A 144,179-nucleotide genomic window follows, 5' to 3' on the forward strand; every position below is an offset into this window, starting at 1 on the left:
ATCTTACTACTACTACTACTACATACTGTCATATTCATGTGCAATACTTTGGCATAATGTCATAATCCATATAACAGCTGTAAATAAGTGTTACTATTGTTATTATTATTTTTAGTTTAAGAGAGTTTTATAAGAGCTTTTCTATAAGAGTGTTTTTTATAAGTTATCTGTTTTTTATTATTATTTACTTCTATGCCTACTTTGTGTTGCAACAAAGGAATTTCCCCATTGTATTACAATTATATCTGTGTCTGAAGCTGTGCTGGCTGCAGAGTCATCCGCACATTATCTACATCTGACAAAGGTTATTTGATCATTACATTTAAACAAAATCACAAGTCAGACAATTGCAGTGCTGCTGACTTCATGCTGCTGTCATGTGGTCTTCTGAGGAACTGATTAAAGACAACTAAGGATTTCAAATATATTATATTCAAGGAAATCAGGTCTGAAATCCTTGTCCAGTTGACTGCTTTTCTCATCTTCTACGGCACATACCAACAGGATAACAACAGACAGAAAAAGGAAAAATAAATGAAATAAATAAATAATGAACTTTCCTTTCAGGGTTCATTTGGATTGGTATCTTCAATTTTACCGTATTTTCCGGACTATAAGTCGTTTTTCATAGTTTTGGCCGACTTATACTCCAGAGCGACTATATGTGATATTATTGGTTATTTTCACACTGGCAACTGCAAGAGGGCGCTCTAGAGTCTAGAATCTGCACTTCCTCTACCTCCGGAGTTTGTGGAGTTGTTTAGAAGTGACACAGAGGGAGAATTCTATGGATTTAGTGATTTGGGGTAAAACTGATGCTTTGGTAAACGTGTTAGCATGTTCTTTATGCTATAGTTATCTGAATAACTGTTAATATGTTACGTTAAAAGTTGAATGGACGATTTTTTTGGCCCAAATCTGAGTCTTATTTCCTCGTGGCGTGGACTGCCGATTTGTCCTGCCACGTATCAATCATAAAACGCACCTATCACTCACCTGCAGCCGCCTGCGGCTCGTCCCACATTTACGTGTGCCTAAGCGCATGGATCTATCATAATATAGTTCCCTCAGTGTACGGGGCAAAATGAAGACGGAGAAAGACAGTTCGAGCTGACTCAGAAGTAGACGGAAATCTACGGGAGACGAGAGATGCGATGCGATCTTTTGCGCTAATAAACAAACGCACGTGTGTGATGTATCAGTCCACACGGGGGTGTGCGCATGCGCACTTCCGCCTGAGTTCTCAAATCGCCGAAAAATAGTCCATTGCGCCTTTAACATACCAGATACTTACCACAGTTCTTTCAATACGGTACTTTGAAATAGTACAGCCTACTATAAATTCCCAAAAATGTGTCTTTGCTCCACTTGCTTTTTAACTTCTAATGAGAATGCTTGTAATAAAGTTGGGTAAATGAACCACGTGGAAGTTAAAACAATGCCTTTACTTGCAGTGATATAACTCTTCATATTTAAGTATAACGTATTTAGAATGTGATGGCAAAGCTTGTAGCCTGGAATCCCGACTGGTTCTCTCTGTGTTCGAGCTCTCGCAGCCCGGTCACTGCCTGCTCCGCTGTGTCCCTGACGCTTTTACTCAAAGATCATCCTGAAATGGCAATATCCACTTCACCTGCACTTTGTTACGTCTTGTTGCAGGTTGTCCGGACCCCACTGCAGATCTAAGGGGCTACCAGTGGGTCACTACAGACACAACCAGTAACTTTCTTAACTGGGCAGAAGCTTCGACCCCCTGCTCCTCCCCTTCTCCTCGCTGTATCTTTATACCCAACGACGACAAGTTCCAGTGGCACGAAGACTCATGTGAAACTCCCAAAAGTGGCTTTCTCTGCGAGTACTCTTTCCAGGACATGTGCCCCGGCTTGAAAAACACTAAAGTCGTTTACACCACACCGTTTGGTTTCACAGTCGACGATGCTGCGACTTTGCCGGCGGGCACTATCGCCGAACACCCAGATGAGATCAAACGAGTGTGTGCGTCCAAACTGTGGATGAAAGCGCCGTGGAGCTGCGAGATCCAGCGAGGAGGCTGCGAACATAAGTGCACCACGAATCCAGAGAACCGCCCTGTGTGCTTCTGCCCGCCTGGCAACACCGTCAATCCTGCAAACGATCGGACTTGCGAAGTCTCGATCGACGACCCGTGCTTGCAGCTGAATTGCGAACACGCCTGTTACAAACATCTCGATTCGTTCTTATGCACTTGCAGTGAGGGTTTCGTTTTGGGCGACGATATGAAGTCTTGCAGGGATTTCGACGAGTGTTTGGATGAAAGGTTCTGCCCGGGGGATGAAGAGAAGTGCGTCAACGTTCACGGTGACTTTCAATGCGTTTGCAAAGATGGATATAAGCTCAACGGGGGGACGTGCGTGGACACTGATGAGTGCGCCTCTGCCCCTTGCGAGCACATGTGCAAAAACAAACCAGGTGGATATGACTGTTCGTGCTATGAAGGCTACAAGGTGGACCCCAGCTCTACGGATAAATGTAAGCGACACTGTGGAAAGGAGGAGTGTCTCGCCGAATGTGACCCTAATAATAAATTCCAGTGCTTCTGCCCTGATGGATACATGTTGGACGAGAGAGAAGGAGCGCCGTGGGTTTGTGTGGACCTGGATGAATGCGAGTCCTACACCTACTGTGAGCAACACTGCGAGAACTTGTACGGGAGCTACATGTGCTTTTGCGATCGAGGGTTCACACTGGTGGACGGATCCGACTGTGTGAAAGGAGCTGACGAGAATACTGAGGACACGACGGTTACGGAGATCATGGAGGTCGTCACTGTAGCTCCCACACACAGGCCCTCAGCTGTGAGCGCCGGGGGCCTAGCAGGGATCATAATATGCACTGCTTTCTTTATTCTACTAGCTGCGTTCCTTATACACCACATATTGTGCGGTAAAGTGAAAGCAGAAAGTCCAGTGGCGTTCAAAGCTCCTGAGGGCCCAGAGGCATAGAGTCTCCAGCAGGTGACCACAGAAACCACCTCGTAAAAAGCAGAACGTTTGAAGACGTTTCTGTGTTTCTGTTTCTGCTTGATGTGCTGTCGAACTGTTTGTGTCGAACTGTTTATGAGCAGAACCTCCAGAAGCAGGAGCTGCTAAAACATGGCACAAAGAGTTCTTTCTTATAAGCAAATTTAATAGTTTTCTTGAGTTCCCAGCAAAAAATACTTAGTGTTTGATCAGAACTGATTTGATTTGGTAAATGATCACATGACTGACAAGGCAATGTAGAGGTCAAAGAGGTCATAGCCTCACTATCTTTCTATAATGTTTACCATGAATGCAAAGGCAAAAACAGTATTACCCGATCACCAGAAGCAGCACAAACCAAGTCTGAGCGAGGACTAAGTCAGGGTGAAGGACCATGTGCAACACGATTGATCTCAGTATTTTCAAAAACATGTCAATGACGATGACTCTTTATTGTTCTTTATGAACCATTTTTTACTCATTTTGACAGCGAAAATACACAACTTTTGGGCATAATTTCTGGTAAATGACTGTCATTACTCTATTACTTTTGGAACGATGTGTGGATGGCATAAATGTATTGTATACTATATACATGATGATTTTGAAAAGTTTGTCTAGTTTTTTAAGCACCTTTTGGTGGCTTGTTACTGATGAGATTATACTGTGACAAAGACTTTTATAAAGAGAGGGCCTCGAATTTACATTTTGGTAATCTTGACATCTGAATGTATTTGATGTGACCACTGCAGTTAACTTTACATACAGTATGTAAGTAATTATATATATATATATATACAGTGCAGTTCAAGATACTCAAAGCTACTTCTGTAGTGTTGTCCCGATACTAACATTTCAAACTTGAAGTAATGGGCTTGATACATGATACGATGCACATTTTGTCATGGTCACGTGATTTATTTCTATTTTTAAAGATACTTGTTCAAATCAGCATCTATTTTTATACGAGTTTTAGTATTGGTTAGTGATGGGGGATACCACTGATTTTTATATAAGTCTGTCTATCCCAATATCTGGGATACAGACTCATGTGAGGATACAGACTAATGTGAGGCTTTCTGACCACCACATTTACGCTAGACAATGTCACTAAAGTGTCTTGCCCAAGGACACAATGACATATCATCAGGTTTTGAACTGCCAAACACTGCATTGTTGGACGAGCGCTCTAACTACAATGGTCAAAGAGACAAATTCATAAATAACTCTAATAATAAAGCTCGTGCCCCGGAATGAATAAAGCAATGAAGAATGTATTTGTATTAAGAGCGCCCACATCACACAAGAAAATAGCATGTTTTCTCCGTTACCATGGGATACAAAAGCACCTGGGTCTTATTATGTAAGGAAAGGGCAAAAGTTCTGTTTTATTTTTTCTCTAATAAAATGATTTACAAATGGCTTTTGAGTTCTGTGCAGCTTTTTCAAATGACAAATGCTGCCCTCGTGTGGACAAAAAAGGAAACGACAACTTCCGCAGTCTGCAGTAGGCTATAGTTCATCTTTGATATCAGGTCTATTTTAAGCATCGGTGATAAGAAATGCTACAATTCAAATTATGCAGCACATTCATTAGGATATAACTTATGTACGACTTCATGTTAGGTCAATGAAGTGAATGTGGATTACAGGTAGTGGAGAACAGAAGAAGTTAAGTCAATGAGGGAGGGGGAGCATGAGGCAACGTTATGAAGAGGAAATTGTGAAAGAACTGATTCCTGTTTATGCTCCACCGCTGAGAAATGTCTCCTTCCACCGGGAGTTTGGACCAGGCGCAGCCCGAGTGTGAGCACCCGACATCGGCCACAGGTAAGAGGTTTGCGCCCTGGACCCAATGGCATGGTTCAACTTACACATGCAGGAGTTAAGTGTGATCAGGGACTAGAGCTCAGAGAAATGGACTCAAACAAGGCCATGAAAAGATACAATATGTTGTTTTTTATTTTAAAAGTAGCAGCTTGAGAGATGAAACAAATATGAAGCAGTAATTGTTCCACATGTTTAGACTGGCAGAAAGTAACCTCTCAGAGTTCAGTTGAGTTTCTTTTCTTTAAATTATCAACAAATATGTATGAAAAAGAAAATGAAAATGACTCGGCCTCTCATTTATTTCATTGCATTTAAAGTTCAGCCAGTAACTGAGAAGTATTAAACTAACTAAGTCATGTCTGTGGAGATGCCAGCCCACTCAGAATAAGGACACAGGTTTTATACATCTTAGTGATATAAAACCATCAAAAAAAAAAAATATTAATAATAGGCTACGCTTTTGTGTTAGTTACATACTTTGCCTTTAAATAAACTAAAACAAACTGATCAAGTCATCCATTACTGACCTTTTTTGTAGCATTATTAGCACTATTCTGGCTGTTACATAGAAAAAAGTCAAATTGGATAAAATAAACTTGAATTTAACAGAAAACATGTTGTGATTCGTACCATGATCCTGATCTGAACAGCCAATACCTTCGTGTGTGTTACAGATAAGGACCTGTGTTGTGGCAGACCCAGTGGAGTATTAACTTGTGGATTTAATGAGTTTGTAGCATTGAGGCAGTGGACCATGACCTGCTCTGGTTTGTGTAAATACGCTGTGCGCTCTCTGTTTTAGCCTGTTTGGACACGCTGACTCAGAATGGGGCCACTGGGGCTCATTGTGACCATGTTTAGTTTGTGTGGACAGGTGAGTGTAAAGACGCAGCAATAAACACATGTATTTACCGTATTTTCGGACGATAAGTCGCACCGGAGTATAAGTCGTACCAGCCAAAAAATGCATAATGGAGAAGAAAAAACATATATAATTCGCACTGGAGTATGAAATGCTGTTGCAAGTGTAAAAATAACAAATTATATCACATTTAAGTCGCTCTGGAGTATAAGTATATAAGTATAAATATAAGTATAAGTCGCACCTATCAAAACTATGAAAAAAGGTGCGGCTTATAGACCGGAAAATATGGTATGTATTTACTGTTTATTTGATCGGGACATGCACCCGAATACAGCTACTCTAAATTAGTATTCAGAATGTGTATTTTTGGTGCATATATTCAGTTACGTTCCAGCACTGTGGATTTAAAAACATTTCTGACATGATTGTGTAAACATACAGGCATCTTTTTAGCCTCTTATTTCTATTTAAACTGATTATTCTGTTTAAAAAGTTAAATCTGAGGCACTGAGGACAAACTGAGGAAGACACATGAACATGAGAAAATATCAGTGCCAAATATCAGCAACATTTTCAACATCAGACTGAGCGATATTGATATCCAGTGCGTTTATGGATGAACGCATTGTCTTCCTGCAGGTGTCAGTCGTTGGACCCTGCGAGATGTTCGGGAAGATTGCTAAATGCAGTTTTGAGAGTCTGAGCCAGGTGCCCGTCCTGCCGAGCGACACAGAGCACCTGTACCTGGACAACAACCACATCGCAGAGCTGGACAGTGAGTCACTGCGAGGCCTGCGACTGTTGGAGCACGTAGACCTGGGCGCACAGAGTGTACAGCTAGTGATCCGAAACAACACTTTTCTGAGACAGCGGCGACTGAAAACTCTCATTCTGGGATCGAACCCTTCTTTAGTGTTGGAGCCAAGAGCATTCGCCGGCCTGTCCAGTCTCCAGAAACTAGATCTGGTCTATTGTAAGCTGACAGACTCCATATTGTCAGGAAACTACTTGCAACCGCTGTGGTCCCTCCGAACACTTGACCTGTCGTTTAACGAGATCGTGAGACTGCGACCGGCAAAGTTCTTCGTACAACTGCGGAGGTTAACGGAGGTTGAACTTAAACTAAACCAAATTGACAGATTGTGTGAAGAGGATCTCGTCGGCTTTCAAGGGAAATATTTCACGCGATTTAATTTACACTCCAACAAGCTGGACCGAACCATGCTCAGACCTGATTTTGACTGGAAGCAGTGTGGAAACCCATTTAGAAACATGGCTTTTAATGTTCTCGAACTATCCTCGATAGGTTTTGATATGAACGGTTTACGGCTCTTCTTAAATGCTATTGATGGAACTCCTATCGCATCCTTGCATTACACCGGGAGCCTGGGCAGTGGCTTTTCCTTCACAAATTTACCAGATCCGGATAAGAAGACGTTTGAAGGTCTCCGAAACAGTTCAGTTCAAGTCTTTGATCTGGCTGGGAATCACATCTTTTCCCTGCAGGAGGCGGTGTTCAGTCCTTTAACCAATGCGAAAATTATCAACGTGTCCAACAACAAGATCAACCAGATAAACCCCAATGCGTTTAGCGGCCTTCAGAACACTTTGCGCATGTTGAACCTGTCTTCTAATCTCATTGGAGAGATCGACAGTCACACTTTTGACAATTTGACAGACTTGAGGGTTCTGGATTTGTCCTTTAACCACATTGGTGCTTTGGGACACCGAGCTTTCAGCGGTCTTCCATCTCTTAAGATGCTGGATCTAAGAGGAAACTCATTACGATCTTTGGCGTCCACTGCGTATCTACCAAACCTCCTCTATCTTTTCTTGAGTGACAACCGATTACCTTCGCTATGGGGACTCACTGAGCTAGCCGGACGGAACATGACGTATCTAGACGTCGGAGACAATAGATTGAATTTCTTGGATGATCTTTTTGCCATTGTTGAACACTTTCCAGATCTGGCGAGCTTGCTCTTTGGTGGTAACTTCATCAAATGGTGCAAAAGTCCACAGACGTCCACGAACAACAGCTTAACGTTGCTCGATGTTCACGACAGCTCATTGCAGATCATTTGGTCTGAGGGCTGGTGTCTGGACGTCTTCCATCGTTTCAGCGGCCTTCTTGGTCTCAATCTCACACACAACTCCATTGCTTTTCTCCCACACGGCATTTTCCACGGTCTCCATTCCCTGACAGAAATAGACCTCTCGTCCAACGCTCTCACTCACCTTCAGCCGGACACGTTCCCAAGTACCCTGCAAATTCTTGACCTCTCCAACAACTTCTTAGCCTCCCCGAATCCTGACTCGTTCCCAAATTTGGCTTACATTGATCTGGCAGGGAATCATTTCTACTGCGATTGCAACCTGGAAGGCTTCCTGCGGTGGCTGCACAACACCAGTGTAACTTTCCTCAGTCCAACAAAGGAGTTGCGATGCACTTTTCCGCTGCAGCTCCAAAACCTCCCTTTGCTGAACTATTCCGCCGTCATAGAGCCGTGCGAGGAGGAGGACGACGAGAAGGCCACGCAGGAGCTCAGGTTGGGTTTGTTCATCCTCTGCACTCTGGCGGTCGCCGGCACGATGCTGGGTTCGCTGGTTTACGCCCGTTTGCGAGGGAAAATCTTCATCCTCTACAAAAAGGTGATCGGTCGTGTTCTAGAAGGGCCAAAACCGCCCGCACCTCAGGAGAACTTGCACTATGACGCGTTTGTCTGCTACAGTGACGCTGACTATAAATGGGTGGAGGTGGCTTTGCTCCAAAAACTGGACTCTGGATTCTCGGAGGAAAACTTGTTCAAGTGCTGTTTTGAGGCCAGGGATTTCCTGCCGGGAGAAGATCACCTGATCAACATCCGCGACGCAATCTGGGGCAGCAGGAAGACGGTGTGCGTGGTGTCCAAAGAGTTCCTCAAAGGTAACGCCCATAAGGCAAAGACACTCATCTCTCTTTCGCTCTTAAAGTTTACTGAACTGAATTAACGAGGCAAAGAGTGAGGATAGACATTCAGTAAATTGTCAGAGGCCCGGAAATCTGACAAAAAGAGAAAATAGGGAAGTTGGTGTTTCTTGTTTCCTATTTAAATACTTTAATCAGAATCACAATCGGTTTATTGCCAATGAACAAAATTAAAAAACATCGTCTGATTGATGCAACACAAAACAATAAAACAATGAACAATGAATAAGTCTTAACAATAAGATATCAGATTTAAAAAATGATAGAATAAATATAAAAAATAGGCTTAATATGTACACAAATTTACAGTTAAATTTTAGAATTGTTACTTAGTTTGGTGCTTTAGTTCCTGTGGTAAATATTTATCATAGTTTTACATCAGGCAAGTGGCAGTTTAAACAAACGTTTAACAAAATAAAAGTGTTTATTTAGGTATTATTTATTGTCAAATCATAACCATAATGTAATTTATATGGATTTTGGCCCTTGTTTAAAGTGAGGTTGCTAGGTAACATCTGCTGCTCATGTCCAACCAGGAAGTAACATTGTAAACGTCTCCAAACTACAAATATGTGGTAAAATCTAAAATGTAATCATGTTCACTTTGTCTTTGCAGATACATGAGCAAAAATATACTCACAATATAGTTTAAAAGTAATTATTTTTTATGTTGCGAACTATTAATCATGATAAATAATTCTATGGATTGTTGGTCATTATAGGCAATTTTCCTCATTGAGAACTCACAAAAATACAGGCAAGAAACCTTAAGAAAATACACTTTTACTTTCCACTACAGACATTCATTGGAGTTGAAAGTACAGATACATGGTCTGAATTGTAGAGAAGTAAAAGTACCCACTGTAAAATGTACTTCAGTCATGTACAGATAGTTAAAAATGTTACTTTAAGGACTGTACTTTTACGTTTGTACTTTACTTCCCACTACTGAGTCTTAGTGAAATACATAGTTTAGCCTGTCATATGATCTTTAAAATGGAAAGTCTTAATTGAATGTCTTACAACTAACTAACTAACTAACAACTAACAACTAACAACTAACAACTAACTAACTAAGTGTTGATAGTGTTGTGTGTGGTGTGAGGGTGACAGTGTGTCTGTGCAGACGGTTGGTGTCTGGAGGCCTTCACTCTGGCTCAGGGCCGTAAACTGGAGGAGCTCTCTGACGTGCTCATCATGATCGTGGTGGGGAGGGTGAGTGACAGCTCAAAAGTACAATGTTACTTTTACAGGGCAAACAACTCACGTGTAGTAAAGCCCCAGAGGTCATGACATTTATGCAGATTTCTCTCTAATCACATAAACATGAAACCGTAAAAAACATAAACACATTTCTGCAATGAACCGCTCCACGTGCTGTGAAGACGCACACAAACAAAAGATTTAACTAAAGCGATAATAAATACAGGCTCAAACATGTTCTGCTTTAAGTGATTCACTTTTTAGCCAAAATCTAGACTAGCTTGTTTTTTGTGTTGGTTCAGTGAGAAAACGTATCCAGCTCCTGGGAGAAGGTTCAAAAGTGTAGGTTTAATGTAGTACGTTGCCACCTCCAGAAGATGACCAGTTTTGTTGTTCACTTAGATGCTTAAAGTGTACTTTTAAATAAATACATGTTTTTAATCAGACTATAGTGTTGTTTTTAAAGATGGGACACGATGAACTTAGACAGGAATAGATGTCACCATGAGCGTTCCAAAAAATCAAACCATAAGGACGTAATACTTTTTACAACACCAATTTGTGTTGCACAGTTGACATGTAAATACATTTCTGCAGATGTTCAGGTCACTATTTTATTTAAGGGACTTTCTACAGAGCCGTTATTTTGTGCCGCGGCTCCTGAAACTGCTGCGCTATTTCACCGCGCCGTTTTAGACCGCGCCGGGTTAAGGTTAGGGTTAAGGTTAGGGTTAGGGTTAGGGTTAAGGTTAGGTTAGGGTTAGGGTTAAGGTTAGGGTTAGGTTAGGGTTAGGGTTAAGTTTAGGGTTAGGGTTAAGGTTAAGGTTAGGGTTAGGGTTAAGGTTAGGGTTAGGGTTAAGGTTAGGGTTAAGGTTAAGGTTAAGGTTAGGGTTAGGGTTAAGGTTAAGGTTAGGGTTAGGGTAAAGTTAGGGTTAGGGTTAAGGTTAGGGTTAGGGTTAGGTTAGGGTTAGGGTTAGGTTAAGGTTAGGGTTAAGGTTAGGTTAGGTTAGGGTTAAGGTTAAGGTTAGGGTTAGGTTAGGGTTAGGGTTAAGGTTAGGTTAGGTTAGGGTTAGGGTTAAGGTTAGGGTTAGGGTTAGGTTAGGGTTAGGGTTAGGTTAGGGTTAGGGTTAGGTTAGGGTTAGGGTTAAGGTTTGGGTTAGGGTTAAGGTTAGGGTTAGGGTTAAGGTTAGGGTTAGGGTTAAGGTTAGGGTTAGGGTTAAGGCTAGGGTTAGGATTAGGATTAGCCATGAGGTTAGGGTTAAGGTTAGAGTTAAGGTTAGGGTTAGGGTTAAGGTTAAGGTTAGGGTTAAGGCTAGGATTAGGATTAGCCATGAGGTTAGGGTTAAGGTTAGAGTTAAGGTTAGGGTTAGGGTTAGGATTAGCCATGAGGTTAGGGTTAAGGTTAGAGTTAAGGTTAGAGTTAAGGTTAGGGTTAGGGTTAGGATTAGCCATGAGGTTAGGGTTAAGGTTAGAGTTAAGGTTAGGGTTAGGGTTAGGGTTAGGATTAGCCATGAGGTTAGGGTTAAGGTTAGAGTTAAGGTTAGGATTAAGGTTAGGATTAGGGTTAGGGTTAGCCATGAGGCTATATGGCAGTGCCGCGGCTCCTGAAACTGCTGGGCCATTTGACCGCGCCGCGGCTCTGTAGCCACGGCCTTTGTTTTTACTTCACTACATTTTAGACCAAGTATCTTTTCTTTTAACTCCACTACATTTTTAACTGGACTGAACAGTAGAAAGTAGTTTTCATTATATTTATTTTTGAATTTTTTTTGGCACATTCATGGTGACATTCTGTGTAAAGTTTTGAATTAATGCCCAAACAAAAATATACACATAAAATTAACAAGACAAATTAAGAAATGTATTTGAATTTACCTTTGTTGACCAGGGTCTGCTCTGGTCTGGTTCCCTCTCAAAAGCACTTAAATCTGTTTGAAATACTTTTACGTTTTATTCTTAAACAGGTGCTAAAACTGACATTTCTACTTTTACTTGAGTCATTTGGGTACATGTATCTATATTATATCTATACTTTATGGTAAGAGTTGTGTTGAATCTATGTTTCCATATTAAAATAGAGTGTATTGTGTCTGATCTGTTGTGTAACAGGTGGCTCACTACCAGCTCATGAGGCACAATGCCATTCGAGCCTTCACCCAGACCCGAGGGTACCTGCAGTGGCCCGAAGACCCCCAGGACCTGGGCTGGTTTTACAACAGACTCACGGCTCAAATCCTCAAAGACAACAAGCCTCAGAAGAAGCCAGAGGAGAACGACGCAGTGCCAATGGAGAATGACCCAGTGCCAATGGAGAATGACGCAGTGCCAATGGAGAACATCAAACCGCCAGAGAACGACGCAGTGCCAATGGAGAATGACCCAGTGCCAATGGAGAATGACGCAGTGCCAATGGAGAACATCAAACCGCCAGAGAACGACGCAGTGCTAATGGAGAACGACGCAGTGCCAATGGAGAACATCAAACCTCCAGAGAACGACGCAGTGCCAATGGAGAATGACCCAGTGCCAATGGAGAACAACGCAGTGCCAATGGAGAACATCAAACCTCCAGAGAACAACGCAGTGCCAATGGAGAACATCAAACCTCCAGAGAACAACGCAGTGCCAATGGAGAACGACGCAGTGCCAATGGAGAACATCAAACCTCCAGAGAACAACGCAGTGCCAATGGAGAACATCAAACCTCCAGAGAACGACGCAGTGCCAATGGAGAACGACGCAGTGCCAATGGAGAACATCAAACCTCCAGAGAACGACGCAGTGCCAATGGAGAACGACGCAGTGCCAATGGAGAACGACGCAGTGCCAATGGAGAACGACGCAGTGCCAATGGAGAACATCAAACCTCCATAGACTGAACTGCTCGACCGATGTTTGATAGAACAGATTCCACTCTTATTTCACTCCTGGTGAAAGATGCTGTGGTTTGGTAACTTTGTTGACTTTGAACCTTGCTCATCATCTGCTGAAAGGTTCCAGAGACTGAACATTTTTCGTTGTCTGGGAAAGTAAGTTAAGGTACTTTATTGTCCACATTTGACACATGTTTCAATGCCAGTGGGCGCGGCGTGCAGGTGACCCATCTCCAGATCTTTGTGCCAGGCTTGGTCAGGACGACTGAAGTTGGAGGATTTGACCTGCATGTTTTGAGTTGATGGAGGAAACCAGAGTTCCTGCTGTAAACCCACCAAGACACTGGGAGAACATGCAAACTCACCACAGAAAAGCTCCACACAGATTGGCCCAGGAGTCGAACCTGCAAACTTCTTGCTGTGAGGCAAGCGCGCTAGACACATGTATATCAGCCAAGTTTTTCATCTCTGTGAGTTCAGATGGGCATGATTGACAGGTGGATTAGCCAATCAGGGACACGCATGTTTTGGATCTAAACAAACATGGCTGCTTACGAGGAAAAAGAATAAAATATCACAGATCGACAAGATTAAAACAAGGGCCCTTTTCACAACAAACATGGCGGCTTAAAAGTGAAGAAGTAAGACAAAAATAACACAAAAGACTGAGAAACAGCACGGATATTCAACGATCTTTTAAAATCAAAGTATTAAATGATATTAAACTGAGATTAAATAATATAAATTGTGTGCTTAATGATACAAGTTTATTCAAGAGGACATTTCAGAGCAAAAGTGTTTCCGCATTGAAGCATGTGCTACAAATAAGTCTGTGAATGGATCGGCTAAACTTGGTAAGTAAAAGAGTCCCTGTTCTTACTTATTACGGGTAAATGGACCAGGTCTGAACAAATGTAGAGTTACATCGACTCTGAATCTCATGTCCAGAGACAAGTATAATGTTATGTGCTTTAGTAGACACAAGTTCAAGTTCAAAGTGGTGGTGACAGGAAACAGAGTGCCACTAGAGGGCGTCAACACCACACATTTAATACCACAGTGTTGAAATGTGAAATGTGCAGCTGACAGATTATCTTTATAGGAGTTTAGCAAATGTAAATCAAAAGTGTCCCACACAACTAAAACAATTAAACCAGGATAAGCTCATTCTGAATTCTGAATTCTAGAATTTGATTTAAACGTGTGCTGAGTATCACCACAATAATAATAACTACAAATATAGCCGCAAGCGGCAATGATCAGCCCTCGCCACGCTGCAAGAGGAGGGGGCGCTAACGCGCCCCAATTGTCCTTTTATTACGCCTACTGCTGAATCTGTGACGCTGTCACATCTTCTCCCCTTTGTTTTACCATCAAAAGGCAATTTTATTTTGAATTCTTGGCAAAATGTGCGGCTTTGCCGCACAGACACTCTTTGAATAAAAATGTGGATAACTTTTGATGGTCCACCCCTGAAGATGAGTCTCACCAAATTTCAGGTTAATAGGGCTGACGCCCTAAGAGGAGTTTGTGAAAGTCTAAAGTGTAAACATGTTCTGGCAATTTCCCCATTGGAATAACATGGAAGGTTTCGGTCATCGTTACGGCAACGCCATAACAATTATGACATGGGTCTCATTGACTTTTTTTTATTCTAAAATTGAGTTGTGTGTCAAATTTCATATAATTTCGCAAAACTAAACATTTAACCTCCATATAAAATCTGTAGGGGGCGCTGTGGCTCCAAATTAATTTATTTCACTTCAAGTAGATTTAGGGCAAAGAGTTTAACAACTGATTCTAATTTGACGCAATTCGGACTTTATCTGCGCAAACGGCAGAAATGTTAAATTTGGGAGATTTCTGAAATTCTTGCTACAGTTTGCGGCTTCGCCGCTCAGAGACCGTGAGAGGTATCAATGTAATTTGGATAACTTTTGATGTCCCACTCCTCAGTAGCATTTTCACCAAATTTCAGCTTTTTAGGGCCAACGCCCTGGGAGGAGTTCGTAAAAGTACGACGTTTGGAAAAACTCCGAAGTCATGTTTTGCCATTTTTGAAGCAATATGGCCGACATTTGGTTGGGCGGACGGCGTTGCCGTAATAATATTTTTTACTTCTCTTGTCACCATCTACCTCTGCGCCAAATTTCATGATTCTACGATCAGATTTTTTTTGGGTCATTTCCCATCTCTCAATGCATTTTTGATACATTTGGGGGCGCTGACGCGCCAATCTTTTTTATTTTAGAAAAGGGAAATAGCCAGAATGTAGAGAGGCACGATTTTTAGAGGTGTGCAAATTTTTGTGACTTTTCGTCAATGTTCACTGGGTGAAAAATAGGGGGGTTGGTCCCGAGAAGAAAGAAAGAAAGAAGAAAGAAGAAAGAAGATTAAAGCCGAAAGCGGCATCCAACGGCCCTCGCGGGCCGCCGGCCTTCCGACTCTGCTCTCTGCATTTTACAGAGATGGCGCTACTGCAATTGTCTAAGAACTAAGACAGCGACACATTGTACATGTTCAATGCTGTGCTTAACCAGTGCAAATGAACACAAATGTCGGTCAAATGTGCGGCTCCAGCGCACAGAGACCGTGACACTTGGAATAAAAATATGGATAACTTTTGATGCTCCGCTTGTGTAGATTATTTTCCCCAAATATGAGCTTGATCGAGCTATTGCCCACAGAGGAGTTCTGTTGAGCATACTTGCAGATGGAGCAAAGCCATGTGTTACCTGCGTGATCAGTGAATGTGTTGTTGTGTTGTAATGAGCATGCGCAATAAATGGTCAGTAGTGTTGCTTTTTCCCTCAGACCAAAGAGACGACGGTTGTCTGTATTTTTTCCCCCGAACCACATTGGTGACTACAAAACGATAGACTGCTGCAGAATGTCTAACGTAACAGGTTATGGGCCCAGTCAAGTAGGCCAAAAGTGGTTCAGACTTTTATTCGACGGCGAAGAGAAAAGTTACGAGGTGTGGGAAACGAGGTTCCTCGCGCATATGGAGTTACGCGGCCTCAGAGGAGTTATCTCGGAAGACCCGGAGATAGATGAGGAGGACGAAGATGCTTGGGCGGAAGATGAGACGAAGAACGGCGAGGCATATGCAGAGCTAGTGCAATGTCTGGACAACAAGAGCTTGTCATTGGTAATGAGAGACGCGAAAAGAGACGGAAGAAAAGCGCTGAATATTCTCCGCGAACACTACGCTGGAAAGGACAAACCTCGCGTTGTGAGTTTATATTGTGAACTTTCCTCGCTTCATAAGACCAGCAATGAAACGGTAACTGACTATATTATTCGAGCAGAGACTATATTCACATCATTGAGAAGAGCAGAAGAGCACATTAGTGATGGGCTTCAGATAGCGATGGTAGTTAAAGGGCTACCTGATTCATACAAGCCATTCATCACCCAGACAAATGACACTGTGACGTTCAGCGAGTTTAAAACGAAACTGCGAAGTTATGAGAGTACTGAAAAATATGGGAAGAGTGACGTGAATGCTGATGAAGACAACGTGATGAAGACTAGTTGGGCAACAAGGTCACGAGGAAGAGGAAGAGGAAAGAAAATGGTCCTGGCTGATGTTGAATGTTACACGTGCGGTAAAAAGGGACACATGGCCAGGACATGTCCGGACGGATACCAGTTGAGAAAAGAGGAACGAAAATGGGACACAACACAGCGCGGAAGGGGACAATATCGAGGACGAGGCCGTGACCATGTGAAGAAAGTTGATGGAGAGACGGAGGCAGAGCCAACATCTTTTTGTTTCTTCAAGATGAGTGACTGCTCTACACAAAGAGGAAACAAGAAAGGTCTCATGGTCGACTGCGGCGCCACAACACACATGATCAACAACGCCACAAAGTTCAAAACAGTTGACAAGAGCTTCAGACCTGAGGACCACATGATCGAGCTTGCCGACGGATCCAAGGTGAGCGGGATGGCGAAAATGAGGGGAGATGCTGAAATCTACTTGTTGGACAGCGAGGGACGAAGAGTGAAAACGATTCTCAAACAGGCACTCTACATCCCATCGTTTCCACAGGACATCTTTTCAGTTAAAGCAGCGACGGCCAACGGAGCTGAGGTCCACTTTAAGGACGGTAATGACTGCCTGGTCCACAAGGATGGTACCGAATTCAAAATGGACGTGTATGGTAGGCTGTATTACCTTAGCACAGTAGAAGATGAAAATGTTGATGAAGTATATGGGTGTCATGACATTCAAACGTGGCATAGGATACTTGGTCATTGCAATTTTGATGATGTTGCAAAATTAGAAAAGGTGGTTGAAGGAATGTCTATAAAAGGGAAACATGACAAATCCAACCAAAAATGTGAAATATGCACACAGGGCAAATTCACACAAAGCAGAAACCGACAGGCAGACTCTAAAGCCACAGCTGTGTTAGAGCTTGTACACACAGACCTATGCGGTCCTATAGAACCAGCAGATAAAGATGGGTACAGATATGCAATAGCATTTACTGATGATTGCAGTGGGATGATATTTCCATACTTCATTAAAACAAAAAGTGACACGACAAAAGCTACAGAAAAATTCATAGCGGATGTAGCCCCATATGGAAAGGTAAAGTGCATAAGGTCAGATAACGGCACAGAGTTTACCGGACAAGAGTTTCAATGTCTACTTAGGAGTAATGGGATAAGGCACGAGAAGAGTGCACCCTACTCACCTCATCAGAATGGGACTGCCGAAAGAGGGTGGAGAACCTTATTTGAGATGTCACGATGCATGCTATTGGAGAGTAACCTCCCAAAGCAATTATGGACATATGCTGTACAAACAGCAGCCCAAATCCGCAACAGGTGCTACAGTAAGCGGCTAGAGCAGACACCTTACCGTGTTTTTACAGGAAAAACACCTAACCTATCCAACATGCAGATATTTGGCTCTGAATGCTATGTTTACAAGCAGGATAAGAAAAAGCTAGACTCTAGATGCAACAAGGGGATCCTTGTAGGCTATGACAAATATAGTCCAGCATATAATGTGTATTATCCTGAGACAGGAAAAGTCCTAAAACATAGGCTGGTAAAATGTATCACCAAAGGTGGCACAGATAACCAGACCCAGACAGATTGTGACATGGGGGAAGACATTGAGAGTTATGTAAATACACCTCAGAAGAGAGTCAACCAGGGTCAGAGACAGAGACAGCCTGAAGAGTGTAAAGGGTCCATTGTTGAAGAGGCTGCTGAGACAGGTCCGACCCAGACAGATAGTACTCAGAAAGAAGAGGGAGAAAGGAGATACCCTACAAGACAGAGAAAGGCTCCAGAATACTTTAAGGAGTACCAGTGTAAAGTTGAGTGTAACAATGACGAAAGTGAGAATGTAGATTATTTCTACAGAGTAGCTTATGATGTTCCTAAAACACTTAGAGAGGCAATGGACTCTAAAAAGTCAAAAATGTGGGCTGATGCGATGAAAGAGGAGATGAACTCTTTGACAGAGAATGAAACTTTCACTCTGACCCCACTGCCAAGAGGCAAGCAAGCAGTGGGAGGTCGCTGGGTATATGCAGTGAAAGAGAGCCCAGATGGATCTGAGACTTGTAAAGCCAGATATGTTGCAAAGGGCTATGGTCAAGTGGAAGGAATTGACTATACAGAGACTTTTTCACCAACAGCCAACATGACCTCTGTACGAGCATTAATGCAGGTGGCTGTACAGGAGGATCTTATTTTACACCAAATGGATGTGAAGACTGCTTACCTCCATGCTCCAATGGACTGTGAGGTATATATGGAACAGCCGGAAGGTTTTGAAATCAAATCAAAGACAGGGGAACACTTAGTGTGTAAACTCAACAAGTCATTGTATGGTTTAAAACAGTCCGGGCGTAACTGGAATATGTTACTACATGATCACCTTACAGAGAACGGTTTTGTACAAAATGATGCTGATCATTGTGTCTACAGCAGAAAATCTGAGAATGAGAAAGTGATTTTGTTAGTATGGGTGGATGATTTAATCATAGCAGCGAGTAACAACACCTTACTCAGTGATGTGAAGGAAATGTTGAAGAGAAGATTTAAGATGAAGGATATGGGTCCACTTAAATACTTCCTGGGTATAGATTTCAGACAGAGTGATGGAGAAATCAAAATGACCTAAAAGAGACACATAGAGAAGATATTAGCGAAATTTGGAATGTCCGAATGCAAACCGAGATCCACCCCATGTGAGCAAAAGTTAAACTTTGACAGTGAGGGTGAAGTTATTGATTCAACAGGATACAGAGAGATAGTAGGTAGCTTGATATACATTATGACATGTACAAGACCTGACCTGAGCTGGGCTGTTAGTAAACTATCTCAATACCTAGCAGAACCAAAGCAACAGCAGTGGGCTACAGCGAAACACATACTGAGGTACTTAAAGGGTACTATGGATCAAGAACTACACTACCAGAAATGTGAGGAAAGCCCATTACAGCTGGAGGGATACAGTGATGCTGATTGGGCAGCCGATATGGATGACAGGAGGAGCACAACTGGATACTGTTTCAGCTTAACTGAGAATGGTCCAGTTATATCATGGAAGAGCAGAAAACAGCAAACGGTAGCATTATCCACATGCGAAGCTGAGTATATGGCGCTAGCAGCCACTACTCAAGAAAGTATGTATCTTGTACAACTACTTGGAGGAATAGATAGTTGTAACCAGCATACACCAGTCAAGATATTTGAGGACAACCAGGGGGCGATAGCTTTATCAAAGAACCCAGTTTGCAGACAGAGAAGCAAACATATAGACATAAAGTACCATTTTGTACGGTCTGCACACGCAGAAGGTAAAATATGTATAGAATATTGCCCTACTGCAAACATGGTAGCTGATGTTCTTACCAAGCCTTTGACAAAAGCTAAGTTTGAAAGTTTTAAGGGATATTTGTTTGGGAAGTAATGTTGAACATTGCTAATATACCAAATGTTTTATTTTAAAGTTGTTTTGAAATGTTTAGAACTTTGCCAGTATGCCAAGTGTTTTATTTTGGGGTTATATATTTTTGTTTACTATATGAGAACTATACACATGTCTTTGAGTGGGAGTGTTGAGCATACTTGCAGATGGAGCAAAGCCATGTGTTACCTGCGTGATCAGTGAATGTGTTGTTGTGTTGTAATGAGCATGCGCAATAAATGGTCAGTAGTGTTGCTTTTTCCCTCAGACCAAAGAGACGACGGTTGTCTGTATTTTTTCCCCCGAACCACATTGGTGACTACAAAACGATAGACTGCTGCAGAATGTCTAACGTAACAAGTTCATTAAAGTGTGAAGCATAAATGTGAACATTTCAAGGAGTTGGCGTTTTTCCCATTTGTGACATATATTTGCGGCTCTACCGCACAGAGACCCTAGTACTTAAAATCAAAATATGGATAACTTTTGATGCCCCGCTTGTGTAGATGATTCTCCCCAAATATGAACTCGATCGGGCTTTCGGCCTAGGAGGAGTTTGTTAAAGTGTGAAGTGTAAAAATGTGGTCATTTTAGAGATTTTGCGGTTTCCCCATAGGGATAACATGGGATGTTTCTGTCATCGCTACGGCTACGCTTTACCAAATATGACTTTGGCTCCCATACTTTTAATTTGGGGATGGCAAATGAGAATTGTGTGCAAAATGTCATGTCATTTGGAAAAACTCTTGTTTATAGGCCACTCTGAAGGCCAAATAGTCCAAATTCTGCGAAAAGTTTGCGGCTCAGCTGCACAGAGACCGTAAATGTTATCGATAAAATTTGAATAACTTTAGATGCCCCACTTGTCTAGAGGACGTACACCGATTTTGAGATTGGTGGGCCAAACACACTAGGAGGAGTTTGTTAAAGTGTGAAGCGTAAATGTGAACATTTCAAGGATTTGGCGTTTTTCCCATTTGTGACAGTATATTTGCAGCTCCACGGCAAAGAGACCGTACCACTTAAAATCAAAATATGACTAACTTTTGATGCCCCGTTTGTGTAGATGATTCTCCCCAAATATGAGCTTGATCGGGCAATCGCCCTAGGAGGAGTTCGTTAAAGTGTGAAGCGTAAAAATGTGGTCATTTTAGAGATTTCGCTGTTTTCCCATTTCTGACATATATTTGCGGGTCCGCCACACAGAGACTGTAGTACTTAGAATCAAAATATGGATAAGTTTTGATGCCCCGCTTGTGTAGATGATTTCTCCAAATATGAACTTGATCGGACAATCGCCCTAGGAGGAGTTCGTTAAAGTGTGAAGCGTAAAAATGTGGTGATTTGAGCGATTCTGCAATTTTCCCATAAGGATAACATGGGATGTTTCTGTCATCGCTACGGTTACGCCGTACAAAATATGACTTTGGCTCTCATACTTTTATGATCAGGATGGCAAATTAGAATTTTGTTCAAAATATCATGTCATTTGGAAAAACTCTATTGTTTATAGGCCACTCTGAAGGCCAAATAGTCAGAATTCTGGGAAACGTTTGCGGCTCCGTCGCACAAAGACCGTAAAAGTTATCCTTAAAATTTGGATAACTTTAGATACACCACTTGTCTAGAGGACGTACACCGATTTTGAGGTCGGTGGGCAAAATGCACTAGGAGGAGTTCGTTAAAGTGTGAAACAGAAAAATGTGGATATTCGAGAGATTTTGCGGTTTTCCCATAGGGATAACATGGGAGGTTTATGTCATCGCTACGACTACGCCGTAAAAATTAAGGCATTTGTCTGATTGGCTTTTTTGATCGCGACGCCAAAATAGAATTTTGGGTAAAGTTTAGACAATTTTGGTAAAACTAATTTTTGACCTTCAATGTTAATTTAAAGGTCACTCTGTAGGGGGCGCTATCGCGCCCATTTCAATTTTGTCATCATAAACTGGTCCAAACAAGAAAGTTTAACAACTGATTCAAATTTGGTCCTAATCGGACTGGTTTTGATCAAATGGGAGCAATTTTTAGATCGGCAATATTCCAAAATAAGTTGTCCAACTTTGCGGCTGCGCCGCACACAGACCGTAAAAGGTATCTCAAAAAATTGGATAACTTTAGATGCCCCACTTGTCCAGAGGACGTACGCCGATTTTGAAGTCGGTGGGCAAAACGCCCTAGGAGGAGTTCGTCAAAGTTTGACGTGAACAAAATGGCTAACACAGCGTGTTTTCATTTTCAAAGGAAGATGGCGGGCATAGGGTAAGTCTGGGGGCGTGGCTACAATAATATATTTTTTTTTGTCCTCACAAGAGGAATGCGTGTTCCGAATTTCGTAGCTTTACGACAAAGTTGACCTCGGGGCGTCTCCCATAGGCGCAATGTATTTTGACTTTTGTCGGTGGCGCTGTCGCGCAATTTTTTAACGAAAAAAAAAATGTCCCAGAAAAAACAAAATTTTTCGCCGATTCTGAATTTTGGGCAAAGTTTGGTGAGTTTTTGAGCATGTTCAGGGGGTCAAATTAGAGCTCAAAGCGCAGATGAAGAACAAAAAAAAAAATAATAATAATATTTTTAGCAAAAACAATATAGCCGTTTCCACTATAACAACAAATTATACATCGTTTGAAAGCTCTAAGCCTTCCCGATGCCGCCATGGGGTGGAATCATCATTACGAGCGCTTACGCGCTCGTCACTCCCCATTCCGTCGGGGTGCCCCGCCCACTCCCCATAGACTTCCATTGATTTGAGCAGATACAAGCATGGCCCATGCCTGCGGCATGGATTCTCGCGTACGGGACGATGCCAGGAGTGATTTTGATCACTCCTGGCTTCGCGCTGCTGTTGTCAACAATGAGTGAATGGGCTACGCCCATTCACTCATTGTTGACTATTTCTGTCATAGCAGGAGTAAGTATGCATGATCCATGCCTTCGGCATGGGCTAGTTCACTGTACTTGCCAGGGGCGACGGGGTCAGACAGTTGCAACGCGGCCCTCCGCCCTGCTGGGGCTCGGGCCTAAATATTCCGATGCGAAAACAATGTTTCCCAATTTTCAAATATCATAAACTATACATTTTCAGAAAGCGCTCGCGCTTTCCTACCTCATGGTGTGGGTCCCTGGTCACTGACGGGTACTTTCGTTAATTTTGAGTGGGCTCCGCCCACTTTGTGTTTTTGGCCCTCTATACAGTAATAATGTTCAATTTTTGCATTACATGCTTATATGCACGGAACATGCAAGAGATGGGGAACGTATTCGTGAGGTCTCAATGTAAAGTGCTCGTTTAGTGCGCACTTTTGCACGGGCTTCGCCCGTTTACGACGATAATGTTCCATTTTCCTACTACTAATTAGTATGCACGGGGCGTGCATGAGTGAAGGAATGCGTTAGTGAGTGTTTGGAAGTGGGCGAGCGCTTCGCGCTCGATTTCGTGCGCACTACGTGCGCACTTTCGCAGCCGTGCTTCGCACGGCCTTACGAGATTAATAGGCCTCTCGCCAGCTTGTGGCGCTCGGGCCTAATAACAACACAATACTGATTGAAACAATATTGTTTGTCTGAAAGTTGTTGCTTGCTCGCTTTCAGCAGAAAATAAAAGTAACGCTTCTCTGTTCACTCTTCATGGGAATGATATGAAATGATATTGCAGTAGACCATATGGACGAAAATATAAATAAATAAAATTAAAAAAAAAGTTGTAAAATTAGAAGATTATAAATTTAAAAAAAGAAATTAAAAAAAACTTGCAATAATGTAATCTGTCTTTGTTTCATTAGGCAACATAATTCATTCATCTATTTACAGATTGCATAGAAAAACCCACTATTGACAACAACAACAACAACACAAACTACTCACAATTTGTGCGCTACTTGAGCCTAAACTGCATCCACAGACACATTTGAGCTAATTCATTATAGATTGTTATATAGGCTGAATGTTACATGTGGGCAAAACTAAAAGTAAAGATGTGCTTTTGTCCCTTTCGCCCTTCCCTGTCGTCAGGTACATCCTCTTCAGGACCAAAGGAGAGAAAGGCAGCTCCATAAACCTGTGAAAAGTGGAAGCAAACGTTCATGCTGTAAACAAGCTCCCGGCTCCTCTGTCTCCTCAGTTATTTCAGGACTTGGGACATGTTGGAGTGTCCTCCTGAAACCACAGTAAACCAGCACATTGTGCAGCTCATGTGGAGACTGCACTTGCTGACTGTGGCCAGCAGGGGGAGTGGAGACCGCAAAAACATGCACAGAAAAGCAGCATTTGCCTGGACTGAACCTGACTTAACCTGGTGCCATGGATGTTACAAACTGGTACAGGCGCCAATAGTGGTAAATGCAGGCTTTGTTATTGTTTTTTTTTATATTTAGAATGAATCTAGTTGTTATATTCTTCCTGGTTAAGGACGACATTTCTTTAGGCCCAGTAATCCTGATTTTGCTCTGGTCTTGCTCTGGTTTTCTTTTTTGAAGAGGTTTGATTCCGGTTTCCCCCCATCATTTTAATCAAGAGGGTCCAAACGTCTTTCATCGAGGGCCACATACTGAAACATAAACCAAATGGAGGCTTCAGATTAAAAAAGTCCCATATATCTGAGGTTTTAAGGCTCAAAACCTGTGTATCAGGACTGTCTCACACCCTGATGTTAGTTATTGAAGTTGTAATGTATAATGGACTGTAAGATTTTAAACTTGCATTCAAAAGTTCTCAGGGTAATTTCAGCCAAGAAAACTTCCTCTGGGAGCCGCATTTGGCCCCCAGGCCGTAGTTTGGACACGCCTGAATTAGCAAGTCTGACTCTGTGGATGTTTTCCTTCGTTTTAGAATCATTTAAATCAGATTTCTAACCTCCAAATGTGTCTAATTAACTAGTCCCGCTCAGCCAGTGGTTCATTCTACAAACTTTAACATTCACATTTAACTTAAAGGGGACATATTATGCTAAATCAACTTAAGCAACAGTGTTTCCTCATCATCAGTTTTCTCAAAGTAGTATTTTAATAAATGTTGCTCAGAAAAGTCCTGTTGTCACCTACCTTCTAATAATAATAAAAATATAATTAGCAAATCAAGTTTATTCTGAAGCCCCCACAGTTCCTACATTACCTGGCACCGCCCCTGCTCCAGTGTCACCTGAAGCCCTTCTACATCTTCTGCAAATTATTAACAATTTCTGTTGCATTTATGACAAACATGATTCAGACATTTGTACGACGTTGGACCACTTTGGCTCTGCGCATCACATGTCTTGTTTCATTCCATCATTTTCACATTTTCTATTTGAATATGAGGTACATTTTCATAATCTACAGACCATGAAAAAAGCACAATACGTCTCCTTTGACACAAACTCTGCCCCTCTCCTCGTCTCTGTGGGTAGCAGAGCAGAGTTTCATGTTTTTTCTGGGCCTTCCGTCCTTGTTTGTTTGTTTGTGTGTGTTTTGGGGTTTGGGGTGTAGCTGCTGAGCACAGACATCTTTACTGTATCTGAATGTAATTTTCCAAGTGCATTTTGGAGCCATTTCAAAGGCTGTGGTGGAAACTAGCATCTCCCAGTGAAGTTCATGCTCTGTGATGAATTAATAGAGTTTCCACCCAAAGCGGCCACAGCGCGTTTGGGAAGCAAAAATAAAACTGTTCATTTAATATGTCAAAAGAACAGGAAATTGACTGGTTCATTCATCACTGCAGTGGTGTTCAGCGACGCGATGTATCTGTATATCTAACACACACAAAATGAATCATATGTATAAATATTATTGAAACCTCCATTAAGGTCGACTGTAAGAGTAACTGTAGGAAATATATACGGTGGAAAATTATTCATTTGTTATTCTGTTTTCATTTAAAATATTAAACATGTATTTTATCAGTTTGTATCTTTTGGCTGTGCATATTATTTGGCATTAAATATGATAAATACTTTTTGAATGAATCCTGAATCAGACAGTAAAAATATTGAGTTTAATACTTAAGTCTAATGTTTTATTTTTATTTATTTTTTATTTTACATTTTGTATTATGTATTGCCTCTGTGTCTATTGTGCATGTTGTCTTTGTCTTAAATTGAAATAAAAAAGGTCTGGTTCGGATTTTGGGCAAAAAGATTCACATTTGATTCAGATGTTAAGGAAAAAGCTCAAAACTCAATGATTGCCATATCACACTACTTTAAATACAATAGACAGTAATTTGGAACAAAATTCATAAAACTCAAGCCCATTCAAAAACTACACAGGAAAGAGGTCCAACTTTGTCCATTGATGTATTTATTTCCAGTGTCAGACGAGCAGCTAGTTTGTTCGTTTTCAGTATTGAATTGACTGTATCTGGCTATTAATGCTTCGACCCAGATGAACATATACTACATTATATATTGCTCATGTCCAGGATGCATTTAACAGGCCTAATCCACTGTAGTCTGAAAATTAACGTCAATCCCAAAGCTCTTTTGTGATGATCCAGTTAGTTAAAGGAGGACTTGCCGTGGCACTGCAGCCTTAGTTCATTTAAAGTAGACAATACTCAGCAGTTCTTTTTCCAAAGTCAGTCTGAGGACATTACTGGAGCCTAATACACTTTTGTTGCAGCCTGTTTGTTAATGTGCAGCGCAGTGCCAGTGTTGTCTGTGATTAAAGCTGTCGGTCTGTGGACATTTAGTTTGTCAGCGAAACGGAACAGGAGGGAGAAGCCAAACAGGCTTTTAATAACGGCTTTGGGTAGCAGAGAGAATGACATTAATGGTGATGTGTATTCACTGGTTTAACTAATATTAATATTGAATGAAAATAGTAATTTCTCACCCCAGACCTGTCACATCTAGAACAAGCTCGCGGAAAGAAAGTCAAACAAAAGGGATATTTTCTTTTTAAAGGTCCTACATGTTGCAGCTTTGACATGTTAATATTGCCCTTTCCTTGAGTTTAAGTTCCAATAATGTACAAGCCTTTATAAGATAAGATAAGATAAACCTTTAATATCCACACAAGGGGAAATACCTCAGGATTATGAAAACCACTTTCTTTGTAGAGTGCTTTATAACAGCAACAACTGAACAAAAGAGCTTTCCATTAGTACATTCAAAGTTTGTATGACATTTTCCTACTCAAAACGCCCACAGATGGTGCCACCCTGTATCTGAATATGAATCTGAATATGAAGGAAAAATATTTACTAGTGTAATGTTGTGCCAGAGGTTCCTGTACAGTCTTTAGAAAGTTAATAATCCGTTCTTACAACATGGAAAGAACTCAACGTTAAAATCTAACCTGGTTGGTTCATGACCAAGGTTTTGTACCAAATAGCACCAACATGAGATTTAAGGTCTGGATAACAAAAGGTATACAATTGTTTCCAAATTAAAGTGAAAAGCTTTGATGTTTTGACAGAGACCTTTGACTTGGAGAAACAGGACTTTTATAGGCATTTACAAAGAAGTTATTATAACCAATACATTTAACAGTAGTAATGACCATTATAACATTTAAGCTATATAAAAGAAAAGGAAAAGAGATCGGTTCTGTTCATAGTTTTTATGGACAGAATTTCTAGGCACAGTCAGGGGTCGGAGGGTGTGGTCAGGGGTCGGAGGGTGTGGTCAGGGGTCGGAGGGTGTCCGGTTTGGGGACCACAGGATCTCATCTCTGCTGTTTGCAGACGATGTTGTCCTGATGGCTCCATCAAACCCGGACCTGCAACATGCACTGGGACGGTTTGCAGCCGAGTGTGAAGCGGCTGGGATGAGAATCAGCACCTCCAAGTGCCCCAAGTGGAGGAGTTCAAGTATCTCGGGGTCTTGTTCACGAGTGAGGGAAGGATGGAGCGTGAGATCGACAGGCGGTGCAGCGGCTGCAGTGATGCAGTCGCTGCATCGGACTGTTGTGGTAAAGAGGGAGCTGAGCCGAAAGGCAAAGCTCTCGATTTACCGGTCGGTCTACGTTCCTGACCTCACCTATGGTCATGAGCTTTGGGTAGTGACCGAAAGAACAAGATCGCGGATACAAGCGGTCGAAATGAGTTTCCTCCGCCGTGTGGCTGGGCGCTCCCTTAGAGATAAGGTGAGGAGCTCGGCCACACGGGGGGGAGCTCGGAGTAGAGCCGCTGCTCCTCCACGTCGAGAGGAGCCAGCTGAGGTGGCTCGGGCATCTGTTCCGGATGCCTCCTGGGCGCCTCCCTCGGGAGGTGTTTCAGGCATGTCCCACCGGGAAGAGGCCCCGGGGAAGACCCAGGACACGCTGGAGAGACTATGTCTCTCGGCTGGCCTGGGAACGCCTCGGGATCCCCCCGGAGGAGTTAGAGGAAGTGTCTGGGGAGAAGGAAGTCTGGGAGGCCCTGCTTAGACTGCTGCCCACGGGACCCGGCCCCGGATAAGCGGAAGGAGATGGATGGATGGAAAAGAGGAGGTAATCTTATTTTTTAACTGAAGAGTGGTAAACTATATGTATCACAATGGAGGACCAGAAAGTCACATTTCTATAACACCATGTCAAAGTGCTCACTTTTCACAAGGAAAGACAGAATGATGGAGAAATTGTAGTTGCCAGGAGTTAAACGTGTGCTGGGACTGTCCTGTGGTTCAGAAAATATTGGGACTGAAATTAAAAAGGCAATGCAGAATATTTTTGACATCATCCCACTCAATTTCAGAAATATGTATTTGGACCTCCAAACTCCTGTTATGGATAACAAATGGATATCTTTTAAGTATACACCTGAGAGAATGGATGCCGACGATCAAGGACCAGACCAACATTATAATTGACATATAAAATATAAAACATTTTTTAACCAACTTTAGCCGTTCTCTAATCTTCTTCCATTACTTTTTTAAATAATCAAAAAATTGGGGGGAAAAAAGAAGAAAGAAAGGTGAAGCTGTTTGGATATTTTTGATGAGAAAATAATATAAATATGCCCTTTAATTCATTTATTTAACTGGTAAGGACAATGCAGTGGTTACAAAACAAAGCTTGCAGCTGATGCAATACACAGTATATACTGTAGCAAGTGATATTTTTCAACTCCCTTAAGCCAAAGAAATGTCTAATCCAAGTAGAAATGTGCACAATTAGACAAACTACAGTAATATCCAGAGCTCCCCAAACTGAATTTAATTATGAAGAAATACACTTCACCAACTCTGTGCCATCTGCCATAGACTGAACATGTATATCTCATCCTGTTGTATCTGTGAATAAATCATGTACCATCCAAGTAAAAGACATTTTTATTGGTCTGCAGTTCCTCCAGCTCCAAAGGCAAGAGGACAAAACATAGATCCGTTTCAAGCACTCCAACATTGTGGTGTGTAATAAAAATAATATAATTGTATAGGTTTTGCTTATTTCCTTGAACAAAGTGTATGTCAAGCATCATTAGCATTAGCCTTGTGATCGTTGTGCGGAAATAAAACAGAAGTGTGCACTACTGATTACAGATTTGAATGGACAAAGATGCCTATAGAACATGACACCTATAGAACATGACACTGTGGACGTTATTTTAATCACATAGTTCTGTTATCTGAGGCATCTGCAAACATGAAGCACATTGATGTCTGTTTTCTACAGTGTCAGGCAACAATTTCAGTTTGTAAAAAAAGTGGCACATTTTTATTATAACGAGAACATTGTGGGTAATAACACACAACAGAATATTAGTGTGTAGCAACAAACAACAGCTGTGTCTTCAGGAACACGAATGTTAGCAAAAAGTAGAGGGGTAGATCATTTATCCTAGCATTGATCTAAAACTTCACTGCAGCGCTAGAGACGTGTATTGTGTCGAATGATCTTCTAAAAACATTGCTGAGGTGTGGCACGACCTTGTGACAAACAAAACAGTGTGGCACATGTGGAATATAAATACGTAAACTCTGATGTGGCATGAGGCACTAATGAAGGCCTTAACACGAAGTCTCTGTAGGGGGTGCTGTGTCTTTGCTGTGACAGGGACTGGCCTCAGTTTGGGGCCGACGTAAGTTCAGTTCTGAATTGCACTTGTTGTCAGTCCTGCTCTGACTCTGGAGCTTCTCCAGAGACGTGCCACACCCTGAGCTGCTGTGGACACCAGTCTGTTTACAGCACAGGTCAGCGGCGAGGCACTGCCCACTGTCCAGGTGTGTGCCCAAGGGTGAGTCCAGGTGTGAGTCCAGGTGTGCGTCCAGGTGTGAGTCCAGGTGTGAGTCCAGGTGTGAGTCCAGGTGTGAGTCCAGGTGTGCGTCCAGGTGTGAGTCCAGGTGTGAGTCCAGGTGTGTGCCCAAGGGTGAGTCCAGGTGTGAGTCCAGGTGTGCGTCCAGGTGTGAGTCCAGGTGTGAGTCCAGGTGTGAGTCCAGGTGTGAGTCCAGGTGTGCGTCCAGGTGTGCGTCCAGGTGTGAGTCCAGGTGTGAGTCCAGGTGTGTGCCCAAGGGTGAGTCCAGGTGTGAGTCCAGGTGTGCGTCCAGGTGTGAGTCCAGGTGTGAGTCCAGGTGTGAGTCCAGGTGTGAGTCTAGGTGTGAGTCCAGGTGTGAGTCCAGGTGTGAGTCCAGGTGTGAGTCCAGGTGTGAGTCTAGGTGTGAGTCCAGGTGTGAGTGTAAGGGGGGGCCGGAAGGGGCCTCGGTGGGGCTCTGTGGGGGGTTTGGGGTGGACACAGGGGGGACATGGGTGAGGTGATGGTTTGAGGGGCTGCAGTACTTTCTGTGGCAGCCAGATTGCTCCTGATGACGCTGGAGGGACGGAGAACACTGGACATACTGAGTATAAAGAGGGTCCTGGTCTGTTTGGGGGGTCCAGAGCGGCCGCTCTCCACAGGAGCAGTAGTGGCAAGGGGACAGCGTGCTGTAGTAGGGGCCACTCTTTGGAGGGCCCCCGTTAGACTGGGGCTCTTGGGGCTTACCCTTTGGGCCCGAGGCAAGTGGCTCAAGTTCGTAGTGCTCTGCCTGGACACTGGAGTCCAGCTGGTACTTGTCGGGCACTGGAGGGGCAAGGGCCTGAAGGCGCATGCAGCGGGGCAGTGGGATCTGTCCACAGGAGCCTTGGGGCCCCAGGCAGCGGCACAGACATTGGAAGAAGAAGGTGGCGAAGGCCCAGCTGATGCACATGATGAGCATCATGAAGGTGCCCAGCTGTGTGTAAGCCAAAACTGTGGACGGCATCATCATTGCCCCCGCCACAAATGTAGTGAGCGCTGCCATGGCGATGGCCGAGCCCATGCGGGACAGAGAGAAGACCACCTTTCCTTCGCGGTCGGGCTCCGGAGCCAACCGATAGGCCACGCCGTAGTGAACAGCAAAGTCCACAGACAAACCCACGGCCACAGAGATGGTGACGGACTCCAGCACATTCAACTCCCAGCCAAGCAGCACCAGCGAACCAACTGTCACAAAGATGGTTCCTGCGATGGAGAGGATGGCGTAGAAGCTGATGATGATGTTCCATGTAGTCAACAACATCACGCTGAACGCTACGGCAACCGACAATGCCATGGCAATCAAGGTGCCGCCTGATAGGCTGTCCTGCAGGTCATAGAACTCCAGGTTACTGATGAACCAGCCGTGACTCAGGCCCGCAGGGGCAGACTGCAGTTCCTCTGATATCCACATGTCCACCTGTAACATGAAACAAATTATGTTACAAAACAGCACAGATATATCATGTTCTGCATTTTGTTCTGTATTAATAAGTGCATTTCTAGGCTTATGAGTTTTAAGTAGTTCTATGATATTTCTCTTGTTTATTTGATGCATTCTGACAGAGTCTGACCTCTTGATAAAACTGGTACATCTTCTCATAGGCCAGTGTGAAGAGGTAGGTGCTCTGAAACTCCAGGACGATGGCTCGAATGGTGTCGTTGATATCAAAGCGCGGCCCTGGTGTCTTTCTGGCCAAGTGGTAGTTTGTGGTGCGGTCCAGCTCCATGATGGCCCTCTTCATGCACAGCTCAAACACGTCCTGCTTATACGGGAACGTAGACTGGCTGCAGCAGGGGTACACTGAAGCCTCCTCACAGTCATGGTTCTCCATCCACTAACACAACCAAAACATATATTAACATATACAAATTATAGAAGTGTAAATGGGTAAAGCAGTGATGTGATGGTGTGCATTAGTGCCGCAAGTTAATTAGAATCGCATGGACACAACTATCACACAGCCTTAGACATCCTGCATTTATTTTGCTTATAAAAATCCAGCTCTAGTCCCATTGATTGTTATTTACAGTGCAGGGTGTCAGGTCGTAATAAAGCTTGTTTTTCCCTTGAAGCCGGCAAACGTCTGTTAATGGCCTCTTTTAATCCTCTGCTGGATTCTGGCAATGCCCTATACATAAATGTATCTGCCAAATGTCTGAAATTGTTGCATACAGTGCATCAATGTGCTCTGAGATTCACAACGGGTTGTGGGTGGCTCACCCACCACTATGAACTCTATACAGAGGCTGGATGGCCTTCTTTGGGTGCCAGGATGTTCACACATAAAGTTATATATGGTTGTGCACCTTCCTACTTGTGTGCCCTGGTGCAAAGAGCTGTTTTATATCTTTACTTTGCCCCAGGTCACCCTTGAAAAAGAGGTTTTGATCTCAATGGGTTCTTAGCTGTTAAATAAAGATTGATAATTGACTTTGCAGAACTGGCACTCACCTGTTTGAACGTCTCGATGAAGCAGCTGGTGAAGTCCTGCCCCTCGGACTGGAACACAAAGCTTTGGTTGCGGAGCTTTTGGCAGAAGTTGAGGATCCACTGTTGTGCAGCGGGACTGGCGATGTTGAAGCTGTCATCCAGCATTAGCTTGCCCTTGTTCTTGGGGTTTAGTGGGTCCCCTTTGTCAACCGGAGACACGCCCCAGATGATGGTGATGGGCATGTGCAAGTCCTCCCCATGGTGCACTCTCTCAAACATGAAGAGCTTCTTGTACTCGACATCGTAGCGCTCAAACGGGTGAGACGAGCGGAACACTTGGAACTCTGCAAGCTCCAGAGAAGGCAGTTTCATCTTTGGGTTCACACACACCACATAAGCCCCGCCCACAGTTAGAGCCAGGAACCACAAAAGCCACAGGTAACGCAGCCGAATGACAATGCACGGCAGTACCTTCTCAAAGAATATGCGTGAGGCCTCTGACACAGTGAAGAGGCATTTACTGAACTTTTGACACAGCCCTGCCCAGAATTTGACACAGTGTGCCCTCTGGTGGTGAGCAGGACTTGAACAGGAAAATATATTGGGCAGATAACGTTCATTCAACACCACTACAGCAGGCAGCCACGTCACCATCAAGATGTAGTTGACTAAGATGGCAGTGCCAGCATAAACGCCAAAGCAGCGGATGGCTGTGATGTTACTCACATAGTTTGCGTAGAAAGCAGCAGCTGTGGTGAAACTGGTGACAAACATGGAGAGCGCAGCATGGTGCAGCGTGACGCTGACCGTTTCTGAGAGGTCTGCGCCAGGTTTATCAAACTTTGTGTAGTTCCACACGTCACACAAAACAAAGGCATCATCTGCCCCGATGCCCACCAGTATAATGAGCGCAGTGAGGTTCATGAAGGGAAAGAACTCAAAGTTGAAGACCAGGCGGTATAGGAAGTAAGAGACGATGAGCGAGCTGATGATTGCGATGATGGTCATGAGAGTGATAAACACAGACCGTGTGTAAACACACATCACCAGCAGCACAATCACTATGGCAATAGCCGGATACACCGTGTCCATAAGGAGGTAGTCCTGAAACAGGTCATGCTTGATCCCAAACTCAATCCCTGTTACTGTGGTGATGCCATCTGAAGCGTTCCAGTTTTCAAAATTGTCCAGATAAATGTTCATCATGGACTCTCCCTTCTCTGTGGGGGAGAAGAGCATGCTGTGTTTGAGCACTGGAGGAGGAAAGTCCAGGCTATTGGGGCTGAGGAAGTCCTTGTCCACCAGGAAGTGCAGGATCTGGTACACAGCGTTGTACTTGGTGCACTTACGGGGAACATTAGCACATTTACGGTCTTTTCGGCGCAGGGCCATGTCCCAGCAGTCCGGCCCCAGCGTGCCATTGTGGTAGTATTTGGCACAGGAGCGGAGGATCTTTAGTGTGTGGGACACATTTCGGTCTGATATCTCCAGACAAGACGTTTGGTTTGTCAGCACCGCCACGTAGTTTCCCAGAGTCCAGCTGGGACAGCACGAGGCGTCGTTGGTGCGCTGACACAGGCTCCAGTAGTCTCTGTGGGACCTCACCTGGACAGAGACAGACATAAGCTTAATCTGAACTTCACAGCTGGACATACAGTGTGAAAAAAAATAACATACCCTGCTGTTGTCCAGGCTACACATGGATTTGATGGCCTGAGTATTCCACAGGTTCTTCCCCTCGGCTGATGTGAACACCAGCCTTGAGTAACGGTCGCCTGTGGAGACACAACAACCTTGTTTTGTCTTAGGAGCATTAGTTTAGATCTACACGTTTATCACACTAAAACAAAGCTTCTTTCAGTTCTGATGATGAGCGAAGACTGTACCTGGGACGTCACAGAAGTAGTCTTTACTGAAGTCCCACTCTGCTTGCCTCTTGTCGCGGGTGTATCGGTCCTCGGTCCAACGCGGCTCCTGGTGACTGCACACAAAGACTCATGAAGCACTGCTGCAATTAATGTCAAGCATGAAAAATACCTACAGGCTTCAAACTCAGGAACACAGCTTTGGCCAAGACGCATTGATGCAAAGTGAAAGGGGCACATATAGAGTTTAGTGATGAAAATAAACAGCTGTAATGACCCCGTCCCGCCCGAAACACCGGTGACTCACCACAAAGATGGTCTTACCCTTTGATAAATGGGCCATGGTCAGAAAGATTTTTCATCATTAAGTTATTTTCATAAATGTTTATGGTCCATTTCAAAACTTTTCCAACACATTATGGCAGGCCTACCGTGTGTGAAAACAAACAAGATGATTATTAGTCAAAATGTTGTCATGTTGTCATTGCTTTACAACCTTGACAACCAATTTGAACATACGTTTCATACTTCTTGAACAAAATACTGTTTAGTTTTAGATTTTGTCAATAGTTATGTATTATTTCAATCTAGTTTAGCCTAGAAAATCTCTAAACAAAATGTGTGGTCAACCAATAAAAACAACCATATTTTTCCGTCATATACATTAGAAGACATTATCCCACAATTACAGAGTTGGTTGTTGTGTGTCGAGTTTGTATTTTGTCAAAAGATTGAAAAGGAATTTACGACAACCAACCGTTATTTCTTATAATATTTGCTAATATTGGGAAAGCTCTCTCTAGAAAGAAGTAATTCAAATTTGATCCAAAGTTGTCTTTCCACTTTGTTTCTTAGCAATAACATCCGATTTATTCTTCTACTCTGAATGATTCAATGACTTGAATGTGGCCGTCTACAGTTCCCTGCACAGACGGAAGGGAGAGGGACAGTGGAGCTACAGACGCCGAGGGGCCGAGGGAAAGACAAACTCAATGCATTTGTAATCACAGAGCTGCAATTTAAACTGGGATGAGACGCACAAATACAGACTCCCAGAGTTCCCATGTTCAGAGCGGTCTCACTTTACCAGCACTTACAAATGCCAGTGGGTTTTCTGATGCAAATTTGACCAAAGCAGCTGCAGTCAATCTACCAGATATTAGTTATAGGAATGATGTGTACAAGTCAAAAAACAATGATCGGATTATATTTTTGCAATCCACCAGAAACGTGCCAAAATGCATCTTTAAATGTCTTTGGATAAGGCTGCAATCACTTGTTCAGGATTAGTCCTGGTCTTATTGCAGTTTAGTCCTGATGTAGACATGTTTGGTCCTGGTCTAGTCTAGTTTTGTGTGAATGATTGTAAAAAGTGTTAAAAAAAAAAGGTGTAAAATAATTCACAAGTGCAGAAATATCACCTTATATCCTTGTTTGAGATTTAAATTACAGTCTGAGTTTCTTTTGTTTTTAATTGCAATCATCTCTGTTGGCAGCTTTTTTATTGTTATTGATAAGCACATTCTTCCCTGTCAAAAAGCGTTCCTTTTCAGAAGAGGAACATAAAATGGCTTTAGATGTGAACATGCAAAAACCTGACAATGGCCCAACATTTCCAGAGACTCTTTCCTTTCAGGATTCAGACTTTTCATCAGATCTGTCAGAGCTGTCCATCGACACGCACCAAAATCCTGATCCCTTTGTCCTTCTCCTGCCTCTTCAGGCTCCTCTAACAGACACAGTATTGTGGCCTGGTTTTCCACTACCCTCAACAAGAATATGAACAAATAATGAACCAAAATAAACCAAATAGTTAACCATATCACAATTATTTTAGCAGAATTACACTTTATTTACATTACATTACATACATGACATAACTACACAAATGACAGCAACTTTTATCCATCTAGATTTTGTAGTATCTTTTATTTAGTTTGATTCTGACATCGCGCATCGGTTTCTTTTTGTCACTGCCTGCACTTTCCTGTGGATTAAGAGTAGTGAATGCTTCCTCTGTGAGTTCCATCTCGTCTTAAAGCATGATTTGACCGTATCCTTACCTTTTGGCCAGCTCGTCTGCGTATTTGTACGGATAGTTGGCCAGTGTGGCTTTGTAGCCCGTGTTCTTCACCATGTTGTTCCACGTGACCAGCCTCTGCCCGATCTCTGTCCCCCGAGGCTCAAAGCCCTGCACAGGCACAGGAGCAACATTTTAAACATGGGGCACTTGAGATATGAAATATGACTACAAAAATGGCTAAATTACTGGTGGCTACAACCAACTGCTTGTCAGATATATTTATATTTACATTATATTTTACATTTTAAAATACATTTTTAACCAAATAAATGTTGAAATGTGGTGACTGAGGGGAGAGAGAGTGTACTACTGATTAAAATCTGAAATTGTTTATTATTTTTTGACATATTAATGCCACTGTCTTAGTTATAAAAGATATTTTCCTTATTTTTTTTTAAAGTCTGTATGGTCCAGATAATGTTTACTTTACTTAATTAAAAAAAATACAACAACGATTATTTTTAATAGTCAACTTGTCACAATAAGTCAAGTAATCGTTGCAGCCCTAAAACTATTACATGAATCGTATGCCTTTCAAAATACTAGTAGCAAATACTCTTGGAGATTGCAGCCCTAGATGATTTTTTAAAATTAATTATTTGAATTCAGAAAATTATTAATTTACTGCTTGTCCCCGTTTAGGGGTCGTGGGTACCTGGAGCCTATCCCAGTGACTTTGGGCCTGAGGCGGAGCACACTCTGGACAGGGACCAGCCCTTCTCAAGGTTATTATGAATGGATACACAACACGACTACCAAGACTCACCAGCAGGGGGTCGGAGAAGTCTGGCAGGTCAGGGACGAGGATGCCCACCAGAGCACACACCACAATGAGGACAGTGCACACCCCCAGAACCACCACCGGCCAATCAGCAATCAGCTCTGCATAACTGCAAGAGGAGAGAGAACGTATGGTATTTTCTCTCAACGCAGATAGTGAAGCAACCATTTGATTAAAATAAGCTTTCTAAGCAGTCCTTAGCAATATCTCAAGGACTTTTGGGTGATTCCATTTAAATCATCTCCTTCCGCCTCGACTACTGCAACTCCCTCCTCACTGGCATCTCCTCCCATTCCCTCCACAGACTCCAAATGGTCCAAAACTCCGCTGCCCGCCTCCTCACCCACACCCGGTCCCGTGATCACATCACTCCCGTTCTCCGCTCTCTCCACTGGCTCCCCATCAAGCAGCGCATAAACTTTAAAATACTCCTCCTCACCTTCAAAGCTCTTCACCACCTTGCCCCCCCCTACCTGTCTGACCTCCTCATCCCCCACCGCCCCACCCGAGCTCTCCGATCCTCCTCCTCTCTCACCCTGACTGCACCAACATCCCGACTCAAAACTTTTGGCGACAGAGCATTCTCCCGAACAGCACCCCAACTCTGGAACTCCCTCCCCCAACCTGTCCGCCACTCTCCCTCACTCACAACATTCAAATCCCGCCTAAAAACATACCTCTTCACCCAAGCCTATGACCTCCCCTACCCCTAGCCTCCTCTACCCCACTGCCTACTCTTCTACCCCCTGTTACATCTCCATCTTTTTCTCTCTACTTCTTCTGTCTTGTTCATTTTATCTGTATATTAATGTGTATTGTGCGTGCTGTCCCCCCCTGTCTGTAAATACCCCCCCTTTTTTATTATGTTCAGCGTCTTTGGGTCACTGAAAAGCGCTATATTAATAAAAGTTATTATTATTATTATTATAAAAAATGAATGAACACATAATAACAAGTAATTACAATTATTAATTATTACTTGTTATTACATTGTACTTAATGAGGCAGGTTTATATGAAGGTTATAGTCAAATAACATGTTACCATGCGTTCTTTTTCAGTTAATTACCATGATTATAGCTAAACAATAATTTGTGACGTGATTATCTGTGCGTGTGAGTGAACAAAGGCCATGTGCAGACAGAGGGATGACAGCAGTGACGATGGAGACAGAACAGAAGCAGAGCAGGCAAACATCAGCTCTTACCTTTTGGGGAATCGAAAAGGACGAACGGGGCTGAAAAACACAAAGAAGATAAATCAGGTTCACATTTTCAAGCCAAAGTAACAGCCAATACAGGACGGTAAGACATAGATTATGCCTTTTATTTATTACCATGTCATTTCCTTTGCCAGAAGCACCGTAGTCGTTTTTACAACGAATTAGATGCTGTCAAAATTCGACACTCGACGTCAAGAAAACACTAAAAAGTACGGGACAATCTGTGACAATCCTCTCCAGCTTGTTGGTTGACATATTCATTATTTATCTTATTGAATTGAATAATACAACTTGTAAATACTGACAAAAAAACCCTGTAAATGTAACAAGTCTGTTCTGTACTTAATTAAAGAATTGCAAAAAGGGGCAGATATCAAATCGTTACCATTCTCAAAAACGCATTTTCATTCATTATTTGCTTTATGATACTGTAGTTAGTCTTTTGAATGAATAAACTCAACGGTAAAACTGTAACTCCGGCACAAAAGGCACAGTCATTCAGCGCTGTGTACGTGCGCGACCGCGACGATTAAACCCGACAGCGCCGTCAAAACCCAACTTTTTCCAAACTCCTTCAAATCCGTTACAGATGTCACTCGGGCGCTCGCCGGTGGTACCTGGCGAGGGGCGTACGGCTGATAATTCCCCTCAGTGAGAGTGTGATCCTGGGGGATTTCAAACCAGATCTGAGGAGGATGTCAGCGTGAGCCCAAACGCAACAATAATGTTTTTAATAACAACATTTTTTAGCCGCATGCGAACCCAAACCCGCTACCCTTTGAGCTGCCTCCAGAACAGATCGCATTCAGTCACGATTTACTTTTTTTTAGCTTAGATTTGTTTCCTGTTCACTAAGTGATTAAGCTTAATGCAACTACATACTTGACTTCTGTTTCTTCTAGTTCAGGAAAACGCCTTTAACTCCAGACCGTACGAGAACCAACATTAGGACTGAATATTATTGTCTATATTGAAAGGCATTTGGTTTAGGTCTGCACAAAATGTTGCAAAGTATCACTATTGACAACAGTGGCAAAAGCAATAGTCAGCAATATTGCAACAAACTATATACAATGCAATAATAATAAGTGATGTTAAAAAAGGCAGATTTATTTATAGTTTTGCTCACGTTGAGGCCCTGATCAGTCTTGGTTTGAGCCGTTAACAAAGCTATAATGTTTATGTTTATTATTGACTGACTCTATAACTTAATTTATCTAGGGATTTTCTTTAACTTTATATCTCCAACTAAAAATCTTCAAGCAGGATATCGCGCTTCAGTCCAGCTCAAAAATGTAGGAGTAGAAAGTACAGATACCTGCTCTCAAAAGGAGTGAAGTAAAAGTTAAAAGTATCTGCAGTCAAATGTACCGGAACTCAAGCAAAGATAATGAAAATTTTACTTTTTCTTTTGTACTTTGTTACTTTCCATCAGTGTTTATTGTGTGTGTGTGTGTTTTTTTTAGGGTAAATCGAATTTTCCCATTGCAATTAGCACACTTTTCTTTTACAGAGTGAGTTTTTGTATCAAAGTTTAGTGAATATGATTCGGGTCAATGTTGTATTTAAATCAGATATTATTGCATCTAAAGTAAATCATGACAATAGAAGGTTTTAGAGGTGACTTTAAATGTGCAAAATTTACATTTTCTTTTTGAGTGTTTTGCTTGTCTCCATGGAAATGTCATTACTTTACCTAATAGATAAAGTCAGAATCTGAGCGGGTAAACAAACCATTCATTTTAATGTAGAAGAGCAGTTCAAGTACAATACAAATGTGAACTGTACTTTAAGAAGTTACCTCAGAGTGGAGAAATATCACTTCATGACTTTATTTGGAAGATTACACTGCAAGATTCCCTTCTTTGTACACCTTTTTAATTCCTTTTATCACAGACAATAAACATCATGTTCCATTGTACTCTGGTACTTTCCATCACAGGGTTAAGGGTAAATCAAATACTAATCAATACTAAAACTAGAATTGAAACTAGATACACATTTGACCAAAAAAAATGCATGGACAGGACAAAATTTGCAATAATCTTGAGGTTGATCAGTTGGAAATTAAGTATCGTGACAACTCAATTACTAATTTAAAAGTTTAATAATCAATACTTTATGATTGTAAAATGCTAAACAAAGAACCTTTAAGACCGTAAGGGTTTTGTTGCCAGCTACTATTCTTATCAGGAGTTTGAAGCTTATTCTTAGTTGCTGTTCAAGAGAAGTATACAAGATTAGTCTAAAAACAGAAATTGAAGAGTACTAAAGTTATAGCTTGCTGCTTGAACAGTACATTTGTTTGAGTACACGTTCCCCTCATACGGTGCAGTTCATTCAGTATTATGGCCTGGTAGCGCTCCAGCTGCTGGTCGTGGGGCCGTCTGGATTTCTCGTCAGGCACTCTGGGGAACACCGGGGGGAGCGTCCGGAACGAGGTGCTGTGTTCCCGGATCCAGGAGGGAGCAGGAAGGAGCGGATCAGATAGGAGCGCCTGATCTGGACAGGCTACTGCTGCTGCTGCCGAGACAGACGGGGGACAGGGCCAGGGCCGACGCCAGAGGAAGTGAGGAACCGTATGGGCTCAGGGCAAGAGGCCTGTCATGACCACTATGCCAACTATAATATAGAACAGGGCGCTCAAAAGTAAAGGTATAATTGATCAATGATGAAGTATCGATGCTAAAACAAAATCAGGACAAAATTTGACCTTCCGAGAACAGTTTTAGAATGATTTTGAACCACAATGTTAAAAAAAAGAAAGTACTCTTATTATCTTGTGTTCAGAATGTTAGTCTATTGAACTAAAAAATAATAATTTTGTATTGTGACAACACTAATATAGAAACTAATTTATAACAATGACACAATAATCCTAAACCATGATATTATTATTGATAAATGGCAGATAAGATAAGATAAGATGGCAGAAGGAAACACTTTAGCAGTTAATTTGTATCTGTAATGAGCCATGTAAGCCATGTATTCAACACGCTACAGCTCAAATTAGGGCTGGACAATTTATAGAAAGTGATGTCCTATCTGGAAGATCCTATCTGGAAGACAGGAAGTACTTTGTTGAAATTGGTGATTGTGTCTCAGACCACATGACCCTGACCTGTGGAGTGCCCCAAAGGTCAGTCTTGGGTCCCCTTCTGTTCAACCTCTACATGCTGCCGTTAGGTCAGTTGATACGCAGTGAAAATGTGTCCTATCACAATTATGCAGACGACACTCAGATCTATGTTTCACTGTCGGCAGGTGAATATGGACCAGTAGATTCACTCTGTCTCTGCATCCAACAGATCAGTTTGTGGATGCAAAACAACTTTCTCCTGAAACAATCGTCTTTGGCAAAACAAAGAGAAAGTGTATGAATTGTGCTCTACAAATAAACTTGCCTGCCATGTCTAATTGTGAATGAAGCAGAACTATAAAACATTTCAATCCAATCAGAATAGTCTCTTTTTTAATACTTTTGTGTATAATGATAAATACTACTACCTTTAACGTCTAAAGCAACAATGCTTTAGCAGTACTAGCACTGTTTTACTGCTCACCACAGTTTAACCACTAATAATAAGTTAAACAGTATAATTACAAAAATATTCTGGGTTAAAATAACTACAAGGTGCAGGTTATTTTGAAATAATTGCGACTCTGCCATTACTTCCCTCTGCCCTTTGACCCGCTTTGACCAGCTAATGCAAAGCACATTTTTCGCTCCACATTTGAACCACAGCCCAAAGGAGCAGTCACAAACGCTAAAATCATTCTTTTATATGCGCTGCCGGCTCTCCATGTAAGGCTTTGAACTACTAGACCTGAGAACAGAGATGCAGCCTCGCACAGGGGAGAGGACGTATTAGAAATGGTTGGATAAGATTCATAAAAGCAGCTTTCAAAACATGGTTTGTCTACCAAAGGTCTGTTTTGAGTTTCTCTCTGCACTGCCTCAGTCTGAACCTTGCTGATATTACGGGAGAGATGAAAAACATACCTGCCACGACTGGCCTTTTCAAACGACAAAGATGAGACGGCTCAAGAATCTGTCAAAATGGCTGCGATCGTTACATAAAAGTCCAAATACTCTTTCCATGGTGATGCGTTCAATATGTCTCAAGGTTTTCAAAATGGGAGTGAATTTCACGACCTGCACCCTCTGTGAATTAAACTTAGCCACTAAAGATGCTCAGGCTCAATAACATCTTTTAAGTATAAGAGGTGGGAGTATTGTTGGGCCGAAATAGAACATTAACCCTTCATCATTCTGGATGATTTTCCCTAAAATGCCAGACTTAATTATAGTAAAATACATTTGTAAAGTTGACACAAATCTGATTTCAATTCCTGTCCAGATTTTTTGGGGTGAATGCAGATGGTCTCCTACTAAGCCACTGAATTAGTCACTGAATTAACTTATACTGGACAGCAAAACTCAAGAAAAAGATGATCAGACGTGACACAAAGGGTTAGCCAGAACTACACAGGAGGAGAGAGGGTGGTTCATCTATCATGCAGTTGAGGAGCACTTCATACAGTGTAGAGAGTTCATCCAGGCCTTTGAGGAGCATCTGGGTCTACAGGTCAGAGATGTGGAGATGTGGCGTGTTGCGTGTTGCAGACAGTGTCCATTATGACAGCTGATCACAGAGGTTCTAAATTCAGCAGGAAGACGACCCGCAAAGTTCAGTTTCCTCTGGCTCTCTGATCACTCTGCGCCTGACAGCAAACTGAAAAAATACCAGCTCTGTGTCGACCCCTCCTCTCCCCCTGCGTCTCCCCCCGGTGCGGCCCTCGCTAACCCCTCTGTGTTATTCTATTTAACCAGAGGGAGAGTGTTTCTGGATCACTGGGCTAATTAATAAGGTAAACAGGGGACGGCGGCGCTCACTCAACGCTGCGCTGACAGAGGAGAGCGGCGCGCACATTCAGAGGAAGACTGAGCCACAAGCCCAAGCTCAGACCAGACCAAAACAACACCACACCCGACTACAAAGACCCAAAACAACATGAGACCATGGGGAAGCCATGATGAAAAGCTGTGTGTCAAAAGAAACAGAGAAACATGCTATACTAATCAAACATCATTAACTATTACACTTAATCCCGAATGAATACGGGACTTACCAAGCACACTATATCACTATATAGACTTTAAATGTGCACTATTTACATTTTCTTGTGGAGGATTTGCCACCTGCTTGTCTTCATGGAAATGTTATTACTTTACCTGATAGATAAAGTCAGCATATGAGGGGGTAAACAAACCATTCAGTTTAATTTAGAAGAGCTGTTCAAGTAATTTACAAAACGTGAACTGTACTGTAAGACGTTACCTTTATCTGGAAGATAATACTGCAAGTTTCCCTTCTTTTAAGCCTTTCACAGGTGCATTGCTGATATAATTGATATAATTTCTTAAACTCAATCCCTATATTAGCACCGTTGGAAAAAGTCTATAATTGCCATTTTGAAAGCCTGTTGGTCAGAAAAAAGTATCAGAGAAGGGAGTGCTGGGGTTAACCGTCAGCAGATGGAGGGTAAATATTTCATGAAAAGCTCTTTAAGTCAGAGCAGGACCATTAGTGTCACCGTCAGACGACCAGCGCACAGGGCTAATCAGGGCACACTGGAACGCTGCACACAATTACAGCCGAGCCCGAGCCGTGAAATGGGCCTTCTACAGAGCGCCAGGGCACTAGACACAACCACAACATCACACACGACCAGCAACTAGATACTAAAAGTAATGTTTGAGCCACTAAACCAATTTTGATATCATGATACTAATAAAAACAATAGCATTTAGACAATAGAATGTCATATTCAATATAAATGCATGTTAATGTTACCATGTTGTCTTACACTGCTTCTGATATAGTTCAATACATTACTAAACTATTAAGGGAAAGTGAAAATTGTCTCTATGTGATTGAGAGCTCTACTAGCTACTTCTAATCTGTTTCATTTGCTAGGTTATAGCTTTTTATACCTTGGCTGGGTACTTTTTCCTATTCAATAAGTAAAGGTTCTGAGTAGAGTAAGTAGAAGTGACAAAAGCTGTAGGTGTTAACAATACGAAATAAAACATTGGCTTTTTTGTTTTGTTTTTACCGTCAGATGTGATTTACGTTCTCCAAATGTTTGTGGTTTTATATGTTTTTTTTTTTTAATCTAGTACGTTCACAAAATGCTTTTTTACTTATAGGTGAAGAAGATTACTATTACCACTCTCACTACCACAACTACATATTTTATGAGACACAAATGTCATCTGTGGCTCAATAATTTGTCTCCAATACATAAATCTTGGTGAAGCTCGGCGGGTAAAGCAAAGGAAATGAGAGTGCCTCTTTTGCAGTCCATCAGCCCCCATAGAGTCATTTACAGGGCATCGTGTTTCTAACAGACTCCAACAAACACTGAGGCCTGTGCTGTTAAAGCACAGGGGTTAAACTGGGGTCGAATAGGGACACACTGCCCCCATTATCACTGGGCTGAAACCACTGCACGGAAACATGGATCACTTAATACTCAAGATACCATCGTTATCAAAGCAACATCTTTATAAGAATAAGAGCGGGGAGAGGAGGCAGCCTTGAAGTACACGTATTCCTCGACAATCTATTGGCATCAAATTAGGTAATGACAACAGGGTCAGAGCATCCGAGAGCACACATTCCATCCACCAACACAAACTGATGCCAGCAACTTCTCACACAGCCTGTCCTTCCTGAAAAGAGGATGTCTTACTATTTGTGCCGTTTTCCGTACACTGAAGGTAGGGGAAAGTGACTTCTCATGCATCGAAAATGTCCAAGAAAGGAACCTGCTAGGGATGTTAAATAGGTCCTTTAATATGTGCAATCCATGTGGCGTCGTGACACATATTCATGTGCAATTACTGTCGTGATCACATGTAATGGTATTTATTTTCATTTATTTATTTTGATCTTGCGTTAATGAAATTTCCCCATGTGGGACAATAAAGGAATATCTTATCTTAATATAATAACAGAATATCAGATCGATATTTGCACTTTTTAGCATATATATCTGCTTTAAATCTACAGCAGATCCCCACATTTTATTTGTGCCGACATGCTGCCTCAAGAATATGCATCAAGCTTAAATTTAAATACTTTAGTGTGAAGAGGGCACAGTACAAAATAGACTATGCAGTTCTCTCATCCGGTTTGTAAAACAGAGCACTGGCTGAGTTTGAAGTTTGAAAAATATCAGCCATACATATCGGCCCAAACATATCAGCAGATCTTATCGGCCATAAGTTTCTCCGAATCAACATCAGCCTTGCAAAAACCCACATCAGTCCATCTCTATTTTTTAATTACTGTATTTTCCGGATTATAAGTCGCACCTTTTTTCATAGTTTTGGCCGGGGTGCGACTTATTATTATTTATACTTATACTCCGGAGCAACTTATATGTGATATTATTTGTTATTTTCACACTTGCAACCGCATTTCATACTCCAGTGCAATTTATTTATATTTTTTCTTCGCAAATATGCATTTTTCCGGTTCGACTTATAGTCCAGAAAATACAGTAATTCATTTGTTTATTTATTTGGACAAGATAGTGGGTGTTAATGTACATACATGCTTTAAACACACCGGATTACAGCCATAGGCTAATTTCCAGCCATTGTACCACATTCACTCTCACAAATACGCTCTCATTCATACAATATACATACATTAATCATTTAAAGGTCACATTACATTATAATAAAAATCTTTATCGCGATCATTTTAGAAGCTTTTTTGAAAAAATGTCTGTTTGAACCTGGTGTCAATAATAGTAAATAACTGTAGAATCAGGACGTTTATTCTCACAATACATCACTAGAACAGGCAAGAGATGATGCATGTCGGGAATGACGATTTGCCAGTGGATGCAAACATAATCTATAGCTTTATAACCTCAAACCAGAATTACAAATGGTCGGCTGTGCAGTGAACAGTTGTCGGCTTGTGTCTATGTCCGTGTGTTTGAGGACTGTTTCGATGACAGCCACCACTGCTGCGCTGAGCCTTTTCTGGTTGCACCTGCCACTCGCTGAATTCTTGGGGAGTGAAATACGGCCGTGCACAGATCCCAAGAATTAGCCGCGATTTGACGCTGCTGCCGACCGCTACGGGCTGTCAGTCAGAGTAACGTCTCTATAAAGGCCCCCGTTCATCAGCTGAGGTCGGCTGTGGTGGAAAAGCAACTGGGAAACATCAGCGAGGCCTACAGCATACGGGACAACCTACAGCATATGGGACAACTTACAGCATACGAGACAACCTACAGCATACGGGACAACCTACAGCATACGGGACAACTTACAGCATACGAGACAACCTACAGCATACGAGACAACCTACAGCATACGAGACAACCTACAGCATACGGGACAACCTACAGCATATGGGACAACTTACAGCATACGAGACAACCTACAGCATACGGGACAACCTACAGCATACGGGACAACTTACAGCATACGAGACAACCTACAGCATACGAGACAACCTACAGCATACGAGACAACCTACAGCATACGGGACAACCTACAGCATACGAGACAACCTACAGCATACGAGACAACCTACAGCATACGAGACAACCTACAGCATACGAGACAACCTACAGCATACGGGACAACCTACAGCATACGGGACAACCTACAGCATACGAGACGACCTACAGCCTACAGCATACGGGACGACCTACAGCATACGAGACGACCTACAGCATACGGGACGACCTACAGCATACGGGACAACCTACAGCATACGGGACAACCTACAGTTTACGGGACAACCTACAGCATACGAGACAACCTACAGCATACGGGACAACCTACAGCATACGGGACAACCTACAGCATACGAGACAACCTACAGCATACGGGACAACCTACAGCATACGGGACAACCTACAGGACAACCTACAGCCTACGGGACAACCTACAGCATACGGGACAACCTACAGCATACGGGACAACCTACAGCATACGGGACAACCTACAGCATACGAGACAACCTACAGCATACGGGACAACCTACAGCATACGGGACAACCTACAGCATACGAGACAACCTACAGCATACGAGACAACCTACAGCATACGAGACAACCTACAGCATACGAGACAACCTACAGCATACGGGACAACCTACAGCATACGGGACAACCTACAGCATACGGGACAACCTACAGCATACGAGACGACCTACAGCCTACAGCATACGGGACGACCTACAGCATACGGGACAACCTACAGCATACGGGACAACCTACAGCATACGAGACAACCTACAGCATACAAGACAACCTACAGCATACAAGACAACCTACAGCATACGGGACAACCTACAGCATACGGGACAACCTACAGCATACGAGACAACCTACAGCATACGGGACAACCTACAGCATACGGGACAACCTACAGCATACGGGACAACCTACAGCATACGAGACAACCTACAGCATACGGGACAACCTACAGCATACGGGACAACCTACAGCATACGAGACAACCTACAGCATACGGGACAACCTACAGCATACGGGACAACCTACAGCATACGAGACAACCTACAGCATACGGGACAACCTACAGCATACGGGACAACCTACAGCATACGGGACAACCTACAGCATACGAGACAACCTACAGCATACGGGACAACCTACAGCATACGGGACAACCTACAGCATACGAGACAACCTACAGCATACGGGACAACCTACAGCATACGGGACAACCTACAGAGAATGTAACAAAACAAAAGTGAAATATTTAATGTTCATGTTATTGTTCCTCAAGTTTGTGGCAGGGTTTATGCAATCGAACTTTCTGAATGACAAAATAAAGTTAAATTATGACAAGAACAGTCAGATTAAAAAAAAGTTATTTACATTTGGGTCTTGGTCTGGACTATAGAATGAAGTAAAAAGACTTAATTTAGCTTCTAACATTTTTTGATTCCTACTGTCCTGACCTGTATAATCACAATCATCGATTAACCGAATAAGCTTGACATCCCTATACCCCCCCTTGATCAAATGTCCCCGCCATCGCACTCCACATTTCACGCTCCTTTCCAATAAAGCCTTCTGGCCAGAAAATGATAAAAAAATAAAAATGATGTATCCGTATAATTCAGAACTTATAATCTTCCGTCATCAATCTTTTAGTGACATATGATACAGAGCCTTTTCATCTTATTCAGTGGAAAGACGGGAGCTTTTTCACTGTCAAACGTTCATTTTTCACTCGCCACCATTTTCCTAGCTCCATTATTAGCTCATCACAGCGCACCATCAATCTGAGCAGCACTTAGCCTTTGTGGGGACGGCTCTGTCTGGCTGCAGGACGTCTGAGGACACCGGAGCCCCAGGTCAGCGTTTGTTCTGACCGCCTGCACTATAGAAGTGAGTGATATGGAAAGAAATTAATACCTCAAAATTGTTTTTAGCTTTACCTTGATAACAATATTCAGATGATATTCTAACAATTCTATTAACTAACTAAATAGCGTCTGTAAGTGTCTTTGTAGAGATTCAAATATCTCTTACAATGTGAGTGGACCATCACATTAACCAGAAAAGGGCAGAAATATCACTTCATACCCTTGTTTGGTAGCTTACACTAGACATTTGTCTCTTTTTGAGCTCATTTTAATGTATTATACTCAATATTCTAAAACTATAATTCTCCAAAACGGCACTTGCAATATTATCAATTATTCCATCTACCTCTGTATCTACCTGCGTTGCACCAATGAAATTTCCCCATGTGGGACAATAAAAGGAATATCTTATCTTATCTTATATATATCTCCCCAATAGCTATATTTCTGAAACTGTCGGAACTAGCACCAGCATAGCTTAGGCTAAGTCGAGTCCTGGTTTAGTCCTTCTATAAATCCTGAGATGTTTGAGAAAGTATATTAAACAAACATTTGAACTCCAAGTTTCAAACGACGCTTCTTGAACAACAGTGTGATGTACCTGGACGACCGTATCCATGACTAACCTCAGCGTTTGAGTACGATATGATCGTTTGTGGCGCAGAGCAGAAGTTGGAAATGCATCGAAAAATGGATGATATCGAAAGTGTTGTTTTGGAGAAATATCAAGTACATTGTCCATTAATTGTCTATTAAAAAAGGCTGCAAAATAAACTGCAAAAGAATATAATCATAACAAAGCAGTGTCATCTCTAAGTATAATGGGATATTTCTGGACTTTTTGGGTAGATTCACAGCCTATATCGTAATAACGCCTGAATATTGTCATCGAGATAATTAAGAAATACATACCGTATTTTCCGGACTATAAGTTGCACCTTTTTTCATAGTTTTGGCCGGGGTGCGACTTATACTTACATCTCTACTTATATACTTATACTCTGGAACTGCGATGCATTTCTGCGTTGCACCAATGAAATTTCCCCATGTGGGACAATAAAGGAATATCTTATCTTATCTTATGGAACGACTTATATTTGATATTATTTGTTTTTTCACACTTGCAACAGCATTTCATACTCCAGTGCAACTTATATATGTTTTTTTTGTCTCTATTATGCATTTTTTGGCAGGTCCGACTTATACTCCGGTGCAACTTATAGTTCGGAAAATACGGTATATATATTTTTGTTAGTATGCAACGACTAGTGCAGGGGGGTTTGAAATGAGTCTGGATCTCAGTAATTGAAGCTGATGCACACACTTTAAAAGGAGAAAAAGCACTGCAAGAACGTTTAAACCCATAACTGGAGAATATTTCATGCATCACCTCAATCCCCCTCTCCAATTGTGTCAAGCCAAACGTCAAAAGGCCAATAAGTTAGCGCAGTTGTCATTGTAAGTGTCAGCGTGGCAGATGGAGCGTGTCCCGGGGCATCACTTTGACCTGCTGCAGCTCAGGTTATGCACGCGCTGAAAACACTGTCCTCGGGCTGTGAGGCAGAGGAACTGGGGGAACTGTGGGTTTGTTTACGTCTTACACAATACCGGGATGGTGCAAGAACAAAACATGCCATCATACTGGTGGAGAAGATTAAAAATGTCCATGTGGCTAGTTTTAGTCAATTTATTATATATATTTTTTTAAAGTAAGCAGTAATGTAAACTTTATACTAGGTTGTTGGTGATAATGGTCGCAAGATGAATCGCAATCTAATCACAATCGCAATATGAAAGGATGAAATTAGAAAATCGTAAAAGCTGCTATTTTTTTAACCATAATTTCCTCCACAAACCACTAAATATCTTGTCTCATTCTGCTTGAAAAGTGCTAATGCTGTAGTTTAGATCCGTACAAACATGTTCAGAAATGCATGTGATTTATTTATTTCAGTCTTCATGTGTTTCAATTGTAAAATTTGACAAGAATCATGTTCGCAATCAAAATCGCAATTGTATATTTTTTCCAAAATCATTCAGCCCTATCGGTGATCCTAAAAAGATAAAATATAATATCACATTGAACAGGCCTGATTTGCTTGTGCCAAAGTCACACTGTGCAGACTGAAAATATTCACAAGACAAACCCGTGAAAATATCAGCATAAAAGGGATGCGTTCATGCAGGTATTTGCTGAGGAGAAACAGGAGTGTTCCAAAAGAACTTATTTGGGAAAGAGAGGTTCAGGCAGAACGCCCAGTCATAAAGCCATGCAAACAGTTGTTATTTGTGATAAATTGCAAAGCCTTGTCAAACTGACACCGTGAAATAAAGAGTGCAGCTGTCTCACACAACACATGGAACCAAAACGTGTGCATATTCTGAGCCTCATTGAACTACAGCTGCAGCTAACCATTATCTTAATCAGGGATTATTAGTGGCCAATAGTCAAACAATGATTTCTATTGTATGTGGCGATTAATACAAATATATTTTAAACTAATACAAGTGAAAATAAGGTGACTGAAGGCTTCTAGATTACAAAAAAGTAAAATTATGTTCAAAATAAGATTATTATTATTTTATTACCATTTTAATTGCATTAATACTTAAGTCTTTATTTTAAAATGTATTTTTCAAAGTCTGTGTAGCCCAGATCAATGATACTGATTATCAAAATATTTAAAAGTAAAAAAGACACGAGGATTTTGTTCCTTTTTTTGTTGACTAGTCAAACAATTATGTCAATTGTATATACTTAATATATATATTATATATACGAAGTGAATTATTGATGAAACCCAGAATTTTGATTTAATGTCTGCGTCTGTATAGTCTACATAACAATTACTAAATAAAATTAAAATTATGATTATCTATTTATCAATAGTATTCCCTGTTAATCGTTGCAGCCCTAACTCTTTTACACAGGGCTCTATAATATGTCACAAGGTCATTGTAGAAATGTGAGAGACAAAATTGTTTTAATAAGGCGTATTTAAATGCATTGATTGGTAAAACTATTGATGAGATTTTGCAAGGACAGTATCAATAATACAAGGGTGAGCATGAGGGTCCCTGGTAGGATTCCCAAACCGGGCGGAGGCTTTCTGTGTGGAGTTTGCATGTTCTCCACGTGCCTGCGTAGGTTCCCTCAGGGTGGAATAGTAGGAAAATTGTAAATACCTTGAACACTCTCTTGACTGTTCTCCCCTCACCTATTGAGTCATAAGCTGTACGGAACGACAGCCTATCCCTGTGTCAGTCGGGGGAACTCCCAGACACAGACAAAAACACCATCTCACTTAATATTTAACTATGGACCAACGCTGAGGCCATGCAGACGCTCACTCTTCAAAAACGCTTCGACCTTTCCCGACTGATAAAGCGCCGGTAAATCACCGGTGACGAACTGAGCTGGACTTTGAGGTCGTCATGTTTTCATACAGCTTTTACGTTCCTGTAGCAACAGACTTGAGAATTTCACCTCATTCCAGATCATAAAAAAAATGACCTTTTTGAGGGGGGGGGGGGCAACTGGAATTTGTGTGATCTGACGAGGCATGAATCTAAGCTAAACTATGAGCTGGGGTAAACAAGAGGAAGGCGCAGGCGGTTGGCGCTGGGAGAGAGAGGGCGAGGTCAAATATTCCGGCTGACCCGCCATGGCGTGAGGGGGTCCGCCGGGCTCTGCAGGTAGGAGCAGGTCACTGGTAGAGGGGATGGCCCGCAGACACGCATAACTCTGTTTATCTGCAGCTCAGCCCTCACTCAAACAGGTTTCAGGAGTGAGCCGGTTCGCAAGTGCACGCCACGCTCGGGATGAAGATTTGGATCTGCAGACAAGTGTCCACAATTACAATCAGATTAGCGCGTCGCGGTGAGGGCACAGCAATCACAGTCGAATGTCGCTTCAAAGGTCACAGAGTGAAGAAGAGGTGGGCAGGATCTCAAAAAGCAGATACTATCGTGCATGTTGTTTTCAAGATATGCAAAATGTGAGGATCCAGTGTTTAGTTTATAGTACGAAAAAATGCGACGAAAAGAACCGATAATTGTTGATATTTGTTGCACTTTTGTGATTCGTTTTAAACAATTGTCTTGAACTTAAACCTAAACTTAATATGTTTGAAGACACAATTCTATTGACATAAAAAAGCAAACTTGCCAAAATGTGACCACTATTTAGTAATTTAGTTCTACAAGGTCATCAAATTGACTGAAAAGTATATTATGCCTGAAACAATTAATGTGTTAAATTGTAAACATGTCTTTACTGGGGATGAAAAATAACAAAGCTATTTTTATAGTATATACACGGAAAATACTGGAAAAATCTTGTCAAAAAGTAAATGTAATTATTAAACTATTGCATTTTATTAAAGCCCCAAGTAATAAATTAGGATAGACACTGAGAACTTAAACATTTTCTTGTATAATCTGCTTTTCCCCAGAATAGATAATATAAAAGCAGCTCTTAATGTGGAAAATAAATCTAACAATAGTGTTTTATTCTCAGCATCCTAATGTTTGTTAGTTTTACTGTGACTGGGCTCTGAAAGTCATAAAAAAGCACTTATAAACTCATCGCGGTGAATAATTAAGATGCTCTGAAGGCATTAGGTAAGCGAGCAATAAGTTTGGACAGCGTCAAATAGGTTAAAATGAACTAGATCTGTTTTTCAGGTATTTCAGACCGTAAAAATCAGATACAGCACCTTTAATGAGTTGTAATATTTATTCATCATACTGTACGAGACTGTCCATGAAGCCAAGCAGACGAAATCTCAAGGACGCCACATTCCGCTCCATACTAAATTATCCACACAAAATGGCAGCACAAGGTGATCTTACGAGAAAGAAGCAGGCGTACACGGTCATAACGCTTTTAACAGACGCGCTCAATGTCAAAACAAACATCCTAATTTCAAAACTATTTAGAAGAAAGAAAAAGAAGGAATTTAGCCGGTGACGAAAGATTTCTGTGTGTGGCAACTTTCCAAAAATAGAAGCATTTGGTAGTGCTAATCTCTGTGAATGGATTAATATTTCTTGAAGCCGAGAGCAGAAGTGTAACAGGTGCATTAAGAGGTCCCGCTCCGGTCGTGTGCGGGACGGTGGGTTTGGTGCCGGGGGAGCGGGTCTAATCCGGGGGACTAATCCGAAACTCGCAGATAATGAAAAGTTCTCCGATACCTGAAACGCTCAAATGCTCCCTGTGGCACCGACGTGACTCACCGCTTCAATGTTACAACAGACCCAGTGCTTTTGTCAGAGAATACAGGGGGATATGTGTCGTGCAGTTGACTCATTTTACAGCGTCCCGGGATGGGTGGAGCAGCCACAGATTGCACTCTAGTAAGAGAAACGTTACTTCAAATTATGTTACTCGAGAAGAAGTACAAAGTGCTCCAAGAAATCACTTATGAAGGGGTAAAAAAGTGTTTGGGCAAAAGTATGACTCAAATAAGAGTATTTTTTTTTACTGTCTAGGCAAAACAGGTGATTTATCTATTGAAGTTGATTTTAAAAAAGGACAAAACCTTCAATTACGCAGAAAATCAAAGGAGAGATGGAAAAAAATAGACACAAATGTTACTATACTTTAATAATGTCAACATAAAACTTTCTAGACTTACTCACAGTGGGAAGAGGAACCAAAACTTTTACTCTGGAGCAGTGTTACTTCAAACTAAATGTTACTCAAGTAGGAGTATGCCGTTTGAAAGCCACTCCAATAAGTACAATTTCTTAAAAAAGTAAATGTAACAGAGTACTGCCCATCGCTCCAATGTCGATGGGTAAACCAATACGTTGGCCATTTTGTGTTTTTTACGTTGTTGGAAGAAACCAATCGGACAGAGCTAATGTTATGTTAAGCTATGTTAAACGTTACGTTAAATGTATCTAAATGTACGATGCAAAACACCGCTATTGTCACTGTACACGGTTTGATCAACACAGTGATCTAATAATCTAAAGGTGGGAGATATATTAAAAATGCATTCTATCACGATTACATTTGGAGATATGCAACATTTCAATATCAATTATATAGTCTATCATTAAAACTACTACAAAATACCTCAAAAAGAGACAGAAAACACGGGTATAAAATGCCATTTCTGACCTTTTGTGGGTACTTTTATGGTCAGTTCACAGTTTGAGCAATAACTGAACCTCAAACAAAAACATTTACAGACATATTTTAGCACATTTTGTTGGAATATCGTTATCAAGATATTAATTTATGTCAACCTCGCCCATGCCTATACATACCTATACTATCAACGCACTGAAATAACATGCCTTTGATAAATATTGACTAAATGGGTTAGAGAAAGATTTGTCCACTTTTAACGGAACAAATTCCAGTTAGGGAATCAAAATCTATACAGTAAAATACAAATAACAGACTAGCTGGGGGTATTCGGGAATGATAATCGTGTCCCTGAATCCAGCGAGAAATCCAAGTGTGACACATTGATAGGACGAAAAGGAAATTTAGCCTGTAATTTCAACCCGTCAGCACCAGAGCGACCTGTTCTGCAAAACCAGACCCAGGGTACAACCACTGCCACATCTGCTCTGCGTTCCCCTGTGGAGCAGCGGGAAAGAGAGGAAAACATGGAATAGTAGTATAAAAGGTGGAAAATGACAATGAAATGTCATGAAATGTCACCTCCCAAATGAAATGTGGGAGGTGGGCACATTAGATTGACCAGTGAGAGATCCTGGAGCTATTCGTGCCCACCCAAACATTCACATGAACCAAAAGACCACAACTTTCACCACCACTCACAGCGGCTGCGACTGAACTGACTGCATTGGGTTAAAATGATGGGTTAAGAACAACTTTAAATACACTTTGAATACATTTGTCAGATTACTACGTGATCCGGTTGTGTAGAATGGTGTTTGCTGGTATAAAAAGTGCGACCTACCACACAGTAATCTGCTGGAATATAATGTTGCATATTGTGCTACATTTGACATTTAAAAGGGGATTTGGATTTGATTACAATTAATCTCGCAGCCCTATTGCATGTGATCCAATAGTGAGGTGTAGCAAGTCATTGTTTGGAGAGAGGCCATACACGTCACAGTCTGGTGTAGTTTAGTCCATTTTAGGACGACAACAATCCAGCTTTTTCCACTCCGATGCCAATACTCAGCCTTTACTCGATACAAACCAATAAACTTACCTTACTTTAACTTCAAAACTACTTCAAAACGTCTACATTAAAAGTGGTAGTTAATATTAGCTTTTCACCCATTACAGCAAAATATTGAAATCTGAATTCTGTCTGTTGAGATTTAAAATAAGGTATAAAATGTCCTTATTGGGTAAGTTGGTATGGTAAAAAGTTTGTGTTCTTAAAATGGCTAATTGGAATATCGGATGGTATTGATTTGGTAAATAAGCAATCACTAACCAATTCATTACATTTTCCATCAGTATCTGTGCATCCCGGATTATTTTACAGGTTAAATCGTGGTTTAGTCACATCTCGTCTACATTTAGACCTGGATTAATTATCTGGTTTTATCCTGATCTCGACTTATTTTAATTTTTTAGTGTAGTCCTGGTTTCAGGGGGCTTCAACTCCAGGCTTCAACTGCGGGCTTCAACACCCGGCCTCACTCCTCACTCTCCCGGCCTCACTCTCCCGGCCTCACTCTCCCGGCCTCACTCTCCCGGCCTCACTCTCCCGGCCTCACTCTCCCGGCCTCACTCTCCCGGCCTCACTCTCCCGGCCTCACTCTCCCGGCCTCACTCCCGGCCTCACTCCCGGCCTCACTCCCGGCCTCACTCCCGGCCTCACTCCCGGCCTCACTCCCGGCCTCACTCCTGGCTTCTCTCCCGGTTAAAATGATACTTCCACAATGAAATGCAGAGCACTTCGTGTCAGCAGCTGTTTGAAGCGTTAAGAGTTAAAGGGGAGCCTGATGAACTCTATGGACTCCACATCATTGGGCTGCAGGGAACCTTTCAGACACTAAACCTTTGAAGTGCAGCGCCCAACTGTTCCCTGGATTACTCCTGTATTTTATGGACTTGAGTGTAAAAGCATTTAGCTCATTCCTATGGAGCGCATGTTAACTATAATAAACTAACTGCAATAAACCAAAGTATCAGCCACAGCCTCCTCAACAAGAAACGAAGGCTCAAAATGTCTTATTGCAATAACATTTCAATATTTTAAGCTTCTAACAAAAACGATATGCCAATTTCGAGTCAACAATTAAAAAACACAATAAAGAGTCGCCTACAAACGCAGCTTTTCTGTAGGGTGTCGATTTTAGTGGAGTGGCCCCGCATCTAAAATAACCCGATTCCACACCGAGCCTAAAAATGGAAGTGACACGACCAAACAGACGGACACAGAGAGCTTATGGTACGCTGTGGGGCAATGAGAGAGCCTCTGTTTCCTGAAGTGGGAATCCAGCTACAGTCAACAAGTACACAAGCTCCGACACAAGCAGAAACTCCACTGACGTGAGCCGACCAGGAGCAAAAAGACCCAAAAGTACACAGCGCCAACAGACAGCACCGTGGAAACGTTCAGGGGTTTCCACGTTGAGAGGGTATGAAACTAGTGCTGTGCAATTAATAACTTTCATTTTATTTTTTATTACGATCAAAATGTAGTCATTTCTAATTGTTGGTGATGCTTTTCGGTTGACATCTAATTCTCTGACAGTAAAGGTGTGGTTTGGAGCAGATTTAGCCTTTGGAGGAATAAATTTGACAAATGAAAATCATAAAAACTCTATTTTTTGTTCAGAAAATGTATATTGAAAGCCACATTTGTCTGTTGTTAATGAGATCAAATAAAATTGTATCAAAAATTGAGATGGATCAATTTTAGGAAAATTGCCTAGCTCAATATGGAATTAGTCAAATATCTTTAAAAATCCTTACAATTTTGACAGTGACAACAAATAAATATTGCACTGTATCTTAAAGATAAAAATATATTTTTATCTTAAAACAAAAAAATTAAGCATAAACTCAAGTCAAATCATTTTCCATTAGAATAAATGTCAGAACCACTGAACCTTTTTTCCAGGGTATAATTTGTGGAGTTTGAGCTGTTTAAAGCAGTTCGTTTGCCTCCCCAGTCGAGCCAAGTAGTGTGTGCGTTATACAAGAACACACCCCCGCAAAATGTGAGACGCGAGACCATGGATCTATTATATTATAGATCCATGGTCTCGTGTCTCACTTTTGTTTTCTACAGACGGCATTTCCGTGTCCGACAACTTCTTCCGCCCACAGCCAATCTTGCACTGCGCGCCCCCTAGCTAACTCCAAAGAAGTGTCTCAACAAAAGAATGACAAAAATTGCCATTTATAGCTGCTTTTTACAACGTTAAAAGATCGATACTTGACGAGAATGCATCGATAATTGATTGCGGTAGTAAATATCGCGATATATCGCCATATCGATATTTTGGCGCACCCCTATTTCCTTTGATGGCAGAATCGTGTGGTCTTACCTGATGTTGGGCCTGTGCGCGTGGCCGTGCTCCTGCCACCGCTGGTGAGCACAGAGCGTTGGGTTGAGGTGGGGCAGGTAGGTACATGCCGGAGCGCAGCAGGGGCAGGTCTGGCTGCTCCCGGCGGGGGCCAGGGCACAGGGCACCGGGCTGGTTTTAAACAGAGGACAGTCCGACTGACCACAGGGACATCGCAGTGTGGACGGGATGTGACACTGCTGACAGCAAACACTTCTGTGCTGGAGCGGCAACGACTGCTGGCATTTGCTCAACTTCTGTGCCGAGATGTGTTTTAACGAGCCGTTCTGTTTCACCACGCTTCCATTTTGCTTGGGTTTGACAGTTTTTTCAGAATTTTCTCGTGTTTTATTGACGCTGCTACTGTCGTCGTCGTTGTCAGTCGTGATGGAGTCGCCGCTGGACGCTGTCGTTAGCGGGTCTTGGCCGTTGCAGACTGTGGTGCCGGATTTAGGAGACGAGTGACCACTGCCGCAGGAGCGAGAGTGGCGCCCCCCGTTGGTGAAGGCTGGAGGGTCCGCGCTGGCATCGTTCAGGGCCATCGTCCACTCCCAGTCGAGCCGGCGGAGACGAGGATCAGCCCTCTGAGGAAAACGAGATGGATTTCAGTTACTGTGTGTGGACCCAATTCATTTACATTTATCTTAATTTATCTGATGATAAAAGAAGCAAGAGATACCAATATTCATATATTTCACAGATAACAGCTCTTTGACAAAATCAAAGATAGACAATTGATGACGAGGCCCACAAACTGAAGTTAAAGGTGTTGTTCCTGATTTTTGCTGAATTAAAATTGTGACAAACAGAAGTAGTTAATTTCAAACCGTTCAAAGTTATTACGGCAAGTTAATTATTCACCACAATGAGTTTGAAAGCGTTTTTCCACAACTTTCAGAGCCCAGAGCAGAGTTTACAGTTAAGATTATGCCATCTTTGTGGAAATTAAAATGCTCCATGATGAGATGCAGACAGCACAAAGCGGTCTCATTTTGACATCAAGAGCTGCTTTTAAAATAGATTTGCACTGGGACAAAGCATATTTTACTGTAGAACATGAAAAAATAAAAATAAAGCCCTTTTAATTTGTTAAAAGTTGAATGGACGATTTTTTTGGCCCAAATCTGAGTCTTATTTCCTGGTGGCGTGGACTGCCGATTAGTCCTGCCACGTATCAATCATAAAACGCACCTACCACTCACTTACAGCCACGTGTGGCTCGTCCCCATGAGCAGCACGGTTCAGCGTGTCTAAGCGCATTGATCTATCATAATATAGTTCCCTCAGTGTGCGGGACAAAAGACAGAGAAAGACTGTTCGAGTTGACTCATAAAAGACGGAAATCTACGGGAGACGAGAGATGCGATGCGATCCGTTGCGCTAATAAACAAACGCACGTGTGTGTTGTATCAGTCCACACGGGTGAGTGCAGATGCGCACTTCCACCTGAGTTCTCAAATCGCCGAAAAATCGTCCATACTGCCTTTAAGGCGGTTATTTTAAAAAAATTCTAAAATATTATTATATTAATAATATTCTCTAAAATAATAATAATGTATTGTACTTTTTAATGATGACTGTGTAGAGTGACCTCTGTGGTGTCATTGATCTACTTTCAAAAAAAATGGCTCGATATGTTGGGAAATACACCACATGCACAACATATTCATATTTATTCAATACAGATTTACACAATTTACACAGAGCACTTCTTGGATAAAAAGTGAGATGTTCTTGTTTTGTTCCCAGCTTAGGAGATGCACGAAACTATGATAATGACCAGATAAGAGTGTTGAAATGGTCAGCTGTTGCTCAACGGACCCAGCTCCCACCAGAGAATCTGCATCTGCGTTTTATCCGACATCCTTCACGAACCAACAAAGATTTCCTCCAAAAGATCCAACTACTGCCGTTTGAAATGAGCTGAACATCGTCAAAGACTGAGTTTAATTTATCAAAGGATCAAGAGCTAGGGAGTCAGTCCTCGGCAACTTCAAACTGTAGAAGGCTTTTTATAAATCAGCCAGCTAAAAACAATAAAACAACAAGGGGGGAAAAGGTCAGACTGGTTGACAAATGAGATACTTGATGAATTCAGGTCCAATAAATAAGAATTCTTTCCATAATGAAAACTTGAACTATGGAAACGACACAAATGCACCTACGAATCCCAGGGAAACCTTATGTACAACTGGCGCCTTGTGGAACATCAAGACTCTAAATCTGAAACTGGAACCTGGCCTCTGAACTTGGACTGGAGGTTATGATTTAGCGCACGCCGACTCGAGGCTAACAGAACACAAACGTTATATTGGTGAAAACAAACCCGTGAACTCCGCCGTTTGAAGTTCCACGGCGAGGAGAACTTCTAATTACTGCCTCCCTGAAACATTTGGCCAGCTGTACAGAGCTTTACGGCCGTACAATTGCCCCAAACAGATGATTTAGTGACTATAAAACACAAAGAGAAGAATAGTGTCCTCCTGACTATGTCTCAACAAAGAAAAGGGAAAACAGAAGGTTCAGATTATAGTTTTACAGCCCCTACGTCTGCGACTTGGGTTACAAAATACATGATTAAGTGTGGAAGGTAGCAAGACAATACAAGGGCTTGACTGGAACGATTGGAAAAGCGGTGCATTTTTTTTTGATCATTTCTTGTACGATTAATATTAGTACATAAATACTGCCATGTCACTCTGGTTTGCTCAGTCGTGGTACGTTAATCAGTTAATAGGTTAACCATGAACACCCCAAACCGGGAATGACATATCAGTGCTACATTTTAAATCAATACTGATGTTCGAACAAATATATTGCTCATATTTACTTTGAACAATGAGTTGAGGTAAAAGGTACAGGAAACATAGGTCCCCAAAGACCTAACTCTACTGTGTGCAGTGGCAGGATGGAGAAAAAACAAATGGGGCACCACAAGTAATTACAACAACTGTGCAGCACGTGTGAGCCACAGAGCCAGGATAAAAAAGACTTTAAAGTGAAGCTTAGTTTCCTCAAAAGCTGAGGAAATAGAGCTTACTACACACAACATTGAAGCAGTAATGGACAAAAAGGGAGGTACAATGAAACATACTTTATTACTTTTATTATGCATAGCGTGCTACTATTTATCACAATTCAATCTTCTTTTCAATAACTATTATTTACCTTCAGGGTAGTTGTGTAAAACAAGAGTAGAACCAGGATGTAAACATAAAGTAATACACATAAATCATGTTAATTTCAGCATGTTTGAATTATTTTTGAATATTAAATGCAATGTTAAAGTGGATTTTTCCATGTAATAAAATTAAATCAGAACAGTAATATTGTATAAGCAGCTATTCAGGCGAAAATTAGTCCGTTCTGTGCTGTCTGCATCAAATTATAGAACATTTGATTCTACGCGAAGCAGGAAGTGCGCTGTAAACACAAACACAAAACTCGCTCTGGCCTCACAGAGTTGTAAAAAGCGCTGATAAGCTCATTGTTGTGAATAATACGGATGTTCTGAATAAATTAGGGACATGGGAGATACACATGGACTACTGCAAACAGCTTAAAATTAATTGGTTCCATTTTTTTCAAGACCGTAACAAATACTGCACTTTTATGTATTCATAGTCATGTAGATGCAGTATTTGGGAAGTTTAGAGGATCCCATCACTTCTGTCTGTCTTTTGTCAGTACATGTTGCACCTCAACACCAGCAGCTTGAGCGATACAGCCCGAGAAGAGAAGCAACTAAGAATAACTGTGAAAACTCCAGAGCAGTGAAGAAAACCCACATGAATGAGTTCTTGTGGTCCCACAGATGTCAGGAGCCAGCAGAGCTTATCCAGGGAAAAGGCTGAATAATCTATCATGCATTTATAATCACAAACAGACACTTAGGCCAGCAAACAGGGCAAGAGTTTTACAGCAAAGTCAGGGAGCTGCTGAGGTGTCCACGGGACGTCTGTGAACTTAAGGAATTTAGCCCAGGCTGTGTGTGCTGACAGGCAGGTGAGACATACAGTCTGCAAACAAGAAGGAAAGTAGACAGTATTGCATTACTAATTGAGGATTTTGGTGGGGGTTAAATATCACTTTACTTTTATCTTTACCATGGCAGGGTTTAATCGGTTTGTGCGTCTCCATTTAAGGGCACGGTGACATGTTAAAGGTGCACGGTGGGGAGCTCGTCACGTGGCAGATGAAGTCACGTCAATGGATGAAATGGAAAAACATTAAATTGAGAAATGGGAGGGGAAAATAAACATTTAAAGAGAAAAAGAAGAATTTAAAAGACAAAAGGAACAGCTCGAAACGCAAACTCTGTCTTTCCCTCGTGTCCAACAGTTCTTTTACAGACTTAATTAAATATCAGGTCACTTATTCTCATTAAAACGGCAAGCTGAATATGAATTACAATCGAGTCAATGTCACAATTTAGATGTTCACAATGAGCAAAACGCAACGACCAAAAGGACGAGCGTAACATCCTGTGTCCTCTGAAAACAACATTACATTACCGTATTTTCCGGACTATAAGTTGCACCGGAGTATAAGTCACACCAGCCAAAAAAGGCAAGAGAAGAAAAAAACATATACAAGTTGCACTGGAGTATGAAATGCAGTTGCAAGTGTGAAAATACCAAATAATATCACATATAAGTCGCTCCGGAGTATAAGTATAAGAGTATAAATATAAGTATAAGTCGCACCTCGGCCAAAACTATGAAAAAAGGAGTGATTATAGTCGGGTATATCATGTAATATTTATTAGTATTCAAAGTCATGTTCGTTAGTTTAGCAGTTCATATTTCAACAGTCTCTCAAATGCTACTGCTCCAGGAACGGTTTGAAATCTGTGAACTATTAGAAAGCGACAAGTTTATCGAGCTGCATTTATGAATTGGAATAATCGACTATTATGAAAAATACTGTGTCTGGAATACAGGCCAAAAAACGTTTTAGAACAAAGACAGCTGCATTATCAAGTAAAAACAGATCAATAGTACACTTATTTGGTAAATATACACTATCCAGAAGTATTCAATCAGCATATTTACCATTATTTGGTTAAAAATGTTCAGTACAAATACTTTTTTCCTCATGTGGTGCCAAACTCAGCATCGAACACCAAACCTTTTCATTAGTCTCTATAACAAACAACTCTGCGGTGACGACAAACCAGATTTTAAAAGAAAATCCCAAATATATTCACAAACACAAACCAACAAACGATTCCAGTCAGTGTGAGTAAGTGAAACCAGAGCCCTCTTCCCAGGCTCGGCGGCGTGGAAAAGGCAGGTGATGCTCTTTCATGTGTTCAGCGGATGATTACGGGGCTGCGAAGAAGCGCCGAGACCCGAGGCGACAAGCAACAACAAGGCAGCGCGCTCGGCCTCCCTTTAATTAAAGCTAATCGGACAAAATTACCAGCATTCAGTCAAGAGCTGGTTAATAATCACACGTTTTCTGTTGATAAAAAAACAAAGAGCTCGTCCTGGGGTGGATACCGGGACGCACAGCTCGTCGGGACAGATTCGAGACCTTTTTTTCTTTTTTTTGGGCCGCGCAGAATCTTTTCAAGCGGCTGGAGGCTACGAAGTCTAGTGGGAAGGGCGCGAAGACAAGCTGTCGTCGCGATCGTTCCATCAACTCAAACGTGTCCGATCTGATGAGGCCGATGACAGGTGCTGAAGGGAACTGACGGCTTTTAACACTCGACTTAAGCCGCGGACGAAAAGTGATTACGACGCACGGGATTAAAGACGCTGAAGATGTGATGAATCTCCGTCGGTTTTCCTCCAAAAACATGTGGCGCAAAGTGGCGGGGCACAGTTTTCAACGCTGCAGGATGTGCGTCAATCTCTTCAGCTACGCAAGAAACAATGTATATAATGTGTAATGCAAAGACTAAGAAAGTTTAAAAAAAAAGAAAAGAAAAAGGATTGGTGCAAAAAACTGTTACTTAAACAAAAATTGTATCATGCTACTGTATTTAGATTGGTTTCTGCTTGTTCCTGTGTTTTGTGGTCATTATAGGAATGTTATATTATTGTGAGAATAAACTAAATTGCGTAACGGTTGTTCGCGATTATTGACAGTACGACCAATACAACAATATAGTGCTTGTTTTCACACATTTACAGCTCCTCAATGTGTGACCTGCTTCATGAAATCAATTTTAAATAAATGGCAAGATTGAAAAAGCACTTTACATTTAAGGTTAACTAATGTGAGGAAAGGCTGAGAAGGAAGTACTTCATTTTGCTTCTAAAATCGCCACATTGTCTAAAAAGACCTAATTTAGTTTAAAAAATGTAACTTTTCAATATATTCAATTAGATTTTCTTCCAAAAATGTCACGATTATAATTTTTTTGTCGTTACTTAATTACATTGTGACCTAAATAATGACGATAATCTATTAATAACCTAATAATCTTGCCATCCCTAGTGGTCAATAGATTCTACTTAAATGAAGAAATGTGTGTGTCCGCTGCAGTGAGGGTTATTTAAGTTGATTGATTTACAGCAAACTATTGTAGTAAAGGCACTGTGTCCAAACTGGGCTGCAGAATATGTACAGGAAAAGTATGGATATTGCAGAAGACAATTATCACTATAGCAACAAACTTAACAGCACGATCAGCAGAGATTTATTTACTCTGTATTTTTAAACGAAAAAGGCAGATTTGAATAATATTTTTTACCATTCTCCTTCAATTAATCTGAGTTTTGACAATGTTAAGGTTTTGTTTTGACAGCGTCTGACTAGGAGATTAAAGTTGTTGGTTTTATGTCAAGTTTAAATGGATACACTGATACATTAAAATATCGCACTAATCACAGTAATTAACAGCCAATCTCGCCCTCTTTCCACATATCGTGCAGCACTAGTCCAAACCCACAATCTTGCACGTTAAAGCTTCTTTCCAGGTTGGTTTTACCCTTGTCTCACAGGACACAGGACTTCAAACCACCACCGCACACGGACATGACCATGACATCACTTTAAATAACTCGCATAACAATATTTCATCCATTTGCAAAGAATTTATATTCAATCAAAGTCTATGTTTACTCCAACAACTTACTTTTGACAAGCCTCATTATCATAATTTTGTAAAATACTTTATTAAAAACTATTGTTATTTGTTGTTTAATGTTGCACCAAATTGTTGAAGCATGTTCAGAAGTTTGGAATTTTGTAAATTGTTCTAATTTCTGATGCAGTCAAAATGTCCAAAGACAAAATACCTACATTTGTAGTTATTACTAGTAGTATTAACATCATTCTATCAGTGTTACTAGTTACTAAAAGGGATGTCAAGATTATTCCGTTAATCCATCTTTCTGATTATCCAACAAACAAACAAACAAACATGATCGAGAGAATCGCAGGCAGCAACAGTGAGTAGTTCAATGTATACATCCAAAACAGTCAAACTACGTGTAAAGTTCTATTTATCCGGCTGTTTATGTGACAATATCATTACATTTACATTTAGAAAAATGTATTTCTTAACGTTTGACTTGTGAAAGAAAAAGCACATTCAAATATGTCACTGTTTGGTCAAAATGCCAAGAATCGTGAAGAATCGTACAAAATAACCGTGATGTTTATTCGCACAATAATCGCATCACCAAAACGTAATATCGTGACAACACAAATATTACAATTGTCAATTCACAAACCACGTTCCGATAGTTCTCAAAAAGTAATTGCAACTTACATAGTTAATGACAGTCAAACGTGTAAAAGTACGTACGTTTGCGCTGTAACATTGGCATCCCGCGCGCCTCAGAAGTACCTTGGCTCGACCCACGCGCCCCAAACTTCCGCACAGACTCACTGACGCTTCACTACGGAGACTTAAAGAGCCCAAACTCCACATAAATCATTATCTTTCACTACAACTGACCGCAAACTGCGCACACACAGCGGTGCCAAATCACAGCCCAGACCCTGGTTACGCCGCGGCCAAACGCACACACACAAAGTACACAATGCCGCCGCCCGGGAGCAAACTTTCCGTAGCTGTACAATACCGTGTTTTTGTTTCTCCCCGATGCCCGTAGAGTCTCTTGCACGCGGCGTTTTGTGCCCTTTCCCCCCCCCGGGACACAAGAAGAAACAGCGCGGACAGATCTCCTCCTACTGCTGCTGCTGCTGCTCCGCGACGAGAACGGGGACGGGGAAAGTGTGATAAGAGTTCCGCGGCAACAAGTCCTCCGCGGGGCCGAGTGGGCAGTGCTCTCTCTCGTGGGAGTGCGTCCTGCCAGAATGACAAACGGCCCCGTCGCCTCGCTCCCCTGCACGGGACGGGAGCGAGGCACAAAAGGGGGCGGTGTGTGTGTGTGTGTGTGTGTGTGCGCGTGTGTGTGTGTGTGTGTGCGCGTGTGTGTGTGTGTGTGCGCGTGTGTGTGCGCGTGTGTGTGTGTGTGTGTGCGTGTGTGTGCGCGCGCTTTGGAGGGCGCCGATAGGAGCGCGGAGCTGTCCGTCAAAACCCCCGCGCGCGCAGCAGGAATGGAAAGGCACGTGCCGGGGTAGCAGTGATTAGGAAAAGGGAGAAGGCGTTATAGACAAATGAATAAAAAAGGTGCTTCGGTTCAATTGTTCCAGAATGTTTCCTTCCGTCGATACAAAATGACTTATTTTTGGATCGACGGACTGATTTTTGGATCAGACACAAACAAGTCAGAAAATGATCCTTATCTTGTAAAAGCCCCAATGAGTGCTTTATATGGAATGTAAAGTGCTCGTTTAGTGCGAACCTTTGCACGGGCTTCGCCCGTTTACAACGGTAATGTTCCATTTTCCTACAACTAATTAGTATGCACGGGGCGTGCATGAGTGGAGGAGTGCGTTAGTGAGTGTTTGGAAGTGGGCGAGCGCTTCGCGCTCGATTTCGTGCGCACTACGTGCGCACTTTCGCAGCCGTGCTTCGCACGGCCTTACGAGATTAATAGGCCTCTCGCCAGCTTGTGGCGCTCGGGCCTAAATATAGCCGCAAGCAGCAATGATCGGCCCTCGCCACGCCACCGCCGCCACGCCGCAAGAGGAGGGGGCGCTAACGCGCCCCAATTGTCCTTTTATTACATCTACTGCTGAATCTGTGACGCTGTCACATCTTCTCCCCTTTGTTTTACCATCAAAAAGCAATTTTATTTTGAATTCTTGGCAAAATGTGCGGCTTTGCCGCACAGACACCGTGACTCTTTGAATAAAAATGTGGATAACTTTTGATGGTCCACCCCTGAAGATGAGTCTCACCAAATTTCAGGTTAATAGGGCTAACGCCCTAAGAGGAGTTTGTGAAAGTATAAAGTGTAAACATGTTCTGGCGATTTCCCCATTGGAATAACATGGAAGGTTTCGGTCATCGTTACGGCAACGCCATAACAATTATGACATGGCTCTCATTGACTTTTTTGATGGGGATGCTAAAATTGAGTTGTGTGTCAAATTTCATATAATTTCGCAAAACTAAACATTTAACCTCCATATAAAATCTGTAGGGGGCGCTGTGGCGCCAAATGAATTTATTTCACTTCAAGTAGGTTTAGGGCAAAGAGTTTAACAACTGATTCTAATTTGACGCAATTCGGACTTTATCTGCGCAAACGGCAGAAATTTAAATATGGGAGATTTCTGAAATTCTAGCTACAGTTTGCGGCTTCGCCGCACAGAGACCGTGAGAGGTATCAATGTAATTTGGATAACTTTTGATGTCCCACTCCTCAGTACCATTTTCACAAAATTTCAGCTTTTTAGAGCCAACGCCCTGGGAGGAGTTCGTAAAAGTACGACGTTTGGAAAAACTCCCGAGTCATGCTTAGCCATTTTTGAACCAATATGGCCGACATTAAGGTTGGGTGGACGCCGTTGCCGTAGTAATATTTTTTACTTCTCTTGTCACCATCTACCTCTGCGCCAAATTTCATGATTCTACGATCAGATTTTTTTGGGATCATTTCCTATCTCAATGCATTTTTGGTACATTTGGGGGCGCTGACGCGTCAATTTTTTATTTTAGAAAAGGGAAATAGCCAGAATGTAGAGAGGCACGATTTTTAGAGGTGTGCAAATTTTTGTGACTTTTCGTCAATGTTCACTGGGTGAAAAATAGGGGGGTTGGTCCCGAGAAGAAGAAGAAGAAGAAGAAGAAGAAAGAATTAAAGCCGCAAGCGGCATCCAACGGCCCTCGCGGGCCGCCGGCCTTCCGACTCTGCGCTTTCGACTTGATAAAGATGGCGCCCTTATTGTGTCTTGAATTAAAAAAGAACTTGACAGACGGCGACACATTCGACATGGCCAATCCAGTGCAAATGAACACAAGTGTCAGTCAAATTTGCTGCGCCGCCGCACAGAGACCGTAGCACTTAGAATATAAATATGGATAACTTTTGATGCCCCGCTTGTGTAGATGATATTTCCCAAAGTAAAGCTTGATTGAGCTATTGCCCACGGAGGAGTTTGTTAAAGTGTGAAGCGTAAATTTGAACATTTCAAAGATTTGGCGTTTTCCCATTTGTGACAGTATATTTGCAGCTCCACGGCACAGAGACCGTAGCACTTAAAATCAAAATATGGATAACGTTTGATGCCCCGTTTGTGTAGATGATTTTCCCCAAACATGAGTTTGATCGGACAATCGCCCTGGGAGGAGTTCATTAAAGTGTGAAGCATAAAAATGTGGTCATTTTAGAGATATCGCGGTTTTCCCATTTCTGACATATATTTGCGGGTCCGCCACACAGAGACTGTAGCACTTAGAATCAAAATATGGATACGTTTTGATGCCCCACTTGTGTAGATGATATTCTCCAAATATGAACTTGATCGGACAATCGCCCTAGGAGGAGTTCATTAAAGTGTGAAGGGTAAAAATGTGGTGATTTGAGCGATTCTGCGATTTTTCCATAAGGATAACATGGGATGTTTCTGTCATCGCTACGGTTACGCCGTACAAAATATGACTTTGGCTCTCATACTTTTATGATCAGGATGGCAAATTAGAATTTTGTTCAAAATATCATGTCATTTGGAAAAACTATATTGTTTATAGGCCACTCTGAAGGCCAAATAGTCAGAATTCTGGGAAACGTTTACGGCTCCGTCGCACAGAGACCGTAAATGTTATCCTTAAAATTTGGATAACTTTAGATGCCCCACTTGTCTAGGGGACGTACACCGATTTTGAGGTTGGTGGGCAAAACGCACTAGGAGGAGTTTGTTAAAGTGTAAAACATAAAAATGTGGTAATTTGAGAGATTTTGCGGTTTTCCCATAGGGATAACATGGGAGGTTTCTGTCATCGCTACGACTACGCCGTAAAAATTTAGGCATTTTTGTGATTGGCTTTTGTGATCGGGACGGCAAAATAGAATTTTGGGTAAAGTTAAGACAATTTTGGTAAAACTAATTTTTGACCTTCAATGTTAATTTAAAGGTCACTCTGTAGGGGGCGCTATCGCGGCCATTTCAATTTTGTCAGCCTAAACTGGTCCAAACTAGAAAGTTTAACAACTGATTCAAATTTGGTCCTAATCGGACTGGTTTTGATCAAAAGGGAGCAATTTTTAGATCTGCAATATTCCAAAATAAGTTGTCCAACTTTGCGGCCGCGCCGCACACAGACCGTAAAAGGTATCTCAAAAAATTGAATAACTTTAGATGCCCCACTTGTCCAGAGGACGTACGCCGATTTTGAAGTCGGTGGGCAAAACGCCCTAGGAGGAGTTCGTCAAAGTTTGACGTGAACAAAATGCCTAACACAGCTTGTTTTCATTTTCAAAGGAAGATGGCGGGCATAGGGTAAGTCTGGAGGCGTGGCCACAGTAATATTTTTTCTTTGTCCTCACGAGAGGAATGCGTGTCCCAAATTTCGTAGCTCTACGACAAAGTTGACCTCGGGGCGTCTCCCATAGGCGCAATGTATTTTGACTTTTGTCGGTGGCGCTGTCGCGCCATTTTTTAACGAAAAAAAAAATGGCCCAGAAAAAAATCAAATTTTTCGCCGATTCTGAATTTTGGGCAAAGTTTGGTGAGTTTTTGAGCATGTTCAGGGGGTCAAATTAGAGCTCAAAAAGCAGAAGAACAAGAAAATAAAAATAAAAATTAAAGCCGCAAGCGGCATCCAACGGCCCTCGCGGGCCGCCGGCCTTCCGACTCTGCGCTTTCGACTTGATAAAGATGGCGCCCTTATTGTGTGTTGAATTAAAAAAGAACTTGACAGACGGGGACACATTGGACATGGCCAATCCAGTGCAAATGAACACAAGTGTCAGTCAAATTTGCTGCGCCGCCGCACAGAGACCGTAGCACTTGGAATAAAAATATGGATAACTTTTGATGCCGCGCTTGTGTAGATGATTTTTCCCAAAGTAAAGCTTGATCGAGCTATTGCCCACGGAGGAGTTTGTTAAAGTGTGAAGCGTAAATGTGAACATTTCAAGGATTTGGCGTTTTTCCCATTTGTGACAGTATATTTGCAGCTCCACGGCACAGAGACCGTACCACTTAAAATCAAAATATGACTAACTTTTGATGCCCCGTTTGTGTAGATGATTTTCCCCAAATATGAGCTTGATCGGGCAATCGCCCTAGGAGGAGTTCGTTAAAGTGTGAAGCGTAAAAATGTGGTCATTTTAGAGATTTCGCTGTTTTCCCATTTCTGACATATATTTGCGGGTCCGCCACACAGAGACCGTAGCACTTAGAATCAAAATATGGATAAGTTTTGATGCCCCGCTTGTGTAGATGATATTCTCCAAATATGAACTTGATCGGACAATCACCCTAGGAGGAGTTCATTAAAGTGTGAAGCGTAAAAATGTGGTGATTTGAGAAATTCTACGATTTTCCCATAAGGATAACATGGGATGTTTCTGTCAACGCTACGGTTACGCCGTACAAAATATGACTTTGGCTCTCATACTTTTATGATCAGGATGGCAAATTAGAATTTTGTTCAAAATATCATGTCATTTGGAAAAACTCTATTGTTTATAGACCACTCTGAAGGCCAAATAGTCAGAATTCTGGGAAACGTTTGCGGCTCCGTCGCACAGAGACCGTAAAAGTTATCCTTAAAATTTGGATAACTTTAGATGCCCCACTTGTCTAGAGGACGTACACCGATTTTGAGGTTCGTGGGCAAAACGCACTAGGAGGAGTTCGTTAAAAGTGTGAAACATAAAAATGTGGATATTTGAGAGATTTTGCGGTTTTCCCATAGGGATAACATGGGAGGTTTCTGTCATCGCTACGACTACGCCGTAAAAAATAAGGCATTTGTCTGATTGGCTTTTGTGATCGGGACGGCAAAATAGAATTTTGGGTAAAGTTTAGAACATTTTGGTAAAACTAATTTTTGACCTTCAATGTTAATTTAAAGGTCACTCTGTAGGGGGCGCTATCGCGCCCATTTCAATTTTGTCATCATAAACTGGTCCAAACTAGAAAGTTTAACAACTGATTCAAATTTGGTCCTAATCGGACTGGTTTTGATCAAATGGGAGCAATTTTTAGATCTGCAATATTCCAAAATAAATTGTCCAACTTTGCGGCTGCGCCGCACACAGTAAAAGGTATCTCAAAAAATTGGATAACTTTAGATGCCCCACTTGTCCAGAGGGCGTACGCCGATTTTGAAGTCAGTGGGCAAAACGCCCTAGGAGGAGTTCGTCAAAGTTTGACGTGAACAAAATGGCTAACACAGCGTGTTTTCATTTTCAAAGGAAGATGGCGGCCATAGGGTAAGTCTGGGGGCGTGGCCACAATGATTTTTTTTTTTTTGTCCTCACGAGAGGAATGCGTGTCCCGAATTTCGTAGCTCTACGACAAAGTTGACCTCGGGGCGTCTCCCATAGGCGCAATGTATTTTGACTTTTGTCGGTGGCGCTGTCGCGCCATTTTTTAACGAAAAAAAAAATGGCCCAGAAAAAACTAAATTTTTCGCTGATTTTGAATTTTGGGTAAAGTTTGGTGAGTTTTTGAGTATGTTCAGGGGGTCAAATTAGAGTTCAAAGCGCTGAAGAAGAACAAGAAAAATTAAAGCCGCAAGCGGCATCCAACGGCCCTCGCGGGCCGCCGGCCTTCCGACTCTGCTCTCTGCATTTTACAGAGATGGCGCTAACGCAATTGTCTAAGAACTAAGACAGCGACACATTGGACATGTACAATGCTGTGCTTAACCAGTGCAAATTAACACAAATGTCGGTCAAATGTGCAGCTCCAGCGCACAGAGACCGTGACACTATGGATAACTTTTGATGCTCCGCTTGTGTAGATTATTTTTCCCAAATATGAGCTTGATCGAGCTATTGCCCACAGAGGAGTTCATTAAAGTGTGAAGCATAAATGTGAACATTTCAAGGATTTGGCGTTTTTCCCATTTGTGACAGTATATTTGCAGCTCCACGGCACAGAGACCGTAGCACTTAAAATCAAAATATGGATAACTTTTGATGCCCCATTTGTGTAGATGATTTCCCCAAATATGAGCTTGATCGGGCAATCGGCCTAGGAGGAGTTGGTGAAAGTGTGAAGCGTGAAAATGTGGTCATTTTGGAGATTTCGCTGTTTTCCCATTTCTGACATATATTTGCGGGTCCGCCACACAGAGACCGTAGCACTTAGAATCAAAATATGGATAAGTTTTGATGGCCCGCTTGTGTAGATGATTTTCCCCAAATATGAGCTTGATCGGACAATCGCCCTAGGAGGAGTTTGTTAAAGTGTGAAGTGTAAAAATGTGGTGATTTGAGCGATTCTACGATTTTCCCATAAGGATAACATGGGATGTTTCTGTCAACGCTACGGTTACGCCGTACAAAATATGACTTTGGCTCTCATACTTGTATGATCAGGATGGCAAATTAGAATTTAGTGCAAAATGTCATGTCATTTGGAAAAACTCTATTGTTTATAGGCCACTCTGAAGGCCAAATAGTCAGAATTCTGGGAAACGTTTGCGGCTCCGTCGCACAGAGACCGTAAAAGTTATCCTTAAAATTTGGATAACTTTAGATGCACCACTTGTCTAGAGGACGTACACCGATTTTGAGGTTGGTGGGCAAAACGCACTAGGAGGAGTTCGTTGAAGTGTAAAACATAAAAATGTGGTAATTTGAGAGATTTTGCGGTTTTCCCATAGGGATAACATGGGAGGTTTCTGTCATCGCTACGACTACGCCGTAAAAATTTAGGCATTTTTGTGATTGGCTTTTGTGATCGGGACGGCAAAATAGAATTTTGGGTAAAGTTTAGACAATTTTGGTAAAACTAATTTTTGACCTTCAATGTTAATTTAAAGGTCACTCTGTAGGGGGCGCTATCACGGCCATTTCAATTTTGTCAGCCTAAACTGGTCCAAACTAGAAAGTTTAACAACTGATTAAAATTTGGTCCTAATCGGACTGGTTTTGATCAAATGGGAGCAATTTTTAAATAAGTTGTCCAACTTTGCGGCTGCGCCGCACACAGACCGTTAAAGGTATCTCAAAAAATTGAATAACTTTAGATGCCCCACTTGTCCAGAGGACGTACGCCGATTTTGAAGTCGGTGGGCAAAACGCCCTAGGAGGAGTTCGTCAAAGTTTGACGTGAACAAAATGACTAACACAGCGTATTTTCATTTTCAAAGGAAGATGGCGGCCATAGGGTAAATCTGGGGGCGTGGCCACAATGATTTTTTTTGTTCGTCCTCACAAGAGGAATGCGTGTCCCGAATTTCGTAGCTTTACGCCAAAGTTGACCTCGGGGCGTCTCCCATAGGCGCAATGTATTTTGACTTTTGTCGGTGGCGCTGTCGCGCCATTTTTTAACGAAAAAAAAAAATGGCTCAGAAAAAATAAAATTTTTCGCCGATTCTGAATTTTGGGCAAAGTTTGGTGAGTTTTTGAGCATGTTCAGGGGGTCAAATTAGAGATCAAAGCGCTGAAGAAGAACAAGAAAAATTAAAGCCGCAAGCGGCATCCAACGGCCCTCGCGGGCCGCCGGCCTTCCGACTCTGCTCTCTGCATTTTACAGAGATGGCGCTAACGCAATTGTCTAAGAACTAAGACAGCGACACATTGGACATGTACAATGCTGTGCTTAACCAGTGCAAATGAACACAAATGTCGGTCAAATGTGCAGCTCCAGCGCACAGAGACCGTGACACTTGGAATAAAAATATGGATAACTTTTGATGCTCCGCTTGTGTAGATTATTTTTCCCAAATATGAGCTTGATCGAGCTATTGCCCACAGAGGAGTTCATTAAAGTGTGAAGCATAAATGTGAACATTTCAAGGATTTGGCGTTTTTCCCATTTGTGACAGTATATTTGCAGCTCCACGGCACAGAGACCGTAGCACTTAAAATCAAAATATGGATAACTTTTGATGCCCCATTTGTGTAGATGATTTCCCCAAATATGAGCTTGATCGGGCAATCGGCCTAGGAGGAGTTGGTGAAAGTGTGAAGCGTGAAAATGTGGTCATTTTGGAGATTTCGCTGTTTTCCCATTTCTGACATATATTTGCGGGTCCGCCACACAGAGACCGTAGCACTTAGAATCAAAATATGGATAAGTTTTGATGGCCCGCTTGTGTAGATGATTTTCCCCAAATATGAGCTTGATCGGACAATCGCCCTAGGAGGAGTTTGTTAAAGTGTGAAGTGTAAAAATGTGGTGATTTGAGCGATTCTACGATTTTCCCATAAGGATAACATGGGATGTTTCTGTCAACGCTACGGTTACGCCGTACAAAATATGACTTTGGCTCTCATACTTGTATGATCAGGATGGCAAATTAGAATTTAGTGCAAAATGTCATGTCATTTGGAAAAACTCTATTGTTTATAGGCCACTCTGAAGGCCAAATAGTCAGAATTCTGGGAAACGTTTGCGGCTCCGTCGCACAGAGACCGTAAAAGTTATCCTTAAAATTTGGATAACTTTAGATGCACCACTTGTCTAGAGGACGTACACCGATTTTGAGGTTGGTGGGCAAAACGCACTAGGAGGAGTTCGTTGAAGTGTAAAACATAAAAATGTGGTAATTTGAGAGATTTTGCGGTTTTCCCATAGGGATAACATGGGAGGTTTCTGTCATCGCTACGACTACGCCGTAAAAATTTAGGCATTTTTGTGATTGGCTTTTGTGATCGGGACGGCAAAATAGAATTTTGGGTAAAGTTTAGACAATTTTGGTAAAACTAATTTTTGACCTTCAATGTTAATTTAAAGGTCACTCTGTAGGGGGCGCTATCACGGCCATTTCAATTTTGTCAGCCTAAACTGGTCCAAACTAGAAAGTTTAACAACTGATTCAAATTTGGTCCTAATCGGACTGGTTTTGATCAAATGGGAGCAATTTTTAAATAAGTTGTCCAACTTTGCGGCTGCGCCGCACACAGACCGTTAAAGGTATCTCAAAAAATTGAATAACTTTAGATGCCCCACTTGTCCAGAGGACGTACGCCGATTTTGAAGTCGGTGGGCAAAACGCCCTAGGAGGAGTTCGTCAAAGTTTGACGTGAACAAAATGACTAACACAGCGTATTTTCATTTTCAAAGGAAGATGGCGGCCATAGGGTAAATCTGGGGGCGTGGCCACAATGATTTTTTTTGTTCGTCCTCACAAGAGGAATGCGTGTCCCGAATTTCGTAGCTTTACGCCAAAGTTGACCTCGGGGCGTCTCCCATAGGCGCAATGTATTTTGACTTTTGTCGGTGGCGCTGTCGCGCCATTTTTTAACGAAAAAAAAAAATGGCTCAGAAAAAATAAAATTTTTCGCCGATTCTGAATTTTGGGCAAAGTTTGGTGAGTTTTTGAGCATGTTCAGGGGGTCAAATTAGAGATCAAAGCGCTGAAGAAGAACAAGAAAAATTAAAGCCGCAAGCGGCATCCAACGGCCCTCGCGGGCCGCCGGCCTTCCGACTCTGCTCTCTGCATTTTACAGAGATGGCGCTAACGCAATTGTCTAAGAACTAAGACAGCGACACATTGGACATGTACAATGCTGTGCTTAACCAGTGCAAATGAACACAAATGTCGGTCAAATGTGCAGCTCCAGCGCACAGAGACCGTGACACTTGGAATAAAAATATGGATAACTTTTGATGCTCCGCTTGTGTAGATTATTTTTCCCAAATATGAGCTTGATCGAGCTATTGCCCACAGAGGAGTTCATTAAAGTGTGAAGCATAAATGTGAACATTTCAAGGATTTGGCGTTTTTCCCATTTGTGACAGTATATTTGCAGCTCCACGGCACAGAGACCGTAGCACTTAAAATCAAAATATGGATAACTTTTGATGCCCCATTTGTGTAGATGATTTCCCCAAATATGAGCTTGATCGGGCAATCGGCCTAGGAGGAGTTGGTGAAAGTGTGAAGCGTGAAAATGTGGTCATTTTGGAGATTTCGCTGTTTTCCCATTTCTGACATATATTTGCGGGTCCGCCACACAGAGACCGTAGCACTTAGAATCAAAATATGGATAAGTTTTGATGCCCCGCTTGTGTAGATGATTTTCCCCAAATATGAGCTTGATCGGACAATCGCCCTAGGAGGAGTTTGTTAAAGTGTGAAGTGTAAAAATGTGGTGATTTGAGCGATTCTACGATTTTCCCATAAGGATAACATGGGATGTTTCTGTCAACGCTACGGTTATGCCGTACAAAATATGACTTTGGCTCTCATACTTGTATGATCAGGATGGCAAATTAGAATTTAGTGCAAAATGTCATGTCATTTGGAAAAACTCTATTGTTTATAGGCCACTCTGAAGGCCAAATAGTCAGAATTCTGGGAAACGTTTGCGGCTCCGTCGCACAGAGACCGTAAAAGTTATCCTTAAAATTTGGATAACTTTAGATGCACCACTTGTCTAGAGGACGTACACCGATTTTGAGGTTGATGGGCAAAACGCACTAGGAGGAGTTCGTTGAAGTGTAAAACATAAAAATGTGGTAATTTGAGAGATTTTGCGGTTTTCCCATAGGGATAACATGGGAGGTTTCTGTCATCGCTACGACTACGCCGTAAAAATTTAGGCATTTTTGTGATTGGCTTTTGTGATCGGGACGGCAAAATAGAATTTTGGGTAAAGTTTAGACAATTTTGGTAAAACTAATTTTTGACCTTCAATGTTAATTTAAAGGTCACTCTGTAGGGGGCGCTATCGCGGCCATTTCAATTTTGTCAGCCTAAACTGGTCCAAACTAGAAAGTTTAACAACTGATTCAAATTTGGTCCTAATCGGACTGGTTTTGATCAAATGGGAGCAATTTGTAGATCTGCAATATTCCAAAATAAGTTGTCCAACTTTGCGGCTGCGCCGCACACAGAAAGTTAAAGGTATCTCAAAAAATTGAATAACTTTAGATGCCCCACTTGTCCAGAGGACGTACGCCGATTTTGAAGTCGGTGGGCAAAACGCCCTAGGAGGAGTTCGTCAAAGTTTGACGTGAACAAAATGACTAACACAGCGTATTTTCATTTTCAAAGGAAGATGGCGGCCATAGGGTAAGTCTGGGGGCGTGGCCACAATGATTTTTTTTGTTCGTCCTCACGAGAGGAATGCGTGTCCCGAATTTCGTAGCTTTACGCCAAAGTTGACCTCGGGGCGTCTCCCATAGGCGCAATGTATTTTGACTTTTGTCGGTGGCGCTGTCGCGCCATTTTTTAACGAAAAAAAAAATGGCCCAGAAAAAATCAAATTTTTCACCGATTCTGAATTTTGGGCAAAGTTTGGTGAGTTTTTGAGCATGTTCAGGGGGTCAAATTAGAGATCAAAAAGCAGAAGAACAAGAAAAATAAAAATAATTAAAGCCGCAAGCGGCATCCAACGGCCCTCGCGGGCCGCCGGCCTTCCGACTCTGCGCTTTCGACTTGATAAAGATGGCGCCCTTATTGTGTGTTGAATTAAAAAAGAACTTGACAGACGGGGACACATTGGACATGGCCAATCCAGTGCAAATCAACACAAGTGTTAGTCAAATTTGCTGCGCCGCCGCACAGAGACCTTAGCACTTGGAATAAAAATATGGATAACTTTTGATGCCGCGCTTGTGTAGATGATATTTCCCAAAGTAAAGCTTGATCGAGCTATTGCCCACGGAGGAGTTTGTTAAAGTGTGAAGCGTAAATGTGAACATTTCAAGGATTTGGCGTTTTTCCCATTTGTGACAGTATATTTGCAGCTCCACGGCACAGAGACCGTACCACTTAAAATCAAAATATGACTAACTTTTGATGCCCCGTTTGTGTAGATGATTTTCCCCAAATATGAGCTTGATCGGGCAATCGCCCTAGGAGGAGTTCGTTAAAGTGTGAAGCGTAAAAATGTGGTGATTTGAGCGATTCTACGATTTTCCCATAAGGATAACATGGGATGTTTCTGTCAACGCTACGGTTACGCCGTACAAAATATGACTTTGGCTCTCATACTTTTATGATCAGGATGGCAAATTAGAATTTTGTTCAAAATATCATGTCATTTGGAAAAACTCTATTGTTTATAGACCACTCTGAAGGCCAAATAGTCAGAATTCTGGGAAACGTTTGCGGCTCCGTCGCACAGAGACCGTAAAAGTTATCCTTAAAATTTGGATAACTTTAGATGCCCCACTTGTCTAGAGGACGTACACCAATTTTGAGGTTGGTGGGCAAAACGCACTAGGAGGACTTCGTTAAAGTGTAAAACATAAAAATGTGGTAATTTGAGAGATTTTGTGGTTTTCCCATAGGGATAACATGGGAGGTTTCTGTCATCGCTACGACTACGCCGTAAAAAATTAGGCATTTTTGTGATTGGCTTTTGTGATTGGGACGGCAAAGTAGAATTTTGGGTAAAGTTTAGACAATTTTGGTAAAACTAATTTTTGACCTTCAATGTTAATTTAAAGGTCACTCTGTAGGGGGCGCTATCGCGCCCATTTCAATTTTGTCAGCCTAAACTGGTCCAAACTAGAAAGTTTAACAACTGATTCAAATTTGGTCCTAATCGGACTGGTTTTGATCAAATGGGAACAATTTTTAGATCTGCAATATTCCAAAATAAGTTGTCCAACTTTGCGGCTGCGCCGCACACAGACCGTAAAAGGTATCTCAAAAAATTGGATAACTTTAGATGTCCCACTTGTCCAGAGGACGTCCGCCGATTTTGAAGTCGGTGGGCAAAACGCCCTAGGAGGAGTTCGTCAAAGTTTGACGTAAACAAAATGGCTAACTCAGCTTGTTTTCATTTTCAAAGGAAGATGGCGGCCATAGGGTAAGTCTGGGGGCGTGGCCACAATAATATTTTTTTTTTGTCCTCACGAGAGGAATGCGTGTCCCGAATTTCGTAGCTTTACGACAAAGTTGACCTCGGGGCGTCTCCCATAGGCGCAATGTATTTTGACTTTTGTCGGTGGCGCTGTCGCGCCATTTTTTAACGAAAAAAAAAATGGCCCAGAAGAAATCAAATTTTTCGCCGATTCTGAATTTTGGGCAAAGTTTGGTGAGTTTTTGAGCATGTTCAGGGGGTCAAATTAGAGCTCAAAAAGCAGAAGAACAAGAAAAATAAAAATAATAATATTTTTAGCAAAAACAATATAGCCGTTTCCACTATAACAACAAATTATACATCGTTTGAAAGCTCTAAGCCTTCCCCATGCCGCCATGGGGTGGAATCATCATTACGAGCGCTTACGCGCTCGTCACTCCCCATTCCGTCGGGATGCCCCGCCCACTCCCCATAGACTTCCATTGATTTGAGCAGATACAAGCATGGCCCATGCCTGCGGCATGGATTCTCGCGTACAGGACGATGCCAGGAGGGTTTTTGGAGGAATGCAGCGCTTCGCGCTGCTGTTGTCAACAATTTGTGAATGGGCTACGCCCATTCACAAATTGTTGACTATTTCTGTCATAGCAGGAGTAAGTATGCATGATCCATGCCTTCGGCATGGGCTAGTTCACTGTACTTGCCAGGGGCGACGGGGTACCAAACATGCGGGCTGCGCCCGCATGTTTGGTCAGACAGTTGCAACGCTGCCTTCGGCAGCGTTGCGGGAGCAATAGGCCCTCCGCCCTGCTGGGGCTCGGGCCTAAAAATGTGGTAATTTGAGAGATTTTGCGGTTTTCCCATAGGGATAACATGGGAGGTTTCTGTCATCGCTACGACTACGCCGTAAAAATTTAGGCATTTTTGTGATTGGCTTTTGTGATCGGGACGGCAAAATAGAATTTTGGGTAAAGTTTAGACAATTTTGGTAAAACTAATTTTTGACCTTCAATGTTAATTTAAAGGTCACTCTGTAGGGGGCGCTATCGCGGCCATTTCAATTTTGTCAGCCTAAACTGGTCCAAACTAGAAAGTTTAACAACTGATTCAAATTTGGTCCTAATCGGACTGGTTTTGATCAAATGGGAGCAATTTTTAGATCTGCAATATTCCAAAATAAGTTGTCCAACTTTGCGGCTGCGCCGCACACAGACCGTTAAAGGTATCTCAAAAAATGTAATAACTTTAGATGCCCCACTTGTCCAGAGGACGTACGCCGATTTTGAAGTCGGTGGGCAAAACGCCCTAGGAGGAGTTCGTCAAAGTTTGACGTGAACAAAATGACTAACACAGCGTATTTTCATTTTCAAAGGAAGATGGCGGCCATAGGGTAAGTCTGGGGGCGTGGCCACAATGATTTTTTTTGTTCGTCCTCACGAGAGGAATGCGTGTCCCGAATTTCGTAGCTTTACGCCAAAGTTGACCTCGGGGCGTCTCCCATAGGCGCAATGTATTTTGACTTTTGTCGGTGGCGCTGTCGCGCCATTTTTTTACGAAAAAAAAAATGGCCCAGAAAAAATCAAATTTTTCGCCGATTCTGAATTTTGGGCGAAGTTTGGTGAGTTTTTGAGCATGTTCAGGGGGTCAAATTAGAGATCAAAAAGCAGAAGAACAAGAAAAATAAAAATAATAATATTTTTAGCAAAAACAATATAGCCGTTTCCACTATAACAACAAATTATACATCGTTTGAAAGCTCTAAGCCTTCCCGATGCCGCCATGGGGTGGAATCATCATTACGAGCGCTTACGCGCTTGTCACTCCCTATTCCGTCGGGATGCCCCGCCCACTCCCCATAGACTTCCATTAATTTGAGCAGATACAAGCATGGCCCATGCCTGCGGCATGGATTCTCGCGTACGGGACGATGCCAGGAGGGTTTTTGGAGGAATGCAGCGCTTCGCGCTGCTGTTGTCAACAATTAGTGAATGGGCTACGCCCATTCACTAATTGTTGACTATTTCTGTCATAGCAGGAGTAAGTATGCATGATCCATGCCTTCGGCATGGGCTAGTTCACTGTACTTGCCAGGGGCGACGGGGTACCAAACATGCGGGCTGCGCCCGCATGTTTGGTCAGACAGTTGCAACGCTGCCGAAGGCAGCGTTGCGGGAGCAATAGGCCCTCCGCCCTGCTGGGGCTCGGGCCTAATAATATTTTTAGCAAAAACAATATAGCCGTTTCCACTATTACAACAAATTATACATCGTTTGAAAGCTCTAAGCCTTCCCCATGCCGCCATGGGGTGGAATCATCATTACGAGCGCTTACGCGCTCGTCACTCCCCATTCCGTCGGGATGCCCCGCCCACTCCCCATAGACTTCCATTGATTTGAGCAGATACAAGCATGGCCCATGCCTGCGGCATGGATTCTCGCGTACAGGACGATGCCAGGAGGGTTTTTGGAGGAATGCAGCGCTTCGCGCTGCTGTTGTCAACAATTTGTGAATGGGCTACGCCCATTCACAAATTGTTGACTATTTCTGTCATAGCAGGAGTAAGTATGCATGATCCATGCCTTCGGCATGGGCTAGTTCACTGTACTTGCCAGGGGCGACGGGGCACCAAACATGCGGGCTGCGCCCGCATGTTTGGTCAGACAGTTGCAACGCTGCCTTCGGCAGCGTTGCGGGAGCAATAGGCCCTCCGCCCTGCTGGGGCTCGGGCCTAATAATATTTTTAGCAAAAACAATATAGCCGTTTCCACTATAACAACAAATTATACATCGTTTGAAAGCTCTAAGCCTTCCCCATGCCGCCATGGGGTGGAATCATCATTACGAGCGCTTACGCGCTCGTCACTCCCTATTCCGTCGGGATGCCCCGCCCACTCCCCATAGACTTCCATTGATTTGAGCAGATACAAGCATGGCCCATGCCTGCGGCATGGATTCTCGCGTACGGGACGATGCCAGGAGGGTTTTTGGAGGAATGCAGCGCTTCACGCTGCTGTTGTCAACAATTAGTGAATGGGCTACGCCCATTCACTAATTGTTGACTATTTCTGTCATAGCAGGAGTAAGTATGCATGATCCATGCCTTCGGCATGGGCTAGTTCACTGTACTTGCCAGGGGCGACGGGGTACCAAACATGCGGGCGCAGTTCACTGTACTTGCCAGGGGCAACGGGGTACCAAACATGCGGGCTGCGCCCGCATGTTTGGTCAGACAGTTGCAACGCTGCCGAAGGCAGCGTTGCGGGAGCAATAGGCCCTCCGCCCTGCTGGGGCTCGGGCCTAATAATATTCCGATGCGAAAACAATGTTTCCCATTTTTCAAATATCATAAACTATACATTTTCGGAAAGCGCTCGCGCTTTCCTACCTCATGGTGTGGGTCCCTGGTCACTGACGGGTACTTTCGATAATTTTGAGTGGGCTCCGCCCACTTTGTGTTTTTGGCCCTCTTTACAGTAATAATGTTCAATTTTTGCATTACATGCTTATATGCACGGAACATGCAAGAGACGGGGAACGTATTCGTGAGCTACTTAGGGCAAATGAGCTTTACATTGGGAAGGTGCCATTTATAGTCATCCCAATGTAAATTGCTCGTTTAGTGCGCACTTTTGCACGGGCTTCGCCCGTTTACAACGGTAAGGTTCCATTTTTCTACTACTAATTAGTATGCACGGGGCGTGCGTGAGTGAAGGAGTGCGCTTCGCGCTCGATTTCGTGCGCACTACGTGCGCGCTTCGCACGGCCTTACGAGATTAATAGGCCTCTCGCCAGCTTGTGGCGCTCGGGCCTAATGACATATAAGTCGCTCCGGAGTATAAGTATACAAGTATAAATATATGTATAAGTCGCACCCCGGCCAAAACTATTAATAAAAGGTGCCATTTATAGTCCAGAAAATACGGTAAACGTGATCTGGACTATACCGACTCTTTTTAAAGCCAAAACATGAAATCAAAATGCCAAAAAAAGAATCAATCAAAGTCTTTATTTGTAAATATTCTGTTCTTTTCTGACTTCACTCAGCATATTCAAACCTTTATTTGGCTGAAAATATATTTTAAAAGTCTGAATGTACTAAAGAAATACGTGTAAGGAAGTGTAGGACGTCACTTAAGATGTTCTGATGGATCAAAATGGAAAAAGATGACCCGGTAATATAGTCCATTGTAAATATTCTCAATAGAATAGCCGTCAGTCACCCTATTTCAACTTTTATTTGGTTGACAACGTATTTAAAAACTCTCAATGTACAATAGCAATGAGGACTTCACTTAAGATGTTCTAAATATGATACTCTAAGCAGTAATCCTGGCTCAGAGGTTTCCCTGGGAACCACAATTACACAAGATGTCAAACGTGGCACTGAACGACTGGACACATCCATAAAGTATAGTCTTTTTAATCCATCTCTTAAGTCGTTGGCAAGATGATAAAGTGAATGTTGAATAAGGTAAACATACGAGTTGCAGATCCCTCCCCAATTGTACCAGCCTTTAATTAGGTGAAAACCACAAGATTTTTCTAATATGGCCATACCGTAATTATCACAGTGGAGTTTGGTTAAATTATAAATTGCTGTTATGTCCTGGCAGCTCTTGTATTTTATGTTTAATAAGTATGTTTCTGGAGCCAGCACCACCGCACCCACTGCAAAAGTTCACAGAAACCACAAAGGCGCAGAGCTGTCCAAACTAATACATTATTTACTTAATTACACATTTTCTCCTAGTTCCCACATTGTCGAGGCTGTTTGGGAAGCTTTGGCGACGCGTTCTGATAATGAACTGACATTTTTGCCTTAACTTTGCCACGACCTTCACGCGTAAGTGAATGGACTTTCGTGCCATTTTACTCGCGAACAAACGAGTGCGCTCGGCAGGGGAGGGGGGTTATCAGAGGGAATTCTGGGAAGGCAGAGGGCCCATACCTGGGTTTAATTTGCGCTGTCCGACGGGATTAGACCACAGTTCATGTAGTGCGATTTAATCATGTGCAACGGGGAGGCGCTGGTTTGACTCAGATGCCCCGGGACAGTATTTTCAGCTTTGTGCTCGTCTGTGATAGTAATAACCCTGTACTAATACGCAGACTTTATTGTATTACTTTGTTTTTGATGAGAAACTGCTCAAAGCTTGTTTCATTATTGCTTTAATTTTGAACAAGACAAAGTTGGTTCTTCTCAGGACTCAAAGATTAGTTGTAAGCGTGCTTAAAGGAGAAGTACTATGAACAATTTAACCATGGTCTAAATGTTTTCCCTCATCACAAACTCACTCCAAGTTGTATTTTGAGTAATAAATGTATTCTCCTGCAATCAAGATGCCAAAATGCTTCCCGTTTTTCCTACCCCCATTACACAGCCACTGCTCTTTTTTTTATAGTTTTTTATAGTCCGTTTTTGTTTTCTTTTTAAACTATGATACGCAGTTTTAAACAGGATGTCAGCAAACTAATTTCTGTTAAGTTATTCCAGGTCAATAGTGCAAAATATAAAAAATCACCCATATACATCAGACAAAATATAAAAAATGTCCTCCCAGCAAAAACCGAAACATGCACAAAATCAATCCTAAACAGGGTTTGTTTTTTCTCTATACTGATTTTCATTGATTTCTGGGGTAGTTATCGAATAAATATAGTTCACCCTGGAGAGACAAAGAGACCACGAGAATGGACTGTTTAGCAAGCTTTATTCGTGAGTTATTTGGCGCTCAGACCCCGGCGGAAGACGTTGCAATCATGGGCACTCCATGATCTATTTGTATTAGATGTCTCCCCTCGGAGCCTGGAGACTGGTGGTGGTAGATGTGAAGAGAAGGTAGAGGATGAGGGGAATGCAGAGGAGGAGCTGGGGAGGTGGTGGGTCGCAGTACGGTTTGAGCGGCCGAGCCATCTGCCTGAGGGCTTAAATGCGACCGCCTGTGCGCTGATTGGAGCGAGGAGGAGTAACTTGAGAGCGTTGATTGGGGATGAGGAGCAGGTGCGAGGGCCATGGTACAGACGCCCCCTGACCTTTCACCCTCCTTCTTTGGCCAGGAAAAACTGCATAACCTCTTTGGGATAAGCGCAGAAACCTGGGAGAGTCCATGGTGAAGTGAGGGATCTGACTCTCACAGACGGACAGGTGGGCGCCCGCTTGAGTGCGATGATGGCGCTGGGGAGAGGGGTCCTTCCATGGAGGCCTTGACGTAGATGGGTGGAGTTAGGTCTTCCAGGCTGAATTTACGCAGGCTTCATTTGTTCTACCAAGCAAAAGTATTCCATCCATCCATTTTCTACCGCTTGTTCCCTTTTGGGGTCGCGGGTGACTGGAGCCTATCCCAGTGACTTCGGGCCTTAGGTGGGGTACACCCTGGACAGTGGCCAACTTGTCGCAGGGCCAACACAGAGACATAGACATTACAGACAGTTCACTCTCACATTCATTCACTAGGGCCAATTTAGAGTTACCAATTTTTACCTAACACATGCATGTCTTTGGACGGTGGGAGGAAGCCGGAGAACCCGGAGAGAACCCACGGTAACACGGGGAGAACATGCAAACTCCACCCAGAGAGATCATGTGATGTTGGTCTGGTCCGGGAATCGAACCATGATCTCCTTCTTGGGAAGCAAGAGCGCTAACCGCCTTTGCCACCGTGCACCCCGTGCAAAAGTATTCCAACAATTATAAATAACTTTGGCTTGTTCCTCTGGTCCATCACACCAGCCCAAACCAGAAGTGCTCAAGCAAATACTAGTCACTGCCTTCCATATCATCATCAATCAGATGACTATTTGCAGGAGTCTCATTTACATATTAATTGTCTTTACACTCACAAAAATATGTATTAAGCTTCTGATAAAAAAAATAAAGGTTGCTGTGTTGTCCATCATGGTGTATTTTATGTGTTATTCAAATTGTACCGCTCTATTTGACGTTCCATTCCATTTTTTGTTTTGCTATTTGATGACGGTCCCTAAGTACTCTCGCCTCAGCTCCGGCTGCACATTCGGATCAGTGTAATTCGCTGAGCCCAAAATACGCATCTGATTGTTAAAAACGAGGTTGTGTCACTTGGCAGTGTAAATATGAGTATTTTGGCCGTGTATGATCTGCAAAGACTTTTGCGTTTAGGAGCTATTGACCTCGGAAGTCTATATCTGTGATGCTAACTTTAGCGCACGTGGCTCCTCCCACTTTCAGACTCGCGCTCTGAGCAGCAGCGGGACTCTTACAGGTCAACACATGTCTCAGGCCGTTATTGATGATCGATTGACGAGTGATCAGTACTTTTAGGTGCTTTGGTTGTACAATTGAACACGCATTTTTGTATCGCAAAAGCTGCGATACAAAAGCCCTTTTTTCTGACGAATGCATCGCATTTGAGAGAAATTGCGTTGCATACCGCTTATTCTGAACCCTGCAGTTTTTTCATAGTTTGGCCGGGGTGCAACATATACTTATATTTATACTTATATACCTATACTCCGGAGTGACTTATATGTGATATTATTTGTTATTTTCACACTTGCAACCACATTTCATACTCCAGTGCAACTTATATATGTTTTTTTCCTCTCTATAATGCATTTTTTGGCTGGTGCGACTTATTCTCCAGTGCGACTTATAGTCCGGAAAATACGGTAATTGGTTCATCGATTCACTTGTTTCAGCCCTAATTTTCGGCCCGATTTTGAGCGTGCATGTAACCGCATCGCCGCTATGCCCAGGTCAAACCAGGACGACAGCAGAACATTAAAACAACAATTATAAAAGCCTAAAGTGCAGTTGGATCGCTGCAGCCCCGCCAAGATCAACAACGGGCGTCCACGAGAGCAGAAAGGGGTCGTCCCGCGTAGAGGAGCTGAAGAAGGAGCCACATCAAAGAGCAGAACTGTACCAGGAAGGTTCTAGGGGCCCCGCCGGCAGAACAGCGGCCCCCACGATGATTGCACACAACTCATCAAGCTGACAACGGGATCAGGGAGGGGTCCGATGTAACAGGGGCAGACACAAATAAGAGAAGACATGATTGTTCGGGACAATTTAAGTATTTTCAATTAGGCTTCATTAGGAAATATCTGACAAACATTTACAGCAGTAAGGGACCGAGGGCAGGGACATGCAGTCAAAAGGTTGATGTATTTCTCTGTGAAACCGATTAAAGTTTGTTATGCGTACATTTAGTCATAATGGAAGGCTTGTACAGGGCTTATTAGGACACGTGAAGACACAACAATATTCAAAGTGCACAGAGAACTTCGAGTGCGCTAAAAACAACCAAGCTCAATTCATCTTTGGCCCTTGAGTTTAGTCAATAAAGCAGTTGATGGTGTCGTAATCAACCAACATTTGTATTACTTTTACAAATGTTTTGTAAGAGGATTTATATGGACCATAGAGAGTAGAAGGTTTGGAGTGAGTTGGGTTCAAGTTTGAGAGCGAAACATGAGTTTAACTTTTCTTTTTACAATGAAATAATTGTTTCCAAGTAATTTTTTGTATAAATTGTTGTTTTCGCATGAACTCTTTTGTCCGATTGTGTTTTTTGAACGCAGTTTGAGTCAGGTACACGGCCAGATCCTAGAGATACTGAATAGTTTTGAGAGCTTTTGCCAGTTTCAAGCCACTGTCACCTTTAGTCCACAAATCAATCTTTAATTTCAACTTCAAATGTCAACTATATTTTATTCTTTTTTTTTGCTCTTCTCTGAGTGATTTCTTAGTTGAAACTAGTGTAGCAATGGTGCATTCCTAGAAGACCTGGTTTAGCCCTAATTTTGCCCTGAAATAGTCCCAATATTTTCTTTAGTGGTACTTTAAATTCAAGAACAAAGTCATTTGCTCTCTCATATTGACACTTCAATCACAGCGTTTACATGCATTTAGTCAAATCAGTTTAAATTGGACAGTTATCCATCCGGTGCATGTAAATGTAGTGACTGCAAATTGAATTGAAAACTGGAGGATTTGGATTCTCAGGGAAAACCAAAATCGTGAAACCTCTTGTGTGAGTGTAGCAGGCGATAATTGTCCCTGTGTTTTTATGACTGTCACGTTGACCCTGTTTTTAGTCTCAAATGTTTTAAATTGGGCTAAAAGGTACTAAAAAAAAAGTACTGGTTAAAAAGTGGAAAACAGTGGAAACAGGGCTTTATATTGGCTTGGATGTTTTTGGGTTTTTTAAAATACATGAAATCTGCTTTTACCATTTCCTTCCTTTTTGGACGCAGGGACTTTCTGGCCCACAGACAATGAACCACCAAATGATTTTCTTTATAAGCATACGCAACGGAGTCTGAAACCTCAAACAGCTGCAGAAGAAAAGCTGGGAAAGGGAAAACCGCAGTAGTAAAGTGTTGGTCCTGTAAGTTTAACATGAGCCGGTGAGATGTTATTTGAAAATCGCATTAACGGTGACCTAATAGTGGAGCTGGATTCTAATGGCCCGGGACGTTTATGTAGAGAGGTAATTTTAGAAGCCCTCGGAGCATTGCAGCTTACTCAGTGTCTAAGCCTGGCCAGCACAAAGACTGATGTTTTAAACTCTTGTGAATTCATCCAGGCAATTTACGATCTTCTTTATGCATTATAATTTCGGGTGAGAAACATTGACATAGATATATATATATTATTGTAATTAAATAAAAAAGCACTTATTAAAGTATCAGACAGAAAGTAAATGGACTATATCTAACTTTTGTGGTACTTTTCTTAATGGAGATGTTATTGCTTCACCTGGATTGTTCCGCTATATGGCATTAAATGTATCTATCTCCATGGAGACAAGCAGATGACGCCGCCTGGTCAAGTTACAGGTCAGATCTGTGGAGGAGTGAGCTTGCACATAGTGACAATTAATGATTTTCAGGGATATTTTAGCGATAAAAAGCTGTGTGATTGAATAATTGCGAGATAAATACTTATAATGCCAACTGTGGAACATTCCATGCAAAGTAACAACATCTGGACAAGCAAGTGGCGGACACACTGTCAGCGCACTTCAAAACACAAAGGCTTCAGTCAATTCTTTATTTTTAATCAAATGTTCTTGCAGCTTTTTCACAATGTATTTTTGTGAACAGTAAATTTAAAATGTCAATATTGCAGTAAACAATAAAAATCTATTGTAAGTCATTAGCCTGTAACTTTATCTGTGACTTGTTAGACATGTAAACCAAGCGCGTAGACTAAAACAAAGCCTGATAATTAGTAGAACTCAGTGAAGGAATGGTTTGTTGCGCAGGAGCTCGGGGGTGGTGTTGCTAACGTTGCTAAGCTTCTGTAGCTGAAGCCTTAAGAGTCCAGAGAAACTCAATCCGTTTGACGCCTCTGCAGTGAGGACAGACATATCCCACCCGATTAGCCTCCTGTTGTCTGCCCACAGCAGCCAGAGGAGACGTGATCACAGCCTGGTGCGCCATGTGCCCACATTAAGTACTTTTATATTAGGGCAGAGCAAGTTGAGGAAAAAAGTAGCTAAAAATATTTTTGCAATAATTTAAACACGTCTTAGCGTATTCATGGTTTCCATCTTTGTGTTCTATGCAACATTTTGAGGACTGTATCCCATTCTAAAATATATGATATGCAGTTTTAAATTGTTAACCGCTATGGAAACAGTTCTAATTTCTCATCTGAAATGTATGAATTAACACAAGAATCACATGTAGTTGTAGAGATCTAAACAGGATTAGCAGTTTTCGTACATGATAATGGTAAGAGATTTGATGGTTTACAGAACATTCACCTTTAGACAAACTAATTCCATTGCTAGTAAATGTGACTGCCGGTATTTGATTGGACTTTTTTGTTCAATGGAGATGCACTTTTCAGCAGTGTTATGATGTTATGTTACAATATTCTTCTCCATATTTGGTGTAAAATTAAATAAAGTCATTGTGTGTCAGTGTCACTAATAAAAAGTAGTTTCCAATGAGACTTAAAATGACAGAAACATTGACGTTCTTGATCTGAAAGAACAAGTCATTAAAGGGGCTGCATGCGATTTCTTCATGTAATAGAGTAAAATCTGTTTGGCCCTGGTACAGTACAAATATATTGTAAAAGCATCTCATTGAGTGAAAATGAGTCCATTGTGTGCTGTCGGCATCTACCTTTTTTCATAGTTTTGGCCCGGGTGCGACTTATACTTATACTTATATACTTATACTGCGGAGCCACTTATATGTGATAATATTTGTTATTTTCACACTTGCAACCGCATTTCATACTCCAGTGTGACTTCTATACGTTTTTATTCTCTATTATGCTTTTTTTTTTTTGGCTGGTGTGACTTAAACTCCAGTGCGACTTATAGTCCGGGAAATACGGTAATTATACGTTTTATTGTCCATGAAACAGGAAGTGCACTGTTAGTATGCTAGTTGTTGTTAGCTTTATCGTGACGGCAAAACTCGCTCTGGGCTCTGAAAGTTGTGAAAAGAGCTTAAAATCTCCTTATGCATTATGTAAGTGACGGAGTGCTGCAAATAGTTCTGTTTTTAATGTTTTAAAGACATTAAAAATCAGGTTCATCGCCTTCAATTCAGTACAAATGATCATCAGCTATACAGTGTTCTGAAATGGTGTAGAATATAGACATTATAGTCATCGGAGATGAACTACTGACCGCAGCAGATCAGATTTCTGCCATATTGTTGTGTAAGGAAGGACATGTTGCATCCAGATGACTTATACGTCTGTTTTCTTTCATTTAATTTGAAAGATAGAAAGAGATAAAAGAGATTGATGGACAGATGATGCACAGCCGCGGTTGGACGGGGCTTTTGTTGGACATTTTTGTGAGTAGTGTAGACAGGTCGATGGAAGGCGAGAATGACGCAAACACGAGGGTCACTCTGGTTAACAGGTGTACCAGCCACAGGCGAAAAGCATATGTCATGGGAAATGTGGGTAATAACTCCAGAGACAAAACTAAATGAAAGACAGATCAGTTCACTTCTCTAAAACTGCTGGACTCTGCAGCTGAGGCAGGACAACCATTGAACTTACACACAACGTACAATCACACAACCACGCATACTTGTAACGATCAACATTCAAAATCTGTCCATAAAATATTTGAAAAGACAAGTCGTGCAAAGCTAAATAATGAACTAAATGCACTGTAATTGTAGAAATGCATTTAAAGTTGGTAGTGTAGTTGTAGCATTTCCCTTCAGTGATCAAATCGGAGCTGGTTGACATTTATTAACTCATACTTACTGAAAACACAAAAAGAATCACTATATAGTATATTTGCCCTTTCCTCAACTACTGACCCTACATTTTAGCTCATTATTGGAATAAAGAAATCCTTATCTTCATTTTTTTTTTACCATTACAGGTGCATTACTTTTCTAGTGGGGCATACACTACCTGTTTGTCTCCATGGAGATGCTATTGCTTTACCAGAAATGTTCCACAGTATGGCATTGAATCTTTATTGCATTTATTCATTATATTTAATTTAGATTTTTTACTTTCCACAGATCTGACCTGTAACTTGACCTGGCTGGAGGTATCATCTGTCTGTCTCCATGGAGAAATTGAAGATAAATAAGTTTAGAGCCTTAAGAGTGTAACATTTAAGACAAAGCACAAACATCTCCCTGAATGAAGAAGATGGCAGACCCTCAACCATAAAAGTTACACGGTGCAGCTTTAAACAACTATAAAGTTTACTCTTGGCAGCCGTGCACTGTCCCTGTCCCTGCCATTGTCTTGTCGTTTCTCATTTGTTTCTAAGGGACGTCCTCAGGGTGGGGAAGGGCACACACAGAGAAAGTGCTGGTATGCAAGTGGAGAAGGCGTCTGACACACAGCTGCAGTGCTGGAGCTGCCACAGGGGGCGCCGTCTGGAGCACACGTGTGTTTGCTCTGAGAGAGATGTTCTTCCATGTGTGTGGAGGACAAGACAAGCTTTAGATAACTAAACCATGGATCTGTTATATTGTCACTAAACAAGCAGTGATTTACACTTAGTCTGCTGTTCAATTCTAGATAGAGAAGTCTTCATTTGTTACATAAAAATATAACTGTTTTATATTTTAGTATTATTTATTATTATCAATACAATAAACTAGAATGGAAGTTGTTGTTTTTATTGACAGTTGACTTGGCAGTAGACGAATTAGAGATGGTCCAATTTGGATTTTCGAGCCATTATCGATGTCCTATATTTGGCTTGCTGCTGTGGCAAATAAACCACCATGTTCAAATAAAAAACAATGTATTTTTCTGGGATAATTTGTTGTGACGTGGTTGTGTAAACATGCCACATTTTTAGCCAATTTCCATTTTTACTCCTTCGGTTCAAAAAAAGGCATTTGACTGGGAGGACACGTAGACACAAAGACTGGGCACCTCCCTCCAAAATGTTGCCCAATTTGTCCAAATCGGCTGATACCAATATTGGTTAAAAAAAACTCACAAAAACAAATGTATTTGTTTGGCATTAGATTCTACAAACCTTGTATTCTATAAATTCAATGCATTTCAATAGTCTCACTGTAAAAATAATTGAATTTGAAGGCCTATAATGTGCCGCCCTCTGGAACTCCCTGCTATAAATACTATATATACTATAAATACAATAACTCATCCACACTCAAGATCTTCAACAATCCTGAAATTCACCTGTTCAAAATTGCCTTCAAATAACTGCATCTTCTTTTTTACCCAGTGCATCTTCTATATATATATTCTGTTTTATATTGTCTCTGTGTGTCGTGAAAAGTGCTGCCATTTGGCTCCATTTTGACTGGAGCCAAATGCTTTGGCTCGATTGGCCCCGACAATGCACGAGAGTTGATTTGTTTTGCAACTTTAGGACTGTAAACAATACGATCGATACAGAAAAGGCCCTTTGTTCAATCCGATACTCGATATTGACATGAAACGCCGTGCCACATGTTGTTTAGTTATTCGCCGCCGCTACAGCTGTTCAGAATCAGATACTGGCCTCAAATGTGTTTTGTGGTGGCCCTCTGTTATACTTTGAGGTCGCATCTGAATGAAAAACACAGAAACAGATATTAAAGAGAAAATTGTAAATAAAACAAGAAGAAATAAGCATGTAGTGAACGTCCCGAAAAGTCAGTGTTCTGGGCCGGCCCTTCATCTGCTAAAGATAAGGCATTTTAAATAATAATAAAGATCAATTCTACGTTCAAAAATTGAGGTTGGAAGTCAATTTTAGCATTTTACCATACTCAAACAGCTGCCTGTGTAAAAGAGGAGTATATTTACTTGAGTAACTTTTTTTTTTTTACAGTTGTACTTTTCTGATTTGTTTTCAGACACTATACTTTTACTTCTACTTGAGTGATATATTTGACAGTGTATCAGTATTTTTACTTGAACAAAAGTAATTTCTTGAAATAATACTTTGTACTTCAACTTTTAATTGAGTACAATTCTCGGCTACTTTACCCACCTCTGCGCATGCACTAATTCAGTTTTCAGGCCCAATTTCAATACAGCTACTACTAAATACTAAAACACTTTACTAAAAGAAGAAAGTGAAAAGACTCAAACTGATCCAAATGTGCAAAAGTAAATCTCACTTAGGTCTACACAGTTTAGACTTCAGCGACAACAGTGGCCAAACAGATCCTGAACTGATACCACATCCGAGATCCATTTTTCAGGACCTGCTACCAACATTCTGCATTCTGCATCCTCGCCTTAGACACCTCCCCCTGCTCCCTCACAGTAATACACATTGTACATAACATTGTATACTTCAGACAACTTCTTGCCGACCTTCATGTCTGTGTGCATAGCAGGGTTGACACAATACTAATGGTCTACACAAACTAAGAGCTAGTTATTATTACCAAAGGGTCTTATACTAGTTTGTATAAAGATCCAGACCATTCAAAAACTATGCAGGATTCTCTTCAGTGTCAATAGCTGTTTATGGGAGTGTTTGAGCCTGGTCTGCAGAGGTCAGGAGAAGATGCTCCGGAGACACGGTCAGTAAAGGCCTGACGTGTCCATTAAACCGACAGGCCTCTGGTTAGTGACAGGAGGATGTGATCTCACACTAACGCTCTGCTCTATAAGGCCGTCCTGACCTCGCCCGCAGAGGCCCCAGCAGAAATGTCACAGGCAGACGCAATTTTCAGGCTTTATCGCAGGGTTTCTTCAGACAAATCTATCAAACTCTCCCTCCATTGCACGTCCCCCCCAAAATTATTTATTCAATACTGCATCAAACCCACTCTCTTAAGGGTGCACAGAGTAACTGCTGTGGTCTGCCACCCACTTGTCTCCATGGAGATGCCTGGAATGGTCCACGGTACGGCATTGAACTTAGATTTCATTTCTTGAATTCACATTTTGTTAATGCTAAAAACAAATGAACCATGCATTCTTACCGCAGGGGGGATGCCTGTAACTTTGCCTGGTGGCTTGTCTCCATGGAGAAGGATTAATATAATGCTATACTATGGAACATTCCAGGCCAAGCAATTACGTCTCCATGAAGACAAGCAGGTGGTGAAAAGTAACATCAGAAAGTAGCACTGATGAATAATAAGAGCAAGTAAGAAGTGTTAAAAACTGTAAAAACAAATAAAAAAACTGGTCCATTACCTAGTTTACCAGTTGAAACGCACAAAAACAAACGTATTTGCATGAAAATAGAGTGAAAATGGTAAACACAAGTGAACTGAATGTGACGCACTACACACACGTGCCTCCCGCTAAAATGTGATCAAACTGAACTGAAAATGAAAAACTCAAAGAAGTTTTAAGGATTATCATTAGAGTGTGTTGACGTAGGCGAGAGGCGCAGACGCTTTGAGCTCAGGAAACAAGCGTGAAAATAAAAACACACAAGGCAATCCCAGGTATGTTTCTCATGATATGGTAAAAGCTTATTTAGGCGTTTTACCACTTTAAGCCTTCCCAAACTGAATCTTTACACCACCTCTTGTATAATATGAAGCCATCTGGTCGTGCATGTGTTTGTTGATGGGATTTATGTGCCACTCAGAAAGTCCTTGGGTTTTACGGCCTTGTCCCTGTCGGAGCAGTGGGCAGACTGGTCCGCTGTGCAAACAAACCCTTGGCAAATCCTCACTCTGAAACAGAAGACAGAGTGCCAAAGTAAATGGAGTGACTTCATCTTGGCTCTTTTCAGTGAGGGACAAGGGCTTTCTGAGTGAGGCAGAACAGAGAAGTATATTGAGGAGAGATCTCACCACTAATGACATTACTTTTTGAGCAAAGCATAGTTTAATTCTAGTGTTTTTAATCCAACCCTTTTACTTGTGTAATGAGAAAAAATACATGATTTTTCTTTTCTTATTGTGAGATTTTAGGCCAGTTTGCTCCTTTAACATGAAATTAAAGTTTTTTTTTTTTCAACTAAAATATCATAAAACATGTGAATTACTGTGAATTGATAGAGAATAGTAGCATGTACCCGTATTTTCCGAACTATAAATCGCACCTTTTTTCATAGTTTTGGCCGAGGTGCGACTTATACTTACTTATACTCCGGAGCGACTTGTATGTGATATGGTTTGTTATTTTCACACTTGCAACCGCATTCCATACTCCAGTGCGACTTATATATGTTTTTTTTCTTCTCTATTATACATTTTTTGGCTGGTGCGACTTATATTCCAGTGCGACATATAGTCTGGAAAATACGTTATAGCCCGCACTCAAGTCACAGAATTGTAAATCTAATTGAGGGACAAATATAATTTGTCAATGGACACTTTGGGAGCAGAAACAAACTGGACATTTGTGCGCGTTCAAGCTTATTGGTACAACAATCTCCATTTGTTGAGTATATGTAGTGTGGAATTGTAGCGATGAGCAGTTTGCGCTTCAACAACACCCACAAATATGTACAGTTGTATAAATACTACTAAAAGGCAGTGGGGAGTTTGTAAGTGCACATGTTTTTGAGAATGAGGGGTGCTCCCTGTGGAGAGGGGAGCGCCAACAGGACGGGCTGCGGGCGCGGGCCACTGCAGCTGCTACGAATACTTATACTACACAGATACTTGAAATACAAGCACTTTCCCAACCTTGAAAACAACTCTCAAACAAACTAAATTCAAGCATTTTCAAGGATTTCAAGCACACTTATGAACCCTGTGTATAGTCCGGACACCGATTACGGTTGTCAAAATACAATAACGATTCTTAACGATTCTTAATTAACGAGTAGAACTGCTATTTGGACTAAAATGAATATGGACTCTTGGTGGGCCAGTATCAATATTGTATATAAGTATTGTATCCAATAAAGAGAAAAATACTGTACCGTGTATTGATTCAAAGATGTAATCAATGACTACAACAGTGGCTGTTGTTGGTTTGTGTTGCATCTAGTGCTGACGTTGTACAGTGTTGTTCCATAGAAGGTTGAAGAATAACAATAACTAGTCATTATATGTACATATGTGAAGTGAAAAGAAAAAGGAACGTTCACATCAGTTTTATGCCTGACAGTGGAATATTATAGCAAAAGGAACATTTCCTCTAGGTCAAGGAGTCAAGCTTTTTCAATGTTTTTCAGTGCAATAAAAACATAAAACAATGGAATAAAAAAAAAATTATATTAGTCTATTTTTTGGCTAAATTGCAACATATTGAGGCTTTAAAGTAGGGTAAGAAACATAATAAGTTATCCACATTGTTGCTACATTTGTGTATGAACTTCACACTAATATTAACAATCGCAGAAATATTTCGCAACATTTTCCCAAGCCTTTTACTCTATATAAATCCCACGAGAAACATAATTTTCTGTTTTAAAGCCTCACCTAAGGTCCTATAAAACCCTGGAAAAGTTTGTTCATTAAAAAAATATAAAGATGAGATTGTTCTGGGCCAAAATAAAAGGTGGGAAAGTTTCCTGTCGCTATAATGACACTTTTAAGTGTTCTTCTGGGAAAGACATTGCACACGCGCTCTGAGCAGATGCAGGCTTTAGGGGCCGCTCCATGTCTTCTGCAGGAGGAACTCGTCTGAGCTCATCATAACTCACACACAATGGTAAAAATAAAACCAATCCACTCTCATTACCAGGACACAAGCCAGGGACAAGGAAAGAAAAATGGTTGGTTAGTATAAAATGTTGGAAAAATAGAAGTTATAATCTTAATTTATGTTTTGTTTTATCTCAGCTGTGGCATTTAACTGAAGGCAATTTAGAGGTTTGAATTAGATCTAGTTTAACATTGACATTGTGACGGAGCCAGTCCGTCTTTAACTGGTGTCGGCGCTTATTTGCTGAGCAACCGCGCGGCCCTTCATGCCCGCGCGCACTTTCCAACACACACTCATACATTCCCCGCTCCCCGCGTTTCCCTCTGTTTCATTCATTCGCATCAGACGCTACACACGCATCTTTCCCCGCACTCCTCCGTCACTAATCCGCCAAGGGTGCACACTTGCGCGCGTTAGGTTCATTCTAAGCATACACACGCCAATTGTTACCCGTTTTGTCACGAAAGCCGCGCTCCGCCGATGCGTCGCATTGGGTCGAAACCGAGCCAGGACTTCCTGGAAGTTTAAATGGGCGCTGTTCGCGCCGTGGTGCTGACCATGTGACACCGGGTATTCTATGTGTTTATATCGCTTTATTTTGAACATGTGTATATAATTAATGATGTATTATGTCGTAGGAAGAGGCCACAACAGTTTAATGTCAGTTTATTTGGTATTTGAATTATCTAGTTGTTTTGCTCAGTGGGAGGGGCAAGTGGGGAATAAATGAAGCCGCTCTTGGCTGTGGGGTGAGTCTGTCTCCAACAACAGAGAAGGTAACAGTGTGCGCATAGAGAGTAAAAGAGAGAGAGTGGAAAGAGAGAACGAGTTAAAGTTGAACTCATAGTTGAAACTCTGTAAATATATGTTTTTGGATTTTTGGACCTTTATGCTCACTGTATATATTTTTGCACTGTTGCACTATTTTTGCACTTCGGTTTTGGCACAATAAATCCACCTGAGCACTTGAAATCTGACTTCGCCATTGTTTTGAGAGAGAGCCCCGCTACAGACATAGTCCTAGTTAGACCATTAACAAAAATGGTGTGAAGAAAAATATCATATCAAAATGGTTTATTTGTCAGTAAGGGTTTGTGTGACCAAATATTGTTCATAAAACAGTTTTGAATATTCAAAATGCATTCAAATACATAGGGCACTCCACCACTACAACACATGTCAGTTGTTTTTTTTACGTGAAAGTTCACAAAGTGAAAGTTGTGAAGTGAGTAAATAACTTGCAATGTAGTTCCTATGTCTTAAAATCAGATGCTCCACATAAATGAGATGTTGCTTATCTATATTCGCACATATACAAGTGTGCAAATATGATAGCTCTTTTTATTAGCAATTACCGGTATACTTCCGTGATCGTCTCTCTGCCCCACACTTGCACCTATCTGCTTTTATTTTCGATCAGAAACAAAAAGGTTCCCTGGAGAAACAAGACAAAAAATGGAGAGGAAGCAATAATGACAGAGAAATCCAGATGTAAAATTTGAATGCGTTGAATATTAAGCCTTATTGCGTGCGCTATCGGCCAGAACAATAACATGTATTAATTGGACTGGCCTTTCAATGAAATGTTTTGGTTAAATCTTGTGAAACGCGAGGACACGTGTAGAGACTAAAGAGACCGCGCCCTGACTCAGTGCTTTCACCATCACGAGCTGTTACAGCCACAGGATTGGTTCATAGACCTGTCAATCAAAATGTGTTCACCTAATCGTCGAAATCAACCAAACATTTGACCGCAATCTATATTGATCTTTACAATTTTGGCACAGCCCTAGATAAGGCAACATTTTGTTTTGTCTAAGAGAGATTACAGTTTACTTTAACACGCTTGTATACCAGAAGTTACTCTCTGAATGTACATTAAGATTGATGTGCAGTGTCCTTCCGAGGCGCTCGCACTCAGAGGCTCTTGCGTGGGAAGCAGCAGCGGCGCACAGGGTCAGGTGTTGTGTGTCTGCGAGAGGAGCAGCAGAGCGTAATGGAGACGCAGTGGGAACGCTGCGGCGCTGACACCCGCGGGCTCCGTGATAAATGTGTGCTTTGACAAACGGAGGCCGGAATAATCACACACACCACTACAGCGCTCTTGCACACAAACACAGATGGTCAGGATACTACTACTACTACTACTACTACTATGTCCAGACAAGACACGGGCCAAGTGGGAGGGGGCACGGAGAATATTTTGTAGTCTAGAGTTAAAGGCAGAATAAAGCCTGAGTAAATTAGAGAGATCATTTTAGTATGACAAAAATGTGCTTTCTACTTCAATTGTTTCTCTTTTTGACTTTATATACCGTATTTTCTGGACTATAAGTCGCACCTTTTTTCATAGTTTTGGCCGGGGTGCGACTTATACTTGTATTTACACTTATATACTTATACTCCGGAGCGACTTATATGTGATACTATTTGTTATTTTTACACTTGCAACTGCTTTTCATACTCCAGTGCAACTTATGTGTTTTTTTCTTCTCTACTATGCATTTTTTGGCTGGTGCGACTTATACTCCGGTGCAACTTATACTCCGGTGCGACTTATAGTCCGGAAAATACGGTAGTTTGTTTTATCCTTGTTCATTGTTTCATGTTGCACTGAATCATCCAAAACAAGTTCCTATGTTTGTGAATTCTGTTCATTGACAACGGCAATAAACCTTTTCTGATTCTGATTGTACTAGCTTTAAAATCATTATTCAAAACTAAGAAACCGTAACTTTGACGGCGTTTTGAGGAAAACTATCCCGCGCCATCGCCTCACAGGGAATTCCCACCAAAAGCTTTACTTGTGTGAACTTTCTTGATTCAACACAATCACCAAACCAAATAGCACACGATCCGCCATTACAGAAATGTGTGTAACCCTTATGGGAAGCCGTTTCCGTTGTGTAAATAAACCGAATCTTAAACACAAAGCCAAGTTTACAGTTACCGTCTGAGCCGTTGCCACGGAGACACCACCTAATACTTAAACATGGCTGATTTTAATGCACAGATGGCATGTTGGAACAATAGCGGCGCCCCTTTCGGCTTCCTGCATCACAGCGCTGGAGCCTGACCACCAAAAACAAACTGTGCATCAAACGGAAAGTGATACAGCCGAGAGAGCGAGGCGGGGGACAGGTGTGAGCGGGCGAGGGGCAGGTAGAGTTCAGGTGTGTGCGGGGCGATGAGGCGGAGTCACAAACATGTTTTATCTGTGGCTCATCCCTCACGGTCGACACATGAGGGTCTGTGAGCGTGACTGCAAGAGGTGTGCGGCGTACTTCCACTTCTGCTGGAAGATTACTTAGAAGTTACTCATTCTTTGGTCAAATTTGTCTATAATAATACCCACTGTAATAAAAGAGTTTTTCTTTTCTTTGTCTATTAAGGGAGAAAATAATCTTGGAGAAAAGCTGTACAACTCGTCTGTAAATGAAAATAACTTGATGATAATGACAATTTAAGTTTTTTAAAAGGTAATCTACACTTTTTACGGGGCTGTAGTTAAAGGGTAAAGAATAAAGGTTTACCATGTTGTTGCCTTTATATCAAACCCAAAAGATTCCAGACAATCCTAAAGAATACAATGATCTACAGAATGAAAGGCCTTTGACAAATCAACAAAAACAGCAGCACATTCTTCATGGTTGTTCAATGCAATAGCAATATCATTTATAACTGTGGTAGCAGCTGTGATAGCACTGAAACCAGCTATTTAAAATGTAATATTTGGTTAAGAAAAGCACATAAATGGTAACTTATTAGCTTCTCCGCGAGTTTTGCTGGGCAGGATAGTTTTGAGATTGAACGGAAATCATTCATTTTTCTGACCTCTTTTATGCAAAGGGGGAACAAAAGCTGATTTAAACAATTTACCATTAGTTGACAGCCATAGCAACTGAGGTTCAAGGGTGTCAGCTCCGGTGGACTTTTATAAACAGATTATATCCACAGAAAGAAAACTTAAGTCTGTGTTTAGTTACTGCTTCATGCTCTGTCTCGCTGCAGAGAGCTGTATGTAGCACTATAGCATGTTCACATTTAGCCTGGGCCTGACCGCCTGTTTGCAATTTTACACTTTCCCACCCATATGTGAGAAAACTGCACGTTATTATTATGACTCTAATGGCAGGTACAGCTTTTTGGCAGCAGAAAGCAGGGCAGCGAAGACAAACGCTGAAAGGCTGGAACACTGTTACGTTTCCTTGCTCTTTATAAGCCGCCTGTATATGTCCATAAATATTTATAAACACTGTAAAATTGGTCTAAAAGCAGACGAGAGGGAGCGAAAAATCTCCCCCGCCCTGAAAAGGACTGGGGCCCGGTGCAGGTCTGGCGTTAATCTCACCATTATTAAAATTCAGAAGGAAATGATTCTTGACAGCCTTATGGAATGACATCATGGTTTGGGTCATCGGGTCTTTCTCCTGCGGCATGATGGGAGGAGCAGAGGTGAGCCGGAGCGAGCTCATCCAGTCCTGCAGCGTCCGAGGCACCAGTGTGACAACAAGTGGAGGTGACAGTCCAGCCAGAACGAACCAGGGGTCTGAGGGCTGAAGGACAGAGCTGATATTACAGAGGACTTATTCAAGTTTAAAGAAATGATCATAAATGTGGTCCTAAAAGGTGAAATACAGAGAGAAACACTGGGCAAAACTTGTTGGGAAGTAACTGAATACATAGAATATTCAGAATTGTAATTCTGCGTGATTGTTTCCTGGGACAGAGACTCTTTCTTTTGGTGGTATTCAGAATGCAGTTACTTTTATTAAATCAGAAGTTATGAAATTTAGGCTTCAAACCTTTCTTAAAGTGAGTGCAAGTGCAATAGTATTCAGAAGACATTAGACCATGTACCAGAATATGTTACAAAATATGATATTGTGTTATGAAGTATTCAGTATTCTGTAACTTAGTACATTTTCAAAGTATTCCTCCTAACACTGTATATAATTGCTGCTAATAGGGGTGTAATTGGGTCCACGAGAACAAGACAAGATGTGATTTTGCCATAATTGGTGCGGTTGCGGTTCACCTCACAATTCTGGTCTCATTTTTTTTCCTCTTGTCTAAAATTATTGTCGTCATCGTAGTACCGTAGTGGCTTTTGGAACACAAGCTTCTCAAAATGTGTAACTCAGCAGCATCTATCCTTTTCCTGCCCAAGCCAATAGTAAACTCATGGGGGAAAAACATCCTTCTATACATGTGTGCACAGTCCAGAAGTTACAGAGAAGATACGCAGATCATTTGTAATTGTAAGTCAGATATGGTAAAAGAAACTGTATTTTTGTGTGGTATGTTGTGGCTCACACACAGTTAACGATTGTGTTTGTTAAATGTGTCTCCCCACTCTCCACCCTTGTTCATACTGTTCTGTGTCCTGTCAGGGAAGCCTTTGCTGAAGAAATAAATGTTTGTACTTCCATCGTGCATGTTGGTTTGGATTCTTAAAACGATTCTTAAGTTACGTTTCCACCATTCTACTCTTCTAATGTCTGATAGCAGTTATTTTTACAGTTTTGGTATAAATAATTCTGATTTGACAGTGATATTGCGGCATTTGAATCGACCCCAAATTGCCACTTTTACATTTTGAACCCTTGATTAGTCCTCGTTTTTGTACGAACATCCTCTGTCACTGCGCTACGTCCAGTCCAAAAGTTGTTGTTCCACATTGTGAGCTTGACTTCATTCACACAGCGCCAAAAACATTTATCCATTACGAGCCGTGACAGCAGTTTTCCGTTTCCATGCTAAATTAGAGGTAATTACACGAGCACCTGAAGTCTCTGTCGACGCAGCCACAGCAGAGTGCTAATCGTTTCAGACCGTCTGACAGTATATCAGGGTTTAAGAAAACTGTAAACACAAAATCATATCGCTGGTTTAATTTTCCACGCTTCATATAAACTACACAATGTACAGGTTTTATTCAGGTCCTCCAGATGCCCAGTGTCTCACATTACAATACTACAGAGTCTGCAACATGATACAAGACTCTGAGTTTCATACAATGTATCTTGATACATGGATGTCCTTAAAACTCGTGTTAAATGTTCACTAAAATAATTTACACAGTGCTCTTAATATCAGAATACAATTGTCCTATGAATAAGTAACCTTTTATTTATATTGCGTAATATTTTATCATTTTCTCCTTTTATTTCCCCCCCAAAATAAAATAAAAAAACAAAAAAGCAGAAAAATTATGTAGTAATGATAAAATAAATGAATAACAAATAAATAAATAATAAAAGAACATTTGACGCCAGAGACATTAAAGGATGGGTCAAATGCAGAGGATGAACTTCCCTGCAGGAGAGTAAAAGATACCTTTACCGTAAATGAAGAGCGGTGCTTCCAAAATGCCAGCTGGCTAACCAATACCGACCGCTTCCAAAAGTACTTTACTCTGATGAGACATGAGCAGCCGAGAGATACTTTTATGCTTTACAGACAATACAAAGTTCCGTTTTGTGTCTGGAACTGATCAGTGACCAATTACCTCCATTACAACTGTTTCCTCCTGCAGAGAATCAAAGCGTGTGACTATCTGCTCAGTCGCACTTCATTCATCAAGCCACAAGTCTTATACAATTCCAAATTTCCAAAAAAATGTATGTATCGGTACCACCTGTCAATCAGTCAGAGCATGACGGACGCTGGCAAATCAGAGGAGAGGGAGGGGCTATGTGTTTGAGATCATCAAATAGAGAAGCAATAAATCCTTTCAGCGAAACAGTGTCGTCCCAGAGATTTAATTCAACGTAACGGAACTCCAGCTTGATAAAAATGATAATTCTCTCTTTGAAATTAGAATGTTTTGTCCCAATGTTATGTTTTTTTTCAATTAACATAATGAGAAAACCTAAATTATTTACACTGAGCATCAATGCACCATGTTGTGTTTTATTGTGTCTGTCCGCATAAGAAATTGTACGTTCTGCTAACAGATCAGAATTACTCGACCACAAACTCCTGTCTCCATTAAAATACCTTGAAAGTCATGAAATTTGCACCACATTAATAGGACCCAGAGGAGGCTTTATTTGGTCAACCACAAATATTTATTCAGCAGGTCTTGTGTTTCTCAGGAGTAGAAAACTGCCTGGGCATCGCTCTCTTGGACTAATGCTTTTCATAGAACACAACATATTACATCTAAAATATGTTTGTATCAAGAGGACATCGAAGACAAAGAACAGGAATAAAACCAAGGATTTATATCAGGTCTAACCCAGGCTTACAACAGAGCTGAAAGGAAGAGGAGGCCAAGACTAAAGCAAGACAAGACAAATGTATACGAAAGTAAGGATTAAACCAGGTCTGAACCAGGCCAAGGACAGAACTCAACCAGGACTAAACCAGGACTTCAGTGAGTTTAATTCCCAACTGAATAAGGACACAATCCGGACTAAACCAAACCTTCACCTCAAAGTAATGCAATTCTTAAAAGCAACAGTATGAAACTTTCTGGAGGTGGCACGTCATCTACATGATTCCATGTCAAAATCATACTTCTGAACATTCTCCATGGAGATAAGCACGCTTTAACCCGTTCAATTCTAAGTCACTTTTTACAACGTTCTTGAACTTATCATGTGACACCAGAGATTCTAATTTTTTGTCTATTTGCAATTTATGCCATACTGTGGAATATTATAGCCAGAGCAACAGCATTTCCATGGAAACAAGCAGTTTTTCAGTGCAATAAAAACATCTTGAATCAAAAACATGCTTATTTTAGTCTATGTATTGGCTAAAAAGTTACATACTGGGGCTTTAGACAGCAAAGGTCTCCTGCGAAACACCGAATACAGCATAATGTATCTCAAACGTGAGCTGCACCACACTTTCAAACCGGGGGGGGGGGGACGTTGCTAAATGCAAAGCAGCTACATCGAAAGCAACACGCCAGTCGAAATCAAAACCGTGCACTCACCGGCCTCTGATTCAGCGGCTCAAAGTGTGATCCTGCGATGTCGTACGTCCCGTCTCGATCCCGGTGAGGTCCATCTTTAGGCCCGCAGTGTGTCCGTGGCCTCGCATGCACCGCACCTCTCCTTTCTCCTCAGCGCTGCCATTGTGGCGGGGGGTGGGGGGCTGATAAATATTTACTCTTCCCAGCTTGGCAGGGAAACGAGAGGGAGGGGAGAGGGACCCATTGTGGCAGAGGCAGGGTCCCGGCTAAAGCCCCCAATACGCTTCCAGAGCCGAGCCGGTGGGACGTCCAGACAGAGGATGCGCCCGCGGATGAGGGAGGCTGAGGGAGAAGAAAGAGCTTTAGAAAAGACGAGTGCAGAGGAGCTGTTTACACATAAGACCCCCAGCGGAACTCTGCCACAAAAGAGTAAAAAGAGGCTCCTCAACTTCACACAACAGGAGTAACTAAAGACACACAGCTATTATCAATACACATCTCCCTGGACTTTCTCTTTCAAATTGCCTTAGCGAGGTGCGGGTCTATGTTCGGGTAGAAATATAATTAAATTAAACATTGAAGAGTCTTTGAAGCTGCACAATGTCAAATAAAATTAATCGCTTTCTGTAACAGGGCAGGGCAGAGCATCTGGGAGGAATGAAGCTGTTGCAGCAACCACGATATGGTTACGCAAAATAATTACACTTTCTATTGCATCTATTGACAAGATTTGTAAAAGTGATGCACACGTTCTTGCTTTGTTTTATTTTACGTGTTATTTGTTAGAACTTTGATACAATATTATTCAGTTGTCAAAATATGTTCATACCAATTAAAAAATAATAACTGCAACTATTTTAGAAGCAGAAATATGTTATTCAGTTCAATCTGGCTGCTTATGTTAAAATTTACTACACATTGTATTATTCAGAAAGTTTGAGTTTATAAAGCTGGTCACACACTAGAGGAATTGTGTTGTATATTAGACACTATGTATTTTACTGTTGTTTGGTCTTGTAATTGTGTGTTACATTCCTAATACACACGCTTTAATAATCTTGGTCAGCTGTAATAGCTTTATCTGGAACAATAATGAATAAACCAAATAAACACAGTTATCCATCAAATTAAAGAAGCTGCACCTGATTTTTACTTAAAAATGTGAAGTTACTTTTCATAACTTTCACAAAGCAGAGCGGAGTTTTGCCGTCACCGTAACGCTAACAACAACTAGCATGCTAACAGCGTATGGCTTTTTCACAAATAATACACTTTATAACTGTATGCAAACCTAACCTGTGCCTAAGACAGGTTGGACGACTCAATGAGTTAAGAGAAATATATTTAAATTTTGCACACAAAAAAAGATATATACACATTTTATCCCAAAATAGTCATTTATTTTTTCAATTTATTTTTTGGGACAAATATATATAATATATGAGAGCACCTTTATTTTGTTGAACAAATGTTTAGAGGGTCAAAAAAGTATTTCTTTTGTGTAAACTGCCGGTATGCATAAACTTTGGATGGAATGAGCGTCTCTGGTGTGATGTCACTTCCTGTAATTTTCAACAGATTTGTCCACTTTTCTTCACAAATAGCGACTTGATTGGTGTAACAGGTATAAATACACCAAATAATGTCAAAATCATAAAAAACTGTTATAGGCAATTTGAGAGCTGCTTTTACATAATATCGCCAAAAGCTCAACTACATGGACAAACTCAAAAGAGTCAGATAATTTCCTCAAAGAACAAAATTAAAATCACATTTAAATTGAGAATGACTCTTGAATGAGAGTCGAAACATTTTATTTTTCCAAAAACAGTGTCCAGATGACTACAACTGCATCTTTTTCTACAATTACATTTAAACTTACAAACGGAAAACATTCACCTGTATCTTCTCTTTAGACAAAAACTAGCTGAATCTTTGCACATTTTGAGACAAAGCATTTAAAAAAACATACAAAAATGATCCATTCTCAATCCTTCGCCGTGACCTCGGCCTTAGGGTCAGGGCGTCCCAACCCCCTCCTCACACTGTTCCAATTAGCGGTCAAAGAAAAGAGAAAGGGAAGTACAATTGGGCCGGCTCCTGCGCATACCGACAAGCAAATCCCTTTGGCCAAGTGTCAAAGCTAAATGCTAATGTGGAGGAACCTACAGCGGGATCAAGGCCAGTCCCAAACGCTGCTACAACAACAAACACGCCGGACATCGTCATTTACCGAAAACGCAGGGCTCTCGCTGTACTTTGGCACTGGCGCTGTGTCTGCGTGAGTCATGAACTTGGATGAATTGGTAATTGGGTGGAAGGAAGTCCATCGTGCTGATTAGTGTCAGGGAGATGTGCGAATGCGGCGAGTGTTTGTATTTCGTGACGTGAGGAGGATACGAGTAGTGCAATTAGCATAACAATAGAGCACAGTCGGAATAATCACTATTTAAAAAGGTTGATACTGATACTTCCGGTCCTATAGGACGTCGTAACATTTGCATTTTGAAGACAGTTGAGAATCGTATTGAAAAAAAAAATGTATTACAGATGTTTTTACAAGTTTTTTTTTGTTTAATATGTCTGTCGTTACTGAGTCTATCCACATGAAACAAAAACTAGCACAAAGTTGTATGTCTTCCCGTATTTTGGAAGGGGTATTTTAAAATGTGGACGGGCATTTTCAAGTGCAGGGACGGCCATTTTATTAAAACATCTTAGAAAAAAGGGAATATTATCATTAAATCGGGCCGGGAAACATTTGACAATAGTCCGTCATTACAGTTTACTGTTTACAAGTGAAAATGTGCATGCTACGCGCTGATTGGTCGACGAAATGTGTGTGCTTGGCTCTGATTGGCTGCCGAGCCGTGGTCCGGAGAATGCCGAAGCTACTCGTTTTTTCGCCTAGTCGGCCCCTGTACCCCGGGACAAAATGATTTGGATGGGGTGTTTTCAAACCCTATCTAAAAGCTGCTTCTCTGTCAGTGCAAGTCAACAAAGTGCAAACATGTTTTCACGATACTACCAAAAACAGGAGGCATAAAGTAATCCCACAGGTACAATCATTGATGTAGAAGGGAATTAAATAGCGATATGGTTGTAAGTATTGCGATATTGATATCAATAGAGCGTTTTGAACACAATATCAGTTATATTAAGAAAATGTGGCTTTTTAGAACTAAAATTTAAATTGGACATTTCTGTTTGTCTGTTGATGTTATTATGATATATTTAGTTTGTTTCGATATAGTGTGCAGATAAACTGTTGAAATTGTTGTAAGGATCAATCTAGGACATTAGGTGTTCTCCGCGGTGTTAAAAGTTATATATTAGCAATTCTTTCCAAACATAAAAACAAACAAAAAAATCGGCCTCAATAGCTGTGTGCCCCGTTAATATCTTGGTTCATTTACACAACTAAAAACAGTCGTAAATCCAGAAAGTAGACCATTACATTGAGCATTATTCTCTAATAGGATCCTGGCAGCGTCACGGCGTTTGCTCCACCTGCATCTTGTTACCAGAGGAGTTTTGTTTTCTTAACGCCTCCTCGTGCTAAGAAACACAACAGATTATTCAAATCAACAAATCATAAATTCTAAAAAGGAAGACATCATCTCGAATCGTGGCAGCGGAGGTTTTTTAATGGACCACAACACCAGCGCGTGCCAAAGGGAGCTTATGGAAGATGAAACGTCCCACTGAAGCTTAGATAAACACAGCCTGGCCAGTCATTAGGCTCATAAAGCGGGCTGCGCCATCTCAGGCCCCGGGGCACCAGGCAGCACCCATTTACAGCATCAAAGTTAACAAGTGTCTGAGCCCAAACACAGAGTCGTAATCAGGGTGAGCGCGTGTTAGACAGTCAACACAGCTGCTCGTGGATCTGACTCAGAGAACGAGAGACGTGAGGACGAATCACGGAACAACAGACATCCAGCTGACTTCCTGGTCCAACTGTCCAAAGGTGAGATCACACTTGTCCTGGTTCTGGTTTAAGCCCAGTTTACGGTCGGAAATATTCTAGTTCTGCTTTAGCTCTGTCAAGTCAATAGAGTGTAATTTTTGACACAAATGAATGATGTTCATTAATGTTACCATGTGGTTTTACACTAATACTACTATAGATCTATAAGACTATTCAAAAACTATTCTGGAAAGGTGAAAATGTGTCCTATTGTGTGATTATTTTCAGTATTTATATCGAATGAATATCTAGTTTCGATACTGGTTTTAGTATCAATTACCGGTAGAATCTAATTGTTAAAACTTTTGACTACTTTATTGTAGATTATACACTGATTTATTTGGTTGTGTCTTTCTGACTTAGCCAAGCTTTACATTTTAAATTATAAAACAGTTTTAGATCTCTTTAGCACCTACATGTGATGGTCTTTACTGCCATGGTGGTCAAAGTGGTGAGTGCTAGTGTTTTTGTTAGTCAAAATGTGTGTATCCAATCGAAGTATTCAGAGGCAGGTGAGCATAAATCACTGCATAGGGAACATACATACATACACAGTGAAATGTTGCATCGTGTGGCAAGATTATAGCTAAAGCCTGCTATAAAATATGATGTGAGTTTATATAATGAAGTCAGCATGCCTCTGTTGTGAGCACAGACTTTGGCTAATGTCTGGTATTCAAGACTCGACTCGACAGTGAGCCGTTTGAAGGATTAAAGTAAAACAGGTGAAAATGTGGCACCGTAAAACAACTCAATCTCATATAGAAAAAATATAACTCAAGCTTTTACAATAAATCATATGCTTTTACTTTTGAAGCCTTTAGACTTCCTGTAAATCTTTGACTAGAACACGTGGAACTTATGCTACAAACCCAAGTAACATTGATTCAATACTTATTCAGGTCACAACATAACAGTACGAATACACATTTATAATAGTGAGGATTTTAGAAGCAATTTAATCTATACTACAAATGTTAAGTGCTTTTTTATCTGGCTATTTATGTCACATTCACTGTACGTTATCATTCAGAAACCTACATTTCATAAATCTGGTCACTGTTGAGGAACGGTAATGTAATAGAACAGTAATAACAATTAAAGCCGCAAGCGGCAATGATCGGCCCTCGCCACGCCGCCGCCGCTACGCCGCAAGAGGAGGGGGCGCTAACGTGCCCCAATGGTCCTTTTATTACATCTACTGCTGAATCTGTGACGCTGTCACATCTTCTCCCCTTTGTTTTACCATTAAAAAGCTATTTTATTTTGAATTCTTGGCAAAATGTGCGGCTTTGCCGCACAGACACCGTGACTCTTTGAATAAAAATGTGGATAACTTTTGATGGTCCTGAAGATGAGTCTCACCAAATTTCAGGTTAATAGGGCTAACGCCCTGGGAGGAGTTTGTGAAAGTATAAAGTGTAAACATGTTCTGGCGATTTCCCCATTGGAATAACATGGGAGGTTTCTGTCATCGCTACGGCAACGACGTAACAATTATGACATGGGTCATTGACTTTTTTGATGGGGATGCTAAAATTGAGTTGTGTGTTGAATTTCATATAATTTCGCAAAACTAGACATTTAACCTCCATATAAAATCTGTAGGGGGCGCTGTGGCGCCAAATTAATTTATTTCACTTCAAGTAGGTTTAGGGCAAAGAGTTTAACAACTGATTCTAATTTGACGCAATTCGGACTTTATCTGCGCAAACGGCAGAAATGTTAAATTTGGGAGATTTCTGAAATTCTAGCTAAAGTTTGCGGCTTCGCCGCTCAGAGACCGTGACAGATATCAATGTAATTTGAATAACTTTTGATGTCCCACTCCTCAGTAGCATTTTCACAAAATTTCAGCTTTTTAGGGCCAACGCCCTGGGAGGAGTTCGTAAAAGTACGAAGTTTGGAAAAACTCCCGAGTCATTTTTAGCCATTTTTGAAGCAATATGGCCGACATTTGGTTGGGCGGACGGCGTTGCCGTAATAATATTTTTTACTTCTCTTGTCACCATCTACCTCTGCGCCAAATTTCATGATTCTACGATCAGATTTTTTTTGGGTCATTTCCTATCTCTCAATGCATTTTTGGTACATTTGGGGGCGCTGACGCGCCAATTTTTTTTATTAAAAAAGGGAAATAGCCAAAATGTAGAGAGGCACGATTTTTAGAGGTGTGCAAATTTTTGTGACTTTTCGTCAATGTTCACTGGGTGAAAAATAGGGGGGTTGGTCCCGAGAAGAAGAAGAAGATTATTCCGATGCGAAAACAATGTTTCCCATTTTTCAAATATAATAAACTATACATTTTCGGAAAGCGCTCGCGCTTTCCTACCTCATTGTGTGGGTCCCTGGCCACTGACGGGTACTTTCGTTAATTTTGAGTGGGCTCCGCCCACTTTGTGTTTTTGGCCCTCTATACAGTAATAATGTTAAATTTTTGCATTACATGCTTATATGCACGGAACATGCAAGAGATGGGGAACGTATTCGTGAGCTACTTAGCGCAAATGTAAAGTGCTCGTTTAGTGCGCACTTTTGCGCGGGCTTCGCCCGTTTACAACGGTAATGTTCCATTTTCCTACTACTAATTAGTATGCACGGGGCGTGCATGAGTGGAGGAGTGCGTTAGTGAGTGTTTGGAAGTGGGCGAGCGCTTCACGCTCGATTTCGTGCGCACTGCGTGCGCACTTTCGCGAGATTAATAGGCCTCTCGCCAGCTTGTGGCGCTCGGGCCTAATAATAAGGATTACACTGTTAATTAATTATTAAATAGTGATTTGTTTATTTTTTCTGGCTGCAAATATAACAGTGAGATTTGATATAGAGACCTCTTTATAAGAATGTTTCCAAGTATTCAATAAAGTAAGTATATATATATATATATATATATATATATATATATAGCAATGTACAAAAACGAATGCCATTCCCATTGTAACATATTCATTCAGCGTCTCTCCTCCTCTCAATGACTTCCTTTATTGGTGGACGTGATTATGAGCGTAATATCCTGTTGGAAGGGATGACACCTTGGCACCTGCGGAGTGAGCGGTCTGCTGCACACGCTAATAATGACCCATGGCATCAACAAGTGGACTATTGAGAGGCATTACATCTATGCTTTATGAGCCGGCTCGACCACTGGACCAGACCAGCGATCACTTCCTCTGGTTTGCAAAAGTCTTTAATAAGTGCGGAGTAGGAGCAGCTGCAGCGGAGGAGACGGCCATGGATTTGTCACACACAGCTGCAGTAAAACAAACCTATATTATATAAAATAATGATAACATGCTGGTTATAATGATTTACAAATGTTAAGAACAAACAGACGCACAAAAAATAATGTTAATGTTAATAGTTAATGGTGAAGTGCAACGATGATGCCTTTTCCAGTGTTTTTATATACTGATATTTTGCATTCTGATTTATTGCAGCTATTAACTACAGCCACCTTTAATAATTATGAAACAAAGCAACAAAGACATGATGGAAGCTGAAGCAGGTACTTCTGTCCAGTGTAATATTCTCAATCTCTTATTGCTTCATTATGTTTTAATAAACTGGGGAAATCAAACCACTTGTCGTGACTAAAGTTGAGTTAATTTTTGCTTTTCAGATTGATGCTTTGATAATTTTTTGGATAATTTTACAACTTATATAATAAACATGTTAATATACCTTTGCACACTTTGTCTGTAATATGGTTTATATATATATATTCCTCTCGTTCAGTGTAAAATACAGCTCATACTGCTCAGAAATATAGGTCTGAGACTGAGAAAAGACTGATTTTGACATTTCAGAACTACTGTATATATTTGGCACTCAAAACTCCTGCCATGGATACGTTAAATGGATACTTTTGGAGCATACTATTGGCGGCGGGGAAGATGGCCATCACAAAAAACAAAAAACAAATAAACTGTAAGAATACAAATAATTCTTAATACTAAGAATACACATTAATAAATGAACAAAATGAAAAAATATTGACTTAACAGACTGGGACTTGAAAAATTGAACAATTTATGCCATGAGTTTTTCTTTTTCTTTACGTTAGATGTCTTGTGTCATTATAGCATGTTTAGTTTCTCTCCGTGTGAGTCACATTCTTTCTTGTATGTTTTGTGGTTGAAATACTTAAAAGGTGGTATTGACGATTTTTTTCAGCAAATTTTGTATCATATTTCCTCGTGGCGTGGATAAATCATTTGTCCTGCCATTTGTCCTGCCACGTATAAATCATAAAACGCACCTACCGCTCACCTGCAGCCGCGTGCGGCTCGTCCCACATTTACGTGTGCCTAAGCGCATGGATCTATCATAATATAGTTCCCTCAGTGTACAGGGCAAAATGAAGACTGAGAAAGAGATGTGATGCGCTCCGTTGCGCTAATAAACAAACGCACGTGTGTGTTGTATCAGTCCGCACGGGGGAGTGCGCATGCGCACTTCCGCCTGCGTTCTCAAATCACCGAAAAATCGTCCATTGCGTCTTTAATCTGAAATAACATAAAAAAAATAAAAAAAATCATCAACACCTAAAACAAATGAGTAATATTTTGCGTACAAATGTGCTCCCGATTCACCTATTGCTTAACACAACAGGCCAATGAAGTCTCAGGAGCCTTTTCGCTGTCAGACAGAGTGAGTGAGTGTCGTGGAGAAATGAGTCCACAGCCTGTTGTTTCACCCCCAGAACTTCAATATTTCAACTCAAAATAGTGGTATAAGAGACATGCTTCACTCTATTCTTTTATATATGAAATCTAAAAACATATCACAGTGTGGAAAAACTTGTGGTTAGACACAAACGGCTACTTCCTGGAAATGGAAGAAAATGAAGGTCTATGAGGGCGTTAGCTATAGTGTTTGCTCGTCTGACCCAAATAAAGAGAAAAATTACCTTTAGCCCAAACATGTCTGGACTCTCAAAGATGAAGTAGTGTGTGGTCTGGGTTTATTGAACTGTCTGTGATTGATTGATTATGACAAAGACGTATGAAGATGAAGCTTTTACATTGTTATTGGTTAGAAAGAAACGGTTGATAATGTTGTAGCTTTAAATCAAAAGGAAAGAGCAAAAGGCACAACCCTCCATTGAGTTGGTCTGGACTGGATTTGGACTGAACCAGGACTAAACACGGACTGATCCTGGCCTTAATCTGATATAGACGATGACTTAATTAGTGAACGAGTAAACAATACCAAAACCTGGACTTTGAAAGCAGGACCAAAATAGAGTTGAATACTACTTCAGGGTGTAAAAGCTAGTGAGTACAAGAAGGGTTTCAGGTGATTTAGCTGACGAAAGGCTTTGTCTTGTCAGTAAAGGAACAGTATTCAAAGTTCCTTTACAACATGTTTTCATTCATACTAAGCCTTCATCAAATCCACCGATTCAAAATGGTTTAATGTTCTGGGACAAATGTGTGTCTTTCGTCTACAGTGTCAGTGATCATGCAGTTAGGCAGTTCAAGATGTCACTGATGCACTGCCATTTAATGGTAATTTACCTCAGTAGTTCTGGAAGCCTAACAATATAAATGAACTTCAGGCCGAGAACAATTAAATGTCATGAAAATTACAAGATGACAAAAAGAAGCTCTAGGATCCATTCACCTCATTATAAAAGACAATGGACAATGACAAATCAGGTGCACAACCTTTATATTTACAGCATGAGTATTAGATGAAATATAAATAAGGGTGGTGGTTTCTTGCTGGCAGTATGAAGATTGACCCTAAAGGTCAGAGGCCATCCCAGTGTCCAGTCTCAGCAAGGTGTAAAGAAAAGCATGTCAATAGATCAACCTGTTCAAAAAAGTGACAACATTTCTGACCAACTGATTGAAGGATTCAAACAGAACAGACAGTTGGGGATTGATCCTTTACAGAGAAAATGGAAACTATGGTGATTTAGCACAAATACATGAAAAGTTGTCCTCCCTAAGACCTCCCTAAGTCCTCCCTAAGACCTCCCTAGGTCTTTTCTACTCAGACCTTCAGCAGAGAGCAAAGATCTAGAGGTTAGATATGAATACTGCTGAGAAATATAATATGTGTCAGAAGCTATATCCGCAGCGTCAAACAGACAGGTAGCTCCACGTTCACAATCTGAAATGACCAAGCAGCAGCAAAACAGAGAGCCTTTCACCACAACATATGGTCCACATCACCAATTATCAAGGTGTGCGCCGATCGGTCGAGATGAAGAGGGTGGCAGGCGCACGGGGAATTTTAAAACTGGACAGATGAGAGCCGGGACTTTTAGGCAATTTAAACTAATGACCCGGGGTCAGAAGGAGCTCTTAAAATGGCAATAATGGCCCAAAGATGAGGGAGCAGCAGTGTGGACAACTAAATGAGTCCAACTGGGAGAGCAAGGCATTCATACAGGGAATGCAAAGGGTAGCTGCTGGTAGACAAAATATGATTCTCAACCTTATAGAAAATAGTATTTATTCTGAGTGAGTGTTTTGATCAAAAATGGGTTTGTGTTAAACTAGATACAAACAGAGACAAAAACATGACTTTCTACTCTACTCTACTCTACATTTCAAATTTCTTATGTGTCCCATGAGATCTGCATTACTGAAAGGTATGTCCACTTTGACTGGAAATATTTGGAAATCAAATCACACGGAAAGGAAATGCTTGGTCAATAATTCATGAGAGTTCTCTTAAGGTTACTGGGTGCACCTTCCAACATTTGGTTCAAACTCTTGCTGACAGATTATTCATTAATTCCAGTTAACAGAATATTATAACACATGTTTATAATTACTCATGAAGATCAATCCAAAAGATAAATTCAGGGCTCCAAAATATGGAGGGGTGGTTAGCCCCATCCCTAACTCATGCTAAATCCAACAGTTCCCAGCTTCCAAAATCACATTTAATCCAGGGTCAAGCATGCGGGCTGCAATTAATCTCATGGCTCGAGTCACAGTCCACTCACATTTCTGAAACAGTCACTAAAAAACATATCACCTGCACAACACATATTACCCTAAAGGACTTTATCAGGTGAAAATACACTACTGTGATGTAAAAATGTGTTGAAACATGGACTTTTAAATCTTCACATGTAACTTGAGAACCAAATCACAAAGAAATTGGAAAGCTAATAATCTTAATAAACAGAACATTGTGTGTCATTGATGTTGAGTGCTTTGTTTGTCATTTTGCATACATTTAAAAGTACATTATGTGAAGGGTTTTTAATGAGCAGCTGTGTCTTGTGTGATTTAACAATGGGCCAAGTTAACACACATGTATTTGGACCTGGTTCCAGGAACATGCTTGTATTTCCATGACTATACCACAATAGCTACTAACTACTAACTACTAAAGGTATATACTGCGCCACAAGGGTTTAATTACGGGTTTTCCTTCTACACGGCATTTACAATCTCAGCATCCATCTACAAAAAGTTCTCGTTTTCTCCACTGCCCACGTCCTAATTATCACAGTTAAGAATCTGTAAAATGTATGCTCTTGTGCCTCTACCTGGAAACAGAGTTAATGATCTGTAGACTGGCCCCCTCCCGGTCTTCAGACGTGTTAGCTTATGGCAGAGCTCTCTGAATTCCTACCTTTCCACATGCAGAGAAACGTCCCTTTGAGCTGTCCGTGGCACAAACAATCTGTTGTCTCAGTGCTGAAATCCTCTCTCCTAAGCCGCTGTTTGCTTTAGCCCCGATGACACAAGGGCAGGAATGTGAGCAATGCCGCTGTACATCGCAGACTCATTTCCTTCAAACGCGAGCCATCTCCAGACAGGGCAGAGCGGCGCGGCTGATCCCAGGTCAGACAGCGGCCTGCAGACAGTGTTTACATACAGGTGAGAGGGGGGAAAGCATGATGGACATGTTTTCACATCATACGGGGACTAGAATGTGTTGAGCCAATGCTACCTGTCATTTGCCAGGACAGCCAAAATTATCTTTTTGTATTCCAAACCGAGAAAATCATGACTTTCTCCATATGGATACGTGGAGAAATAGGTCATTTGGTTTACCTGTCATAGGAAGATGTAATAAAACATTTATAAAAAGACTATTACTTCACACAAGAATTTGTTCAGTGTGCCAGGTTAATTAAAATTTTATAAAGCCATTATGGCGTCCCACAAGGGCTTGTTTTGGCTCCCTTTTTATTCAGTGCATAAAAGCAGTAACAGCTTCTAAATAATCAACATCCATGGTTATTTGGATATATTTATTATTATCACACATGGCTACTGACAATTTCCAAATAGCAATTCTCACAGTGAGGTTAAATTTATAGCGTACTAAGTGAAACATTATATATTTCATTTTGGAGATTCATTCATCTTCCACCTAAATAATGGCTAGCAAAAACAATATTTAACTATTATGTGTCACTTCAATGTCTGCTTTGAATTTGTCAGCATCTTGTGAACTAACTGTTTATCCAGCTGCAGACATCCTAAACACACAGGGCTATACTCCCCAAGCATTTATTCATGCAGTGAGTGGGCGGCATGTAATGGCACGAAGCATTCATGCATAGAAACACTTTCAGTCAGTCATGAAACCACATTTTCCATTGAGCTCACCTCACCCAGTCGTCACTCAGCACCCGTTTATCAAGACATCTGTGTACCCAACATCTGATTGAGCCCAATTAAGACCCTCAATTTCATGCTAAAGTGTTGTAAAGACACGCTAATCCTGCTCTTTCTGACAGAGTACATAGCCGGATTCCACTGATCTTACATGTACAAATACAGGGTGCTCTGAGCTGTGAGGGATCAAGAGACAGCAGCTTTTAGATCAAACGTGAAAAGACAGAACATGCATGCAGCAGCGAGAATACTGTTTTATAAAGAATTTGTGTCATGAAATACAGTTGTAGCAAACATTGTAGAAACTTCGAAATGGTAAACAAAAGGCGCTCAAAGTGCTTTACAACAAGGGACCATTCACACACACATTCATACACCAGTGTATGCAGACACTTTACAAAGCATGAGACAAAGAAACTTGACTTCAGTGGCATTTTACGTGTTAAGACCAGTGTGACCAATGTGTTTAAATCCAAGATGAATGTCATGGTAGTCCCAATCCTTATATGATAACGTTCAATGTATACTTCATTCATTAAAAGAGAGGCTGATGCTAGAGTTGTCAGAAAATTATATATTATTAATTTATTCATTTTCTACCTCTTGTTCCCGTTAGGGGTGGCGGGAGACTGGAGCCTATACCAGTGACTTTGGGGCTTATATTAATTGCTACTAAACTAGTATCGAAACTGACACAACTAGTAAAATATACTAGTATACAACTAGTATAACAAAAAAACAAAAAAAATACATGGGCCGCTTGATGGAACAATGTAACTAAACAGTTTTAGAAAAGTCTTGCTTATATCAGAGTAAAAAATGGCATGGTACTACCAGTAATATGTGTACATTTACATTATATTGTATTAAAAAGAGTTGTATCCATTGGAATTCCTCAACATAAAGTCAATGTTTAAAATGTTAGTATCATGACAACACTAGCTGTTGATCAGTATGTATATGTATTCTGTCCTCTTGTAGATATCTGTAGATGGCCTTTTCCCAAAGTTTTCCAAAGTCAAGGAAAGCCTGTGAGCACATTAGCGCAGTAGCACTTAATGGACACCAGCCAAAAATCATTAACCGGCTCACCCTGCGCCCGCTTCTTTTTTCAGCTGTTCGATTTCATGCCAGATATGTAAATCGCTTCTGAAAGTCACAGCAGCCTATGTCTTAAGTCAAATCCTCCAAATTAAGCTTGTATCAGATGACATAGGGGCGAGGGGAGATTCACTGAGAGATAGAGGGGAAAAGGGTCTTAATGCGGGTCTGAACTAAACGATAGGGCAGTACGGGTTAACAGGAATGAACGCTTTGGGTGAAGTCAGCCTGAACTTAATCCCATTACAAATTCGACAAGCTGCCTGACTTCATGTAAGTTTAGCTTGAACAGCAGCCAAACGGGCCATCAGAGGAGACTTTCCACAGTCAGACTGACTTAATCATAAACCTGTGCAAATGCACTGACTTTCTGGCAGCAGCAAGGTCAATTTATTGCACTGGAAAATTATGTATAGCTGCGGATCTTAAATGATGGTAGGATTTTCTGTGTTAGGAGTTCTCATTTATTTAATTTTAGTCCGGAATTTGTTAAGTCTTGGTTTGGCTGAAGTTGACTCCTTAGCATTCTTAAAAACATGTTTTTTTCCCTAGTTAAGTGCAGGCTAAATCCAGATTTGGCCATGGTTTGGATCAATTAAGTCTGGCTGTACTGGTGTCTCATTTATAAAGCATGCATAGATACTAACATGCTACGTACGTCACTTTCAATTTTAAGTTTGGGATTTATAAAAAGACAGTAATTTGCGGTTCAGTCCAAAAATGCTGAACTTTGCGCATCAGAAAAAACAGTCAGAGATGAGGCAGAAGGTGATGAACAGTTTGAGGCAGATTCTGTTTTGAAATAACATAAAAAAAATAAAAAAAATCATCAACACCTAAAACAAATGAGTAATATTTTGCGTACAAATGTGCTCCCGATTCACCTATTGCTTAACACAACAGGCCAATGAAGTCTCAGGAGCCTTTTCGCTGTCAGACAGAGTGAGTGAGTGTCGTGGAGAAATGAGTCCACAGCCTGTTGTTTCACCCCCAGAACTTCAATATTTCAACTCAAAATAGTGGTATAAGAGACATGCTTCACTCTATTCTTTTATATATGAAATCTAAAAACATATCACAGTGTGGAAAAACTTGTGGTTAGACACAAACGGCTACTTCCTGGAAATGGAAGAAAATGAAGGTCTATGAGGGCGTTAGCTATAGTGTTTGCTCGTCTGACCCAAATAAAGAGAAAAATTACCTTTAGCCCAAACATGTCTGGACTCTCAAAGATGAAGTAGTGTGTGGTCTGGGTTTATTGAACTGTCTGTGATTGATTGATTATGACAAAGACGTATGAAGATGAAGCTTTTACATTGTTATTGGTTAGAAAGAAACGGTTGATAATGTTGTAGCTTTAAATCAAAAGGAAAGAGCAAAAGGCACAACCCTCCATTGAGTTGGTCTGGACTGGATTTGGACTGAACCAGGACTAAACACGGACTGATCCTGGCCTTAATCTGATATAGACGATGACTTAATTAGTGAACGAGTAAACAATACCAAAACCTGGACTTTGAAAGCAGGACCAAAATAGAGTTGAATACTACTTCAGGGTGTAAAAGCTAGTGAGTACAAGAAGGGTTTCAGGTGATTTAGCTGACGAAAGGCTTTGTCTTGTCAGTAAAGGAACAGTATTCAAAGTTCCTTTACAACATGTTTTCATTCATACTAAGCCTTCATCAAATCCACCGATTCAAAATGGTTTAATGTTCTGGGACAAATGTGTGTCTTTCGTCTACAGTGTCAGTGATCATGCAGTTAGGCAGTTCAAGATGTCACTGATGCACTGCCATTTAATGGTAATTTACCTCAGTAGTTCTGGAAGCCTAACAATATAAATGAACTTCAGGCCGAGAACAATTAAATGTCATGAAAATTACAAGATGACAAAAAGAAGCTCTAGGATCCATTCACCTCATTATAAAAGACAATGGACAATGACAAATCAGGTGCACAACCTTTATATTTACAGCATGAGTATTAGATGAAATATAAATAAGGGTGGTGGTTTCTTGCTGGCAGTATGAAGATTGACCCTAAAGGTCAGAGGCCATCCCAGTGTCCAGTCTCAGCAAGGTGTAAAGAAAAGCATGTCAATAGATCAACCTGTTCAAAAAAGTGACAACATTTCTGACCAACTGATTGAAGGATTCAAACAGAACAGACAGTTGGGGATTGATCCTTTACAGAGAAAATGGAAACTATGGTGATTTAGCACAAATACATGAAAAGTTGTCCTCCCTAAGACCTCCCTAAGTCCTCCCTAAGACCTCCCTAGGTCTTTTCTACTCAGACCTTCAGCAGAGAGCAAAGATCTAGAGGTTAGATATGAATACTGCTGAGAAATATAATATGTGTCAGAAGCTATATCCGCAGCGTCAAACAGACAGGTAGCTCCACGTTCACAATCTGAAATGACCAAGCAGCAGCAAAACAGAGAGCCTTTCACCACAACATATGGTCCACATCACCAATTATCAAGGTGTGCGCCGATCGGTCGAGATGAAGAGGGTGGCAGGCGCACGGGGAATTTTAAAACTGGACAGATGAGAGCCGGGACTTTTAGGCAATTTAAACTAATGACCCGGGGTCAGAAGGAGCTCTTAAAATGGCAATAATGGCCCAAAGATGAGGGAGCAGCAGTGTGGACAACTAAATGAGTCCAACTGGGAGAGCAAGGCATTCATACAGGGAATGCAAAGGGTAGCTGCTGGTAGACAAAATATGATTCTCAACCTTATAGAAAATAGTATTTATTCTGAGTGAGTGTTTTGATCAAAAATGGGTTTGTGTTAAACTAGATACAAACAGAGACAAAAACATGACTTTCTACTCTACTCTACTCTACATTTCAAATTTCTTATGTGTCCCATGAGATCTGCATTACTGAAAGGTATGTCCACTTTGACTGGAAATATTTGGAAATCAAATCACACGGAAAGGAAATGCTTGGTCAATAATTCATGAGAGTTCTCTTAAGGTTACTGGGTGCACCTTCCAACATTTGGTTCAAACTCTTGCTGACAGATTATTCATTAATTCCAGTTAACAGAATATTATAACACATGTTTATAATTACTCATGAAGATCAATCCAAAAGATAAATTCAGGGCTCCAAAATATGGAGGGGTGGTTAGCCCCATCCCTAACTCATGCTAAATCCAACAGTTCCCAGCTTCCAAAATCACATTTAATCCAGGGTCAAGCATGCGGGCTGCAATTAATCTCATGGCTCGAGTCACAGTCCACTCACATTTCTGAAACAGTCACTAAAAAACATATCACCTGCACAACACATATTACCCTAAAGGACTTTATCAGGTGAAAATACACTACTGTGATGTAAAAATGTGTTGAAACATGGACTTTTAAATCTTCACATGTAACTTGAGAACCAAATCACAAAGAAATTGGAAAGCTAATAATCTTAATAAACAGAACATTGTGTGTCATTGATGTTGAGTGCTTTGTTTGTCATTTTGCATACATTTAAAAGTACATTATGTGAAGGGTTTTTAATGAGCAGCTGTGTCTTGTGTGATTTAACAATGGGCCAAGTTAACACACATGTATTTGGACCTGGTTCCAGGAACATGCTTGTATTTCCATGACTATACCACAATAGCTACTAACTACTAACTACTAAAGGTATATACTGCGCCACAAGGGTTTAATTACGGGTTTTCCTTCTACACGGCATTTACAATCTCAGCATCCATCTACAAAAAGTTCTCGTTTTCTCCACTGCCCACGTCCTAATTATCACAGTTAAGAATCTGTAAAATGTATGCTCTTGTGCCTCTACCTGGAAACAGAGTTAATGATCTGTAGACTGGCCCCCTCCCGGTCTTCAGACGTGTTAGCTTATGGCAGAGCTCTCTGAATTCCTACCTTTCCACATGCAGAGAAACGTCCCTTTGAGCTGTCCGTGGCACAAACAATCTGTTGTCTCAGTGCTGAAATCCTCTCTCCTAAGCCGCTGTTTGCTTTAGCCCCGATGACACAAGGGCAGGAATGTGAGCAATGCCGCTGTACATCGCAGACTCATTTCCTTCAAACGCGAGCCATCTCCAGACAGGGCAGAGCGGCGCGGCTGATCCCAGGTCAGACAGCGGCCTGCAGACAGTGTTTACATACAGGTGAGAGGGGGGAAAGCATGATGGACATGTTTTCACATCATACGGGGACTAGAATGTGTTGAGCCAATGCTACCTGTCATTTGCCAGGACAGCCAAAATTATCTTTTTGTATTCCAAACCGAGAAAATCATGACTTTCTCCATATGGATACGTGGAGAAATAGGTCATTTGGTTTACCTGTCATAGGAAGATGTAATAAAACATTTATAAAAAGACTATTACTTCACACAAGAATTTGTTCAGTGTGCCAGGTTAATTAAAATTTTATAAAGCCATTATGGCGTCCCACAAGGGCTTGTTTTGGCTCCCTTTTTATTCAGTGCATAAAAGCAGTAACAGCTTCTAAATAATCAACATCCATGGTTATTTGGATATATTTATTATTATCACACATGGCTACTGACAATTTCCAAATAGCAATTCTCACAGTGAGGTTAAATTTATAGCGTACTAAGTGAAACATTATATATTTCATTTTGGAGATTCATTCATCTTCCACCTAAATAATGGCTAGCAAAAACAATATTTAACTATTATGTGTCACTTCAATGTCTGCTTTGAATTTGTCAGCATCTTGTGAACTAACTGTTTATCCAGCTGCAGACATCCTAAACACACAGGGCTATACTCCCCAAGCATTTATTCATGCAGTGAGTGGGCGGCATGTAATGGCACGAAGCATTCATGCATAGAAACACTTTCAGTCAGTCATGAAACCACATTTTCCATTGAGCTCACCTCACCCAGTCGTCACTCAGCACCCGTTTATCAAGACATCTGTGTACCCAACATCTGATTGAGCCCAATTAAGACCCTCAATTTCATGCTAAAGTGTTGTAAAGACACGCTAATCCTGCTCTTTCTGACAGAGTACATAGCCGGATTCCACTGATCTTACATGTACAAATACAGGGTGCTCTGAGCTGTGAGGGATCAAGAGACAGCAGCTTTTAGATCAAACGTGAAAAGACAGAACATGCATGCAGCAGCGAGAATACTGTTTTATAAAGAATTTGTGTCATGAAATACAGTTGTAGCAAACATTGTAGAAACTTCGAAATGGTAAACAAAAGGCGCTCAAAGTGCTTTACAACAAGGGACCATTCACACACACATTCATACACCAGTGTATGCAGACACTTTACAAAGCATGAGACAAAGAAACTTGACTTCAGTGGCATTTTACGTGTTAAGACCAGTGTGACCAATGTGTTTAAATCCAAGATGAATGTCATGGTAGTCCCAATCCTTATATGATAACGTTCAATGTATACTTCATTCATTAAAAGAGAGGCTGATGCTAGAGTTGTCAGAAAATTATATATTATTAATTTATTCATTTTCTACCTCTTGTTCCCGTTAGGGGTGGCGGGAGACTGGAGCCTATACCAGTGACTTTGGGGCTTATATTAATTGCTACTAAACTAGTATCGAAACTGACACAACTAGTAAAATATACTAGTATACAACTAGTATAACAAAAAAACAAAAAAAATACATGGGCCGCTTGATGGAACAATGTAACTAAACAGTTTTAGAAAAGTCTTGCTTATATCAGAGTAAAAAATGGCATGGTACTACCAGTAATATGTGTACATTTACATTATATTGTATTAAAAAGAGTTGTATCCATTGGAATTCCTCAACATAAAGTCAATGTTTAAAATGTTAGTATCATGACAACACTAGCTGTTGATCAGTATGTATATGTATTCTGTCCTCTTGTAGATATCTGTAGATGGCCTTTTCCCAAAGTTTTCCAAAGTCAAGGAAAGCCTGTGAGCACATTAGCGCAGTAGCACTTAATGGACACCAGCCAAAAATCATTAACCGGCTCACCCTGCGCCCGCTTCTTTTTTCAGCTGTTCGATTTCATGCCAGATATGTAAATCGCTTCTGAAAGTCACAGCAGCCTATGTCTTAAGTCAAATCCTCCAAATTAAGCTTGTATCAGATGACATAGGGGCGAGGGGAGATTCACTGAGAGATAGAGGGGAAAAGGGTCTTAATGCGGGTCTGAACTAAACGATAGGGCAGTACGGGTTAACAGGAATGAACGCTTTGGGTGAAGTCAGCCTGAACTTAATCCCATTACAAATTCGACAAGCTGCCTGACTTCATGTAAGTTTAGCTTGAACAGCAGCCAAACGGGCCATCAGAGGAGACTTTCCACAGTCAGACTGACTTAATCATAAACCTGTGCAAATGCACTGACTTTCTGGCAGCAGCAAGGTCAATTTATTGCACTGGAAAATTATGTATAGCTGCGGATCTTAAATGATGGTAGGATTTTCTGTGTTAGGAGTTCTCATTTATTTAATTTTAGTCCGGAATTTGTTAAGTCTTGGTTTGGCTGAAGTTGACTCCTTAGCATTCTTAAAAACATGTTTTTTTCCCTAGTTAAGTGCAGGCTAAATCCAGATTTGGCCATGGTTTGGATCAATTAAGTCTGGCTGTACTGGTGTCTCATTTATAAAGCATGCATAGATACTAACATGCTACGTACGTCACTTTCAATTTTAAGTTTGGGATTTATAAAAAGACAGTAATTTGCGGTTCAGTCCAAAAATGCTGAACTTTGCGCATCAGAAAAAACAGTCAGAGATGAGGCAGAAGGTGATGAACAGTTTGAGGCAGATTCTGTTTTGTCTATACGCACAATTTTAGAAAGAATTCAAAGTTACATTTTATAAATAAGACCCCTGGAGTCTACCGTAACTCATAAAACGTACCATGGAATTCTTAGTAAAACACAAAACACAAACTTCCTCAAATTTGCTAATTTCATGGCTGAACTCAGATTTGGGCATGGTTTAGTTCAACAAGGACTCAATTTAATCTCTGTTTGTAGCCAACTTAATCCTGGATACTTTCACGTGTAGACCTTACGCTCATTTACTATATTTCAAATGTTCATATACAGGCTTGTTTTGGGAAATTGAACTTATTCTTTAAAATAAAATCAATAAAAAAGAACAAACACTTTAACACTAACCTCAGATACTTTGCTGCGAGGCCAAAGCCAGAACAGATCGGTTTATGATAGCTCCTAATGTGCCTCAGAGTTGGGTGAAGCTTGCAGCTGTTCCTGTGTGCCTTGCCTCTGTCTGTTTGTGTTCCCAGGAGGTGAGGACAAAGAACTTCCAGGTCGGACGCTAACCTGCCTTCTCATTACCAGAGGTCACCCTGCTGCAACACTGGACTGACCCCCGGGGGCAAAGGTCACGAGAGGGAAAAAAGAGGATGAGCGATCGAAGAGGGATTAGGAGGAGAGAGAAGCAGAAGAGACGGCAATGACGCTAATAAGGTATATAATAATCAGTTTGAAGTTTGGCCCCAGCAATTTTCAACTCTGTCAGATCAAAAATATACTACATCTTTCACTCAACGGCACCGTTTTTCGGGGGGTTTGCTCTTTCCAGGTTGCGAATCGTCCACGCTCGAGCTGAATGCCTATAGATGGCATTGCTCTGAGATCACAGCGGCTCATTAGCTCCGGCCTGCTGTTCCGTTCACTCAAAGCAATCCAAGATGTGATCGGCTGGAAATTCAAAGAGGGTCTGGGGAGAGAGCATATGTGTACGGCTGTGTGTGTGAGTGACTTCCTGTATTTAGCCTGGAAAACAACGTTACTTATAGTAGTCCACGAGTCTGCCTCAGGAGACCGACACTCCACAACATCAGAAACCTACAACCGTTTAGCTCAGCTACTTAGCTTCCCCCCCCCCCTTTTCCTCCCGCACATTTTTCAATTGATAATTATCTTTTCTATTAGAGCCTTTGCGGTTCCTAAATAAAGTTTAGATGGTGAGACACGCTGCGGTGTACAAACAAAATTGAGACACCAATTTTACATTTGTTCATCGTTAACGGCAATATTGATCGAAAGAGGCATAATAATAGAAACGGGTCCATTGGCTTTCTTTTCAAAACCATTGAACAAGCCTCTTCATAGTGACTTCACCATAGAAGACAGTGGAAAAATTGGAAACTGGACCAAAATTATAATGGACGTGGCAAAAAATTCAGTTAGACTCATTAGGAAGCCTTTGGACCAAATGGGACGTTTAATTTAGACTACGGCTGTCACAATATCAAATTTTACCGTTTCAGTTATTGTGAGATGTAGGCCTAGGCCTTCGTCAGGCGGCCTAGATGCCGAAACATTGCCTCTTTACTATTAAACTTTTATTTTGCAAGTTTGACAGTGTGCAGGATTTCTTTCCCTTTACAGTTCAGCGTCAGTACGCCCTTATCCTACGCACCTGGCACAGAACCTGATGTGCGGAGCACCGTCTTGATTTCCATTGTCTGAGTTATTGTGAGATGAAACATCACAATTTAACGATTCTTCACGATTATTGGAACATGACAGAAGAAAAGCGAAATCCTTAATTTTCATTCATTCTAATACATCGTAGTTCCATTAATACTTGACCAGCTTTATGAAATCAAACTGTCTGAATGCAAAAGTTAAGTTAAGTTGTGACAAAAACTGTCACATAAAACTCATTATACATTTTGGGGTCCAATTTGAATAGAAATTACATAATTGTGCTTCAAAAATAGTCACGATTATTAGTTTTTAGTATGATTTCGTACTTACGATTATATTGTGACCAGAATAATCACAATTTTCGATTAACCGGCCGGTTGACCTTAACATCCCTACTTTGGACTATATGTGGCTTAAATTTCTTTGGATGTCGTATTTTCTTTCTGCTGCACTCGCTCGGGTCTGTTTGAAAAAAATAAAAAAATAATGTACTTAAATTATTATCACACATTGTATTGCTTTATGTATTCATCCTGTGGACCCAGAGACTAACTCTAAAAGCTCCAAGTCAAGTCAAGTTGTAGAGCAGTCAAAGGTCAAACCTAACCCTGTTAACTCTAGCCCAGGTGGTTGTGCTGAGCCAAAGCTTAGTTCAATGTTGCCCTTCATGAGCTTCACAAGTGTCCGCCTCCTCTTTCAGACCCATGTGAAAATTCCCAATTACTGGCAACACGAGAAGCGCTACAGGCTGGACGTGAACTTGGAATATGCAAAACACAGGGGCCCCGCAGCCGCCCTCACGCTGACATGTGATTGAGAGCGTCAGCAGGCAGTAAACGCCCCCACCAGCTCTGTGCAATAATGAGAGCTGGACGTGGAGCACTTTCCGGACGGGGCAGTGACCGGAGAGGGGCCCCCAAAGCATCGGGGGACGAGCAAGGTCTTCCAGCTGCCTTCCATCAGCGGCTGTAATAATGGCGGAGGCGGCGGAGGGATGTAGCACCTGCAGCGGGGGGGCAGAGAGTGGCCCTGCTTCTCCAGCCCCGCAGCAATGCACTCAATAAATCCACGTGATTAGCTACAGTAGCAGACGTAAGTGCCACTTAAATCGGAGTCCGAAGGAGGAAGTCGCCGTGATCTTCGTGATTTGGAGTGAAGTGATAATGACTTTAACAAAGAGCGGTTTGTGGTACGGAAAGTAAATCAGATGGAGGAGCATGGGTGAGAGAAAGTGGCAGGAGCTGCAGGTCAAGGAAAACTAACTTCCTCTAAACAAATCACCTGAGTGAAGCTCTGCCTGAAGCGTTGATTGTTGGTGGTCAATGTGAGGACTATCATTTAAGTTATTCATTCATTTTCTACCGCTTGTTCCTGTTAGGGCTCGCGGGTGACTGGAGCCTATCGCAGTGACTTTGGGCCTTAGGGGCACACCCTGGACAGGGGCCAGCTCGCCACAGGGTTCATTAAAGGTCCCATAACATGCAAAATCGACTTTTCAGAGCTTTTAACCTTCTTACATTGCTATTTGTGCTTCATATATGTACCCAGAGTGTTTTTTTGATTGATTCCCGCAGTGTTTAGCTATATTACAGACTATCTCCTTTCCTCCAATCTCCAAACTGACGGGCGGTGGAGCAAGACCGCGTCATAAGGGCAAGCACACGTCATTATCCCCCCTCTCCACCCCCCTCCCCCCTGCCGCCTCCCACCCCCTTCCCCCCGGCTCCGCGCTTCTTGTCTCCCTACAAGCCCATTCCGGAGTTTTTCTGCTTCGATTTACGACGAAACACGGTTCAAAGAGGCCCAAAACTTCATTAATGATATCGCACTCTTTACTATTATCACAATGGTGAAGGTTTATGTGGCAGTTGATGCAGCAACCTGGAAAATAAACAGAGAGAAGTTCTATCCGATACCAAAAAACCAGGAAATAAGAGCGCGATGGACCTAGATAGATCTATATATATATATATATATATATATATATATATATATATATATATATATATATATATATATATATATATATATATATATCTATCTATCTATCTATCTATAGATCTATATATCTGTTCTGCGCACGCTGTAGAATAAACACCAGATTTATTTAGGCTCAAAGTAGTGTTGATCTGAAGTTCTATCGTTTCTCACTCAGTCGTGCGGCAGTCGTGCGGCAGGAGCGGCGCAGCGCGGAGCTGACAGCTGTGGGGCCTAAGTCACGGGTTGGGCGGGGCACACACGTGCTCTGAGACTACGTCACGGGTTGGGCGGGGGAGCCAGATCGCTCTTTGCAAGGGTGGGGGTGAATATCAAACCAAGCCGTTTGCATTTCCGGGTTGGTGAGGGGGTCCAAGGTCTGGGTGATATTTCATAACTATTATGTTAAGGGTGTTGCACAACCCTTATTATATACACTTAGGATAGACTACGAAACGTGAAAAAAAGCATGTTATGGCACCTTTAAAAGGTAGTCAAGTTAAATTAAGTTAAATTGAACTCAGAGTTAGGTGATATTTTGTATACTTATCATTATTGACATAAACAAGGAGGGCAAGTGCTAATTTTAATAATATACATTTTTAAAATACAATACATGAACTGTTACAGAGAGTCCTTTTCAAAGAAGTGCAATGGAGCTCAACAGTTGAAGCCCAACGATGCTCCGGAAGTAACTTTTCCATTCATTTTCGCCCATATTACTTTTAGAAAAATCATAAATCGTAAGAGGCTTAGTATTTAGTAATGTCCATAAGGTTTTCAGTCAGTTTTATTGACCCAATGATTTATAACGTTTCAAAAGTGTGCTGCCCGCGGCTCGAGGGTTTAAACAGCACAGAGCCTTTTTTCTTCTTCTGAAAAATCTATGGGAAAAGTGAATTGGAAATGTACTTCCAGAACCTCAAAGTGTGCAGTCACTGATGAGCCTCATATGGAGCAATCACAAAGATATTTATCCTACAACAACACGACACCAGTATTTTGAAGCTGAAGCAAATGACTGTGTACCAAAGCACTCTTCTTCCATCTCACATTATAAAAACTTTAGAATATATATGAATTTATAGACTGCAAACATCTGCACAGCACTGCCTGGTCAATAGAACAGACTAGGCATATTTCACTACAATAACCAGGAGAAAGTAATGCCTCTGACGAACAGTGACTCTTACTGTTCTGTGTACAACAGTTAGAGCGATCCTTTGACAAAATCAGACGCAGATGTTGGAGTAGGACAAAAGCCAATGTTTTCTCAGTGGTGAAGTGAAAACTGCAGTTTGTGATGTCTGCTATTACTCCATAATCCAAATCAGCACCTATTCATCTATCATGATATACAAAGCTGCAACATCAGAGTGACCGGAGAGAAAGCGCAGAGCATTCTCAGAGTAATGTCAGAACAACTTTATCTTCGACCCCGCGTCAATAAAGGAGGATGTGATTGACCCCAGAGCCCAAAAAGTGCACAAATCATCATCAGGGAGTTGTGCAGAGCCTGGCCGTGAAGACATTAGAGTGAAACAAGGGGCTGGTACAGCTTAGGTCAGGACAGATGACACTGAGCAGGCCCGGGTCAACGCTGACAACGCATAATGTACATTTTCCAACTTTAAGCTTCAAACTAAAGCTGTGTAGTTACTTGAATGTTTTATCGAATCAAGATGCATTTATTTCAAATAGTCAGTGATAAGCAAGGGGCTTTTTATTAAGCGCTTTACAGCCAGTAAAAGCCAGTAAAAGAATGTGGTTTGGAGCGGGGTTCAGACTTTTGGAAGACATTTTGTGTTAAATGGCACTGATTAAACGGCTTGTCTATATTCATGAAACTAAAGTCATTTTTATTTGTTTTAATAAGAAAAATTCTAATCAAACTTGTGATTTATATATGTGAGGAAAGCAAATTGTGATTACAAGACTGAGAAATACATTAGTTTAGGTGGAGATGTTGGCAGATTATCGAAACATCAATTGTAAATGTTGTTTTTAAGATATGAAATATATAGTTTTCATGTACAAAATACTGCAAAAAACAGCTTATTATAAATGGAAAAAACATTGTAAACTTCCAAATGAGGGTATAGCACAGGTAATTTTAAGGCACTTTAACATTTGTCTGAAACTTAAACCTCTATGAAATACATTTAAAGACACTTTTTAACACATTTTTGAAGGATCGTAATCACGGATATTAATTTCCGTCAATGTTGCCCACCCCAAATTACTAGGTAAGTCCTAACAACTTCTATAATCACGCCCTGAATTCGTGTTGCTCATTACAAACTTGACACGTTCTTTCCAAGCACTACAGTAGGCCATTATTCCTTCTCTCCACACTTGGTCGTGATACGCTACTTTTGTGGCCACGGCTGCCCTGGGGCTTTCTGATGGAAAAAAAAAATAACTGCCAATTTGCGGCAACAACCAATTACTTGCTCACACACACAAACAAACACACACCACATAGCGCACGTCTTGCCTAAGGACACAACAACATAATTAGAGCTGGATTCTCCTGAAAATTCGTACTGACATGGAAGGAATAGCATAATAAACAAACTAACAAACGCATGTGTGGGACGGCGTTCTTTCACACAAGGGGATTTCAATAAAAGCAGGTTAGTTCAGCCTTGACGCTTCGTGGCATGTAAGGTTCACTGGATAAATGATCTCTTATCCTTGGCTCTGACAGTGGAGGACATCCTGAGAGGAAAGTGCGCTGGCAGCTCCTCCCAACTCCCTCGCCATGACGCAAGACCTGGACATTCTTGCCAATAAGCGGGGGGGAAAACGCATTCATTTACAAGACATCAAGGAAACGTCTCGGGGCTTGTGTTTTCTGATTCGTAATGCAATGTCATAAGAACGGTTTGCTTCTGTCGCTGTAAACCTTTCATTCATTTTGTGTCCAAAACATTTATTAGCTGGAGCTTAGCAAAATTACTACTTTATGTTTCCAGTAAAATGTTTGGAAACAAAGCGTGGCAGGCATGGGAAAATACCAGTCAAACCTCATCGTTATTGAATATTTTATCTTGTAATCAGTCGAGAGGGCTAATGACATAGCAACAGTTACTGGAAAATATAGATGCAAGGAAGATAATGGAATGCATCACCTGCAGTAGGCAATGAGTCAACATCTCAGAGTAAGTGATAATTTCATCAGGATTAAAGGAAGGCCGAAGCATAGAGAGATTTAGCTGAAGCTTTAGGAATGACTGGGGGGGTTGAATCAGCCTTTTCACATTGCTGTTAACGACTTCTGAGTTTACAGTAGTATTTGTGCAAGTATATAATAAATAGAATAGTATATAATATAATAGAGAGCTTTTGCCCGTGCCATGCTCCTTTTTAAGTCAACTAATCGATGCACAGGTCATGTCTTTGGTCAACTACAGCTCTTCAATGGTGTCTTAGTCCATCAAAGTTTTTATTAGTTGATAATTTGGGATTATAAGGATTTATATGGATCACAGTAAAAAGGGGAAAGCTTGAAGGGAGTTAGTCAGAGATTTGGGGATAAATTGTGAATGTAGTCTGCCTTTTTACATACAAATATGCAGTTTAGTAATACTTGTCTTGTCAGTGGAATTTAGATTAAGAAAATTTGGTTGGATCATAAAGGTTGTTTTGAGAACAACCTTTACTTTTTAGTCAGCTAATCAAAGAGCAAGCCTTAAGTCAAAAATAATTCACATCGCTAATAATACATATTATTTTCATTTCCCCAGGCTGGAGAGCAGAGGAGAATTATAGTACAAAACAATGGAATAACAGTTGAGCTTTCGCAGGTCACGTTTCACTACAGACTCATTTAGTAAGGAATTTTCAAACTTAATGTAAATGTGTTGATTACACAGTGAAAGCATTGTACCACAAAAACTCATTTCTGTTGCACTGCAGAAAAGGTCCAAAGTGGCACAAACCCAACCGGCAAAATTGCCTTATTTTCAGACAAGAAGCGGCGCATTGTGCTGGAGGTCACTGCTCTGCTGACTGCAGCGTCACTCGACCTGGCCGTACCCAAAATGGTGTGGGCCTGCCAACCTCTCGCCGTGCCAACAGTAAATAAATACAACCTGAACCTGCAGCCTCATAACACACACACACACAGGAGAGCCAGACGTAATGAGCGTTGGAGAATACTGGACTCAAAAAAGGCAGCTTTGAAGTCCACCATTCGCCTCATGGCTTCAATCTACTCCACCCTCCCAGAAACAGTGCCAAGGAAATGCAAGCCAAATGTTGCTCTGCTTCACTTGCGTTGTCATGGATGGTATGTGTACATCTACGCGCCTTTATGGACCATATGTGAGCGTGCAGGTGTGTTACTTGGAATAACTTTATCAAACTGGCGTGTGGCGGGGGGAGCGTGCATTCTGACAGCGCGGCGGAGGGATATAAAGAGGTTGAGGGGTGGGGGGGGGGAATATGGGGCAGGCTGGCGGAAGGCTAAATAAGCAGAACATAAAGTTAAAACAGACCTAATCTAATTTACTTAAACAGGTTTAATGTGAAAGGCAAACATCCACGGGAAAAGAGCACAAACTTCTCATCAATCTGTCAACTTAGGTTTTGGTGAATTATGACTTCACTTGTAGAGCTTGTTCAACTTAGACCTTGTTAAATCCGGGTTTTGTGCTGGTTTAGTCACATCTTAGTCTTGGTTAAGGCCTGAATTAGTCTTGTTTTCTGCTTCCTTATCCTTTATCGTGCATTATTTCATAAAACCATGCAAGAGCTGAACCAAAAATGTACAATTGCAACGAATTGTTATTTCTGTAGTCGAAATGTCGGCGAGGATTTTTTCCACAAAGGATCATTTCCACTGGAGTGTTTGTTAATCCAGTCCAGATAACGATTTTACACCCTTAATCTCGCTTTCTTTGCATCATAAAAGTTCCTCCACCGCGTCCCCCTCCTTCTGCCAGGGGACGTTCTACCTCCGGACCCTCTCTGGACTATGTCACTCTAATGGACGGTCTCCTCAGTCTTCAGGGCAAAAAGCAGATGGAATTGTGGGACGATTTACAGCACAGGACAAAGTCAAAGAGGAAAATGATGTCAGAGGGGAGTTCAGAATGCACTCTCAACATGTTCCATGGCTCGTCAAACCCAAAATATGTCTAACATGTGCACATTATTCCCATCTATCTCTTATTGAATTAAGATTTCAGACGGCTGGACGCCGTTCAGAACAATATGGAGGAAGAAAAGAAGTACACAGGCAAAAAAAATGAATCAGTAAACTTAACAACAACTTCACCTCAGTTATGCAAAATCTATTTGATGAGCCTTTTACCATGTTTACCAACAGCGTTCCCTCCTCAAGAGCTTAATCAGAGTCAAAAACATGCATAGGCTTAGGAAGTGTGCAATCAAAAAACTGCACATAGGCTTAGGAAGTGTGCGATCAAAAAAACGCACATATGCTTAGGAAGTGTCCAAAAAAACCCACATAGGCTTGGGAAGTGTGCAATCAAAAAACTGCACATAGGCTTAGGAAGTGTGCGATCAAAAAAACGCACATATGCTTAGGAAGTGTCCAAAAAAAACCCACATAGGCTTGGGAAGTGTGCAATCACAAAAACTGCACATAGGCTTAGGAAGTGTGCAATCAAAAAACTGCACATAGGGTTAGGAAGTGTGCAATTAAAAACTGCACATATGCTTAGGAAGTGTCCAAAAAAAAACACATAGGCTTGGGAAGTGTGCAATAAAAAAAAACGCACATAGGCTTAGGAAATGTGCAATCAAAAAAACTCATAGGCTTAGGAAGTATGCAATCAAAAAAACTGCACATAGGCTTAGGAAGTGTGCAATAAAAAAAAACTGCACATAGGCTTAGGAAGTATGCGATCAAAACAACTGCACATAGGCTTAGGAAGTGTGCAATAAAAAAAACTCACATAGGCTTAGGAAGTATGCAATCAAAACAACTGCACATAGGCTTAGGAAGTGTGCAATCAAAACAACTGCACATAGGCTAAGGAAGTGTGCAATCAAAAAACGCACATAGGCTTAGGAAGTGTGCAATCAAAACAACTGCACATAGGCTAAGGAAGTGTGCAATCAAAAAACGCACATAGGCTTAGGAAGTGTGCAATAAAAAAGCACATAACCTAAGGAAGTGTGCAATAAAAAAACACACATAAGCTAAGGAAGTGTGCAATCAAAAAACGCACATAGGCTTAGGAAGTGTGCAATCAAAAAAACACACATACTGTAGGTAGAGGGAATGTGCCATCAAAACAGCAGATAAGGTTTATGGAATGTGCAATATGTGCAATTATAATAGAACTCAAGAGTGAATTGCTTGTTATCTAGTGACTGACAGGCTCTTGTTGTTTTATCACTTGTGTCTTTTGTTTTGTTCTCTTTTTTGTGTTAAATGGTGATGTTAACTGAATGTGCTTACATTCTTGGTGATGTTGGTTCAGTGGGTCAAAGCATGTTTTCACCTAACCCCTATTCCCGCCCACATCTTTGTGATTACTATTGAAAGACTTGGTCCGACATCGAGGGTTAAAAATGTTGTGCAGCCATTTTTCAACAATAACGACACATTTTTTTAAAATCAGAATCAGTTCTGCAGTTTTTAAAATAGAATGTCAATGGATCTGTTTCTAATAGTTTTAGATAATTATTACTGGACATAAGGTAAAATAATGGTCTACATATTTGATAGTTTAATATTAAAACATAATATGTTTCAATGGCCACAACAGCAAGCAAAATCCATATCAGACTATCCCCATTTGGCCGCCTGCAGACGAACGGTCAGCAAGAGGGGATTTCTAGACTTGGTCGTACAGTGTGGAGTTTGCATATTCTCCCTGTCTGCTCTGCTCTTGGGTGTTTCTGGCCTGTGGAACTAAACAAATGTTGAAATAATGCAAACACAAACATTTCATAAATGGAAGTCACTGGAGAAAACACCAGTTGATTTCCAGAACACTCTGAAGCGCCTGGTTTCAACAGTGAAACCGAAGACGAAAGATGTTCCAATCTCCTAAAGACCTCTAGCAAACTGAAATGTAAGACATTCTGTTTTTGAATCCCTTCTTCTGGCATTGGCTGGTGAAACTGGTACAACTGAACTCCAACATGACATGATTACTTATAGCTTCTATAAGTAACTGATTGAGTTTGGATTTAGTCTTATTTTAGTCCTGGTCCTGTCTTGATTCAGCCCTTTTTAGTCCCACACACACACACAAGATGCACAAAAGCCAACATTTTTCTGAAACAAAATGTCCAAAATGTCCAACAGCACAGTCCATGTCCAATTGATTTGACTGTTAAACTAAATATTCATAACAGCAAGTGCACAATGACTTACAGATACAGCACAAAACATGGTTGGGCCAATCTTGATCATATATTGGACTCAGATGCACCATGTCCTTGGAGCACTGCACATATGCTTAGTAAATGTCCAATAACAGTCAATCACGCTCAGATGCCAAAGTGCATTTGTCCATGTGCTGCCAAGAGTCCTTTTTGTTACTCAGAAAATGGAGTCCATCTTTTTTCCTTACTCTGCACTAAATTTAATCCTTCAGCCTCGGTCCAAAGTCACCTGGCAATCACGCCAAGCTGGCATCAACTGGACGCTCATTCTCCATATGGTGCATATCAACTTTTTTCTCAGTTGTAGATTGAGAAAAGCATGACGGCCTCCACTCTGGACTGGAAATGACCCAAAAGCACTGATTCAATTAGTTGTGGCAAAATTAAATAAGCTTAATAAGGATTTTGAAAGACACTTCAACCCATAACAGATCCTGTACTGCATATGTTAAGGGTCACATTGCATATCTCTACTACTCTATCCAAATACTACATTTGGTGATACAGTATTGATATTGTGGGCTGTATTTTTTGGTATATTTTCCTTTTTTGTGACAGCGCTACAATTTTGTTTAGTCTTAGTGAAAAGAAACATTTCACATATTTATGGTTTTGATGATTTAAATGGGTGTATTTCATATTAAGCTTGTGTAGGTAGTTGTTTAAAAAAGAAAAACTCTCGTTTAAATGTATTTGGTTCTTAAGAATTGTGACATATTGCAGAATATCATGAGCAATATATCAATTATATATATATATTATACACGTTTGTATTGTAAAGTAGCGATCATAAAGTGCATCATATCGAATCGTGAGGGCCTGTGATTCCCAGTGGATGGTATCTAAGTCTACCTAAATGTTTATAATTCAATGAATTATTTCACTGGGGCTAAAATTATTTAGGAGTAAATTGGTAAATTGGTTTGTCTTTTATGCAAATACCAAGTTTACAAGAATTGTTCTGTGTAAATGGTTATTCTTTTTATGAAATCCTGTGAGCTTTTGGTCATGTGAAGGAGGTTTGGGTCAGATATTTGGTCTCAGCAGAGAAGTACTTTTCCAGCTCCACTAATCAATGTACAAGGCTGGTCTTTTGTCAACCCAGAAAATCTTTACTCGACTTCAGCCGAAATTCTCACTTTAATGGATTAGGTTAAACAAAAGTAGCTAAACACACAGAGCCCTAAACTTTGAAACGTTTTGCATCATGGCAACCGTTTTCCACCAGCGCAATACAAACGTGTGTTAGATTTCCATCCAGACATGTCATTACGTCATGCCGCTCTAATACTAATTACCAGGTTCTGCATTTCCTCATTCGTCTGATTAATATGCGGCAAAGCTGTGTGTGCGTGTCCAATAATGACTGCATCCTTGAAAAACAGAATCCGGTGCGTTTCATTGTCCGGCGTCCAGTGGGGAAGCTCCGAGGCCGGGGAGGGAGAAGTGACTGTGGCAGAGTCTGTTGGAAATCACAGAGAAGTGTTGAGAGCTCCAGAGACACACTGGCGACTTACATTTTCCATATGTCCAGCATTACTCAGCATGGGCTCTGTGGCAGGTTCCTGTGGGGCCGGGCTTCGCTCTGAAGTGACAGCACTACTGACCGAACCAGAGCACCTTCACCATAACGCCGTGTGGAAGGACTGGACTCGTCACTATCACTCCATGCGCATCATCGTTGTTCTATGTTCAGAAGTTGACCAAGCGTTTGTGATTGAAAGTACTGTAACTTTTGGAAGCTTTTTAAAATCGCATCCAATTTCCAAACATAAAAGTCACAGCTTGTTGTGATTTTGCCACAAAAGGCCACTAGGGGCTGAGAGTCAATGGTGTCTTAGTCTACCAACATTTTTCCTAGTAGATTACAACAGAAAGGAGAAGGATAGGAATGACTTGTGAGCTTTAATTGCACATTTTACATACTAGTAGTTTTCTGTGTGCGTTCTGTAGTTGTTAATGTCTTGTAAACGCAGTATTGGTCAGATGCTGGGTCAGATCATATATTTTCCAGAGTTAATCCCCCTATAGTCGATTAATTCATGCACAGAGAATTTCTTTAGTCGACTATAGCTCTAAAAGGTTTCAAGCATTCATCATTAAACAGTAATTATTGTGAATAACCATGTCTACAACGACAATGAATAGACCAGTTATACTTATTCTGGAAAAATGTGACGAGTGGGAGGCCAGTTTAAAACAAAGTCCACGTACTTTGAGAGATAATAGATGCTGACGAAATACAAAACACAACTAGGGTTAAAAACAAGTCGAGTCAGGGAGCAGCGCTGTGGAGAGCACACGCCCCTGGTGAAGGAGAACCGACCGTCCCATAATGATTTACATGATATTATTTCTCAGATAAACCCATTGTTGCGGCTCCTAAAATATTTCTAAGCATAAGACTGCAAGATATCTGAAAGAAAACCATTGTGCAATAAACAGCATTACATATTATTGATAGTATTTATTTATTTTAACAGAATTTGTAAAGACAAAGTACTAAAACGTCCCATTACTCTTTCATTACTTCATCCTGAACATATATCCAGTATTGACAGAAACGGGGTCTTTCATGTGGCCTGTATGAAAACTGTGGCACCTGCCTTAGAATACTAAATAATAAATGTGATGTTTAAGGAACATTAGTCACGTATGTGCAGGTAACTTACAGTGCACGTCAAAGCAAAGCATCAAAGCACATCTGTAGTATTCATAAACCTAAATAACCCGAGCAGAAAGAACACTTGAAAAACCTTCCCTCTCCCATGGCACAACTGTGAAGCCCCATTTACAAGTCAGATTGTGATATATGGACATGATCCCCTCTGACATCTCTATTGACTGTGCTCCAGGATTTTTTAAAGTAGCTTCGAAAAAGTAGGGGAACTAATACGCAACACCTGTTCCCTCTCGGCATCCGTCAGTATATCAAATATACAAACAGTGACAGCTGTGGGGCAGGCTGCGATATGGCTTAGCGCTGAGGCCCAGGGCTGGTCAGAGCACTGGCCACAGCGCATAATCATTCGCACATGGAGTCTGAGGAGAGCCAGGCACTATCTCGCATCTGAGCCCGGAAGAAAGGCGAGAGGACGGCCGGCTATCAGCGAGTGTGCTTTCAATTACCACGTCCGTAAAGAGGTCCAGAGAGGAACCGAGATGATGGACAGGAGACCCTCGCTGAGATCCGGAGAAATTAAAAGGGTCTGCTGCGATATTATGCAAGAAAATATGGCTTCGCTCAGCAAAAACATGATTTATTTCAGGGCTGGAAGATTAATCACAATCAAAACAAAATCACAATTTGGATGGATGCAAATTAGCTAAGAGGCACAACCTTTTTAAGCATCAAAATTTAATCCACCAACACCAAAATGTACTGTCCAAAACTGAGAACTGTGTAGTTTAGGTCTCTAAGAACATGTTCAGAAATACATTCTTATATTAGTTTGTCAGTTCATAGGCTTTTTTCAATCCGTGTTTAAGAATCCTATTAATAAGCAAATCAAATCGCAATTACAGGTACATATTTTCCCAAATCTTAAGGATTAGTGTTAATTGCATCTAACCAAGTAATGTGAGCTAGTCTAATGTGAGTAAGGTTTTATTTCCACATCACCAGTGTTAAGGCTCCGGGCGGAAGAGTCCTATCATATCTTGCTCTGCACCTCCTGGGAATCGCTCATCGTTCCCTGCCAGGGTCTTGGCGCCAAACCTAATAAGTTTATCCATTACATTTATTATCTTCCATTGCAAATCGCCTTCATTTGAGTCTCTCCCAGTCGAAACAGTGCTGAAGTTGCATGAAATTATCATTTGGCCTACTTGACCTGTCATGAAAACAAAATTTGAAGTGTGATGTATTGCTACAGAATAACGCCACAACAACAATTATATTAAAACTACTCTAGTCTACTGACACAATAATACTAATGCAGGATAATCCCAGTAAAGCCTTCTCTAGGAGTAAATAATACAAAGCAGAATTAAACACTATTGTATCTGTAATCAGTCATGGAAGTTTTCAACTCTTTACAGCTCAAATGTTATCATACAACAAAAAAATTAATACAAATCCTCCACTAGTGCAAAGAAAATAAACACAAGATAAATATAGAGCCCCAGAAAGTATTGCTCCAGTTAGTATTTAGTGAATAATAGGTCAATATACCAATTATCGTGACAGACCTAACTGCTTAAAAAAGACAAATTCGATTGAAAATTTAGCCAAATAATGCTAAATATGTCAAACGTGAGGCATCAAACAAAGCTATAGGCTACAGTGGCTTGTGAAAACTCGCAGAAAAGTCTGACAGTTTCTCATGAATCTTCCCACACGCTGGAAGTGTTAAATTGCCCTCTCAGGACCGGAGCAAAACTTCTGAAATGTGAGCGGGGAGTACGATTACATCCCCACTGAAAGAATAATATTTATCTCCGTCTCATCTAAATCCGCGCTCGGTGACGGATAGTGCCGCGCTTTGTCTTTTTAAACTGGCCTCTCTCCCTGTCAGACGCCTGCTGACGTCCTGGCCAGCCGTTGTCAGCACCAGACACACAAATGCACCGCGTGTAGCAGTTTGAAGTCTCTGCAAAAAACAGACGGAGATTAGCAACGGCGGTGCCACGGGTCCCACGGCATCCGAGCGAGCGTCTATCCTCCGTGACATCAAAGAATGCGCTGCAACGGTTTTTGAAATATAGACGGCAAGTTCGCGCGATCCCGGCCCCGCTGGACGGCTAACTCCTGGCCCGATTAACCTCTGCGCTCATCGCGGCAGAGATGGATGAGCGCATCAGCAACTGCAAACAGAGCGCTTTGTCAGAGCAGCAGATGCACGGGGAGGTCAGCGGGTCACAAAGGCCGGCGCTGGACTCCTGTTCTTGGGCTCTCGTGTCACGGGAAGTTGAGGTAGTGCCCTGAACATTTACACTGTGCCAGGTGATATGCTGAAGGCTTTTCTCTCACACAACACTGCAGTGAGTGAATTAATGCCAGTGAGATGTCAATCTACGGGGCTTGTTGGACAGATGGACCTCAGGAAAGATCACGCACAAAAGTTAACAAGTCACAGTGTTAACAAGTACAATCATTTTCTAACTTTTCCTCACCATATGAACCGATGGACCATTCGTGAGACTTTGGGCAAGGCAAAACCAAACCCCACTCACAAGTAGAGATAGACTTAAAGGCTCCGCAGACGGGTGCCCTGGTGTTTCCGTGCACTCTGTTTTGTCTGGTTTTGTGCGTAAATCGTGTGTCATCATGCTCTTACACCCGTGAAGAGCTTTGAACCATCAGAAGTACAACTGCTACGAATCTAGTTCCAGTTTTTTTAGCATCTGCGGCAGAATTTGTCCTTTTTTTTGGGCCAAAAGAGTGAGACTCTGCAGACAAGTAAAGCGAGCGAGGGCCCTGATTTTAACAACGGGAATCACAGCCATGAATATACACATACAGACACGTACAGACAGAGGCTGAAGCTTGCCAAACCTGTAGTGAGGACTTCTAAGAGGTGGACCAGTGAGGCAGTGTTTGGACATTACAGACTGGGAGGTTTCCAGAGCTGCCACATATAGTTTGGATGAGTAAACTCCACTAAATGGACACTGTGATGTCATACATTTGATTCTGTGAGGACAGCATTATACCATCATACACTAAAGTCACTTATTTGAGCCACTCCCCTCAGGCAGGAGGCCACTCCCTTCAGACAGGAGGCTACGGTTCATCTGGACCAGAACCTCCCACCACAAGAACAGTTTATTTCCCTCTGCCGTTGGACTCATGAACACTTCCTAACACTTTAACTACAATTTAATCAATCGCTCACTGCACTGTTCACTTTCTGAAAATGTAACAGTACATTTTGAGTAGATAGTGAACTGATTTTATCTTATAGTAAATTTAAATTGTTTTACTTCAATCCATGCCCTATTTGATTCTATATGTGTTGTTTTTATTATTGTTCATCGTTGTCACCAAATCAAGTTCCTATGTACTCTGGCATTCGTCATATCAAATGTACAGTGCTGTAGCCTCAATGGCAAAGCGGTTGTGTCGCACATTTGCTGTGAGTGCTCTCACCACCATGAGAAAGCATTTTGCATCTCTGACAATTTGCTGCATGTCTCTCCAGACCCATCACCCTATTCATGAAGGAAAATGCAATCCCCTGTGCAGAAAGAGGTCTGAGGACTGATGGTATGCATGAGAACCGTGGATCATAACAACACAATAGATAAAACACACAAACGTGAATGAACAGGTGCTGAGGTACTGACAAAATCATCTGGTTTTTCCTTTACACAGTCAGTTGATTCTCATACACGTTGTCTGAAGTTCATTAAACGATCCAAAGGCAAGTGTTTTCTTCTCATTATCAAATCGTTGTGCCAAATTAAGTGACAATAATGGCATTATAACATATATGACACATAAATATGCATCCCTTGCTGTAAGTAAGTTGCACTAAGATAGGAAACATGTACTCAGTTTAAAAAAATAAGTGCAATTCTGACCTCTAGTGGCCAAACACTTTACAGTATATTTGTAATTACTGTGTGGAGTTTTGAGCAATGCTGAGTTGTTAAGTCCTTGTTCTTGATTGCGACAACTACCAACTCCAGTAAAAATACGCAGACAAAAAGTCAAAACTCGAAGCTATTATTACAGTGTAACAGTAACAGTGACAGTGACAGTGGTGTAAAAAACGCTGACTGTGCTGTGCAGTTTCACACTTTAGTTGGATTGTCCTCTCCATTGACCCAGTGGCCTTTGGGTTTCAAACTCGGCTTCTGTTTCTAAACTGTTAATTGGCTCCAACACCAGCGGTCACATTCATATGACGTTAAGAAGCAGTAACGCCCGGATTAGGCCCGTAATGCTTTAGAGAGAAATATTTCTAACAACAAACAAATCTCAAAAGGAGGTCAGACCTGACAGCAGTGTGCATGGAGAGGCCCCGATGCCAAAGAGTGTAAAGAACTTTTGAACAATTCTATCTATTTCATAGTTTCATTATATTTGAACAACTTGCACATGTTTGCAGTTGTTTTTAGATTTTGATGATGTTACACTCTCAATGTGGCAGCAGCCCATGTTCAGTAATAAAGCGCAAAATAACAACAAAGGCACTATTATATAACAACGATTTATCATTCCGACGGATTTTTCTATAAAGTCTGAATAATAACTGAAGCTGTTTCTGTAACCTTTGGCAATGATTACACACACCAAAATCTGATTATTATCTCATTTCTGGACCACTAAAATTATTGAACTACTATGCAAACCACAAAATCTGATACGAGTCAGTGATCAGAAAGAAATCAGATTACTCGCATTC

The 144,179-nt window shown here is 41.3% G+C and overlaps 3 protein-coding genes across 4 annotated transcripts in view; 2 read left to right on the top strand and 1 right to left on the bottom strand.

The window, feature by feature from the left end:
• LOC140359257 (thrombomodulin-like) overlaps nucleotides 1-4,422 on the top strand; it is a 5,092-nt gene extending 670 nt beyond the window's left edge. The window contains exon 2 of the mRNA XM_072444119.1: nucleotides 1,660-4,422. Within this exon, the coding sequence (XP_072300220.1) occupies nucleotides 1,660-2,981 (1,322 nt within the window). The 3' untranslated portion in view covers nucleotides 2,982-4,422. The remainder of the gene's footprint in view (nucleotides 1-1,659) is intronic.
• Nucleotides 4,423-6,336: 1,914 nt separating this feature from the next.
• On the top strand, nucleotides 6,337-13,417 carry LOC140359107 (toll-like receptor 5). Its single transcript, XM_072443980.1, has 3 exons — nucleotides 6,337-8,620; nucleotides 9,789-9,877; nucleotides 11,975-13,417. Exons 1-3 carry the CDS (start codon nucleotides 6,358-6,360, stop codon nucleotides 12,737-12,739), a joined length of 3,117 nt encoding a protein of 1,038 aa, XP_072300081.1. The 5' UTR covers nucleotides 6,337-6,357; the 3' UTR covers nucleotides 12,740-13,417.
• Nucleotides 13,418-29,310: 15,893 nt separating this feature from the next.
• On the bottom strand, nucleotides 29,311-105,741 carry disp1 (dispatched homolog 1 (Drosophila)). Of its 2 annotated transcripts, none has more exons than XM_072443889.1 (10): nucleotides 105,418-105,741; nucleotides 58,170-58,771; nucleotides 38,218-38,247; nucleotides 36,997-37,120; nucleotides 36,211-36,338; nucleotides 34,169-34,263; nucleotides 33,960-34,057; nucleotides 32,304-33,887; nucleotides 31,423-31,686; nucleotides 29,311-31,268 (listed from the first exon to the last, which is right to left on the bottom strand). In XM_072443889.1, exons 2-10 carry the CDS (start codon nucleotides 58,727-58,729, stop codon nucleotides 29,589-29,591), a joined length of 4,563 nt encoding a protein of 1,520 aa, XP_072299990.1. In that variant the 5' UTR covers nucleotides 58,730-58,771; nucleotides 105,418-105,741; the 3' UTR covers nucleotides 29,311-29,588. The 2 variants fall into 2 exon arrangements, with proteins under 2 accessions (XP_072299990.1, XP_072299991.1); XM_072443890.1 differs by lacking the exon at nucleotides 105,418-105,741 and adding an exon at nucleotides 66,230-66,306.
• Between the last annotated feature and the right edge of the window lie 38,438 nt (nucleotides 105,742-144,179).

The sequence above is a fragment of the Eucyclogobius newberryi genome, unplaced genomic scaffold, assembly GCF_026437365.1.
Source record: "Eucyclogobius newberryi isolate DKJ021-1_F unplaced genomic scaffold, fEucNew1.0.hap1 SCAF_1, whole genome shotgun sequence".
Taxonomy (NCBI): Eukaryota; Metazoa; Chordata; class Actinopteri; order Gobiiformes; family Gobiidae; genus Eucyclogobius; species Eucyclogobius newberryi.

Coding starts and splice junctions, on each gene's coding strand:
- LOC140359107 (XM_072443980.1), top strand. CDS start 6,358: ATGTTCGGGAAGATTGCTAAATGCAGTTTTGAGAGTCTGAGCCAGGTG. Junction 8,621..9,788: donor GTCCAAAGAGTTCCTCAAAG/GTAACGCCCATA, acceptor GTGTCTGTGCAG/ACGGTTGGTGTCTGGAGGCC. Junction 9,878..11,974: donor TCATGATCGTGGTGGGGAGG/GTGAGTGACAGC, acceptor GTTGTGTAACAG/GTGGCTCACTACCAGCTCAT.
- disp1 (XM_072443889.1), bottom strand. CDS start 58,729: ATGGCCCTGAACGATGCCAGCGCGGACCCTCCAGCCTTCACCAACGGG. Junction 33,888..33,959: donor GTAGCCTGGACAACAGCAGG/GTATGTTATTTT, acceptor GTCTCTGTCCAG/GTGAGGTCCCACAGAGACTA. Junction 31,269..31,422: donor TGTACCAGTTTTATCAAGAG/GTCAGACTCTGT, acceptor TTCATGTTACAG/GTGGACATGTGGATATCAGA.